The sequence below is a fragment of the Falco biarmicus genome, chromosome 8, assembly GCF_023638135.1.
Source record: "Falco biarmicus isolate bFalBia1 chromosome 8, bFalBia1.pri, whole genome shotgun sequence".
NCBI lineage: Eukaryota > Metazoa > Chordata > Aves > Falconiformes > Falconidae > Falco > Falco biarmicus.
The window spans coordinates 56,282,729-56,414,366 of NC_079295.1; the positions used below are offsets into that span (position 1 = coordinate 56,282,729).

At 58.7% G+C, this 131,638-nt stretch overlaps 12 protein-coding genes across 26 annotated transcripts; 6 read left to right on the forward strand and 6 right to left on the reverse strand.

Moving 5' to 3' along the window:
- The first annotated feature begins 3,963 nt into the window (after positions 1–3,963).
- GPRIN1 (G protein regulated inducer of neurite outgrowth 1) lies at positions 3,964–9,017 on the forward strand. Its single transcript, XM_056349188.1, has 3 exons — positions 3,964–4,251; positions 5,408–5,502; positions 5,706–9,017. The coding sequence occupies exons 1-3, from the start codon at positions 3,964–3,966 to the stop codon at positions 7,123–7,125; spliced, it is 1,803 nt and encodes a 600-aa protein (XP_056205163.1). The 3' UTR covers positions 7,126–9,017.
- A 234-nt stretch (positions 9,018–9,251) lies between these two features.
- On the reverse strand, positions 9,252–20,423 carry CDHR2 (cadherin related family member 2). Of its 3 annotated transcripts, none has more exons than XM_056350564.1 (33): positions 20,111–20,423; positions 19,670–19,748; positions 19,150–19,208; positions 18,661–18,726; positions 18,432–18,571; positions 18,110–18,163; positions 17,785–17,874; positions 17,102–17,191; positions 16,639–16,761; positions 16,418–16,561; positions 16,201–16,276; positions 15,891–15,997; positions 15,581–15,811; positions 15,334–15,489; positions 14,941–15,108; positions 14,611–14,672; positions 14,277–14,517; positions 13,936–14,172; positions 13,588–13,657; positions 12,886–13,500; positions 12,551–12,622; positions 12,217–12,266; positions 11,951–12,102; positions 11,626–11,728; positions 11,457–11,545; positions 11,166–11,240; positions 10,694–10,771; positions 10,548–10,608; positions 10,318–10,442; positions 10,072–10,185; positions 9,826–9,903; positions 9,662–9,722; positions 9,252–9,453 (listed from the first exon to the last, which is right to left on the reverse strand). In XM_056350564.1, exons 3-33 carry the CDS (start codon positions 19,193–19,195, stop codon positions 9,337–9,339), a joined length of 3,891 nt encoding a protein of 1,296 aa, XP_056206539.1. In that variant the 5' UTR covers positions 19,196–19,208; positions 19,670–19,748; positions 20,111–20,423; the 3' UTR covers positions 9,252–9,336. The 3 variants fall into 3 exon arrangements, with proteins under 3 accessions (XP_056206539.1, XP_056206537.1, XP_056206538.1); XM_056350562.1 differs by having other exon boundaries at positions 9,252–9,456; XM_056350563.1 differs by lacking the exon at positions 20,111–20,423 and adding an exon at positions 19,933–20,059 and having other exon boundaries at positions 9,252–9,456.
- An 8,615-nt stretch (positions 20,424–29,038) lies between these two features.
- Positions 29,039–39,769, forward strand: RNF44 (ring finger protein 44). The gene is given in 13 exon segments (XM_056349651.1): positions 29,039–30,215; positions 30,217–30,448; positions 33,495–33,675; positions 34,077–34,293; positions 34,819–34,986; positions 35,169–35,345; positions 35,543–35,704; positions 35,786–35,848; positions 35,850–35,911; positions 36,079–36,166; positions 36,295–36,416; positions 36,532–36,631; positions 36,743–39,769. Coding segments are annotated over 13 exon segments (2,133 nt in total). The 5' UTR covers positions 29,039–29,717; the 3' UTR covers positions 36,806–39,769.
- A 1,229-nt stretch (positions 39,770–40,998) lies between these two features.
- FAF2 (Fas associated factor family member 2) lies at positions 40,999–57,434 on the reverse strand. 2 transcript variants are annotated; one of them, XM_056348357.1, is made up of 11 exons: positions 56,671–57,434; positions 49,399–49,467; positions 48,836–48,970; positions 48,074–48,150; positions 46,846–46,984; positions 45,459–45,544; positions 45,287–45,378; positions 43,677–43,854; positions 42,602–42,773; positions 42,234–42,377; positions 40,999–41,764 (listed from the first exon to the last, which is right to left on the reverse strand). In XM_056348357.1, exons 1-11 carry the CDS (start codon positions 56,731–56,733, stop codon positions 41,582–41,584), a joined length of 1,338 nt encoding a protein of 445 aa, XP_056204332.1. In that variant the 5' UTR covers positions 56,734–57,434; the 3' UTR covers positions 40,999–41,581. The 2 variants fall into 2 exon arrangements, with proteins under 2 accessions (XP_056204332.1, XP_056204333.1); XM_056348358.1 differs by lacking the exon at positions 56,671–57,434 and adding an exon at positions 56,219–56,368.
- A 4-nt stretch (positions 57,435–57,438) lies between these two features.
- CLTB (clathrin light chain B) lies at positions 57,439–63,065 on the forward strand. Of its 2 annotated transcripts, XM_056348359.1 has the most exons (6): positions 57,439–57,762; positions 59,406–59,452; positions 60,743–60,860; positions 61,164–61,275; positions 62,172–62,225; positions 62,707–63,065. In XM_056348359.1, the coding sequence occupies exons 1-6, from the start codon at positions 57,579–57,581 to the stop codon at positions 62,876–62,878; spliced, it is 687 nt and encodes a 228-aa protein (XP_056204334.1). In that variant the 5' UTR covers positions 57,439–57,578; the 3' UTR covers positions 62,879–63,065. The 2 variants fall into 2 exon arrangements, with proteins under 2 accessions (XP_056204334.1, XP_056204335.1); XM_056348360.1 differs by lacking the exon at positions 62,172–62,225.
- Positions 63,066–66,486: 3,421 nt separating this feature from the next.
- On the reverse strand, positions 66,487–67,299 carry HIGD2A (HIG1 hypoxia inducible domain family member 2A). Its single transcript, XM_056348363.1, has 2 exons — positions 67,128–67,299; positions 66,487–66,848 (listed from the first exon to the last, which is right to left on the reverse strand). Exons 1-2 carry the CDS (start codon positions 67,240–67,242, stop codon positions 66,682–66,684), a joined length of 282 nt encoding a protein of 93 aa, XP_056204338.1. The 5' UTR covers positions 67,243–67,299; the 3' UTR covers positions 66,487–66,681.
- A 157-nt stretch (positions 67,300–67,456) lies between these two features.
- Positions 67,457–70,179, forward strand: NOP16 (NOP16 nucleolar protein). The gene is made up of 5 exons (XM_056348362.1): positions 67,457–67,616; positions 67,794–67,908; positions 68,586–68,655; positions 69,377–69,483; positions 69,744–70,179. The coding sequence occupies exons 1-5, from the start codon at positions 67,510–67,512 to the stop codon at positions 69,885–69,887; spliced, it is 543 nt and encodes a 180-aa protein (XP_056204337.1). The 5' UTR covers positions 67,457–67,509; the 3' UTR covers positions 69,888–70,179.
- Positions 70,180–70,460: 281 nt separating this feature from the next.
- Positions 70,461–74,013, reverse strand: ARL10 (ADP ribosylation factor like GTPase 10). Its single transcript, XM_056350482.1, has 4 exons — positions 73,167–74,013; positions 72,399–72,561; positions 72,027–72,202; positions 70,461–71,574 (listed from the first exon to the last, which is right to left on the reverse strand). The coding sequence occupies exons 1-4, from the start codon at positions 73,350–73,352 to the stop codon at positions 71,398–71,400; spliced, it is 702 nt and encodes a 233-aa protein (XP_056206457.1). The 5' UTR covers positions 73,353–74,013; the 3' UTR covers positions 70,461–71,397.
- Positions 74,014–74,198: 185 nt separating this feature from the next.
- KIAA1191 (KIAA1191 ortholog) lies at positions 74,199–81,986 on the forward strand. Its single transcript, XM_056349115.1, has 7 exons — positions 74,199–74,358; positions 74,440–74,630; positions 75,953–76,079; positions 77,754–77,878; positions 79,141–79,247; positions 79,571–79,707; positions 80,170–81,986. The coding sequence occupies exons 1-7, from the start codon at positions 74,331–74,333 to the stop codon at positions 80,376–80,378; spliced, it is 924 nt and encodes a 307-aa protein (XP_056205090.1). The 5' UTR covers positions 74,199–74,330; the 3' UTR covers positions 80,379–81,986.
- A 1,807-nt stretch (positions 81,987–83,793) lies between these two features.
- On the reverse strand, positions 83,794–91,932 carry SIMC1 (SUMO interacting motifs containing 1). 8 transcript variants are annotated; one of them, XM_056349110.1, is made up of 11 exons: positions 91,801–91,932; positions 90,837–90,971; positions 89,452–90,195; positions 88,992–89,212; positions 88,295–88,364; positions 87,715–87,860; positions 87,095–87,274; positions 86,471–86,599; positions 85,346–85,502; positions 85,181–85,265; positions 83,794–84,253 (listed from the first exon to the last, which is right to left on the reverse strand). In XM_056349110.1, the coding sequence occupies exons 1-11, from the start codon at positions 91,867–91,869 to the stop codon at positions 84,033–84,035; spliced, it is 2,157 nt and encodes a 718-aa protein (XP_056205085.1). In that variant the 5' UTR covers positions 91,870–91,932; the 3' UTR covers positions 83,794–84,032. The 8 variants fall into 8 exon arrangements, with proteins under 8 accessions (XP_056205085.1, XP_056205084.1, XP_056205083.1 ...); XM_056349109.1 differs by having other exon boundaries at positions 83,794–84,268; XM_056349108.1 differs by having other exon boundaries at positions 87,095–87,292.
- Positions 91,933–91,965: 33 nt separating this feature from the next.
- THOC3 (THO complex subunit 3) lies at positions 91,966–95,186 on the forward strand. Its single transcript, XM_056349114.1, has 6 exons — positions 91,966–92,207; positions 92,619–92,775; positions 93,628–93,832; positions 94,183–94,344; positions 94,435–94,535; positions 94,865–95,186. The coding sequence occupies exons 1-6, from the start codon at positions 92,025–92,027 to the stop codon at positions 95,026–95,028; spliced, it is 972 nt and encodes a 323-aa protein (XP_056205089.1). The 5' UTR covers positions 91,966–92,024; the 3' UTR covers positions 95,029–95,186.
- A 1,611-nt stretch (positions 95,187–96,797) lies between these two features.
- On the reverse strand, positions 96,798–113,147 carry CPLX2 (complexin 2). 4 transcript variants are annotated; one of them, XM_056350609.1, is made up of 5 exons: positions 113,014–113,147; positions 108,201–108,299; positions 99,117–99,224; positions 98,447–98,622; positions 96,798–98,274 (listed from the first exon to the last, which is right to left on the reverse strand). In XM_056350609.1, exons 3-5 carry the CDS (start codon positions 99,145–99,147, stop codon positions 98,077–98,079), a joined length of 405 nt encoding a protein of 134 aa, XP_056206584.1. In that variant the 5' UTR covers positions 99,148–99,224; positions 108,201–108,299; positions 113,014–113,147; the 3' UTR covers positions 96,798–98,076. The 4 variants fall into 4 exon arrangements, with proteins under 4 accessions (XP_056206584.1, XP_056206586.1, XP_056206588.1 ...); XM_056350611.1 differs by lacking the exon at positions 113,014–113,147 and adding an exon at positions 112,815–112,908; XM_056350613.1 differs by lacking the exon at positions 108,201–108,299 and having other exon boundaries at positions 113,014–113,137.
- Positions 113,148–131,638: the final 18,491 nt, after the last annotated feature.

Genomic DNA, 131,638 nt, shown 5'->3' on the forward strand with positions numbered 1-131,638 from the left:
CTGCACTTCTAGAGCACTTCTGATTTTCAAAGCATCTAATGAGCTTTTCTGACTCACTGTATCACGGCCCCATCCCATGTCCAAGTCACCACATGCTTTACATTCCCCTTGTACTTATCCACTGCAGCGCATTTGTATGTCATTAATGCAGCCAGGGCTTTTACTTCATTGACACCGATTGAACTGCTGAAACAAACCCCTGGGAAAGGAGAGGAGAAGTGAAGAGTCCCTGCCTTTTTGCCACAAATGGCACAGAGGCACTGTAGGAAAGGCTCTGACTCTTCTGAAACAACAGCATCTAGTTGCAATAGGCGATCAGCATTCAGCTAGACCTGTTTCTCCAGATCGCCACAGAATGGAAAGCAGGTTCCTACCAGCAGACACAGGCCTTTGCTGTGGCGAGAACCTCAAAGAGTGCAGCCGCAGCACAGGTGAAAGCCTCAGGCTAAGGGTGAGGGGACAGGAGGCTGGGACCCCTCAGGCTCAGAACAACTGTTGTTGCTTTGAGGTGTGTTTAGGGCAGCAAGTACATGGTGTTTAGGATAAGGAGATGAATGCACACAGGGGTACCAGCCAGCCACGCTGCTCCTGTGCTCTGCTATGAGCAGCTGGGCTGCAGATCAGGTTGGCAAAGCCACCTGCCTCAGTCATCCTTCATTCTTCTTAGGGATGCATCCATGGATGGCATCCTCCTGGGCACAACTGTATGCATCCCAACCACCACCGTGTTAATGTAGACACCCTCTATGTCAGGCTCCCCATGCCCTGAGCCGGGCGGGGGCAGCCCAGCAGAGCCCCACATGCAAGGCTGGGTAAGGATGGAGAAGCATGTAGTGGGGCTGCAGCTCGCTGCCTCACCCCTTTTGCAGGGCAGGCAGTGCTGGCTGTGCTGGGCATGCCAACCCCACACCACCTCCCAGGCACTGCTGTCCCTGCACAGGGGGAAGGCCACCTCCAGGACATGGCTGCAGCACTGGATGGTCTCCAGGAGCCCTTGCACCCAGGGCAGCCCACCCCGCTGGGCTGCTCCCACCTCCACCACGGACAGCTAGGAGGCATCGGGGCTGCCCGCTGCCAGGCTGGCCGTGCCCTAGCACTGCCCCACCACTGCCATGGTGCCCCCGCGGCCCAGCCACCGCCCTGCTGACCCTAACGTGGCTGCCCCCATCCGCCACCCTGGCAGCAGCCAATAAGACCTGCCCTGGGTGGCTGAAGGCACGCCCTTCAGCAAATGGCTCTCTGATTGGCTGATCCCCACGCAGATGGCCATGAGGGGGCGCTGTGGAGAGTGGGCTGGGCGGGGTGGGTGCTTCAGGGCTCTTCTGATTGGCTGATTCTCTGGCCAATGAGAGGTGGGAAGATGGGGCTGGGGTCTGCGCAGGGAGAAGATGGACCAAAGGGGCGAGGCCAGCTCGGGGGTGTGGCCAGCCGGGACATGGTGTGGGGTCAGGGGCACCAGCTGGGGCCATGGGGCTGTGGGGTGCCCATCCTGCTCCCGGGGCCTGCACAGCCCCACACTGCCATCCCAGCAGTGGGGACTGTGCCTCCCTGTGTCCCTGTCCTTGGCTGTGCCCCCCCGCTGGCCCCGGGGCCAGGTCCTTGCCTGTACCCAGGGGCATCCAGGGCGATGTGCTCAGCCTCAGGGCTGTGGTGCCCTCCCACCCTGCAGGGCTGGGGCAGGCCAACCCCAGCCATGGGCTGTGTTTTGGGGCACCCAGGGCAGAGGGTACTGGCAGGGATCAGGTCCCCTCCCCAGCACCTCTGTGCCAAGGCCGCTGGGGAGGCAGCACTATTTTTAGGGTGCTCAGTGCCTTTGGATCTCCAGGTAACCAAGTCATCCCAAAGCACTGGCAGCTCTGGGCACGCTGAGGATTCTCCTGCTGGCAGCGCTTCCCCTGGAAAGGGGAGCCTGGGGGGCAGCATGGGATGTGCAGCTTTGGTCTGCCATGGGATCCTGGTGCCTCTGGGCATCCCCTGCCGCTCCCATTTGCCAGCACCCCATCAGCTCCGGAGTGGCCTCCAGGCCTGCAATTAACGTGGGCAGCCGCGCGTGAAGATGGCGTGGCTGCGAGTGGCCATGAAAAACCCATCGCCTTCCTGCCGGGCAGCCCCGGAGGGGACACGTTCCCCTGCCAGGCGCTGTGGGCTGCGTGCCACCACACAACCGGGCACCAGCCGGCCAGCCGGCACGGAACCAGGCCTGGGCCACGCTGTGTGCCGGCTGCATGTACCTGCTTGCACCAGCGTGTGCAGGCGCCGGCAGCATGCTGGTGGCTGTGGGGGAGCCCACCGTGTTCACGTGGCGCTGCCCGTGCCGGCGTGGGAGGTGGGCCGTGGCGCCGAGGGAGGGGGCTGCCATGCTACCTGTGCCGGCAGCCCCCTCCGCCAAGGGAGAATGCGCTTTTCAGGCAGCTGCCTGAGTCCTCGCGCGCTGGTAGCGCGGGAGTGTGTTGCCAAGGCAATGGGGACCATTTTACTCATCCTCCTCGCTATTGTTCTCCTGCCAGCCCCGAGGTGCCCAGGCAGGGAGAAGAGGAGGCGGAGGCAGCTGGCCTGGGATGAAGGCTGCCTGTGGGACAGGGAAGGATGCTCCCTGTGACCCCCCCAGCCAGCCCTGGTGGGGATGGGGACTTGCTGGGTGCTGAGATGCCAATGGGAATGGGGAGAGTGGCTGCCAGCAGAGCTGAGAGCAGCAGGTGGAAGCAAATGCCAGCAGGATGTGACCCCACAGCTCCCTGTAGCCCCCTGCCCTGCGGCAAAGTCCCAGCCAGGGGATGGGAGGCAGTTTGGTCTCCTCCTCTGCCAGGACTTGATCCTGCCCATGTTGTCCCTTATCCCTCCCAGGGTCTGTGCCCAGGCTTGAGTCTGATCCCACACAGGGCAGCATGGGATGTAAACCCATACTGATGCCCCACACTGCGCTTCCCCATGCTGCAGATGGGCAACTGGGCCCAGTCAATGCTGTGGGACTGGGATGAGCACACAGGACCATGGGCAGGGACAAGCACCTTGAGGGGGGGGACACATTGATGGGTGCAGCAATACACCCCCACACCATCCACCGTGGCCACACGTCGGGGTGCCCAGCAGTGAGATGGGGGTGCCCTGCTCTGCCCTGGCGTGGGGGGGGAAGACAAGGCTTTTTATTATATTTCCATATCCTGCCTCCCTATTTTTAGCCTTCGGGGTTTTGTTCCAGCCTGGCTGTTTACTGGAAGGAGCATTTCCAACCTCCCTTGTCTCCAAGCAACCAGGTGTGTGTCAGCTCCCATTGTGCTGGCCTCACCCTATAGATCTATAGGGTCCATGTGTGTGTGCCAGTGTTAGCCCCAAGACGGGGAACCCCATCTTGGGGTTAATGCTAGCACCCCCCGCCCTGCCCCTATAGATTTGTAGCTCCTGCCCCAATGCTGACATCCCCAGGGCAGGGAGGGGATCCTGACCCTATAGGGTGAGGAGGGGCAGCTGGGGGGTTTTCAGGGGGGTGCTGGAGGGTTTGGGGGGGGGATGCAGGCAAGGCAAGCAGGCCGCCTTCCCCCCCGCAGCGCGAGCGGGAATGCGTGGGAAGGAGTTAGACAAAGCCTGAGCCCGGGAGCAGAGGCAGGCGCTGCCAGGAGGGAGACGGGGACGTTCTCCCCTCCCCGTCCCCCCCCACCCTTGGGCGAGGGGTACGCGGGAGCCCACCTCCATCCCTGCCGTGGTGGCACGTCGTCCCTGTCCCTCGGGCTGGTGGGGGTGCAGCCCCCCCCGGTGATGCCTGGGAGGGAAGCGGCCGTCTCCATCACCAGGTAGGAGAGGGACCGGGCTCTGTGTCGCTGTCACACCCGCCCACGGGACCCACGCTAAGGGCTGAGGACCCCTTGACCGGGCCGGTGCCGACCATGTGCCCTGCTGTGGCCCGGCGCACCGGGGGGTGTCGGGGTGACCGTCCCCGGGGGATACGGGGCGGGATGCTAGTGGGTGATGGGTGCTCCCAGGGCGGGCCGGCGGGGTGACACCGATGGCACCGGGGGGTGTGGGGGAGGTACGCCGGGACCCCACGCTCCCCGCGGCAGCCGGCCCTCCCTCGCCTCCCCACCGCTGCCCGGGGGCGCCGGGGCGGGCGGCAGCCGGGGGGAGCGGCCCGGGGCGCGGTACCGCCCCCGCCGCCACCGCCCCACGCATGCTCGCCGCCGCTGCCGCCGCCGCGCCGGAGCCGAGCGGAGCGGGACGGGACGGGGCGGGAGCGGACTGGAGGACCCGCCGCCGCAGGTAACGGCGGCCCCGGGGCGCACGTGGCGGGGCTCGGCCGGGCACTGCGGCCGCCGCCCGCCCGGTACCGGCACCCCCGGGGCGGGGGGCGGCTATGGCGGCGGCACGGGCCCCGGGGCGGGGGCGGCCTCCCCCGGGCTGGGGCTGCCGCGGGGGCGGCTTTGTCCGGGACCCGGCCGGGGAAGCGGGGCCGGGGCGTGCACACGCGTGTTCGTGCGTGCGGGTGTGCCCGTAGCCATGTGCTGGCGTGTGCACGCCTGTGCGTGTGCACGTGCCTGTGCCTGTGCACACGCGTGTCTGTGCGTGTGCACGTGCCGGTGCGTGTGCACACGCGTGTCTGCACACGCGCGTGCCGGGGTTCGCAGCTCCTCCGTGGAGCAACAGCACCGGGGCAGCACCCCAGCCCCCGGGCCGGGCACCCCAGCCCCCCCGCAGGACGTGGGGTGCTGTCAGGGCGGGGGGGGGCTGTGGGGCGGTGCGGCCCCCCCGGGAACGGGGTGCTGCGTGGGAAGATGGGGGCGGGGGGCTCACAGCCTCCGGGCCCCAGCGCTGCCGGCGGGAGTGGGTGCCAGCCTGGTCCCCGCTCCTGCCTCTTCCCTTGGCGGGGACTGACTCGGTGCCAGCCATGTCTGCTCGGCTCTGCCTGCCGTGGGACCCACGAGTGGCCGTGGCCGGAGGTGTGGGACACGTGCTCCCAGCTCCGGAGGGACTCAGAGCACTGGCAGAGCTGGGGGCTTCCTGCCATGCTCCTGCTGCCGGGCTGCCCCACGGGGCTGGGTAGGGTTTGGGGCCACTTGGGTGACACCAGCCTGTGTCCCCCTGCTGTGGCGGGGTGCCTGCCTGCAGCCAGCTCCACATGGTGTGGCTGGGAGCTCAACGCACCCTGACATGGGGCGTAGGCGCCTAGCCGGGTTCCCACGGCCGGGGGACACATCACTGCCAGCTCTGGGATGCTGGTCCCAGTGAGCACAGGGAAGGGTTTCGGCTGCCCCGCACCCCTGCCGTGCCCTGCAGCCCCCCCGACGCCCATGGGCCTGGCTGGCTCTCACCCTGCACTGTGCCCAGCTCCTCACTGGCAGGTGGGGGTGCTGAGCCCACCCTCCAGGCTCTCAGCCTTGTGCCCAGGGCTATACTTCAGCTGCTGCTCTCTCCACAGGGCTGCCCGGACCACTTCCCCCGGCTCCAGCAGCTGCAGCAGCGCCTGGAACCTGCTCCCGGTCTGGCTGTGCCGGGGGAAGGCTGGCTTTTACGGTAGGCAACCGATGCTGTTCCTCCCTTCCCGTGGGGCTGGGCATTGGGTGCCACCACGCTGGCTGTACAGGGGCTGGTGGATGCTCTGGGTGGCCACCCAACCTGTTGTCATGGGTGGCATGGAAAAAAAATACTTGGCAACTGAGGGGGGCTGGGAGTCTGTGCGCTGCTCCCCTCTCACTGCCCTGTCCGCTCTCTTGCAGACCTGTGGCGGGACTAGCATGGGAGAAGCCTTCCCTGGGCATGGGCAGCGCTAAGGAGCCTGAGGGGCTGCGGCTACTGAGCCGCCAGGCTGGAGCTGAGGACACCTGCGAGCCTGGTGCCAGCTCCCCTGGCTGCCCACCTGCTGGCGAGTGCCTGCCCGGCTCCGGCTGTGCCGTGGGGGGCCGTGCCATGAGGACCTGCTGCGTGGCTGAGCCGGAGGCCCAGGGCACCACGGCTGGCCCAGCAGCAGAGAAGAAGGTGCCATCACCGACGGGACTGGCTCCCAGCACGCTTCTCCCAGATGACAATGTGGAGCCGAGCGTGACGGCAGCAACAGGGAGCTGTGGGGGACCAAGTGGCCCTGTGCTTGCCTGTGGTCCCATGGGCATGGGGGTCCCTGGCACCCAGAAGGACAACGTGGCCCCCACTCCCACCCTGCCCGAGCCCTGCCTCAAGGCACCCAGCGAGGACATGGGGAACGCGCCAGGTCCTGCCAAACACGTGGCGTTCTTGGAGCCTGCCGCAGGTGCCAGAGCAGCTGAGCTTCCAAGCCAGGAGCAGCCCCAGGGTGGTGCAGGGACATCGTTGGGTGCTGTGCCCCAGCCGAGGGGCGACGAGGCTCCCGAGCAGCCCCAGGGCGACATGGAGGACCCACCCAGCGCCGGCACTGTGGCGAGTGGCGGCCGGAGCGAGGCAGGGCCGAGCCCCACCGCCCTGGGCCAGGGCAGGGCTGAGGGGAGCCCAGCCCAGGCTGTGGGCGCCGGGAGCAGCCAGCAGCCCCAGGCAGCCAAGCTGCTCTGCGAGTCCTACTCCTTTGAGGTGACCCCACCGCAGGACGCCGGGACACAGGACATGGGGACGCAAGTGGACAGCCGGGCGTCCCTGGTGTCGGTGGCTTTGAGCCCCATGAGCCCCCCCGGCGGTGCTGCTGCCTTCACCTTCCCCAAGAGGGAGCTGGGCTCTGCTGTCGCCCCACGCCTGGAGCCCTCCAAGAAGGACGCAGAGATGCAGGTGTCCATGCCCGTGGAGACCCGCTCGGTGGCCACTGGGCCCATGACACCAGTAGCCAAGTCCCCGCAAGCCTCATACCCTGAGGTGCATGTGAAGGGGACGGTGGCAGAGGAGGCTCCAGAGCCCATCCGGGAGGTGAGCTGGGATGAGAAGGGGATGACGTGGGAGGTGTATGGGGCCTCCATGGAGGTGGAGGTGCTGGGCATGGCCATCCAGAAGCACCTGGAGAAGCAGATCGAGGAGCATGGGCGGCAGGTGGTGATGACCCCGCAGAGCACCCGCACCGGCTCTGTCAAGGGAGCCCCCCGCAAAGGCGAGGCCAAGAGGCAGCCCAGCGTCTTCCGCGCTCTGCTGCAAAATGTCCGGCGGCCCCGGTGCTGCTCCCGCGCCGGCCCCGCCATGGAGTGAGTCGCTGCCTGTGCCGGTGGGGTGGGGGTGTCACTGGGCTTCTTGGGGAGGTGGGGAGGGGGCCTTGCCCCGGCGTCCTGAGACACCTGCTACCAGTGTGCAGGGCTCCTGGGGCTGGGGCGGTGACGGAGCACAGCACGCTGGGGCAAGGCATGTCCTTGCTGGGGGTCCCCCTGCCAGCCCAGGGTCCCTCCTGCCAGCCTAGCCCTGTGGAGGTGCCCTGGGACGTGAGGCTGGTACCCTGTCTGTGCTTGGTGGCTTTTTCCAGTGCAAGGAAGCATGTGGCTCCTTCCAGCTGGAGGCAGCTGCTCCCGGGCATCTCTTGCTGGTGGCACAGGTCCGGAGGTGGCTCAGGGTGGGCACGGGTAGGTCACTGCTGGCTGTCCTGAACTCTGACCTCGCTCAAACGCCAGGCAGCAGCATTGCTCCCCATGCTGGAGAGATGCTGGTGCATTGCTGTGCCACCGCTTTGCCTGCCCAGGGCTCTGCCATGCTCTGAGCAGCCCACGGCCACGCACGCGCAGGTCCCCATGGCTGCGCAGGGCAGGGACGTTCAGCCCAGCCCGCTACAGCCCTGTTCTCTCTGCCCCGCTGCCGTGCCATGGGTGCCCCGGAGCTGGGAGGATGTGGCCACGTGGGCCACCAGGACAGATCTCAAATGGGAAAGACTGGGGCCACGCTTGTGGTGGAGAGCTGCTCGTTCCTGTCACCGTGGCTGGAGGCGCTTGTGGAGACTGTCCCCGTGGCCCCCAGCTCCCCCTACCCGGGAGCAGCCACCAGAGCCCAGGGCAGACTCTTACCACAGCTGGCAGTGGAGATGAAGCCTGCCCTGCCACTGGGCACGTCCAGCCACCTCGGTGCCAGAGAGCCCCCACGCACCGGGGATGTGGGTGCGTGTCCCGACATGGGTCCTTGCAGCCCGCTGACTGCTCTCCTCTGACAGCAGCCCGGGATGCAGCTGCAAAGCGCTACCACTTTTTACAGCAGGGGTTTTACAGGGTGGGGGGAGGGGGGCTTTTATCGAACTGTGTTTGCATTTTTGGAGCTTTTTAAGAGACACTTTCAGCCGTGCACATCCTACCTGGAGCCACCTCCTCCCTGGTGGCCTGCAGGGCCGTGACCCTCTTTTCAAACATTTTTCCTACGTTGCCTGCACCCTGTAAGGCTGGAGAGAATTGGGAGTGAAGGGCTGGCATGCAGCGGGGTGAGCATCCCTGTGGCCAGCAGCACTGCTGCATCCTGCCAAAACGTGGGTCCTGGCCTCTCCAGCCTGGCCCCATGCAGAGGACCGGCCCCATGCAGAGGACCAGCCCCACAGTGCCACAGCGAGCAGGGGCCCAGGCCTGTGCCCAGTGCCTGATAGAGGGATGCAAACAGGTGATGCTTGGGGAGCTGCACCATCCCCTCTGGGCAGAGGTGCAGTAGGGCTCGAGATGCTGCGGTCACCAGTGCAGCCGCCTCCCCTGCCTAAGGGGCAAGTCTTGCCCCACCCCCACCCCCCCAAATCCCCGTTGTACATCCTGGGCTGTCTCTTGCCCTGTGGGGGGCTGCGAAGGGCTCGCTGAAGCCGACAGCCAGTGCGGTGGCCAGTGCCTGCTCTGTGCTGCAGCACTCGCCCGGAGCTGGCTCTGCTCAGTGCCTTGGGGTGCTCAAGGGGTGCCGTGGCCACTTGGGGAAGACCTTGGGGCACCCCGCTGCTACCCTGCCCTGGGCTGTCTCACACCTCCAGCCCCACACTGTCGAGCTCCAGCCCACCGGTGCTGAGGCGTCATCACCTACTTCTTTTTTTTCCCTCTTCATTTCTTTTTTGGGGGTGGCAGGGAGGAAGGGGGTGGGAGGACCAACCTGTCAATGTGGATGTTGGGTAATAAAACCTTGCACAAACCTCTGCACTGGGCTGCCTGCACCTCCCTCCCCTGAGTCTGAGCAGGGTTAGTGGACAGTGGGACAGCCCAGGGAAGGGTCCTGGGGACAAGAAGCCAGGCTGAGCCCCATGGTGGCACTCGCCTGCCCTCTGGCACCAGCCTGGCCTGAAACTGGCACCTTGTGCTGGGAGGGATGACTCCAAGCTGGCTGAGCCCCCAGGCAGATGGGCTGATGGCTACAGGACACCATGACCCCTGTGGGACAGATTTATTGCCAGCCTCTGAACACATCATCAAAGTAGCTGCCCGAGTCCTGCTCTGGCCCTGCTGCACCCCTTGTGCCTGCTCACAAGTCCGTGGTGGTGAAGGTAATGTTGGTGTATGCTGTTTTGGTGGGCTCCTTCAGGTTCAGGGCGGCCACCAGCACCTCCTTGTCAGTGGGTTCCTTCAGCTGCGCTTCGTCCTGCTGCAGGGGGAGAGCATGGTCAGAGGGGATGGGGACAGAGATGGGGGACAGGGATATTCCTGTCCTTCCCAGGAGCTGAGGGCTGTCAAGGGGATGGGGTGGAAGGGACACAAAGTGTCCAGGAGCCCAGAGACCACAGCAGAGAGGATGTGGCATGCAGTGGCAGGACTTCCTGCTGGGCATCAGCAGCTCTTTGCAAACTTACCTTGGCACTGATGTTGTCATCCCTGGGTGCGTTTACTGTGTTTTCATCCAGGGAATTCACGCTGGAGAGCAGAGGATGGGGGGTAGAAGAGGGTCCAAGCACTGGCAGAGTGGGTATGGAGGGTGATGGCCCCCTGGTCTTTGGGACCTGACTGCAGAGCTTACCTGGTCACAGAGCTGGAGTCCTCGTGGAAGCCGAGGTCGTGGGAGGGATCGAGCGAGAGGTTCAGCATGGGGTTGGCCCTGGCCAGGGATGGGTGGCAGGTGAGTGACCATCCCATGGGGCTGCAGGGGTAGCCTCGGGCAGCCATGTCCCCCGGGCATGAGGGGTGTGATAGCAAGCCCTGCAGCCCCTGGGGGGGGGGACGTGCCTGGGCTCCTCCCTTCTGCCGCAGGGAGCCCCCCACTCACCCCTCTGCGTTGTACTGGTTGGTGCCAGGGATGCCGGCTCCCTGCTGGGCAGTGGCAGGGCTGTATGTTGTGGCCACCTTCAGAGCTTTCATCGCACTCAGCTTCCTCTTGTAGCTGCAAAGCCCCAGGAATGCGGTGGGTGGGAAGGGCAGGGGGAGCTGGGCCATGCGATGGGGCAGGCAGGAGGGGGATGGAGGGTGGGTCTGTGTCTGGGGGGACCGGTGAGGATGAGGGCAGTGCAGTTACCTCCTGGTAGTGAGAACCAAGACCAGGGTCATGATGAGGATGAAGACGAGCAGGAACACTGCCAGTCCTGCGATGATACCAATGAACTCTGTCTCCCTGGTGGGCTTTGCCACCTCGCCGGGGCCCTGGCACAGAGCAGGGGTGAGGGCACAGCCCCAGCCAGGAGACTCCCCTCCCCCCAGCCCCACATTGGAGCCCTCTCCCTGTGCCCCTTGCCCAGCCCCACTCACGATGACAGCCAGGCCCAAGTTCACCAGCTCAGCCAGGACCAGCGGGTCAGACTGTATGAGCCTGCCAAGGAAAGTGGAGGCATGAGCGGCAGCGCCAGTGCGGGCACGTGGCAGTGCCTGTGCATGGCCCCCGTCCCAGCACACACATGCTCAGCTGGTTGACGTCCAGGGCAGTGCCATTGCTGTAGACGAAGTATGCCTCCATCACCGACTTGGCTTCCACCCTGTGGGATCAAAGAGATGGGGTGAGCAGGTTGCGGTGGTGCAGCTGGAAAGCAGCTGCACCCCCTGCAGCCCCCAGCTGTGGTGGGGACCTGCCTGCCCTGTCCCATCCATGGGATGGGGGCACCCTCCCTCCATTGCCAAACCACCTGGCTCCTGCCCTACTCCCCACAGCTCCTCCTGGGAGGTGGGAGAGGCAGGTCCCACCACCCACCATGCCCAGTGGTGGTGCCAGGAGCAGGGCGTGGGTGCCATACTGTTCTGGCTGTGGCGGTTGCCCTTCTCGGTGTACAGGTCTTGCCTGTACACCTTGTACGTGGTGCCCTGCCCCTGGGTGATCCCCCCGCAATGCCACCAGCGCATCTCCTTCCCCACCACCTGCAGAGCCCAACTCACTGGGAGGTGCGGGTGTCCTCCATGCTCCGGATGGCCACCACGTAGACCCCTGCCTTGGTCGCAGTGGTCAGTGCCCTAGGAACAGGAGGGATAGAGGGAGGCTGGGCCTGGCATCCTGCTGCTGTGCCCATGGGTGTAGAAAGCAGCTGGACCCCCTGCAACCCCCAGCTGTGGTGGGGACCTGCCTCCCCTGTCCCATCCATGGTTCATGAAGCTGGGAGACACGGCCACCGTGCTTGTGTCCCCTGCTGCGCAGCCGTGCACCCCCAGCCCCGGCCTGGCAGCCCTTACACTTTGATCTTTTCAGAGTTACTCTGGACTTCATCCACTGCTGCCAGAAACTGGAGGCGAACACGGTAGCTCTGATCCACTGTGAAGATCTGCATGTGGAAAGCGGGAGTGAGTGGGGCTGGGCAGGGTGCAGCGTGTCCCCAGATGGGGGGATGGGGGTGACACTCACATTCAGCGTGGTCTGTGCTCTGTGCACTGGTGCCTCACAGTCCTGAGCTTCCACTGTCACCTGGTACTGCCCCTTCAGCGAGCCATCGAGGTTGCTGGCCACCCTGCAAGGACAGGAACATCAACAATTCCACTGGGCTGCACAGGATGTCCCCAGGATGGCACTGCCATCCCCCAAGCTCCACCCTGCCACCATGCCCAGGGCAGGACCCCAGGATAGCTTTGTCCCCTCTCCAGCCTGTGCTGGCCCTGCCTGAACGTCTGCCTCCCAGCAGGCAGGAGCCGAGCTGCTCTCCCCCAGCCCTGGCCTGGACCCATGGCCTCACTGGATGCTCCCGATGTAGCCGTCCTGCTCGGGCTTTGGCACCACCTTGAAGAGGTTCTCAAAGGGCCGGCTGGCCCCATTGCCCTCCACGAGCACCACGCTGACGATGGAGAAGGTGATGGTTCCTTTGAGCCCTGAGTCAGCGTCCGTGGCCTGCAGGGACAAAGTGTGGCAGGAGCACAGATGGGAAGAGCCACCACCTGCCCACGGTGCAGACAGGCAAGCCCAGCTCCGCAGACAGACAGACACATGCACACAGCTCCTCACCTTCACGGTAGCCACTTGAAGGTCCACGGGAGAGATTTCAGGGACAACCACTGCCGGGGAAAGACAGGCGGATAGCCTGGTCATGCTGGTGTGCAGCCAGGCTTGCTGCAGACCCCATGCCCATGCAGCCCCAGGGCTCAGCAGAGCTCCGAGCATCCCCCCACTGCCCTCAGCCCCACAGCCTTCATGGAAAGCATGGAGTAACCCCAGCCTGGCCCCTGCACCTCTCACAGCCCTGTCCTGGCTGGGGAAGGTCCCCACTGCTGAGCAGTGTGGCAGAGCATATGCGGGTGCAGAGAGGAGCCCACAGGACACACCAACCCCGGCTGCTCACCAAAGGTCTCCGAGATGGGCAGGAAGAGCGGCGTGTTGTCATTCACATCAGTGATGAGGATCTGCAGGGTTTCTGCAAATGCCCCAAAAGCAGAGCTCCAGTCACCAACAGAGCAGCCCTGCAGCACCCTCCTCCGCTTCCCATGGGAGCCCTGTCCTAGCAGGCACAGGTGTCTGGTGGCAGGGACCAAAAGTGCTGGGGGCACCCTCCCTCCATTGCCAAACCACCTGGCTCCTGCCCTACTCCCCACAGCTCCTCCTGGGAGGTGGGAGAGGCAGGTCCCACCACCCATCACGCCCAGTGGTGGTGGCAGGAGCCGGGAGTGGGTGTCATACCGTTCTGGCTGTAGCGGTTGCCCTTCTCAGTGTACAAATCTTCAGCCCGCAGCGTGAGCACCACCCTGTCACACAACTCATAGTCAATGTCCAAGCTGTTCACCAGCACCGAGCCATTGGGTGCCAGCACAAACCAGTCCCAGCACACCTCCCCAGCGCTGCTCGCCCCCTTGAAGCAGGCAACTGCCAGCTTCTTGAAGACCAGCGAGTGGTTGGTGTCTGGGTCAGAGACGAGCAGTGTGTGGACCAGACCCTGCTGCGTGCCGTTCTCGCTCACGCGTACATCCTGCAGCGAGGGCAGCAGGACAGTGGGGGGCTCGTCATTGATGTCTAGGATGTGGACCACCACCGAGACGTTGGCCTTGTCCCCCACATTGTCCGCAGCTGTGTTCTCTGCCAGCACCACCAAGGAGAAGGACTTCTGCTGCAGGGTGTCATAGTCCAGGGACATGTCAGGGTCTACGGACAGCTGCCCGCTGTAGTGCCCTGGCCCCAGGGAGGACGAGCGGATCAAGAAATTGCTGGAACCACTGCCCCTCTGAAGTAGGAAGGAAATGCGGGAATTTATCTCTGTTCGGTCGGCATCTGTGGCCTCCACCTCACCCACGAGGGATCCTGCAGATGGAGACAGACACTCAGCAGCCAGCAGGCACTGACTCTGGACCACTGCTGGTCCCATGAGCCTGGCCACGCAACTTCTACCTGGAGAGTCTTCAAAGACTGAGAAATTATAGGACTGGCTGAGGAACACGGGTGCATTGTCATTCATGTCCTGCAGGAGACAAAGCACACGGTTATAGCTGCTCCAGGAAACAGGGTCCCCAAGAGCTGGCTGGGGACAGGAGTGTGGGCACCTGTCTGCCCACGGGCAGGAGGCACACAAACCCTCTCCTGCCTCCCTGGATCAGCTATTTCACCTGCCCTCACAGAGAGCCTGGGGACACGGTGCCTGTGCCACGGCCAGGGATCCCACATTCCCTCCCTGCCCGTTCATCCCGTCTCCAAGCCCTTGCCTGCCCCAGTGTGTCCCCGCTTGTGCCCAAGGCTCACCCCCACAGTGATGGTGACGTTCACTGAGGTGGTGTGCTGCGGCACGCCGTGGTCGTACACCTCCACCGTCACAACCATCTGCCCCCGCGCATCTTCCAAGGCCTCGCGGTCCAGTGGCTCCTTGCTGTGCATCTCACCTGTGGCCGCATTGATGGTGAAGTTGTCACTGAACGGTCCTGGCAAGATCTTGAAGCCTAATTTGCTGTTGTTATTGCCAGGCTCGTCGTTGTCAATGGCCTGAAAAGGTCAGCAGTTGGAATGGGGCTGTCTGGCACCTTGGGGACAATCTCTGCTCCTCTCCGACAACCCCCATCATCCCCTCCACTTCCATTGGTGCACACCTGGATCTGCGTTCTGACGTTCTGCCCCTCTTCCACTGAGATGAAGTAGGAGCCGGTGATGACGGGTGCTATGTCATTGTCATCCAGCACAGTGATCTCCAGCACTGTGGTGCCCACTAGGTTGCCCCCATCCTTGGCCTGGAGGTTGGCGTAGTAGATGGAACGAGTCTCCCGGTCCAGCAAGCTCCCATTCTGCACCAGCAGTGCCCCAGTCGTGGTGTTCACCATGAAGATTTTACGGCTACAGCATACACAGAACCGTCACTGGCGCTCAGGCCTGGAGCCCCCTCGCCAGGATGATGCCCCAGTCATGGATGGCTGTGCCCCTACGTACATGTTCTCTGGGAGCAGCTGGTAGGTGATCTGGCCCCAGGCACCACTGTCCGGATCATAGGCCTAAAAAAGAGAAGGAAGCATCTGGTCAATTTGTTTCAGCCCCCAGAGCAGTGATGATTCTGGGGCACTGGCTGCTGGCAGTGAGCACCCCAAAAACATGGCCCTGATGGGCACGAGGTCCCACACCCTGTGGGCCCACTGTCACTGTCTCCTTTCTGTGTGCATGGAGAGACCAGTGCCCTCAACACAAACTGCACTAGCAGCCAGGGGTGCCCAGCGTCCTGCTTGGGGGATGTAAACTGTGGCTGCTCCCTGCCCAGCGCCTGACCGTGATGTTTAGGGAGATGATGGTGCCAGCAGGGCTGTTCTCCATCACGCTCAGGCTGTAGGTGCTCTGGGGGAATTCAGGGATGTGGTCATTGCTGTCAGTGATGCTGATGGTCACGGTGGCTGTGGAGCAGCAGTTTGTGGGGTTCCCTGTGTCATTAGCAACGATCTGCAGGACAGAGAAGCGACAGTGTCTCCCATGGTTCCCCAAACATGAGAAAGAGACTTTTCACACTCCAGCCCAGCCCCCATGCACCAAACAAGTTGCCAGGGCAAAGGCGTGTTCTGCTTTGGCTTCTGAATCCTGCAGGAGAAGGGCTATGTGTCCCCTGTACCCTGGCATATGCAGGGAGCTGGGACTGTCCCCATGGCAAGCCAGCACTACAGGTCCCACCTGCACCACCATGAAATGGCTTATCTCGTAGTCCACAGAAGACGGGTCTTGCACCAGCAGCTGGACCTCCCCTGTGCCCACGATCTTTGTGGGGGAGACAGTGAAGGCGCTGGCATTCGGGCCCTGCAGGTACAGCCCATAATTGCTGTTGATGCTCTGCCAGGGAGAGAAACGCAGGAATGAGGGTGGGTAGTCCAGGCAGGACAGACACCTGCACCCTGGCCCAGGTCCCTGGGCAGGCTGCCACCTTGTCCGGGTCATGGGCAACGATGCTGAGGTTGGACACGGGCAGTCTGGAGGAGGAGTGCTCTATGATGTTGCCCCTGAAGTTGTTCTGGGCACCAGTGGAGAAGTTGCAGCTGGGGAGGGAGCAGTGGTAGAATTGGGGCTTGTTGTCATTGACATCGGTCACCATGACTGTCACCAGGGTGCTGGCCTGGGCCACCTTGAGGTGGATGTCCAGCTTCTTCTCACGTGCCTGGACAGGAGGAGAAAGCAGGTTGGAGGGGCTCGGGGAGAGGATGAAGATGGGGTTCCCCTTGCTGCCTCCTACTCACCACGACTTCCAGCAGCACTTCCTCGCCTGGCAGCTGCTCACGGTCCAGGGACCCGCTCACAGTGATGATGCCCGTTGTGTCATTGATAGCAAAGGGAATGCTGGCATCTAGGGCAAGGGGACAGCAGGAACCAGCTGCAGTCACCGAGAAACGCAGGCCTGGCCCTCTCTCTGCCAGAAAGGCAGGCTGGCGGCACCTGGGAGCCCAGAACCAGTCTCTGTGGTGCCCCTTGCTGCCTGATAACCCTGCCTACCCATCCCCCCCTGCTGCTGCTCACCCCCTGCCCATCCTGCCCTGCCCCATCACTCACTGGTGATGCTGTAGGAGATTTCATCATTCACCCCTGTGTCTCTGTCCATAGCGGTGACGGTCAGCACAGTGGTGCCCTGCAGGGACATGGCCATCAGGGCAGGACCTAGGATGTCTCCAGCAGCACCCATGCCTGGTGGTCCGGCACCCTTGGATGTCAGAGCCCCCAGGGAGGGCCAGGGGTAGGGACATGCCACTGGGGTAGGTGGGCTCCTTACCAGGGCACAGTTCTCGGGCACAGAGCCGGAGTAGGGCTCATTGAGAAACCGTGGGTCCAGGTTGGGCAGGTCACGGATAGTCAGGGTCAGGTAGGTTGAGCTCTTCTGGAAGATCAACTCATTGTGCAGCATGCCCCCGCTGTCCTGGGGAGCAGAGTACCTGTTAGTCCCACAGCCCCCTTACCTGGCAGTCCCACTCCCCCAGCCCAGCTGGCCCCCACCATGGCGAGGATCTTGAGCTGGTAGAAGGTGTTCTTGGCATAGTCCAGTGAGCCATTGAGCATCACACTCCCGTTGGACAGGATGTAGAAGAGCCGTTGATTCTTCATGCTGTCTGGGATCACCTGAGCAGGGGACATCAATTCATCACCCTGCCACCAAGGCAGGGAGCAGAGGTCCCCCAGCAGAGACGGGAGCTAAACCCCCACCCTTCTGCCGAGCTTGGCCCACGGACCGTGGGGACCCCCTATCACCTGGCTCATCCCCAGTTTGCAACTGTTCAGCACCTTGCACCCACCGCCCAGCGGGTGCAGAGCCAGCCCTCCTGACCCAACACGTACCCCTGCTCCTGCAGAGCCACGGGGCTGCCCCTGTCCGGGTCCCCCAGCACCTCTGTCCCACAGGGGTGGCTCAGGGGTGGCTTTGGGGTATGGCATGCCCCACTCTGCAATGAACTGTGCTCACCTCCTCGATGCTGTAGCTGACTTTGGAGGCGTTCCCTGTGTCGCTGTCATTGGCAAACACGGTGTAGATGGTGCTGTTGGGTTTCATGTTCTGGGCACACAGGAGGGTGGTTGTGGCATCACCCAGGAGAGCAGGGGGGTTGGTGCTGGGCCAGGCCCCTGACAGTCCTCCTGTGGGGTGGTCTGGCCCCACAGGGTTCCAGGGGCTGCCCAGTGCATCCCCACACAGGAATGAGCTACTGCCCTTGCTCATGCTAGGCACGATCCCCCCTGCCACTCTCCCTGGGAGCAGAGCCTGCCCCCCAGCCCTGGGGGGGAGCTGGGATCAGCCCCACTCCCTGTCTGCACCCTGATCCTGCCTCACCCTGGCGTGGGCTGAGCGGCAGCTTGGGCACTCCCTGGTCAGAAACTCATCACAAGGGCAGAGTCCCATCCATGTGTCAGCGCCTTGGACTGTCACAGAGGCACCTGCCGGGAACTGCCCCGGCATGGAGCGCTCCCAGGTCAGCCGTGCGGGCTGCACCATTGCCCCATGCCCATGCCCACCATCACCACACACCCAGGTGTGGGGGTCACCCCCTTCCTGGTGCACTGTTGTCCTGCTACCAGCACACTCATGCCACAGGAGCCACCCAGCACCCCTATCCTGCTGCCCACAGGGGCCAGGAGGTCCCAGGGAGGTACCTCGGGGATGGATGTTTCATACGGCAGGTGCTGGAAGACCGGGGCGTTGTCATTACGGTCCTCCACGATGATTGTGAGTTTTCTGGAGACCTACCAGGGAGGACATGTGATGGGTGTGGGAGATGGTGCCTGGCAGAGTTGGGTGCAGTTTTGGCACCCTGTGGCCACCATGGCTCCGGAGCCAGCCAGCATCACCCACCCCTGGGCAAAGCCCACCTCCAACGCCCTTCCCTACCGAGCCTCATCCACAGTCCCACCGAGACCCTGCTCCCTTCCCTGTTCCCATCACCCACTTCAGCCACCCAGCCCATGCCCCAGCACTCACTGCATCGTTCATCCCATCAGACACCCTGACGGTGATGGTGAGCCTGGCATGGAGCTGGGGGAACACAAGGCAGGACTTGGTCAGGCCAGGTGAAGCTTAGTCCTTGGGCAGTTAAGCCTCAGTGCCCTCCCACATACCATCCCTGGGTGGGATGCTTCTCCCAAATGGCTTTCCCCCCACCAGAGCTGGGCTCCAGGGCCAGGGGGTGACCCACAGTAGCACTGTGAGCAGCTCTCCCACAGGGCTCGTGGCTCTGCCCTCTGTCCTCACCACCACAGGCTGCCCAGCTCAGGCAGGGACATCTGCCCTGGTCTCCTCTTACCTCACGGTCCAGGGTGTTCCTCAGCATCACGTTGCCTGTCTGGGCATCAACAGAGAAGTAGAAGGCCTCTGGCCCACTGATGCTGTAGGTGAGTGGGTCCCCGTCTATGTCAGTAGCTGTCAGCTGGAAAGCATGCTGGCCTGGGGGCACAGGCAGTGTCAGCCCCTGCCCAAGGACCCCCGGCCACTCCTCCTGCACCCCAGAGCTTCTGCGAGACTTCCCCACTCACCCGGCTCCAGGTCCTCAGGCACGTAGACAAAGGTCATGTTGAAGAAGGGAGCTGCGTTGCCTGAAACTACAAGGAGATGGGCTGAGCACCACCCCTGCACCGAGCTCCACCAGCACCCTGCACCCAGAAGCACCTACTGAGCTCCAACCCCAGCTCCCAGCTGTGGATTTGGTCTCCAGGTGAGGCAGGTGAACGAACCAGCCCTCACTTTCCCTGTGATCATCCCACACCTCCCACCTCCAGACCTCCAGCTGGAGGACAACTCCAGCTGCAGCACCCATGCCAGATGTGATCCACACTGCGGAGCCGCCTGCCTGCTCTGCCTGCCCTGGAGCAGCAAGGCTGTCATTGGGTCACCAAGGTGCCATTGGGGTGGGCAGCTGTTTTGGGGGTCCTAGCTGTCCTCAGGGAATTCAGAACGAATGCTGGGGGCTGAAAGCCTCCAAAGCCTCCCATCCACCCGTGCCAGCTGCCGAGCAAAGTCCTCACCTGTCACCAGGAGGAAGGGGAGCAGCACCAGTGAGTTCCATGCCATCCTGCCTGCACGCCTGTAGGAGAACAAGCACCTGAGGCTGACGGCTGCCTGCTGCCACCAGCCACCCCACATCCCTTCTGGGGGATGGCACAGGAGGAGCTGTGGGGGGGACAGTCCCCTCTGCTGAGCCAGGCTGGTGAGCAAGCACCAGGCTTTGTGCCACATCACCGAGCACAGGCTTCTTGGGGACGTGGCACAGGGGGACAGGGTTGGCCTCCAGGTGCCGGAGATCATAGGGGTGCTTGGGGACCCCAGGAGCCTCTTCTGGGCATGGCTGGAGGCTCCATTGTTTGGGCTCAACTGGGCCTCTCCAAGCAGCGCTTGGAGCCCAAGAGCAATCCATGACATCATGGTGGTGTCCCCCTCCTCATGTCACGGCCTGTGGGCAGCCCAACAGCCAACAGACACCCCCACCTCCCTCCAAGACGGACCCCAATGCCCATGGGGGCCAGGGCAGGGGCCGACATCCCTTACCTGTGGCTGCGTCACTTGGGATGCTGCTGGGCGGGCTGCTCTGCGCTCGCACCCTGACACCACCAGAGACCTTTGCCTCCTGCAGTAAACACGTTCATCAATTATTAACTGCAATTAAGGGGTGAGAGATACCTCCCTCATCTTCCTTATTCCTTGTGTTCATCCCCCAGCTCCTGCCCAGTCCAGCTCGACGCTCGGTCCCCAGCCCCAGCCCCCCAGGTCCCCACACTGGGTGCCTTCCCCCATGATTCAGCCACCCCAACCTGCACCCATGGGACTCCGGCTCCCAGGAGGGATGCAGAGCCTGCAGGGATGCAGAGGGATCTTGAACTGCCCCAGGGGACTGGAGAGGGGCTGGGGAAATGCCCCACAGCCCCTGGGCTGGGGACACCAGGGTCCCACCGGGACAGGGGGTGGGCACCAACCCTGTGGTGCAGCTACCTGCGTGGGTGCCTGGGGCCCTCTGCACCCCTCTGCCACCCGCTCCCCTCTGCAGGGGCTTGGACCAGCCTCCCTGACCTACTTGGGACACACTGGGGACAAGGGTGGATTGTGCAGCTCCATTCAGGCAGAAGAAGGATGGGAGGTGGCGGGCGGTGAGAGGGGCATGGCCAGCCCTGGGCCTGTGGGACCCCCACCTCTGTGGCATCGGGCTCCCTTCACCCCTGTTCCCTGGGGAACCCACGGGGTCTGGATGGCCGGGAAGCTCTGGGATTCCCCCAGCCACCCACCCTGCTCCGAGGTCCCCATCTCACTGCACACCTGGGTCAGGGAGCCTGCAGAGAAGGGGCTACAGGGGCCCAGCCTGGGAGATCCCCCTCAGCAAGCCCCTCCAGGGCTGGTCGAGGACCCCCCCAGCCCATGCAAAAGCTGCCTCGGGACACCCCCACAGACACCCCATGGGCTGCCTGGGGGTACTCCTGGAGACCCCTGGGCTGGCCCAGGATTAACCCGCTGAGCCCCCCGGGGCTGGTGCTGGACACCCCTCTACAAACTGCCTGTGGCTGTCCCGGAACGCCCCACTCCTCCGAAGGGCTGGCCCGGGATATCTTCCCCAGCACAGCCCCGGTCCGGCTTTGGTGTGCGCTGCCACTCGGAGCATTACGGCCGGAGCGCCCTACAGCGCGGTTTGGGTGGCGCCGCGCTTGGGCATAGTACGGCGGGAGGGGAGCGGGCGCGCCCATCGGCGCGGCGCGGGGTGGTGGTGGTGGCGCGGCCGGTTCCATCGGGGCGGCGGGCGCAGGGGCGCCATGAGGCGGGGCTGAGGCCGGGCCGAGGCCGGAGCGGGAGCGGCACCGGGACGGACACCGAGCCCGGCGGGCCCGGCCGCCGCGCCATGCGAGCGGGCTGAGCGGCAGGCAGGGCCGGGGCAGGCACCGAGCGGCCCGCGAGCGCTGGGGGCGCGCCTCCGGTAGGTACGGGGCGCGGCGGCGGCCGCGGGCCTGGGCTGCGCGGGGCAGGGCCGGTGCACCGGGAAAAGGCGGCGGGCTGGGCCCGGGGCTTGGGGAAGGAGGTAGGGAGAGCCCGTGCAGCGGGGTGGGGAGGCCGGCCCCGGGGCAGCGGGGAGGGCGGCAGGCAGAGCCCGTGCAGGGCGCAGGCCGGGCCCGGTGCTCGGGGGACGGATGCGCGGGCCGGCGAAGCCCGGTGCGACGGGCGAAGAAGCAAGCGGGGCCCGGTGCGCGGCGGGGGGCAGCCGGGCCGGGCCGGGGTGGCTCGGAGGGGGCGGATGGCCGGGCAGGCGGGGGGGGGCGCGGCGTACCGGGGCCGGGGCCGAGCGCAGGGCCCGGTGCGCGGGGGCGGGGGCTGCGCTGAGTGCCGGGGCTCGGGGGAGGTGGCCGCAGAGGGCAGCGGGGCCCGGTGCACCGGCAGCCGCACGCCGGTGGGAGGAGCCCCCGGTTCTCGGGGAGCCCTTCGGGGGCGGGGGGCCCGCGGTGGCGCTGCCTGGGGCACCGGCCGGAGCCCTGCCGCCCCCGGGGCCTCCCTGGCAGCGCGGGGGCTGCCCCGGTCGGAGCGCCTCCTCGGGGGGCTCCCGCGGCCCCGGCTGGGCGTGAGCCGGTGGCTCCTGCCGAGGCCGCTGCTGCGCCCCCGCCTCGCCGGGCACCCCGCGGTGCTGCGGCCGCCGCTGCCGGAGCCCCCGGGCCCTGCTGCCCGACCCGGGGTCGGTGAGCGGGGCCCGGCTGAGGGCGAGCCCCCGGCGTGTGCGAGGGGAGCGGATGGTAAGCGGCAAAACTCTTCAGAAAGTTGTGAGTGGGGGAGAGGTAGGAGACAAATAAGCCCCAAGGGACGGGTGGGGTGGTGGCGGCTCCCGGGGCAGCGGGACGGGCCGTGGCACCGACCCTGCGGTGAGTGCGGGTGGTGCGTGGCGCCCGTGGCAGCCCTGTCCCGCAGAGGGTGCGTGGCGCCGGGCTGCGGGCAGCTGGGGCGTGCTCCATCCAGGTGGGATGTGCTCCAGGACTTGCTTTCCTGGGCGGGAGCTCAGCCCCGTGGGCAGCCCGAGGCCCCACGGGTGCTGTCCTGTCCCTCCACACGGGGACAGCCCCTCTTCCTGCGAGGCGCGGTTTTGCGCTGACATCTCAGCCCCAAGCTCGGTGCTGGTCCTGTGCTCCAGCCCAGCTGGCTGCGCCTGCCTGCAGATGTGGAGCTTGGCCCCGTGCTCGTCTCTTTGCCACCCTGTGTCACTGCCTCGCTCGGTCCCTCTGCCACCTGCACCCATTTCTGCTCCGCTGCCTGCGCCCCAGGCCCCCTGCGCAGGGCAGGCCGTGCCCGGGGAGGTGTGCGGGGCTCTGCGGGGTGGGCAGCTCAGGCCCTGAGGCCGGGAGCCCGGGGAGGAGGAGCGGGCGCCGGCCTCGCTGGCTGTCAGAGGGGAGCGGGCTGCGTCTGATGTCACTGCGGTGCATGGTGGGTAATTATGCACGTTGCAATGAAAATAATAAGGCCGGCTCCATAGCGGTGTCTAAAAATACTGCTAATGCAGAGTGCCTGCTGGGTGCCTTTGTTTGTCACCTTTGGGTGTTTGCTTTGAGGCTGGCCAGGCAGTGGGAGCCGCGCTCTGCGGTGTCACGCCCCTTGGGCAGTGGGTTTGGTTTAGCAGGTGAGCCGCAGCCCCTCCGCACCCCTCTGTGCCCCTCTGCATCGGGTGGCGGTGCCAGTAGAGCCAGGGCAGGTGTTGGCATGGGAGGTGAGGCAGGAGTCACCTGGGTGCTTTTGGGAGGTTCTGGTGTCACCCTCCCTGCACACAGCCATGCAGGGACGGGGCTTTGTCCCCCCAGAGCTTGCTTGGAGCTGAGCACTCTGGCTGGCAGCTATTCCTGTGTCCCAGTGACGTACCCCTGGCAGGTACCAGTATGCTGGCCTGCCTGCAGGCAGGTTGGTGGAGATTGCAGTTTGGGCCCAGGCCTGTGGTCTGTCCATCACTGGCATTGTGTGGCTGGGGCTGCCTCCACGGTGTGTCCTGGCACCGGCAGGATGGGGACTGTGGCATCTTGCTGCTTTCTGGCTGAGCAAAGGCAGGAGGGAGGGACGTGTGTCTGAAGCAGAGGGAAACGGTGTGATGGGTGCTGGGTGGCACCTGGGTGCTGGCCCAGGGCAAGGACTGCCCAGTGTGCTGATCCGTGGGCAGGCAGGTGCTCTGCCTGTCCACTGTCTGTGCGGCTCTCGCTGCTGCTGTGGTCCCTCCATCTGCTGCCAGGAGCTCCCCGCCGCAGCAGAGGGAGAGGCTTGCAGGGGTGGCGAGAACCATCTGGAGCCCCGGCTGCTCCAGCCACTGGCCTGGCACGTTGGCTGGGGGAAGGCGGCATGTGGCAGGGCAGCAGTGGAGGGCTGGGAAGGGCAGGAAATGGTGAGCCTGTGTGCTCAGGTCTCTGGGACAAGTCTTTTCTGCTTCGTGCGCAGGGAGGTTGGAGTAGTGGCGGCTGTTCTTGGTTCCTGGCTGGTGCTTGAGAAGGGCCCTGGCCCCAGTCATCAGCTGTGAGAGCTGAGTCTCGTCCTTCTTCACCTTGGAGTGAGTGGAGAGGCGTCACCCTGCCTCTGTGCTTGCTGAGCTGCCTCACCTTTAGGGTGTTGGGGCCCCGTGCTGGGCCCTCCCTTCACTGGAGGGGGAGCATCACTGCTGCCTCTACTAAATCTGACCTCGGAAGCCATGCATGGCAGTGATGTTCCCTTGAGTGGTGAAACGCGCTGTCCCTACCTGCCATGTTGTGTGGCTCCCCTTTGGTGAGCGAGGAACAAAGAACGGGGAGAGGAGACTGCGAATCCCCATTGATTTGCACCATGGAAGCTGCCCGCTGTGTGTTTATGTCTGCCTGCCTGGGACCGTGGCTCTGCGAGGGGAATTGATCAAGCTGTAAAACCCAGAGCCAGCTAATGAAATAGGGACTATAGATTTTTATTTTAAATGGAAGAGAGTTTAGGGGAGATTTAATTATCCCTGTTTTATGGACCTGTTAGAGGAATGAAATAACAGCTGGCAGGTAGGGCCTGGGGCTTCAGCTCACAGCATTTCTTCCAGGTGTCTGCAGAGCTGGTGAAGTCCTGCCACCCCAGAGCAGCAGCGGTGAGTGAAGCTGCTTGGAGCAGAGCAGGACAGGGCGAAGTCCTGCTTGTCCTGCCAGGTCTTCCTGCTTCCCCTGTGGGAGTATCTGTGCTGAAATAGCAGAGGGGCTGGCCCTGGGGAGGTGGGCTCCCAGCCTGAACAGGGGCTGGTGTAAGAAGAGCTCTCCAGGGGCTTGGTGTGGGGCTGTCCTCACACTGGTGGACACCAGAGAGTTCAGGAGCCCTGTGCTTGCTGGACTGCCTCCCTCCAGGTGTCATTTCCCTGGGCCTGTGGGCACTGAGCTCTCACTGAAGCCTGTGTACCTGCGCAGAGCGTGTGGGGTTTGTAAATGAGAGCTGCAGAGCGCTGGGATTTGCTGGGCTTAGCTGTGTGTCGGACACAAGCTGTAACGCTGTCACTACAGCCACTCCTACTGTGTGCATCCACTTCAACATCACGTGAGGCCAGCCGCGGGCACGGCTGGGGAGGTGGTGGTGAGGCAGCCAGCGGTGAGCAGCGCCGTGCTGATTTTCAGCAGAAAAGCATGGAGCTTTTGGGTGCTTATGGTTTTTCATCTCTGAATTGAGGAGCCAGTGCACAGCATTTTCCCACCATCCCCTGGCTCCCTGATCAGGGTGAGCTGGAGAAACGTGGTTTGTCACCTGTCCTGTACAGGTGAATAGTTGACCAAGGGGTTTGTGTACCTGCCAGGCAGGCACAGCCCATGCCAGTCTGATGTCTCCAGAGGCTGCTAAAATGTCTGAGAAAGCTGCTGGTGCTGGGGAGTCTTCCCACAGGCCCTCTGACATTGGCGTGGCAGGAACTCGGGAGAGCCAGGCCCTGAGTCCTGTGGTCACGGAGCTGCGTGAAGATGTTGCATGGCTCCCTGAGACAGGTCGGTTCTGGAGGGGAGCAGTATGGATCCATGCTGTCAGCTTGCAAGGGTGCTGGGGGAAGCCAGCCTGCCAACTCCCTGGGCAGCAGAGCCACCCCAGGGCACGTATCCTTTCCTCCTTCACTCTTGTACCTGGCGAGTCCTCAGCATTTCAGGGCAGGAGCCGTTTCCTGGAGAGCACAAGCAGCTCATGGGGGCCTGTGTCCAATACGAGATGTCTGGGTTTTCTGGAGCGGGGTGGTTTGGGAAGGCTTTCCTGGCTTTTGCTGTGTGCATGGCAGAGGGCGAGGTGAGCAGTGTCCCCAGCAAGCAGCAGTCATGACAGGCCTTGGGAATATTATTTTCCAGCTGCAGCCCAGTCCCTGGAGACCTGGCCTCGCTGGCTGCAGAGCTATAGCTGTGGTCTTTCCTTGGCTACCCTGGAAAGCAGGATGAGGGAGCTCAGCTCGACCGTGCAGAATGGAGGGCTGGCCTGTGGTGCTGTGTGTTAGGAGCTGCTTTCCTCTCTGTTGAGCCTGTGTTGTGGTGACCCAGGGCTCTGTTGCCTCCTGGGGAGGGATGGCCCGTGCTCTGGCCCTTCCTCCCCCCAGCCTGGCAGTGCTGAGCTGCGGTCCCCTCCAGCAGGTTGTCTTTTCCCTGCTGTGCTGGTGGGGCTCCCTGACTGCTTTTGCATTTTTGAGCCAAATGTCTTAGTTGCTTTTCTCTCCGTGCCTGCGCTTTGGGAGAGCGGTGAACAATAAAAATCCGTCGGCGAGAGCCATAGCAGAGGTCAGCCGGCTCCTGTGCCCCAGGCTGCTCTGTTGTCACCGCACAGTCGCGCTTTGTGCACAGGGGCTGTCAGCTTTGAAGTCGTGTTTTTGCTCTTAAAACCATCCCCAGGCGCTGGTGTGGGGTTCTCTGAGTGATGTACTGGGGAGGTATTGCAGCAAGCTGCCTTTACACTTAAGGCAGTGGTCGCTGCCTGTTTCGGTGCATCTTGTAAGCAGCCTCTTGGCAAATTTTAAATCAAGGACAAAAGAGGGTAAATGGTTGCTGAAAATCCTGAGTTTCTCTGAGCTTCTTTCTGAAAATGATCATTGTAGGTTGTTGGTGTCCCTGCAGGCTTCTTAAAATGCAAAACAAAACACCCAGCCCAACTTCCTGACTGTCACTAGCGCTTTCAAGAGACGCTTCGTTTTGCTGAGCGGTAACGAAATTGCTCTTTGCTGTCCACCAGCTTCTGGCTCTGCCCGTATCCTTTTGCTGGAGCTGCAACACCAGACAAAGCCGCTCTGCCTGAGCCCAGCCGGGAGCAGTGGGGAAGGTGTCTGGAGCCCAGCCTCTCCTGCCCTTGGCTGCTCACTTGGCAGACACTATTAACACTGTCCGCAGCATGTAGACAGCAGGCTGGACTTGGAGGGATGCTTGAGGAGAGGTGGAGGTGAGCTGGGGACTCCCAGGGACACTGGGGATGGGGAGGCGGGCTGAATCCCTGCTTCGTGGGCTGGCTCTGCCTGAGGAGAGATTGGGTCTGTTTTAGGAAAGAGCTGTCTGAAAGAACTAAAACGTGAAGGGTAGAGGAGTACAGAGTCCTGAACCACAGTGCCTCATGGTAGAAAGGAAGTGGAGGACCAGGGAGGCTGCCTGGGCAGCAGGTTGGGGACAGATGGGGTGACATTGGCTTTTCTCCCCTCACCCACGTGCAACTGAGCTGTGGAACTAGCTGCTGCAGGATGCCAGGACAGACACAGGTGAGCGTGGTTCAGCATGCTTCTGGCCGGGGAAGAAGAGTCCACCCAGCAGAGCAGAGGACACAACCCATTGCTTGATGCCACTGAGCTACAGAGGTACCTGAGCTGGACCCGGCTGCTGCACCAGCAGCCTTCTGGTCATGCTATTCAGGTTGTGCTGGTGTTTCTAGGACAAACAAAGGAAGGTGGAGATATCTCTGCAGATTATTTACCCTGTCCTGAAGGAAATGAAGGCTTGTGCAAGGTTACTGTTTATTTGTGAGTTGTCTTCTCTCTGCTTTGAACTTGCTGGATGGTGTCAGTTGTGGTAGGGGTCAAGTGTGGTAGCTGTCTCAAAGGTCTTGGCTTGCTACAGGCTTTGGCTCTCGGTGAGGAAGATGCTGCTAGTTCTCCATCTGCAGTGCAGCTCAGCTGTGCTACTAGACATCAGAGAATCCACATGGGAGAGATCGACAGGAAACTGAGCGTTATCAGTTCCGCTGCCTGTGCAGCTACTCGCTCCTCATGTTAGCATCCTCCACGTGTGTGTGTGGCTGGAGGCGTTTGACGGGAGTGCTGTCAGTCTGGGGGTGTGAGTGGGTGTTGCGTGATCGCGGCAGAGGCGTCCTGCCTCCGCTCCCAGCGAACTTGGCTCCACTGGGGTATGCAGAGCAGGGAGGGAGCTTGTCCCCCCGTCTACCCAGCGGAGAAGCACTTCACCCTGCGGTGGCTGCTGATGTTGGGGTGTCCCATGTCCCCTGGTGCTTGTGTCAGGCTTTGGGTAGAGAGGGGACACTCCTGCTGCCCTCCTGCAGTCTGGGAGCTTCTGGGTACTTAGTGCTGGTTTCTTCTCACTTGTTTTCCAGGTACTGGGGAGGGGAGAAAAGGGTGTAGGACCTCTTCCTCTCCCCAGACTTGGGGGAGAGGCCAGGGAGAGTGTGGGGACAAGCTGCTGGCACAGTGGGTGCTGGGGAGAGGGCAGGGTAGAGCATACCTCCAGTGGGAGACGCGCTCACACCACTCGAATCACCCCAGCTAATCTGGTGACAGACCTGACCTATATATGGGGCAAGGGAGGCGGCCCGTCTGTGGCAGCAGATGGTGTCTTAAAGAGCCTGGGCTCGGGGAGGCTTTGGTTCTGCCGGTCCCTGGCTCTCTTGAGGGACGTGATGGGCTGCCTGCTGGCTGCAGAGTAGATGGGTTCAGCCTGAGTAGCCCCCACAGGTAGAGCTTTCTAAGGCTGCTGCCTGGCACGTGGGGTTCCTGCTTACGTGGCGTGTCACAGATCCCTTGTCCTGGCCTAGAAGCACTGACCAGTGCTGCTGTCCATGGCCAGCCTTGCTGTAGCACCAGAGAGGGTGTCACTTGGGCTCCTCACATGGCCCTTCCAGGCAGAGCTCCGAGGCTGGGGCAGTGTGATGTTGGTGGCGGTGTGTGTGGCTGTGGTCCTGAGACGGCACAGGGCAGGTGTGGGCTGAGCCGCTTCCATGTGCTCTAACCCTGCGGCTGGATGTGCCTCATGGATGCGCGTGGATGTCCTCACAGGAGCTGGCTAGGCGGGCTCAGCACGGCTGTATATGGCGTGGCTGGACGTGGCTCTGCCACAGAAACAGTCCAGCCTGACTGGGCGGGGAGCATGACCAGTGCCTCACTGGTAAGCCATGCTCCATTGATGGCTTCTCCTGATGCTGTCCTGAGGACATCAATAGCTGCTGGCCATGGAGGAGCTGGTGATGCTGGAGCGGGTCCGAAGGGAGTGTCTGCACTGATCTCCACCATCTGTGGCCTCTGCCTGCTGTCGGTGCTCTGCCCAGGATCAGACTGTGTCCTGGCAGCCTTGTAAAGGTGCGGTGCTGCCTCTGCCTGCAAACAGTGACAAGGTCAAAGTGCAGAGTGCTGTTTTCCTCCTCTTCCCTCTAGTCCCCAGCTCTTGAAGCGGAGAGGCCATAGTGGAGCAGACCTTGAGGGGTGATCATTCAGATCTGAGCTGATGATTCACACCTTTGGCTGTTTCCTTCAAACGTGTTTGTCTGAGCACATGGCTCTGACCCTGTCATAGGGGTCTGCCATGCTGCTTTCTAGTCCTGTGTGTCCCCTGCCATGGGGACAGAAGCAGCTGGCTGTGGTGCCGTTGACAGCTGTGGCAGAAGGAGCTTGCCCCAGGATGCTCCATGTCCCAGGGGGTCCTCGAGGCTGGTGCAGTTCGTCCTGTGCACTGGGATTCAGAGGTGAGAGCTGGTGAACTGGCCTTGAGAGGGGCCTGGAGGGGGCTGGGGCAAAACTGAATCCAACCGCTCGTTGCAATGATGAGCCTACTGAATCATTAAATCATTGCCACCGCTCTGAGGTTTCCTTTGAAAGGGGTGATGTTACAAATTAATCAGCTCCCTTTTGGTTGTCAGCACTTTAAAGCCCAGCTGTCAGGGGAGGGCTGGTTTACAGGCATTACATCAGGGCTGCCGGGTGGCTGACTCGCCTACCTGGGAATTTCTAAGTGTGCCTTGTAACCCGGGGAAGTTTGGCTTGGCTGCAGCATCTGGCTCTCAGCAGAGCCGCCGCGATGCGCTCTCTGGAGCACGGAGGTTTGACTGGTGCGGCCGGGGGCATGCGGGGGGCCGGCGGCACAGCCTCCCCGTGGCAGCGGCCAGCCGGGCGGCTTGCTCAGCAGACCTGCAGGCGGTGCTCCGAGGAGTTGCTGCTCCTTGTTGAGCCGAGGGGAGAGAGCTGGAGGCTTTTCTGAAGGAAAAGGGGCTTTTCCGGTGCCTGGAAGCTGGAACTGGGTAGAGATGCCCGGGGGGAGCCGCGTGTGCCCGGCAGGCCGCCGGTGCGGGCACAGGGCTCGGTCTTTGGGAGCCGGAGGGGAGCGGCTTCTCCATCCTGCCGCCCCTGCCCGGGAGGGCGGCGGGGAGCCCCATGCTCCTGCCGTCGCCTCCCCCCGCCCGGGCCTTCCGCCCACCTGGCAGCCAGAGCGCGGTGCCGGGGGCCGGCCGGGAGCGCACGGCGCTGCCGGCCCGCCGGACTCACGTAGCTGCCAGCCCGTGGGGCCGGGAGCGGCGGGCGAGGCGCCCTCGGCGCGGCCCCGCAGAGCCCGTCGCGGCGGGGTGCGGCGGCGCGGCCGGTACCGGGCCCGGGCCGTTGCTAGGACACGGCCCGCGGAGCCCGGCGCTGCCCCGCGTGGCGGCCCGGCCCCGCGCCTCCAAGATGGCTGCGGAGCGTGACACGCCTGGTCACGTGGGGCGCGCGCGCGCCGCACCGCTTCCCCCCCCCCCCCCTCCCCCCCCCCGCCCGCCGCGCGCGCCCCCGGGGCCTCCGAGTGTTGTGACTCTTGTCCGGTGCGTCCCGCCGCCGCCGGTTCTTAAAGGGGCAGGCACCCCCCCTGCGCCCCATCCCGCCCCGGCCCGGCGGCGGCTGCCCTGGCCCGCCGTGGCCGCCCGGCCGCCCCGCGCCGCGGAAAACAAAGAGGCACCGGAAACAGCGGCGGCGGAGAGGGGGCCGGCCCGGCGGGGGGCGGGAGGCGGGAGGGAGGGCCGGCGGCGGGCGGGCGGAGGGGCAGGCCCGGGCCCGGCGTCGGCGAACAAAGAGCGGCGGGAGGGGGCGGGGGTGCCGCAGCGGCACCGGAGCGGCGGCCCAGGCCATCGGTGCAGGTAGGTGCGGGCGGGGGGGCAGGGGGGAGCGGGGGCCGCTCCCCGGACCCCCGGCGGCACCTGCCCCGGGCAACGGTGGCGGCGGCGGCGGGGCCCGGCGGCCGCCTTTGTTATTGCTTTTGTTTGGCGCCGAGCACATGGCCCCGGAGCGGCCGCTCTTAAAGCCACAGCTCCGCGCCCGGCACCAGCACCGGCGGGGCTCCGCTGCCGCGGCGGGGGGCGCGGGCTGCCGGCCGGGCGGCGCACCCCCGGGGCTGAAGGCTGGGGTGCGCTCCTGGGGTGCTGCGAGGTGGGGTGCCCCGCCGGGGCGCTCCGGGATGTGCCGCCCGCCCCGCCGCCGTCCCCGAGACCCCAGGGGCTGGGCTGGGGTTTGGGGTCGGGGTCGGCGGGGCGGCTTCCGAAGAGGCTGCCGGTGTGGTGGGGCCAGGGGTGACCCCGCTCCCGGGGGGAGTTGGCGGCGTTCGCGATGGGAACGGCGGGGAAGGGGCTGCGGGGGAGTCCGGGGTGCCGGGACGGAGCCGGTGACGGGTGGCACGGTGGTCGCGGGACCCCCGGAGAGGCGACGGCGGGCGGGCGGCTCCCCCGGCAGCCCCGGAGCCCGGCGCTGCCCGAGCAGATGGCACCGGGCGTGAGCGCTGGCGCGCTGCTAACTTTGTTCTCGGCGGGGCCCGGGAGCCGCCTCGCCCCCCGCCCCACCGAGGGGCTGCGGGGCCCGGGGTCCCCTTTGCTGCGGGGCGGCGGTGGCCTCCGCAGGGTCACGGTGACCCTGCCCGGGGTGGTCGCTGGCTCCCAGCCACGGGTGTGCGGGAGGGAGCCGGGTGTGCCTGCGTGGGACAGGAGGGTGGGTGCCTTGGGCGGGGGTTCCCGGTTGTGGCAGGGACGGGGGGCCATGCCAGCCCTGCGCCCCTCGGTCACCGCTGTCCCGGTGACTTGGGGACATCCTGCCTGCGGGAGATGTGTCCTGGGAGCCAGGGCAGCCGCCCTGCTCCGGGGGTCCTGCCACCAGGTGAGCCCCTGCGTGGATTTAGTGTCCCTGTGTGGAGGCGCTCCCTGTCCCTGAGCCCATCGCTGGGGTGTCTCGGCTGGAAGGTGCCCGTCAGGTCACGCAGGGCCTTTGTACCGCGTGTGCTCGGAACTGGAAGCAGCAACACCTCGGGGAGACTCCTGGGGAGCGGGGTTAGACCTGGGCCCCTGCGGCAGCCTGGCCCGCAGCCCCCCGGCAGGGTGCCTGGCACCTGGCATGAGGCTTGGGGACAGCATAAAACACCCGTGGGGCAAACCCCTGTCCTTGAGCACGGCCCCTTCCCCAGCAGCAGCCACAGACAGGCTCCTGGGGGGGGCCTCAGCTTGTGGCTTTTGGTTGTTAGTTTTTTGGGTTTTTTTTTTTTCTTTTTCCCCTGAAACAGAGAGTAATTTGCTTTCAGCACTCAGAACAGTATAGAGATGGGGGTGAGGTTAAGAAGAGACTGGTGTGTGGCACAGGGCTTGCCCCAGTGACTTCCCGCAGGAGTTGGTGATGCCTGTCACCCCAGGTGTGATATTGTAGCTTCGCTCTGCTGGTGTGAGACACCCCACCACCATCACCCATCTTCTCCTGGGGCTGAGCAGTGCTCCCTGGGCTCGGGGTGCCCTTCACGGCCCCAGCGTGCCTCTGCTATGAGCATGGAGGAGGAGAAGGGTTGCAGAAGGATCTGTGTTGGGCGGGTGCACCACCAGCCTGCAGGCAAGCTGGATTTAAGGGCACGTGGGGTGCAGTGCCAAGGCCATGGCTACTCCCACTTGCTGGCCTTGGCTGTGGAGGCCGAGGGAGGCTGGCAGAGGAGCCTGCTGGGCAGTGGGAGGGTGCCCAGTGGAGGCCTCTCGGAGGGGGTTTGGACCCACATGGAGCCAGGGAAAGGCCCCTTTGGGACCAGGGGAACCAGAGCCTGGGGAAAAAGTAGCCCTGTGTGCAGATACCTCCTCTGCAAAGTCCCAAGCTTCACTGGGGCTGTGCGGCTGAACTGTGTGGTGGGAGGGGGGCTCTGGCGTGGGGACACCACCCTGGGTGCAGGAAGGGAGGTGGGGCAGGGTCCGCATGGGCTGTGTTCCCACTGACCCCCCTCCCTGCCTGTGGAGGTGGATGGCAGAGTGGAGCTGCCTGCCCGGCTTCAGCTGCAGCCCACGCGTGTCCCCCTCTCCACGGGGATGTGCAGTTTCGCCCTGTGTGTAGCAGGGAGTTGACACACACAGACTGAGCCAGAGCAGGGCCGTGAGCTGCCGTGTCCCCTGCCAGTCCCCCGTGCCTGTCACCGGGGCAGCAGCATTGGTCCAGAGTAGGATGTGAAGGAGCCCGGCAAGAGAGAGCAGCCCCTAGAGCAGCACTGGAGCCTGTCTCGGCCAAGGACACACTGGACCACCCCCCGGTTCAGGCTCCCTGTTGGCCAGTGAGCAGCCTGGGGTGCTGCCGCAGCCACGGGGCCCTTCGCTGCTTGCTTTTTTTCTCTGTGCCAAAAACAAGTGCTTCTCTCTCATTTGGTGTCTGTGTCTTCCATGGGGAGGTGGCTCTGGCCGTGCAGTGGAGGGACAGTAACTGGGCAACTGTGGGGGGTGAATGGGCTCTTCCTAGCCCCCGCTGCCCCCCCCTCAGGGACGCATTCGGCTCCAGGAGGTGGGGTGGGCACAGGTCTAGGTCCCAGAGCAGCAAGAGCTCCAGTCATTTGCATTACCATCCCTGAGGGGAGGGAGCAGCAGGCTGAGCTGTGCAGGGACAGTGGCTCTGGGGTGGCTCAGTCACTTGTGTGGTGTGGGTGGCAGGGCTCCCAGTGCGGAGGGGGCAGGAGCAGGAGCCAGGTGGGCTGCATCCCCCTCAGCTTGTCCACGCGTGCAGTGGCTGCCCCAGCGTTGCCCTGTGCCTCTGTTCCCTTTCCTCTTCCCAAAGCAGGTGGTGGGGAAGTGGGCGGGGGGGGGTGTTGCTGCTCGGACCTGGGATGTGGGGAGGATCTGGGGCTTCTGCAGCCCTGCACAGCCCCAGGGGTCAGAGTGCTGTGACCCGCTGTCCTTCTCGCAGCATCCAAGGTGCTGGTGTCTTGCCCTACCTGGAGCCTGAGGTCCCGTGTGCCCATCCGCCTCCCGACGTCACCAATGCGACCATGGGAACTGGCAGTGAATAGGCGGCCGCCCTCTGCCCCTTTTAACCAGCGCCGTTTCTCGGGGGGACCCTGCAGCAGCCCCGACCATCTCCAGCGAAGGTATGGGGTGCAGGGTGGTGCAACGCCCTGTCACCCATGGTGTGTGGGCACGGTTCCGTGGTCCTGCTGCAGCAAGGCAGCGGCTCCTGGGGGGGCCTGGGGGGAGATCGCGGCAGGGAAGCACGTCCACCTGGCCCAGCCGATGGGTCCCCAGGGAGCTGGGGTCCCTTTTATCCCTTTTGTGCTGAGGACATGGCGAGGGGGGCATGTGCAGGGTGAGCAGAGGAGCTTTTTGGAGCTCCACAGGCAGACGAGGAGCCTGGCCTGGCACAACGCCCTGAGCATCTTGCTCCGGCAGCCGGGCTGGCACTGACCTGCCCACAGCCACCCTGCCCGGGGCTGTGGTGCCCCTGGCCAGGGGGTCACTCCTGCTCTGTTTCTCTCCTGCGGTGGCCCCGCAGCCCCCCTGCCAGGCGTCAGTGGGGACGACGCGACCGACCTCTGGCAACTCTGCTGGGCCAGGATGAGCCCCAGCTGCACCCTGCCTTCCCCCAGCAGCCGCACATCCCTGTAGATGAGCCCCGTGCCTACGCTCTCCCCAGCACGCCGCCACGAATGCTTCACCCAGCCGCTCACCCACCCCACCAGAACCCATTCATGGTGGATCTGCATGACCAGGTAGGTGCCGTAGCCCTCAGCCCCAGTGCTAAGGGGAGACCTTATGGTGACTCCACGCTGGTGTCTGGGGCAGCGGTCCTAAGACATGTCCCTGGGTCCCCTCTGACCAGTTGATTGCTGCTGGGAACACCCAACCCTGAGGCTGCTGGTGCTCTTGCCTGCTGAGCACTTAAACTCTGGGGTCCCCCTGCCACCTTGGGTGTGCCCAGGGCGGTCCCTGCTCCCAGGGGCTGGGGTCAGTCCCCTCTTAGGGTTGTTCGTATCAGAATGGTCACCATCATCTGCGGTGGCAGTCCTGGGTTAGAGGCTGTGCCAGCCTGTCTGTGGGGAGCGAAGAGGGGTCCAAAACCCACCTCAAACCCAGGCTGCACTCAGCCCCTCTCCTCTGGCCACACCCGTGGAACGGAGGTGCCGGGTGGTTGTGTCCCAGCGCTGGGTGCTCAGCGCCCTGCTGCCACCCCGCTGGGATGGGGACAGCTCAGTTGGATCTGTACCCTGACTGTGCCTTTGGCCCCTTGTCCTCAGGTGCACCAGGGACCTGTCCCTCTCTCCTATACGGTTACCACCGTCACGACGCAAGGCTTCCCCATCCACGCCGGCCAGCACATCCCTGGGTGCAGCACCCAGCAGCTCCCAGCATGCTCAGTGATGTTCAGTGGACAGCACTACCCGCTCTGCTGCCTCCCGCCCCCGGTGAGTCATGGCAGGGGACACCCACAGGGGATCTCTGGGGCCAGCCTGGGCTGTGGTGCCTGGAGGTTGTGTGGGTACCCAGCCGGGGCACAGGGTCTGTTGGAGGCCCTGGGGAGGGGGCAGGTGTGTAGCCATGCCCACAGCAGGTGTCTGACCCCTGTTTTTCTCTCTCACCCCCACAGCTGATCCAGGCATGTGCCATGCAACAGCTTCCCGTCTCCTACCAGACGTTCCCCCCCATCATCTCCAGCGACCACTACATCCTGCACCCTCCGCCGCCGCCAGTGCCCCCACACCAGCCGCCCCACATGGCCCCCCTGGGGCAGTTTGTACCTCTCCAAGCCCAGCATCCGCGCATGGTGAGTTGGGGTGGGGGTGCAGGCTGGGGACACTCCGTACCCTGTGGCCCAACGAAGACCACCTTGGGGTCTTCTGCAGTCCCTGTGGGTCTCAGCTGGGGGTGATGGGTGGGATGCCCAGGGTGCCTTTATCCTGCTAGTGTCGGGGGCGGGGGGGTGTAATTTGGGACGCCCCTCCCAGCCTGTTTCCCCTACAGCCTCTGCAGAGGATAGACAATGACGTGGACCTGCGAGGGGAGCAGCACCCCATCGCGGGCTTCACGTACCCCCCGTCCCACCACGCTCCCACGCTGTCCCCCTCTGTGCCGCTGCATTACCTCCCCCACGACCCACTGCACCAAGAACTGCCATTTGGCGTGGTGAGTCCCTGTCTTGTGGAGGGGTGAGGGGGACACACCATGGGGCTGGCACAGCTCTGAGTGCCCCATCTCTCCCTGCAGCCATACCCCCACATGATGCCCCGGCGGCTGAACACCCAGCGGTACCGGCTGCAGCAGGCGCTGCCCCCCCCCGCCCCCCCCGCCGCCGCCCCCCCCGTACTACCCGAGCTTCCTGCCCTACTTCCTGTGAGTACTGGGGTGAGGGTACGGTGGGATGTGTGGGGTGGGGGTGACGCTGCGGATGGGGACGCGGCAGCCCGGCCTCTGCACAGGTGACTCCATCCCCCTAGGGATGCCAGGGTGGAGGTTGGGTTTTGCCGCCCCACGCTGACCACCCCGTCCTTCCCTGCCAGCTCTATGCTTCCTGTGTCGCCGACAGCCGTGGGGCCCACGATCAGCCTAGACCTGGACGTGGATGATGTGGAGATGGAGAATTACGAGGTGTGTCAGCTCTGCTTCCTGCGGGGTGATGGGACGGCGGAGCTGGGGAAGGTTGGGGATGGCTCTGCCAGGGTGGGTGCTGTGCCGGGGCACGAGCTGAGCTGAGCCGGCCTCTGCGTCTCCTTCAGGCGCTGCTGAACCTGGCCGAGCGGCTGGGGGAGGCCAAGCCGCGGGGACTCACCAAAGCAGACATCGAGCACCTCCCGTCCTACCGCTTCAACCCTGAGAGCCACCAGTCTGAGCAGACCCTGTGAGTGAGCCGAGGGCACAGATGGGGTGTCTGGTGGGGGAGCATGGGTGTGCCTGGCAGGGGGCTGGGGGCCGGGGCCGTGTGGCAGGGACATACTGATGGCTGCCTCCCCCAGGTGCGTCGTGTGCTTCAGCGACTTCGAGGCCCGGCAGCTTCTCCGCGTCCTGCCCTGCAACCACGAGTTCCACGCTAAGTGTGTCGACAAATGGTTAAAGGTACTGCCTGTGCTTCTCGGGTGCTGCGGGTGCAGATAGCTGCCTTTTGGCTGGCCTTGGTGCCATGGGGTGCCTGCTCACTTGCCCCTGTCTCTCCCTCCTCACCCGCAGGCAAACCGCACGTGCCCCATCTGCCGGGCAGACGCGTCGGAGGTGCAGCGGGAGGCAGACTGAGGCTGGCAGGCGCTGTGCCGCACAATTCGTTAGAGGATGAGGACACGCCGGGCCAGGGGCGGGGGCCGCTGCCCGCTGCTAGGGCCTGACCCTGCGCTTACCCCTCCTCCCCAAAGCCTCTCCTCGGATGTGGTGAGCATTGAGCAGTCCGGGCTCCCGGCCAGCCCTCCTCCTCCCCGCCGGGGCACGGACTCGACCGGACGCCTGCCCGCTGCGCTCCCAGGGCCCCGAATCGTGTTGTGCTGGAGGCGGGAGGCACGTGGCCGTGCCCTCCCGTGCTCCAAAGACGCTGTTGTTCCTCCATCACTTTCCAGGTCTTTGTACTCTGCTAGGGAATTAGTGTTTTTTCCCTTTGTCACTCACTTTTTTTGGTTTTTTGTGGTAGGGTTCCCTCCCCTCCACCTCCGTTTCCTTTTCCATCACGTTTTTTGGTTCTGTGGCCGTTTGACCCAGTGATGTGCGGGCGGCTCCTCCCCTCGGCATTGCTTGCGGAGGATGCGGGGAGGAGAGAGGAGGGAGCGCTGCAGGTTTGGTGCCGGCAGCACCCTGAGCCGGGCAGCTGGAGGAGGTGGCTGGCAGAGCGTGGCCAAGGTGGGACACCAGCAGCCCCGCAGCGTGGCCGGAGCAGGAACGCCTCCAGCCCCGCTCCCGCACGCAGCCCGGCGCAGCCCCTCTCCCACCTCAGCTGCCCCGGGGAGCCCCGGAGGGTCCTGGCTGATTGGGGTCTTTCGCCGGTGGGAGGCCGGTGCTGGCACGGCCCCGGCCCCTCTCCCTGTTCATTCCCCATGGCCGGCCAGCACAGCGACCGGGACTGGGCCTGTGTGGCATCCCGCGAGGCAGCCAGGGCCTGGGGCAGGGGGGGACCTGGCAGCCGTGGGCATGCCGTGTCCCCAGCGTGCCGCCTGGCCCCGGCTCCCGCTGTTGTTTCTCTGTCCCACCGCCATAAATCAAAATGGCCCCACGCCCCCGTCCTGCTGGCTGGACGGCACGGCGTGCTGGGCAGCGGGGGCCGTCTGGGCTGCGGTGGGTGCCCCCGGCCCCGCAGCAAGGGGGGGTGTTTATCTGTAACCTCATGGTGTATTTTCAGTGCTGCCCCGGCTGGCGCGGGGGGAGCTGTGAGTAGCCCCTGCCGCCGTATCCTCCCGGCCGCACGGGGCTGGCCGGGCGGGTGCCCCGTTGGTGCAGGCCCGGGGAGAGAAGCCACCGTCGCCCGGCTCCAGCAATCCCGCGTGGCCGTTGTTTTGCATGATTAATTAGCGAGGAGGGTGACGGGAGGCGGTGGCAGGCGGTGGCGGAGGGTAGCGGTGAGAGGCCCACCCTCCCCTCGCGGTGCGCGTTGCCGACGCCTGGGAGCCTCCGAGCGCGGACGCCAGCCCTATGTAAATGTTCACAAATATGCATGCATGTCTGACCAGCTTGGAACGTGGTCTTGGCTACGTCTAGCCGGCTGTGGGGTGAGGGGGGGTGGGGAGAGGGGTTTTCGTGCTCAGCTGATACTGCCATGCACTGTACTGCACATGTCCGCAACGCCACAGCAGGACCGTGAGACTTTCAGGGCCGTCCCCGTGGGGTCTGCGCCCCTCCGAGCGGGAGGCGGCGGCATGGGGGGCGCCCGCGGTGGCGGCGTGTGCAAGGGGACGGGGTGGGAAGGGGGGGCCGCTCCCCGCGGGGCGGGGGGCAGGCGGCGGGGCTGGCCCCCGGCATGGCCTTGGCCGCCTCGTCGGGGCTGGGTGTGAGGCGAGGGGCCGCGCCCAGCAGGTGGGTGGGCGGGACGGTTCTCCCTGCGCTGCCACGCCATAGGCCCGGGGAGCAGTGCCCGTCACTGCGCCGCTGAGGTAGGCCTGCTCCTGATTGGCAGAGGGCTGCGCGCCGCCTCCACCAATCGCAGGCCACTCGCAGCACACTGGTGGGCTGGGCCCAGTCTCTACCCAGCCAGTCAGCTGCGCGGGGTCAGCGAGCGGCGTGTCGCTATTGGCTGGCTCCCCCTTGCCTCCCTTTTCCCAGCCTCCCCGGCGGCCGCCCTCCGGTGCAAAATGTTGAGGCCGAGGGCCCTGGCCCGGCACCACCAGCTCCGCCGTGGCGTGGGCGCTGGCACCGCTGGGCTCGGTGCCCCTGGGCAGGACCCCGGCCCCCTCCCCGTCCCTCACTCAGTGACAGATAACCAAAGGAGTCCCCGTGCCGCGCGGCGGCCTCGCGCCCCCGGAGACGCCCCCCTCCTCCCCTCCCGCCCTCGCGGTGCCCAGGGAGCCAGGAAAGCCTTACGGTCCTTTGACGGCGACTCGAAAGCTCACAGCTCGTGTGCTGCAGAATTTATTCCAATGAGCAGCTAAAAGTATCATTTAAAAAAAAATAACAAAAAGAAAAAATTACAAAAAAAAATACTAAAAAACAATTATTTAGGGTGTTTGTGATTGCTGACTGCGCTGTAGATACCACTGTTTACCAATGATTTCCTGTGGTGGGATAGTGGACTGTTTACTGTTCTATTATACCAGTCCCCGGGCCCTCCGGTGGGACCCCCGCGGCCCCCGCGGCTCCCCGGAAGGTGCTAGGACGTGTGTTCTGTGTTAGAAAGTTTTTATATATATATATATATATATAAATATATATATATAATTTTTTTTGCTCTGTTACTTGCACATTTTACAGTTACCTCATTTTTCCCATGTATGTATTTGAAAAAAGGCTAATATATAGAAAAAAAAAGGTTCTTAAAGCTCTAAAAGTGTTTGTTTTTTTTCCATTCCATTGGAATCATATTGGTTTTGTAGCATTTAACATAACTAGTATGTTGTATTATATATATGTGTATTATACTGATTGAAATTTTTAACAGATTTGTACTTTTTTTAAAATGAAAGTTGCTAGTTCTGCTTGACCAAGTAGTGCAATCATTATTTTTTTTAATGTTGTGGCTGATTTTGAGAGGGATATTCACTAATAAATGTATGATGTATACCAACACGCTGTGCCCCGGCTCTTGTCTCGGCCGTGGCTTGAGGGGGGCTGGGGGAGCCCGGCCCAGCCCTGCAGGGTCCCCCGGGGCGGCGGAGGCCAGGCCAACACGGTGGTCAGGGATGGGGGTCCCGAGGCAGTCACCGAGCAGGTGGAGGGAGGGTGCAGAGCCCCCCAGAGACGGGGCTCGTATGAGAGGCCAGGGGAGCCCAAGGGTGGGAGCAAGAGGGGTCTGTGACCCAGCACCACAGCCCCCCTCGTTCCCACGTGGAGATCTGTCACAGCTCGCACGGAGATGGAAAGTCCTCCCACTGCCATCCTGGGACAAGCGCATCTTCCTGGCTGGCTCCAGCAACACCAGGGGGGAGCAGCTTCCACTCTGGCAGCCCACCCCCAAGCATGCCCGCAGCAATCCCTGCGCTCCCTGCTGGGTGGGAAACCAGCCCAGCCCAGCCGGCCCCAGCACCTCAACAGCCACGTGCCCAGCACTTCTGGCTGAGCAGGGCAGACACATTGCCCCCGCTGGAGCTCTGGCAGCCAAGGCTGGTAGCAAGGGTGCTGCCCCAGAGGGCTCTATGGCCAGAAAGGAAACAGCTCCTGCTTTGGGAGGAAAATGGTCAGTTCTCCGTTAAAAAGCCATGCCAGGCCCCAGAGCCACCAGGAGAGATGGCTGGTTTACTGCAGGTTGCAGGCCTCAGAAATGGGGGTGGAGAGACCTCCCTGCTCCCTCCTGTGCTCCATGCAGGCACATGCACAGTTACCTGTCCAGAACAGGCAACCAGCAGGTAGAAAAGGAACAGGAACCACTTTCCTCTTGGAGCAGGAGCTGACAGGACCGCTCCACTGCTGTGACCAAGACTCTGGTGGGAGCAAAAGCCCCGAGGCTTACACCCCCCCTCACAAGTGGAGTTTTTTTCCCCACCTCTAACTTGATCTAGGAGGGCTGACACAGCCCTCGAGCCAAGGAAGAGCCATCTCCCACCCAGCCTCAGCTCGTGGCTCATGCCACAGGCAGGCAGCACTGTGGCTGCAGCTGTGCTGCCTGCCCCCATGGCACACGCTCCTGTTTGTGTCACACCAGCAGCTCTGCTGGCACAACATTACCAGTTCAAGGCCAGGAGTTAAGCGTGCCCGCCGTGCTGCGAGCAGCAACCTATTGTAGAGCCACAGCAGCTGGAACTCCCTCCCCAGTGCTCGGTTGTGGCAGAGGGCCCGGGCAGAAAGCATTGGCACAGACATGCTAGAGGCAGAGTTTATTATACTACACAGGCTAAGAACCCTGGGCAAGACCCCACACGGGTAAGAATTGAACCAGCTCTTTATCAAAAAGTTAATACTATAGTCAACCCCATTCTCCTTTGGTCATTACAAAGCAAGAGAAATATTAGAAGAAAGATATTTATACACAGAGGGAAGCTGAAGAGATTCTGTCCAGCCCTTCCCTCCCACCCCACTCCCAGCACATTCAGGTGCCTGGTCTTCTGGCTGTCAGGAGCAGCAGAGTATCAAATCTTCACAAGATGTCAGGTTCTTGGGGTTTTATTATTATTGTCGTCAATAAAAGCAATAATTACCGAGAGCTGCCATTCCTGTTCCTCCCCAGGGAGGGCGGAGGGGGCAACGCCAGCTCCCCTCCCTCTCTGCCCTCCAAGTGTAGGGGATGGCTGTGTACATGGGTGTGTGAGGGTGTGCACACACACAGCACAGCTGGCACAGGCGATGTGGTCTCTGATCCCTCATTTGTACGCAGTCTTTTAAAAAAAATATTGTATTATAATAATAATATGAATTTCTTTCCATTCTGTGTATTCTGGAAAAGTGTCAATCGTCCGTGAGGTCCTGCACAAAGAGGACTTCCGTGTGGCTGAGTCCAGCCTCCTGCAGCGTGGGTGGGTTGGGCCACTCCTCTGTGGGGAGGCAGGGCAGGACGCGGCGAGGGAAGTTGGCCTCAATCTGGAACTTTTCAGGGCTTTCTTTCAAGGAGAACAAGAAGTCATGGATCACCTGGGAAAGAAGCACAGAAATAACTGCCAACTGGGGGAGCAATGCCACAGCCAGATTGCATCCATGGCATCTCAGGGGGGACAGGGAGGGGGAGGAGGTTACCAAATTTGCACCATTGCTGCACTGTAGACACATAACAGCCATTTTCTTAGCATACATGAAACTGGACTTGTCACAGAGTACCTGGTTCTTTCTACACCATTATTTAATAAGGAACAACAAGAGTTTCAGCTTTTCAGGAAAAGGGGGGGGAGTTTTTTCCATTTTTTTCTCTAATCTCTCTTCTAAGCTGGTAGAACCAGACCCCATGACACCCTCCTTACCCAGGAACAACTCCACCTGCTAAGGCTCCCGACCAAACATCATCATTTGGCAAAGTCCAATGGAACCAAAGCTTTGCTGAACCACCTGGAGAATCTCTTGATCCTCTTTTACTCTGGGAAGACCATCAGCTCTGACCCAAGCTCACCGTCAATGACTGCGTGAAGTGGAATCGCCGCTCCACTCTGGAATCGTTAGGCAGCTTGAAAATAATCTTAACGCTCTCTGGGTCATCGGGATGTGGTTCGGGAGGAAGGCATTCAGACTTTCGCTCCTTCTCCTCCTGCAGCGTCTGCAAAGTAAGGAGGGACCAGGAGCAACAGGTGTGCACCAAACTGACCTTTATGCCTGTCCCTTGCGGCACAGCTGCCCCAAGAGGCTCAGAGGAGCCTCAAGTCCCAAGCAAGACAAGCAGCTCAAATCTGACAAGAACGCCCTACTGCAGGCACCGCTCCTACACACTGCAAGCATCCCACAAGGGCACAGCAGCCTCCCCAGCAGTCAGTTTGCTCTCACCTGTCGCCGCCTTTCCTCTGCTAGTTTTTGCTGCTGCACTTCCTCCTCCTTCTTCTTCTTCCTCTCCCGTTCCTCCTTCTTCTTGCGCTCCTTTTCCTGGTCTGCACGCAAGGATGCCAGATATGCCTCATCCTGCTGCTGTCTCAGAACTTGGGTTTGGTTCCTCTCTTCCCTGCAAACATGAGCAGGGAGTGGTCAGGGCTAGTAGGCCCTGCAGTGGGGGCAGAGCTGAGGGGACAGGTACAGCCTCAAACTTGTAGAGGCACACACATCAGGTAGTGCCTCATTCAGAGCACCACGAGCCCCTGAAAGGCAAGCCAAGTCTCTGCAGTCCCTAGCACACAAACTTTCCCTAGGCTGAGTGAAAATTAACTGAACACAAGAGACCTCTCACCCACTGCAGCTTGACAGTGGACAGACGGCACATAAACACTGCTCAAGATTTCTGCGTCATACTTGAGACTCTCCATAGTTTTATCTCCTTGCACATCAGAAACTGGAGGCATCAAAACATGTTACTGGGTCCCCACCAAGACTGCAGGGCAGAGGAGAGGCCCACAGAAGACGGCACCCTACTTTGGACACACGCTGTTAATCCCTACAGGGTTATCAGAGGCTGGAGCTCACTCTCATGAGGTGTTACCAGAAATACAGTCAGAATTCAGAACAGCCAGCCCAGGCAGCAGCACTTGCTCACTGACTGGCTGCAGACACCAGCTCTCCTCCTGCCTGCAATGCCTTTGCTCCCACTTGGCTCCTACTGGCTATTGTCCAAGCTTTACGTGCAAAGCTCCAGCACGCTAAGGGTGTGCTCCAGCTGCAGAAAACAGTAGCATGCTCACACCCACCTTTCAGTAGCGGGCCTGTGTGGGCAACACATCTAGCTCCCTAGCTACAGGGTGGCCTGAATTTATGGACCAATGATCCCACTGGGAAGAGGAGAGCCCATGGGCTGTGCTACAGAATGGGAGATGCTGAGCTACCTGCCTACATGTGGTGTCGAGAGGGAGGAAGGGGGAAGAGCAGAGCCTGCCTCCACAAGGTTTGCGTTAATGGAGCTCAGCTCCCACCATACCTTTCTAGGCGTTCAGACACCAGGTATGTCTGGTTGGCTTCCATGATGAACATCAGTTGATTAATGAGGTCATCAGCCTGGATGAGGCCTTCTAGCCGCCCAACTACTGTCATTCTGCGATCCTTCAGCATAATCACGGCCAGGAATGGGTATGTGTTTTCTCGCAGAGCCTGGGAGACTGGGAAATGGGTACAACATCACGATAACTGCCCTATCCAGAAGGGTCAGCAAGGGGTACAGCAAACACTTTCCATCACCAAGGGCCTAGGAAAGCAGCTTCAACAGCCACTATCTCTTCCAGTGCAGAAAAGTCCCTCAGGCTCCACTTCATCAAACTAAACCCCATAGATTAGCAAAGCGAGGAAGTGGCTCAGTGCATAGAGACCAAGGGGAAAAAAAACAAGCTTTCAAGTAACCAAAAAGGTTCTTTAATGCAAGCAGTAAGTCAACTGCTCTGGGTGTCCATTCAGAATGGGACAAAAAGCCCTGGATTTAAACTGGAAAAAAACAAAAAAAAACCCAAAACACAGGTCAAGCACAGGGAAACACTTGCTGAGATGATTAAGAATGGCCAGACTCTGGAAGATACCATCATGGGGAAGATGGCAGAGTGTCCATCCTGGACCTTTCTGAGCAAAATTATGTTGTCTCTGCCAGAAGGGAATTGAGCAGATCAGGGGCTTTTAAGTTACTGTTCACACATGGCTGCTGACCACCTCTTCCTTAAAACATGCACAGCACATCATGCTATTTGGAGCTATCACTATCAATGGAGCCCTCCAAACTAAATCAGAGCACCCCGTGGATTAAATGAAAGGCAATGATTCTTCCCAGCTCTGCTTTCTAGGATGTGACTATAAAGCATTGCAGCAATGAAGCAGCAGTAAAGAAATGTTTCCGTGGAAAACCATTCTTTCAAGGTGTCTGTAACTGGTAGCTGGATTATGAAGCCAAAACCAACCCAGATTTAGCATCAGAACTCCTAGCCTCTCCTGCCATGAAACAGGAAGGGTCAGAAGTGACACAGGAGCCACGAACAGAACTTTGCAAAAAGGCTCCATTTGCAGCAAAACCCTACCAAAATGCTGGCAGGCCAGGTATCAACAGCTCTGAAAGACAGCACTTCAAAGGACCTCACTGTGGACTTTTGAGGACACAAAGACTGGGTGTGGAATAAAGATGACTCTCTTTGAAAGGGAAAGAATGCACCTAACAAGTCGCTCCTGGCCTCGGGCACAATACAAGCCGGTGTTAAGGGCACAGTGAGTTAGGTACTTTTTTCTGTACTCACGTTTAATCCTCAACACACCCCCAACTCCCATTAACAGCAGACTGAAAGCAGATTGAATGCCCGAAACAAAGAGTGCACAACCAGGGCTGCCCAGAAACATATGAAACAATGGAGGTGAAGAGCAGAAGGTATTTCCCTGGCATCCAAACAGGCTCTGAGATATCACAGGCCAACCAACATGTGTTTCCCCATGCAATCCTGAAGTTCCGCGTCTGCTTGCACAAAACCCAGTGTGTTTCTCACACACATTTTTCAAAGAGCTTTTGGCTTGTTCCAGAGTCGGGAAGGGGTAGGTAAAGCCCAGGAGGGACACACTCACCTCTGTATCCCTCTGGTTTATTGGTTGAGCAAGCCCAGAAGAGCATTCTAGTGTTTATGAGGGTGATCACCTCAGGTACACACAGTGTATTGCTAGGGGATGAGAAGAGATCATGTGAATGAAGCTGCATTTAAAGTACAGAGATAACTATTTGGAAAACTCTCCTACCTACCGGCAGAATTCATCTGTGTCTTGGTGGTCATCTCCATGAAGATAAACCAACAGGAAGCGCAGCTCCCGCTTTGCATCATTCAGTGCCTTGGCATAAGAGCAGAGGAGGTAAAGTTACAGGCAAGGGGAAAGCAGCAGCCACAGCACAATGTTTACCCGGGCCATTCCTCTGCCACCAGCGTGGTTTTAATGAAGGCAGCAGCAGAGGATGAACCTGTCAGACCTTCTGATTACATCCTCATTTAAGAGGGCTACAATGGTGTTCTTTCACATTCCTTTCAGGATGTGGTTTTGAGGGACATCCAGCTCTGAGCAAAGCCAGACAGGCAACTGCACAGATCGACACCCCCCACCCATCTCACCAAACTCAGCTGACAGTGAAGAACTCTCCATCCCTCAAACTCACAGCAGCCAGGGCTAAGCTTTCCACTCTAGCCTGTATAGGACAATCTTCAGACCACAGCAAATGAAAATGCTATTAAAAAGGTAACTTAATAATGCTGCAGTCCTCTCTCAACAAAATACAAGCAAAAAAGCCCCAGCCCCCTTTTTGCATCTACAGTCTCTGGGTTCTATCCACCCAAAATCATTTCTTAACAAGACTAGAGGATAAGTGCACAATAAGCTCCTTGTTTTACTGACACTGAGTTTTGGTAGCCCAACCATTCTGTGGTTATTTAAGTTAGGATTCCAGGCAAGACAGAGAAGCCTAGAAGAACTGTGGAGGCGGTGAGCTCCATTGCTGCGCAGTGCGGAGCAGATACAGACTCCACATTCTTCTCCAGCACTCAGGAAGCAGTGCTGGTCAACTGTCTGCTGGGACGCACTGCAGGAGGCCCTTCCCTTGGCTAGGCTGAGAGAAGCTGCAGAAGAGGCAGCACCCATTGGGATGTCCCTCTTTTACAGAGCGCACCATCAGCCCAAATCTAACACATGGAACTCTCACCTCCCATCATTTCTTCAGGGGCTCCCTCTCTCAATTTTGAAGTCCCACACCAAGTTCTGAAGTTGCATTATACTACAAGCTAAGACAGTCCATCCCGGTTTGGTGAACAGAAGGACAGACTCTGGTATACTGCATCCGTTTATAAAAACAAAGGCAGGATTACGAAGAATAGCTGCTGGCTACAGCACCACACAGACGGCTGAGGAACAGTCAGAGCAGCTTTGCTTTCCAACTCTGCAGGCTTGGCATATCAGCAAACCTGACAGACACTGGTTTTCCAGTACACTTGTTCACTAGCTCTCCATTACCATGTTAGAGAGTTTGGGGACAAATGCTGGGCTTTTAGATTAAAAGTGATTTTGCCAAGTAGGCCCTGATACCATCTGGCAAAATCCCCACTCTCCATCTCCCCAGGATCTATGCACCAACATGTGACACTGACCTGGCTGTAAGTTCCCTGGTAGAAGACAGGGTGTATCCTCCCATATTTTTCCTCAAACATATGAATAAATGAAATAATGTCACCCACTGGGTCAGTGACCCGACTACGAGGATCAGGGCGTATAAAACGCAGAGCAAACCTAGGAAGGAAGCAAAGGACACTGGAAATTCAGCTTACTGACTTTCTGAAGAACAGGTTTTCTTTGCCACAGACAGTCACTGGTATTCATGACTGAAAAAAGTCACAGCTGAACCCCCTGAACATTTATAATCACAATCTAAACTGCCACCAGCTCCAAACTGGTACCATTGATACAGAAAATCCTCAAGCATCTCATGCCAAGCACCAACAAGTATCTGAATTCTGTGCAGTTAACAGTTTCTACTTCTGAAACATCAGGCATAAGCCACAACAGTATGAGGTTTGAGGAATCTAGTCAAGAGACAGGCTGTTAAAAGCCACAGTTCTGTCCAGGTAACTTTGAAAACTGCTTTTCTGCTAAACAGAACATTACACTAGGAGTCCAATGAAGATGGAAGAGTCATTTCTCTAAGGCTGAAAAAGCTTAACTGCAAGGCAGATACCAATGTTGTTTACTTCTATTGATGCACAGAAGTTACACTGAACTTTGGAAAAGTCTTTAAGGGGGGAGGGGGGAGGGGAGTAATACAACAAGGGAAACTGCCAAAACAATGCAGATGGCAATGTTGAAAGGTGATAAATATCCAGCAGTCCTGCTTTTTCTCTCTATCAATGTTGTAAGGAGGCAAGATGAACTAGCCTTTTGGGGCAGTAAATGGAGAAAAGCAACAGACAAAGGGGAAAAATCAGACGTTTACAGTTTGGGTTTTGCCAAATAACATACAGGGATTAGGGCAGGTTAACCTGTAGCCCAGCCCAATGGGACATGGCTCCAATCAAGCTGTTTGTCCAAGAATACCAGACAGCTCAACACCATTTTGCATCCCCTTAGCACGCACTCAAACTGCGAAGCTGCATGGAGTTAAAACTCCAATGAAGCATTTAATTTACAAGGCCTTTGAGATGCTCTTTTTCCTCATAATAAGATTTTTTTCTTACTAAACTTTACAAGGCTCTAGATAATGAACGTTGAACAAATAAATGGAAAGTTTGCCATTAAAGATTCAAGTGACAGCAGTACAACCAAACCTAAGCTAGTGTGCCTTGACACAGTCAATACATAAGTCAGCACAAAAAAAGTACTTACCTAAATATATCAAGTAATGTGTAATAGGTAAATCGGAATGGAAGCATTATGAAATAGTAACCCCATCCTAATAGGCCCTGTAATTACAAACAAAGAATTAGAACAGGCCTGCTAAAGCAAAGTGTCCATCACCATCAAGCACACAGGCACACATGGGAGTATCAGTGCTCTAACCACTGCAAAAAAGCTCAGCAGTATTTCATGGCTTCAGACACATCAAATTTAAATGACTAGCACAGTTCATTCAGCATTCAATGTGACACCAGAAAACCAGTGTCACTGACTATTCAAGCAGCAATGCTTTTACTCTGTGCTAATTTTCTTAATGGTACAAAGGGATTAACAGTATTGAGTCCTACAGGTGCTCATGCAAATTTGTTTGCGAGACATTTATGTAAGTAATGGATACCGTATTCAAGTTAACATACATTTTAAGGGGGCTCTAAAAAATACTATCACTGCCATAAGGAGGGGACAGTCCTTTGTTTCAACTGAACTGATCAAAAAGCTTTACTATGCCACAGCAAGACATTTTATGACACAAAGGCGGCCACCTCATACTGTGAATCACACCATGGAGAAAATATCCCCAGTAGCAACTGAGGCTGAAGGAACAGCTCCTACATTTTGTTTTCAGAAGATAAACTATTTAGAAAGGAGGTAAGAGCATACACAGAAAATAATTCCTTTCCCTGCTTACAAATTCTGTTTTTCACAGAGTCAAGCAAGAAGCAGGACAAAATCTGCTGTAAGATAACTTGCCCTTGGCTGTGGCCTTGAGACAACGTAGCTGTAGATCCTCTGGTCAGCTGTATTGACCTGCAATGGCCGTGATGGAGGAGGATTAAAGACACTTGGGACACCCTCTTGCTCATTCAGTCGGTCCTGTACAGCTGCCTTTGACACAAAGAGCAAAAAGGGTGACTTCAGACATTCAAGGATGCCATCAACTTTTTTTATACTTTGGACACAAACAGTAGGTATTATTTGTCCACAGCCCCACAGCACTAGACAAGCACAACTCATTACAAACCATAACCACCGATACTCTTTTCTGTAAGGAAAGCCTCCTCCACAGCAGCCTGCACACACGCACTGTGGGAAGTTACACAATGCGCCAGTCAAGTGGTTGTTCACAGGCATAACAACTCTGCTGTGTACCTCTGAAACCAGCTCTCCAGATGTATCAAGATACTGTTAGAAAGAGCTGTTAGTGTAAATTCAGGAGTTGACAAATTAAATCTGGTAGGGCCCCACCTCCCCACAGAGTACACCATTTAATCCAGGTACTTCGAAATCTCTATAAATCTTATCTGCAGTGGTACCTCTATGTTCCAGTTGTGCTGCTCCAGTGTGTGACGACATTGGTCCATGGACTCTATGCCAGTCAAGTCCTAAAGAAGCAGAATAAAAGTAGATTAGTACCAGGGAAATGCTGTTATTACTATTTTTACTGTTCTTTGCAACACATGAGCACAGACAGGAGTTACCACAATACTCTCTTGAAAGTGCTCTGTCCTCTAAGAGCAGAGCAACCTGAGCCAACCCAAATTCATAAACACACAGGCGGCCTCCAACAGGCCTTTGCACTCTCCTGGCATCAGCCAGCTCTCAGCAGTGCCCAAGGTCTGTTACTGCAGCTGCACTCAGCCCAGTCAAGCATCTAACGTAATACTGCCCACAAGTTCACTCTGAAAGGATATGCCAAGGCAGTGCTCTCAAACATCACCTCAAAGCATCAACTTAAAAGACAGGCAAAGCATTTCTGAAAACACAAGATTACCATTACTTCACCCACTGCAAGCATAAACAGAGACTAAAACCAAAACGAGCCAGGCACTAATAAAGGTAGTGTTTTCCAGCATCATGGGGGATTCTATAGTAAAAAAAAAAATATTCCAGTCCACCACAGACAAGACTCAAAACAGACAGTTCAAACACACCAACAGGCCTCAAAGCCACTGGACCTCACATCAGAGTTTGGGAAGATGTATTTTAACCCCATGCCAATCAGGACTTCTGCACAAGAGATCAAACTATGGTATTTGTTACTGCAGGAAGGTATGTTAGCACCTCTTGAACGGAGACAATTCTTTGTTGACGCGAACATCCCTGTCACTGTGCCACAAACACCTCTCCCCACACCACGCACTGTGAAGCATTTGGACAGACATTTCAGGGTTGTATTACTGCACCTATCACCACGGAGCCAAAACACACACTTCCATAGGAAAGCATAAAGCCACAAATGTGCTGCCGCTGCCCTTTTAACAATCCTTTAAATCAGTTGGTGAAAGATCATTACAGGCGACACCACTAACCGTGCTGGCATTTTCGAAGGAAACTACTGTTATTTTAGAATTAAAAGAACTAAAAAGGGTTTGTTGTTGGTTGTGGTTTTTTTTTTTTTGTAACTGGGCTACAGAAAGCCAAAAAACCAGTTATACCTTCAGAAGCAGTTATTTAGCTTGGACCCAAGATGGAAGAAGCAATGACAAAAATCATCACATGCAGTGTAACAAATTAAACAAAAATGCGCTGGTGACATAAGGAAACAGTTGAAATATGGCAAGTTCTCCAGCAAGGTCATTCTTGACAAGAGAACTTCACAGATTCTTAATGCTTCATGTTCCCACCTGGTGGATTTCTCTTCAGACACCTCCCCAGCCAGCTGGTGTAACACTACAGAGGGTGCACCTCCCTTGGTGGCTCGGGGACCAAGCCGAGAAGTGCGGCAGGTGAAGCCTGTTGACCTACACAGGCTGTGTGAACTGAACTACACAAAAGCCTTGCCTGTCTTCTGCCTGCTGGTTCCACACACTCTTCTCTGCAGCACCTGAGATGATCTCAGCCATGCAGGAGTCTGGCAAAGAGCAGGGAACTTTTGCTCCCTGTGTCTGTCATGCAACAAAGCATTGCTTTTCTACAGAAGGCAACCTACAAAGACTGCCAACACAACACAGTGCCTCTATATAAATGCTTGTGCACAGTTTCTATTACACCTTGTGATCCAATCCATTGTTAACAATCCTATTAAATCCTGCTCATCATCTCCCCCATTCCTTGCTTCATTTAAAAGACACTGAGGCAGTCTTGACAAGCTGACCATTTAAGAATGCACCAAATTGTTTTTTTTACTGGAGAAGGATGGTGCATGTATTCCCTTCCCTGCCCCCATTCATGCATTCCACATGCTATTTCCACCCGAGTAACACTGTGGACAAATGCCCTATTCAATCTCCGGGCTCAGTTCAAACTTTTGAGCATTTTTTGGCTTCTTTCTCATGAAGTCTCCACAGGTCTCTACCTTCTCCTCAGTTTACTACGCAAAAATACTTGTTTCATTCTGCTGTACAGAACTGGACTGTTCAAAGCATTGCTGGCATTAACTAGGTAATTGCAGTTGCTCAGTCACTGCCCAGTAGTGTATAAATATTTATTAAAAAGTCTGCAACAAGCCTTGCAAAGGAACACTACAGAAGTGAATTTCATAGATGAAATAAAGCTCTGTGAATTCAGCTGTTGCTGCCAAAAAACTGCTATCAGCTTCACTATTTAGTGTTTTTGTTTAACTTTCTTTAGATACATGCTTCACTGAGTAAAGTTTAGGTTTTGTATTCTGATTTTTTTACCCCAAGCTCCTACAGAATATACTTCATCTTTTAGAAGTACATCTTAACAGGCACCTGCCATTTACTCAATTATTTGATTTTTTTTTTTAACAATGGAGTCACAATGTGCATATTTCAAAGCCTTTAAAGTCTTCTGATCACCATTCCTTAACACCCTGGAAATTCTGCTGGTGTTTGCAAAATTTGCAAGATCCAGAAACTCATTCACACCTTTGTCTCTAAATGCCTGGATTATCGCTCAGCTCTAATAACATGGCTCCATGACTGAACATTCCATCCTTTTTAAATTATGCAAAATGCTTTAGCAGTTTTAGGTCAGAAAGCAGCACTGAAGTAACAGCCATGCAGAACTATCAACAAGCATTTAATGAGCACTGAATCACTGCAGTATTTGCAAAACCTGCCGAGCTCCACCGACACAACTAGGGGCCAGCTATCTTCACCCCTTCCCAACCATCAATACAAGGACAGGCACACTACACCTGTTGGTCAGGCCTCAATCTTCTACAACAGCCCTTCTCCACAGAGGTGGATCTACTTTTTTTCTTAGCATCTTAGTACAGTTGCTCTCAACACAAAATAGCAGTGAAAAACCCACCCCAGCAGCACCATGCCTAGCGCTCCCACCACTCTACTGATCCATGAAGCTGCACAACTAAACACTGCAGGAAAAAGAAATTGCCTCTGTAAAGGCAAGTTTTTTAAATGCTACTCTGATAAAATGCTCTGTAAGACAGACACAGTACAGCTCCAGGATGTTCTGGAGGACACATACGGGTTCAGAACAACTCGCACTCGATGTAAGGAACTGCAGGAAAACAGTTCAACTGTCAGTTTAGATGACACAGATGACACTTGCTGGTAAACACAGATACTGTTCATCATGACTCTCAACAACCATTTAGACTGTTATCTCCGTACCCTCTGTGGCCACCATTTCACCTTAGTCAAAGAAACAGATTAGAAACTTGAAACACCACATCATTTCCACTGCACCAGTTACAGCATTTCTGGTGAATCTCGTGGCTAACTGCAAACTGCATTATTCACGTGTCAGACAAACAAGCATGTTCTCAGTATAGTTAAGGGTAAGAGAACAAACATTATCTTCAAATCAGTCACTAACTGCTAGTTTCCTACTCACTGTAGTTTCTCATTAGCTTTCTCAAAGAGCATCTCTCTCACACAGACATAGTAAGTAATAAAAAAGAAGGCCCCCTGTAGTTAAAATTAACCCCATTAAACTAGCACCCTCAAACCTTCAAATAAGCATAGATCCAAGCTTAATACAGTGGATAATATTTACAAAAGAAGAAAAAAAATCAAGTACCATGAATGCCAGGGAAGTTCCAACACTGCCTTCTCAAACACCACTCAAAGAGTGCTATCCTAAAATATACTGAAGCTGCTGCTGGATATAATTATTTGCATCTCTCACCTCTGAGACTGATCAGAATGCTAAAATCTTCTCAACACTGAAGTAGTGGAAAGTGCAATTCCAGGATTCAAAAGCAGAAGGAATACCCCTGAGCGGACAAAGGTTGTAACTGGACTTATGAAACCGTTCCCTCTGCAGATACGCTTGTATGTGGAAATGCAGCGTAAGAGACAAATCCACAGAACTGTAACTGGCACTGCTCTTAATTCCCAACCCACTGCCAAATTCCAGAGAATTATGTTTCCAAGGGTAAAGAACATCTGACTTCAAGCAGTAAAAAAAAAGGCTTTACTGAGATAGTTTCTCTTTGCATATTACAGCAAATGCTTTTATGAGGGTTTTGATCAATACACAATGGAGTAGGAAAGATGCCTGGAGTTTCTTGTTTACTCCTTCCTCTTTAAATCAGAGATGTTTTCAGTCCTGAGCACTTTATTGTCCCCAGTTGAAGTTAGAGATGGTATCGTGAGTGCTAACTTTCTTTGCGAATAACACTCCATTACTTTACATTAGCATATTATAACATTAGACATCAGCCCGAGTGTAATGGGCACAGATCAATAACAAGATCCTACAAAAGCTGCTCTGCTGTTTCTTCTGTTTCCCAAATGGAACTGTATCTCCACAGCTTTCTTAAACTGTTCACATCAAATTTCTCTCTACAGATGTCAAGACAGCCAAGTCTTGACAGATGAGAAATTTAGATGCTTTTATTCCTTTACATTAGTCAATGCTTTGGCAGTAAATGGGAAGCTGAAAGCGTGCAAGAGTGCTTTGTTGCTTTTATTTCAAGTTTATCCCAATTATCACTCCATATTGGTACTTTTTTTTTTTACTCCATTAACCTGCCATACCAGGGTGGCAGACAACTGTCCCATTCCAGCCCTGTCCTTAGGAAGGAAGCTGATACTTGCACCATTCTGCCAGCAGAGCTGTTTATATGAGCACTGCCAAAACGCTTCAAGCAAACATCAGTGGAATTAATGCAAAGCATGTATTTAAACTGTAACCCTAATGGCCTGGGCCACAAACAGGACAGCAGGCATTCACTTCTACCTTGGAAGAAGCAGTTTCCAGCAGAATTAGGATAAACAGTGTTGGGCAACAGCATCTTCACCCAGAAAAGCTGTTTGTTGGGTGAATGGCATTCTACAGCTCTTGCTTAATGCTTCCTTTCTGGCTCTCCATTTAACTGTTAACACTGAGAGCCTTCTGCTACCACCTACCCCATCTTTGTTATCCCCACTCCCTTCTTTCCTAGTCTGCTCTCCTGCTTTACTCACATTGCAGCGGCATTGCACCTTCTGTGGAAATACAATGCCCTGCTACCACAGAATATTATGGAAATACAATTGCCTTGCCACAGAAATTACTTATGACAGTGCATCACAACAAAAGTGTGAAGTTACCTTTGAAAACCCTTAGATGCTCCCTGCAAAGACAGCAGGAATCCCTGAAAGGTTGACAAGCTAACTAGCAGTGTTCTGCAGTAATCACAATGTAAAAATTATTTTAGTGAGACAGCCATCCTCTCCAAAGGCATCTCCTCTCCAGGAAATGCTATTTAAAAGAGTCCATCTAAAGGAAACAAGGAAAAAAATCTTTTCCAGGTGGACTGATTTACCTCATTTCATTTCAAAGAAAAAACAGGACTCCACACACCTGAGCCCCTTTCAGCCAGGTGCTAAGTACCAAGGGAGGAGGAATCACCAGTGAAGTCCTTCATTAGCAAAGCTCTGCTGAAAAGCTAATCCCATATACTCCAGGGGACAGAACAATGAGAATCCTGGTATTGAAGCTGCCTGCACTATGGCTTTCACATCAGGCTCTGGGCAGTAGCAGTCTTCAACTGAAAAATTTCTCCCCATTATACTCTAGAGAATATTTTCCTCCACTTTAACCAGGGCTCAACAGGAAGCTGGTCTAAAAACACAAATGCCTCCCTCCCCTCCAGCCCCCAGCCCACTGGCCATGGCAACACCAGGTAGCATTAGGAAACAGGATTCTTCAATTTCACAGCTGCCCACAGAGTTTTGAAAATAGCAACAGGGACACTGATGAGTGCAGCTGGTCCTATCTGTCCAGATTCAGTAGATTAATAAGTACTGCAGTATCTTAGAGCAACAGACTGGGAGCTGGAAGACATATATGCATGCAGCATAAGGCAATGGCTTAAACCTCATATACTTACCAGGGAAATTGTAACATTGCTTTGCCTCCTTTGCCTGTAACTTAAGATTGTCCAAACAGCTTAATTTGCAGCAAAGATTTAGAGGGTTTAGCTGTAAAAAAAGTTTCCTCATAGCTACAGTAATGGAAAAACACTGTTACACATTAATTCAGGACATTGTTGAATCCCCCTGGCTCAGTGGTAAAGGCTTGGCAAGTATTTGTATGGAACAACAAGGAACACCTGCACCTATCTCAGCTGTGGAAGGCAGGGCTGGATACCTATGAAGTTCCTTCAAACCCTATAGTTCTACAGTTACATCACACCAAAAAATATGAAGCACAGTCTTAACAACTTAACATGAAGCAACAAAATCAGAAAAAAAACCACCTCTTAAAAGTAAATACTGTATTTGTAAAAGCACTCTGCAATCCCAGGGACACCACATGATGCCCTACAATTCAGAAACAAACCCAAGACACCTGGAGATAATTTTCATTGGCCAGCATGCTTAATTACTTCCCACCAAGCAACCCCAAGTATTTCAACTCTACAGCACTGTGTTCTCCCCAACAAACTACATCACCAGTTTGTTTTTGGTTGTTGTTTTTTTTTTTTAATTTTTCAGCTGCTGCACAGCCCTGAGGCCTTGGCAAACCAAGGGTTAAGTGACCCAGCCCACGTTATGCAGCAGACAGTGAGATTAGATCATTACAATCCCCAGCGGCCTCCCCTCAGTAGGCATTACCAAACCCTGATCATTAGAAACAATTTTCTGAGAAACCACATTCCATAGAAACCCACTGGCTAACCCTCCCATGATGCCAGGAAAGGTTCTCCCGTTCACCACTAACGACAAGAAAGGGAATTTTTCAGATTAGCCAATTAAAACGGCCGGGACTTACCCACGATTTTTTCATGCATGGAGTTAGTGGGGTTTATTCAGCAGTCGCTTCCTGTCTCCCCAATTAGCGATGACAGAACGACATTCCTGATGAAGCACTCGGGCCAGCATAGCACCGGCAGGCCCCTCAGCGAGGCCCCAGCCCGGGCGAGCCCAAGCCCTCCACAGGGGCTTCACTCGCCCCAGTGGGGAGCACCCTTGCCCTCATCGGGGCCGAGACCACGCGGGTCTCTCCTCTCGCCCCCAACTCGGGCCCGGTCCGACACCCCCACATGGCCGGACCCGCTCCAGGAGAGACCAGCCCCAGCTCTCTGCGAGCCTCGTACCGCCCGGCCCGGCACAGGCCGGACAGGACCCCAGCGCCGGCGGAACAAGCCCAATTCAGCCCATTCCGTGCCCGCACGCCGCCTCCATCGCTCCCGCTGGCCGGCACGGACCCCCGCCACACGGCACCTGGAACTGCAGCAGCTTCTCAGTCTGCTCCGCCGTCAGCTCCCGCTCCTCAGGCGCCGCCATTTTGCCGCCGCCTCTGACCCGCCGCTCCGTCACTCTCCGGAACTGACGTCTCCCGCCCGCACTTCCGTCCCGCCTCCCGGGGCGCGCGCGAGGCACCGCTACCACGCCGATGGCCGTTTATCGGCCGCAACCGGAAATGCCTGAGCGCGTCCCGGAGGAAGCCGAAGTGCTCTCGGACTTCTCCGGAAGTGCCCGAAGCTCATCAAGGGGGCTTGCCGCTCTCGGTTGTCCCCGGCGGGCGCACGAACAGTTCCGAAGTGTGCCGAAAGCCGCTCCGACGTTTCCGGAGCTGGCCGGGGAGGGGAGGCTGCCTCTGGCTGTGGGAGCGGGTCCCGCGGGTGGGGGCCTGGGGCCCGAGGCGGGATGTCAAGCCGGGGCCCCTCGGGAGCCGGTTGGGCGCCCGTCACCGCGGCGGCCTGTCAGCCGCCGGGTCGGTTCTGCCCGGGCACCTCCTGTCCCACTGGGTCGCCCGTCCGCCGGCGCTGGCTCCACCCAAGATGGCGGCCGCCAGTCAAGATGGTGGCTGCGAGGGGTCGCTCGCTCCCACCCCGGAGCTACGGGTGCGCGCGTGGGTGGGGACGGCGCCCTGGGGCCGCGGTCCTGCGAGCCCGGCGAGAGGCGGCCGAGCAGCCCCGGCCCCCCATGCCCGCGGTGGCGCCGTGCCCGGCCCGTACCGGTTCCGGGCGGCAGCGGGGAAGCGGGCTGCGGCTCGGCCTGGCGGTGCGCCCGGCGGGGCCGCCCCGCCGCTGATGTCAGCGCGGCCGCCCCGCCCGCCGCCGCAGTGACAGCTCCGCCCGGGCCCAGTCCAGCCCAGCCGGAGTGGGAGCGGGGCGGGCGGGCTGGCCATGGCCGACGACTTCGGCTTCTTTTCCTCGTCCGAGGGGGCCGGCGCCGAGGAGGACCCGGCCGCCGCCTTCCTGGCCCAACAGGAGAGCGAGATCGCGGGCATCGAGAACGACGAGGGCTTCGGGCCGACCGACGGCGAATCGGCCGCCGCCCCGGCCGGGCAGGCGGCCCCGCCGGAAACGGGTGAGCGCCGCGCTGAGCCGGGCGGGCACGGCCAGGGCCGGCGGGGCGCAGGGGGAGCTGCCACCCCCGAGGGCGTCAAGGGCTGCACCCCCCCGTGCCCTGAGGTTGCCCCCAGGCTGCACCCCCCGTGGGACCGGGGTTCCCCCGGGATGTGCACTGTCCCCAGTGAGTGATGGGGTCCATGCTGCACCTGCATGGGTGCAGGTGGTGGGGTTGCCCAGCGGACCAGCCCTGCATCCCAGCAAGGGCTCTCAGGGGCTTGTGCTTGGTCCCAAACCTGTTCGGGTTCCCTTTCAAACCTCAAGATGTGGTGTGAATCTTGAGCTGGGACTTGCCAGCAGCGGGGCAGTTTGTCCCCCATGTGCGCAGGCAGGGTTCCCTGGGTTGGATGGATCCCTGTCTCCATGTCTCGGTGCCCCCAGCTGGGGCAATGTGAGGGGCATCCAGGTGGAGCTGCGGCACAATGACAGCCCTGTCACTGTCCCTGCAGACAGGAAGGCGCTTTGGGGTGCGGAATGGAAAGCATTTCCATTGGGGATGTTGTGGTCCCAGGCCCTGCAGGTAGAAAGTGCTACTCCTGATCTCTTGCCTCCAGTCTGCAGGAGCAGGGCTCAGGGGTCTGCTCTCTGCATGGACATAGGGACGCTGCTGCCACAGTACTCTGGCTCCTTTCCCTAACACAGGCCCACAGGGCTTCCGTGTGCTGACTGCAGAGCAGTGGTTTCACCTCTCTGCACGCAGGGCTGTGGAGGCAGACCCGGGCCCGGAGAGGTGCTGGCAGCCGCAGTGATAAATGCAGTCAGACAGGCTGGAGCTGGGTGTAGCCGGAGCTGCACCGTGGGGGCGAGCGCTGTGGGGACAGCGCTTGCCTGAGCTGCCTGTGCCTGTGGCTAGCTATCTGGTGGAAGCCCTGTGCTTGTCACTGGGAAGCACTCAGGGTCTGGAGTATGCCTCCAAAGCCTCTTCTCCCCTTGTCAGCGGAGACCCTGCATGGCGCTGGCATTGTGACCCTGTTGTGCAGCTCTAAGTGTTCTTTGAGGCTGGGAGGCAGATGGGGCTGTACCCCGGCTGTGTATATTGGTGGTGTCTCATTCCCAGCCCTAACCTTGCCGCTCGTCCCAGGGGCATCCCCCCAGGTGAGTTCTTGAGGGCCTCAGTACACATGCACGCCCTCCTCTTCTGTTGGAGCACATTGCAGTGTTTCTGTGGGCCCTGTCCCTGGCGTGGTTGCCTTCCCTTTGCAGCCCTGCACTGCTGGGCGCTTGGCCGACTGCTTCTGGGTCAGCTGTCTGTGTCCATCGGCAGCCTCTGCCGGGCCGCTTGGAGGTTGGGGTTGGTTGTTGTGTCTTTAGCACCTGCCTGTGTCCAGCCTTGTGCCTGGAACCATTTCCCTAATCTTCAGATAAGATAAAAAAAACAGTGAAAACACTGAAATGACATAAATGCCCAGAGAGGCTTATCTGGGAGATAAAGAGATGCTGACTGTATCCCACCAAGGACAGGAGACTGTGGGTCCTGGCCCACATATGGGGGTGTGTGCTGGACTCCCAGGAACTGATTTGCTTCAGTTTCATGAACAACAGCCCTTCTGGGATCACCTGTAGCTGACATAGTTGTGTTTCTCTTTCTTCCTTTTTCTTTAGCTGGTTTCCAGAATGGAGGAGCCACTGTCAATGGAGATGTCTTTCAGGTGAGAGCTCAGACCCTTGCCCCAGTCCAGTGGTGCTAAAGGGGGATCGGGTGAGTATGGGGCCAGCACTCCACTGCTCTGCCCCCAGGGTTGACTGGAGTTTACTGTCCAGCTGCAGAACAGCTATGGTGCTCCTGGAAAGGTCTGGGTCTCATGAGGAAGTCCTGGCTGCTCAGTTCTCACCCCTCTTTGAAAAGAAGATTGGTCCCACCTGCCATGACCTGCCCCAAATCTGTTTGCAGGTGGCGTGTGCCCTGAAGGAGTGCCTGCACCCTGACAGCAGATGACAGATCCTCCATTCCCCACAAAAGCCTCCTCTTTCCAGCCTGGGTAGCTCCTGGGGGGCTCTGAGGCAGTCAGGAGCACCTCTTAGCAGAGGCCAGAGCAAAGCTGCTATGGGACACTTGCTTTGCTGACTTGCTAGCATCTCCCATTAAACCCACTTGTCCCATGGCCAAGAGTGTTTTGTGGGGGCCACCCACCTAGGTCTCGGCTCCCCCAAAGCCCAGCTCTGCTGGCTACAGGAGTAGCTGTGTCAGCATCTGGTAAGCCCTTTACCCCACTTGGTGCTCAGCAGTGTGGCATGTGCATTGCCCGTGCCTAGTTTACTGGATGGTAATCACATCAGAAACGGGACAGACTTAATTAGATTGGGGATCTTGGAGGAAAGCCGTAATCCCGTTGCTGAGCTCAGCGTCAGGCTGGGCATCTCAGCCAGCGGAAGGTATTAGGAGGGGTGCTGAGCCAGTGTGGTGCTGGGCCTGGCGGGAGCTGTGGAGGCAGCTGGGCTCGGAGGAGTGAGGGAGGGTCTTGCCTGTGGGCTGGTGTCCAAGCAGAGAGCAGCACCTCCCCTGAGCCCTGCCTCTCGCCTGGGCTCCCCATCTGTTGAGGCTAAGCCCGTGACAGCACTCAGTCCTGGGGCTGCCTCGGCCTGAGTTGGGGCCAGGGAAGCCTGGTGCTGGTGGGAAGCATGTCACAAAGCTTGTGGCCGTCCTCTGCTGTGGGGCTGCCCAGAGGATGTGAGAGGTGTGTTGGCAGTGAGCAGCAAGTCAAGGAGGGGAACGCTGGGAAGTCTTTCTGGGTGACAGGGCCTGGGGCTGGGAGAGCAGCTTGAGCAGCGCTTTGGGGATGCTGCCCCAGATACCCCAGGCTATCACCCCCCCTCTGTCCTATCTTGGCTTGTCTGAACGCTGGGAGTGTGGAGTCCTCCCCTGCTGCCAGTCCTTCAAGGTGGCTGGGCTGGGCTGTGGGAAGAGCTGGTGCTGATGGTGCGGTGCTCATGTCCTGTAGGAGTCCAATGGTCCCACGGATGCCTATGCAGCCATAGCCAAGGCTGACCGGCTGACCCAGGAACCTGAGAGCATCCGCAAGTGGAGGGAGGAGCAGAAGAAGCGCCTGGAAGAGCTGGGTGAGATCCAAGGCTGTGTGTGGCCATGCTTGTAGCACCTTGTGATGTGTCATTTGGAGCCTTTGGGGTCCCTCACCTGGCGGTGACCCTGCTGCATCCCAGAGAGATGTCTTGTGTCCCACGCCATGTGGGTGCCCCTGCCCAAGATGTGCTGTCCTGAGGGCAGTGATGCCTTTCAGACCGTACTAGTCGGGATTGAGAACAGGCCTGGGGGGCTGCAGCTGTCCTGCCTGCTGAGGGACTGCCCAGCAGACCCAGTGGGTGCCAGTCTGGCTGATGGAGTCTATCTTGCTCTGGCCTTAGATGCGGCATCGAAGGTGACTGAGCAGGAATGGCGTGAAAAGGCCAAGAAGGACCTGGAGGAGTGGAACCTGCGTCAGAATGAGCAGATGGAGAAGAACCGGGCAAACAACCGGTATGTTGGGGTCAGTGTGGACACGAGGGTTGTGACGGGAGCTGCTGTGCAGCCAGATCTGCCTTCCTGGGATGTCTGGGGGCCTTTTTTCATAGAATCATAGAATTATTTAGGTTGGAAAAGACCTTTGAGATCATCAAGTCCAACCATTAATGCAGGACTGCCAAGTCCATGTCCCTAAGCACTGCATCTACAGATGCTTTAAACACCTCCAGGGATGATGATTCCATCACCTTCCTGGGTAACCTGTTCCAATGCTTTGTCACCCTTTCTCTGAGAAATTTTTCCTAATATCCAATCTGAACTTCCCCTGGCTTAACTTGGGACTCTTTCCTCTTGTCCTGTCGCTTGTTATCTGGGAGAAGAGACTGACCCCCACATGCCTACAGCCTCCTTTCAGGTAATTGTAGAGAGCAAGAAGATCCCACTTGAGTCTCCTCCAGACTAAATGAGCCCAGTTCCCTCAGCTGCCCCTTATACTTGCTCTCTAGACCCTTCACCAGCTTTGTTGGCCTGCTCTGGACATAATCCAGCGCCTCTATGTCCCTCTTGAAGTGAGGGGCCAGCCCAGCCCTACAAGGATGGAGCTTTGCCAGGCAAGGGGAGAGGTCCCAGGCTTTGGGTGGCTCTGGTGGCTGTGCAGAGCTGCCGTGGCTGTGACCACCCTGGGATCTCCGTGCTTCCTGCCCACCTGTGTGGGCCTCGCATCAGGGCAGGGTTGGGGCACTGTCTGTGCAGCCCGGCCGTCACTGGCAGGTTTTCCTGATGCCATGTATGCGGTGATGAGTGCGTCATGCTCTGTGGGAGGATGCTAACCCCCTTTCTGTTTCTCTCTTTCTAACCCTCTGCCTGCCTGTCCGCTCTGTGCTCTCTCTCTGTCTGTGCCTCGGGGCTAGGATCGCTGACAAAGCCTTTTACCAGCAGCCGGACGCCGATGTGATTGGCTATGTGTATGTGCCTCTTACAGACTGTATCCTGCCCCACAGGGTCTGGGGGTCCTGGCCCCAGCACTGGCTGCCCAGCCAAAGGAAGGGGGTGGATGTGGGAGGTACTAGGCCCTGGTGAGCTCCCAGAGGGAGGATGATGCAGCTGAGCATCTCCAAATGGTGAAGTCTTAGGAGTCAAGTGGAGCTCCTGGAAATGCCCCTGTGGGGCCCCTGGTTGAAGAGGCAAAGCGGTGGGGTCTTGTGCCTTTTGGGAGATGGCTCTGGGAGTGGAGGAGTCTTGGGAGCAGGCAGACACCCCAGTGCCCCTGGATGAATGGTGTCTTGGGCGAGTGCAGCCAACAGCAGCCTTGAGATGGCAGAGGATGCTGAGCTCATCAGCTGGAACAAGGGGACAGGAAGCGGGGACACAAGGGGTTTCCAGACAGAGGGGGGAGGGTCTCCTTGGAAGCAGTTCTGCCAGTGACAACCCTCAATGTCTCCACAGGGCCTCAGAGGAAGCATTCCTGAAGGAGTCCAAGGAGGAAACCCCAGGCTCCGAGTGGGAGAAGGTGGCCCAGCTCTGTGATTTCAACCCCAAGAGCAGCAAGCAGAGCAAGGATGTCTCGCGGATGCGCTCGGTGCTCATCTCCCTCAAACAGACACCCCTGTCCCGCTAGCTGCCGGCTGGCACGAGTGCAGCAGGGCAAAGCCAGGCTCACAGAGCCGGGTGGCTTCATGGGGCCAGCCCAGGAGGGGCCTCGCCCTGTCTGCCCCCTGCTCCCTGGTGTGCACCTCGGCTGTGCTCGAGTCACTGGTTGTAACTCTCCCCATGGTTTTCCTTTGCTTAAAAGGTGCATCGATCTCTTTTTACACTTATTTATTACTGTGGCATTTCCCCAGGAAGCTACACTGGGTGGCAGAGCTGAGTTAGCTGGGGAGCCCCTGGCCTGGGCTGTGGAGGTTGTTTCCAGGGGCCTGGCTGAGAGAGGGGGAACGCCGCGCCCCGTGTTCCCCACCTCACCCCTATGTTGGGAATAAACCTGCCTGCAACTGTCTTGGCACTGGGCAGCTGCAGGCATGGCAGCCCCGTGTCTGGGCCTGGGTCCTAACCCTGGGGCAGCGATCCTAGTCGGACCCTGGGCTGCTGTCTGCCTTTCCTACGGGGTTTAGGGCAGAGCTGGTGCGGGGCTGGGAGGGTGGAGGAACAGCTCTGACTCAGCTCCACACTGCTAGGTCCTCTGGGGGGTACGGCCGCAGCATGCTGCTGCCAGGCTAGCCGGGACCGAGGAGTGTCAGTGCAGATACCCAGGCTAGGCCAGACTTAAAGTAGTTGCCCCAAGCCCCGCAGAACTCTCCCCAGCCTGACTGTGCATCCCAAAAAGCTGGTAGGGCTCTGGGCAGCAGTTGCAGTGTCCAGTGTCCCATCTGTCCTGTGGGGCCACTGGTGCCTGGCAGCATGGTGGAGCAGGGCACTGGGAAGGGGCCATGGGGTGAGCATACAGGATGTTTTCTGTCTCTCCCCCAAGACCACCAGCAGCTGGGAATGTGAGGTGCTAGGCTCCGTGGGCCCTTGGCTCTGCTCCTTCCTCTGCTCCTAAGATGGGAGATGGAGGCTGTGTGGTTGCAGAGGAGCTAGGAAGGTCCAGCTGCTGTGGCGCAGGTCGAGCCCTTAGCTCCCCAAGGGCCCCGAGCAGGATTGGGCAGAGTTCTGGCACTAGGGCTTGTACTGTCCCTAGAGAGCAACCCAGGCATCTGTCTGCAGCTCTTCTGTGGCTTCTCTCTAGCCCCGGTTGGATTTGCATGCCTAAGGCAGCATGGTGAGATGCCTCAGTCTTGGTCCCCACCCAAGGCACACACTTCCCAGCCCAAACACCAGCTTTCTCTCCTCTGCTTGGCAGGGCCGGCACCAGCCCCTCTGGCTCAGAGGCCCAGCCCTTGAAGCCCACAGACCTCCTGGGTAGCCGGAGAGGGGCAGGCCTGCGCCCACCCTGCTGCGGGGCAGCCTTGAGCTTGTGCCTCAGGTCTGACCTGCCGGGGGCTTGGGAAGGGCTCGCAGCAGCAGGCCAGGGGGATGTGGAGCAGGGCCCACAAAACGTTTGCTTGAGCCCTGCTCAGTGGAAAAGCCAAGTCCGCAGAGCTCTCCTGCCCTGCAGCTATGGCTCCACGAGTCAGGAAGGTCACCTGCCCTGCTGCTGCAGCCCTTGTGTGACCAGGCACCCCTGGCTCTGGGGCATTGGCACGGGACATAGGTGTGGAGGGAGTCACTTGGTGGTGTGTGCTGGCATTGTGCCCCCTTGTCCGTAGGGCTGATCACTCCTACCCTGTCCCCCTACGCTCTGGCATGTGTAGGCAGCTCTGCCGCAGTGCAGACTAGACACCAATGCAGGATAGCAAGAGACCTTCGGACTCAGCTGTCTGCCTCTGCCTTTTACTGTAGAGCAGCAGAAAGCACCTCTGGCTGCTTCCTGGGGGCGGAGAGCCCCCTCGCCCTGTCTCTCCAGCTCCTGCAGGCAGCCAGGCCCCTGGGTCCCCAGCTGCTGTGCACCCCATGTCAGGCAGGGGCAGCCAGCTCCTGGGGAGCCGTGCCCACAGCTGTTCTACATCCCCTCAGCTTTGGTATCTGTGACTGTTCAAATTACCTGTTACAATAAACCTATTACCACCAGTCCTGCAAGGCACTGTTTTCTCTCTGCTTCAGCAACACGCGTGTGTTTAGGAAAACCCACAGCTATAAAGCTTCCTGTGGAAAGAATGGGGCTGAAGGAGAACCATGTCCTACAGGAAAAAACAGGAGCAGGGGGAAGGGCCACAGGCTTTGCGTTAGGCCAGAGCAGCAGCAGCAGCATCAGAGGGCTCTGCTCTTTGCCCAGGGAGCTGCCCCCCAGCCCACCGTGCCCATCTCCACGCTGCTGGGCACCACACTTGCAGCTCTGCCCCTCAGCAGCCTGTCACACCCCTGCCCCAAGCTGGCCAGGCTGGAAGTGCCATCGAGGCAGCCAAAAGTGGCTGCTTCTGGGAAAGATGTGCCAAGCAGGCACCCAACAAGGGAAGGTGGGCAGGGCCCCGGGCTCCCTGGTGCCAAGGTGGAGCTCACCCTGCTCCGAGCTGGCGATGGCTTGTGCCCCACCCTTGCATCTCAGAAGTCAGCTCTGCTGGGCAAGAGCCTTCCCTCTCTCCTTGCTGAGGCCCGCTAGCACAATTCCCTGGACAGAAGAATCAAAGTGCTTGTTTGCGGGCAGAAGCGGGTTTATCCCTCAGCCTGTCCTCCAGAGAAGCTTGTAAGGCCACAGTGTGCTCAGCAAAGCTGCAAAGCCACTGCAGGCCGGGGGCGCTGGGGTGCAGCACCAACATGGAGACACCCAGAAAGCAATGCCTGGAAACATCCCAGGCATCTCAATGTGAGGATGCACTGCAGCACGGTTAGGGGTGTCTGTGCCCCCTTCCCCTACAGAGATAGGCCCTGCCTACTGGTAGGTACAAACCACTGCAGCAAACAGAGCCAACAGCCCCATGACCCCCTGGCTCTGTGGCCCTGACACAGAGGAGCACTGCCTCTTCACTCACCAAACACCCCCGGTACGATCTGAACGATCCAACGCCAACTGCAGGAACTGGAGCTACCCATGACAATGTTTGTGGTGACACAGGCAGTGCAGCTGCCTCTGGGAACAGGGCACTTCTCAGCAGCCAGGTCCAGCTCCCATGAAGCTGTGAGCTGCGCAGGAACCGACTCCCCAGCCGGAGCAGCAGTGTGTCCCAGAGAACGCGGCCAGGCCTTGTTCTGGAAATGTGAATTCCTAACTTGTTTTCACAGGGAGTTATATCTCTTGTGTACTGCTTGCATCATCACAGCTCCAAAGCAGCTGTGCCTGCTCCCTTTCCTTCCTACACTGTTTACTGTTCTGGCTTCTCAATGCTCTGCAAGCCAGTATCAGTCAGAATCTTGCTGCAATTCATTTTATTACTCACTGGTTATACCAAACAGATTATATATTCTCCCCAGACAACTCACCTCCTGCTTATGAACTCTGTCCTGCCAGGATCAAGCCATAAACAGACCTGTTCCTGCCTGCTTGGGCTGCTCATTTCTCAAATGCTGGTTCACTGTCCGACTAATGCCACACTTCAGTGCAGACTCTGACACACAGGACACAGTTTTAACAGACTGTGACAGCACCAAGCAGGGACAGGAGGCCTGATGGGAGTGGAGAGCCTCAGTGAGCCCCACCCTCCAGTGTCGTGGGAGCATAAGGTCTCATGGAATCAAAAAATGCCACAGCCCAAATTTCTGGTTAATCACTGAGGTGTATTAGCTGCGCTTCCAGTGCTCTGGAACACAGAGCCTCTCTGGCACTGGCTCCACCAAGACTGCACAACTGTCTCTCAGAAAACTGCATCTGCAGCGAGAATCCATCCTGCCAGCTGGGGTACAGGTTGGTAGGTACACACCCGTGGGCCGCAGCTTCTGTCTTGTCCAACTTCACTTTCTAGATTTCATGGCTGTGACCACCATGCCTCCCAGGAGGGCCGCAAAGGTGAAGCCCTGGGCCAGTATACGTGCCCGCATCATCAGCTGAGAACGACGGGTGTTGCCTCTCTGGAAGCTGATCAGTCCGTAGGTCAGGACACCGAGCGTACAGAGGCAGCCTGTGGAGAAGGCCACGGGCACAGCTCAGCGGAGCAGGGCAGCGGCTGCGAGGAACAGCTCCCGCCTCCTTCCCACCTACCCCCCGACCTGAGCGCTGCTGGCTTGTCAGACAGCACCCGCAGCCAGGAGACGTGCCTCCCCAGAGGGCAGCCCCTTGGCTCTGGGCTCAGGAGGGGCCGCCCCACTGCTCACGGCCCTCCCGGTCACCGGGCTTCACCCCTCTGGCCCTTCCCCCCGCCTCAGCGCCCGCACCGGCACTCCCCGCCCGACCCCCTCACCCAGAGGCACCAGGGGGTTCTCGCGGGTCTTGCGCAGGAACTTGTCCCCGAAGCCCTCCTCCGTGAACACCGGCAGCGGGCTGGGCTCCAGCGGCGGGGGAGGCCCGGCCGCCATGCTGCCGCCCGCAGGGAAGGTGACCACCCGCCGCACTCCCCGGCAGCCGTAGCCCGGAAGCGGCTCTCCCGACGGCCAATGGGGACAGCGCTACGGGAAGGCCGCGCGCGCCGCCCCCGCCGCGGGGCATGCTGGGGGATGTAGTCCTTGGCGAGTACCCGGCCGGGAGGCTCTGCGGGGGCGGGACTACAGTTCCCGTGGTGCCCCGCGGCCCCGCCCCGCGCGGCTCGGCCCGGCGCTCGGTAGCGGCAGCAGCGTGGGGCCGCCATGCCGAAGGCGAAGGGGAAGAACCGGCGGCACAAATACTCCTACAACGTCAATCGCAAGCGGCTCTACCGCAGCGCCCGCCGCCGCGCCGCCCCGCGCATCGCCTGGTGAGAGCTGCGGGGCGGCCACGCGCGGGCCCGGGCTGTGGGCAGGGCGGTAGTGAGCCCGCCGCCGTGAGGCGGGGGGCCGGGTGCTGCATGGCTCGGTGGGCTCTTGGGGGACGATTGTGTGTGCGTGGGGTGGCGGTGGGCGCAGCCCCTGACGGCCGTGCCTGTCCCCCGCAGCTCGCATATCCGCCATGCCTGGGATCCGTCCAAGTCGGTGGCGCAGAACCTGGCCGAGATGGGCCTGGCCGAGGATCCCAACAAGGCCGTCCCCATCCCCAAGAAGAAGCTGCTGGTAAGTGTGGCCGTGCCCCGCTGGGGAAGGGCGAGGGGTTCGGCTGGGGCTGCTCCTTCGTGGGGGACGAAAGGTCAGGCCTCCCCCAGGACACGCAGCCGGGCTGGGGAACAGCAGTGTGGAGAGCAGCCTTGCCTGGGAGCGCGGGGCAGGTGGCCCTGGATCAGCCTCTGTAGGTGGATGGGTTTCTTATCCTTATTGGTATGCTTTTCTTGCCGGGATCCTGCGTGGGAACAAACTACAATGATACGGAGAAATAATGGACTTTAACATCAGTCAGTCTCCAGGGACTTGCCAGAGAGGTGGGGTTGGAAATCCGGTGGCTGAGATACTTCTGATAACAAAGCCTCCTCGTGCAGCAGCACCAGCTGGGTCTGCCTGCATTGGTGGGCAGTGCTTCCAGGCAAAAGGTGGCCCTGGGAAACATCACACTTATGAGAAGAACCACGAGTGACCTTGTTTGCCCCTTGTCTTTGTTCACGCAGTATTGTTTGGGCAACAGGCTTTCCCACGAGCTACCTTAGTGGTGCAAATAAGGCTCTGCTTAAGCCGGCTGAGATTTCCTCGTTCTTGCAGCCATTGTATAAGCATTTTGGAGTATTGGGAGCAATGGATTGTGACACAGCTCTCTTTCAAATGGGTTTTTCTTGAGTTACCTTGTCCCTCATTTAACACAGGGGATGGAAGTGGAAAGCGATGGACGGGAACAAGGAAAGAAAATAGTGCGGAAGCCCTACGTGGTGAACGGTCAGTGCTGCTTCTGTCCTCTCCAGGGAGCGCTTCACCACCTCCAGCCCTGGCAGGTTTCCTGCTGAACTGCACCACTGCCATTGGATTGGGGGTTCTTCCAAGGCCCTGTCCGCTATTTTGTCTCTCATCTCTGTGCTGTGCCAGGGGCAGGGAAGGGGATTACTTATTCTCCAAGCTTGTGGAAGAGTACCCCCCTTGGCAGTCAACTGGGGGTTCCAGCCAGGCCAGAGCTGAGCCAGGAGCCAGGACAGCAGCTCTGCTGTTCTTGTGTGTCCTCATCAATTTCCTTTTCATTCCTGTGCTGCCTTTTTTGCAGCATTTCCACCTGCAGCCCCAAGAGGGCTCTTGTCACTCTGAAATGGGCTGGCGTGTGGCACCAGGGTGAGAAGAAACTGCGGCTGCAGTACCCTGCGCCTTTTAGTGGTAGGCTGAGCAGCTCTGAACAGTCACCTTCTGCAGCTTGGGCAGAAAGGCTCCACTCCTTGTGGTGTGAGCTGGAAAGGAGTTGCAGCGCAGGCCTGGAGGCCTGCAGCCTATGCGGAGGGCTGTTGTCGTGTTCATTTTCCTACACAATCGTGCTGGGAAGCAGCCCTGTGTGTGCAAGCAGTTGAGCTGTGCTGCAGCAGCCACCAGGCTTGATCTTAGGAAGAGGCTGGGGACCTGTGAGGTGCTGCTTGCTTCCCTCCCCTGCTTCACGGTATCTCTGTCCTCTGCCTAGAGATGGAATATGAGGCCAGTCTACCTGAGAAGAAGTCAAACACGCTCTCACGAGACCTCATTGACTATGTGCGGTACATGATACAGAACCACGGTGAGAACTACAAGGTAAGTACTGGCTGTCCTGGAGTGAGGAGCACCCAGAGCGATTCACTCCAGGATCTTCTGCAGGATGGGAATTGCTCATCCTCTCTCCTGGATTCTGTTTTGCATTCAGCTGATTATTAAGGGGAAGCAGCACTTTGAACCTGGGCCAGATCCCCATCGGAGTCAAGCACTGGCCTGGGCGTGCCTTTGGAGCTTGGCTGGGCTGGTTTAATGTTTACTCTTGGGGCTGCTTCTCTGATTTACCCTCTCCTTTGTCACAGGAAATGGCTCGAGATGAGAAGAACTACTACCAGGATACTCCCAAGCAGATCAAGAGAAAGATCAACGTGTACAAGAATTTCTATCCTGAGGAGTACAAGGATTTCATTGCATCACTCAAGCAGGAAAAGATGGACGTGCAGTGACTGCCCTTTCCTATCAGGTTTACCTGCAAGCACAGGCTTGACGTGACCATTTTCTAAATCGAGCAGGGACTGACAGACAGGTGACAGTTACTTACAGGCTCAGTGCCTTTCAAGTTGAGCTATGCAAAGCCTCTGGGGATGGAGGAAGGACCTTTATTAGAGGTAGTTATAACCAGGCATGAAAGACTTGGCTGTGGTTTGTGACATTGGAACTGAATGTGTTGTGCTGCTCCCTTTCTATGTGGTCAGCCCTTCTTTTGCCTTGTTAAAATAAATTACTCCTTCAAGCTGGTGTGAATGTCTGGCTCATGGGCTTTCGCTTGGTGCAGTCCAACTTTGCAGAGCTTCCGGTGCCAACCCGCAGGACATGGGTATTTGGCATGTCACCCTCTGCAGCAGCAGGGGTGGGGGCCCACGGGGAGTGGACAGCAGATTTGCGGATTCCCCTGTAGGCAGCAGAGGCCGGAGCAAGGCCACATGCTGCTTCCTTCCCCTGCAAGTGACCTTCCTTCCTGCAGCCTGGGAGACCAGGCTGGGGATCCCTATCCTGGCAAGGAGCTGGAGGGCAGTGCGGAGTGATCATCCTCTTTTATTGACAAAAGGAAAGAGCTACTGTACAAAAGGTTTCACAGCAGAGACGGGCCAGCAAGTACCCCCCTTTCCCTGATGTACTCCCGAGCTTCCATGATCGGTTTTCCAGAAACCAGTGCCCTTAGCCTCACCTAGCAGCCTGCAGGCAGGGCTTCCTGTAGTCCCTGAGCCTGGCTCCTTTCCCTTCTCCCTGGGGCAGCTGAGAGGGAGGAGGGCCAGGCAGGGGGACAAATGCCTGCTGAGAGCAGCTCCTACCAAATGGTCTGTCTTTACCCCTGTTCAGGGTGTAGGGCTGGCCAAAACCTGCCTTCATCTCTCCTAAACAGGGTTTTAAATACAGAGTTGGGGGAATTAAGAACCATGCTCACCCCCGCAGGGTGAGGGACAGCCTCAGCTGGTGATTGCAGCCAGTGTGCGCCGTTCTGGTGGGGCAGCAGCGCAGGGCTGTGCCAGCAGTAACTCCTCATGTTTGTCAGGAAGGAGAGCCTACCTCCTGGGATGACGCATCTATGCCAGTGGGTGAGAGGGCTGCCTCACTTGTTCAGCCCCATTCATTTAATATCCTGCACGGCTGCCATGAAGATGTGGGGCTCTGCCCTGTGCTGCACGTTCCCACTCACCAGAAGGTAAGAGCTGTGCTCGTGCTTCCATCCCAAGGGAGATTTCATTCCCAGACTGGAGGAGGTGGTTGCCCTCTCCCTGCAGCAGAGAGCAGAGCCAACTGCTTGTGTTCCCCAAGGGCAGCCGTGCTGCAGCTCAACCCCAAACCTTGTGGGGTGGAGCAAACACCCCAGGGCCAGCAGCCTGCTGCCAGCGAGTCCGAGCTCCAGGGCTCCCACCCAGCTGCCTCCATCCTCGCACTGCAGACATGGAAGAGGAGCAGTGCCAGGGGTGGGAGCCCATCTCCTCCCACGCAGGCTCAGGGCTGGGAGAGCAGGGTGATCAGCAGGCTTCTCACGTGGAGGACGCTGGTGGCAGTGCTCAGGCTGGCCCAGGTCGCGCTGGTGGGCAGGAGGAAGAACTCCCGCTGGCCGCTGAGTGTGTGCAGGGCCAGCTCCTCCTGCAGCTCTGCCGCGCTCAGGGCATTGCTCTTATCCTGAGAGGGAGAGAGGCAGCCGCTCAGGAGGGGAGCAGTGCCAGGAGCAGTGCTGCTAGCTGGCAGGAGCCCCGTCCCGCTTGTGCGGTCCTCGCAGGGATCGTGTGCAGGCAGGGCTGCCTTGCTCTTGCACTGGAGTCACTTTGGCACAAGCTAATGGAAAGCAGCACCAGGCATGAGTTGGTCACCTGCCTGGGGAATGTATTTCCCCTTGGGGATTTTGCATGCTGCTGCCTGGGTGCTTTCTTGAAACTTGTTAGCTGGGGCACTGGTAGCAGCAGCCACACCTCCTGATGAAGACTGGAGGAGACAGGCCCCAAGAAATCAGATTTTGCAAGAGCTGGTGGATTTAGGGTATTAGGATTTTGCCTCGGGGGCCCTGTGGAGGAACAGTTTCACTGGAAACAGCCCCGGGGCCAGCTGCAGGGATGGACGAATGGATGGACACCCACCTGCTTGTTGGCCAGCACAACCAGGGGCAGCTGGGGCTCTGCAGCTAGCAGTGCGTGCAGCTCCTGGCGTGCCACCAGCAGGCGTGACCTGTCCACCGAATCCACCACAAACACCAGCACGTGGGCCTGGCTCAGGTAGTGGGGCCAGTACGCCCTCAGGTTCTGGCTGCCACCCACTGTGGAAGACAGGCAGGGTTAGGCACCGGTATGGGGTAAAGCGGAGCTGCTACCTTCCCGTAGCACCCCAGGGAACCAGGCTTCCCATCACCCGGGATGCTCCCGCCACCCAGGATGGTGCTGGCAGGCAGAGCGACCCTCTGGGCTGTGAAGGCTCAGCCCCGGGGGGACACGGTGGGGCCAGGCCAGCCTTACCCTCCAGCAGGTCCATCTCCAGCCCCTCGACACAAAGCTGGGCAGAGTTGAAGCCGTGGGTGGGTGCGATGCGCTCCCTGGCTGTCTGGCTGCAGATGTAGTGCAGGACGCTGCTCTTGCCAGCCCCATCCAGCCCCAGCACCAGCACCTGCCGCCAGTCCAGCTGCGGGGGCACAGGAGGGTGTGGGGTGGGTGGGAGCCGGTGCCAGGACCCGCAGCCTCATACTCAGGCAGCTGGGTGAGGGACCACCCTGAAGCAAGGGGACCTGACAGCACACACACCCCCAGCCCCTGAGCCCTGTCTCCATCCCAGTGGGTTCCTTGGGTGGTCCAGACTGAGGGACCCCTTCCTCAGCAGGATGGGCTGCAGGAGGGTCCCCAAGGGCCATCATCCTGCCTAATATTCTGGAGAATCCAGTCTGACCTGCTCTGGGGGTTCCTGGTATGAGATCCCAGGGGGATCCTGACCCTGCATCCCCTTCCCCAGCCCCACATGATCAGAGGGATCCTGCTGGTGATCGGGAGCCTTCCAGGTCATCCCAGGGGCGATCCCGACCCCCCGCCCATTCCTCAGCTCGACGGTCTCGGGGGAGTGAGGAACCAGGAGGGATCCCGACCCCCTGCCCCATCCCCACCGTGCTGGGCTCGTGGAGGTCCCGGTGAGGGACTCCGGGTATCGGGGCTCCCGGGGAGATCCCGACCCTGTGCCCTTTCACCCCGCGATGGGCCGGGGGTCCCGGCCAGGATCCACGGTCCACCCTCCCTTACCGCGTCGCCGGGGGGAGATCGGTCCCGCAGCTCCTGCAGCTCCCGCTCCCACCAGCCGCTCCAGTCGGTGCCGGTGCCGGTGCCACGGAAGTAGATCTTCCAGGCGATGAAGAGGAGGGAGCCGAGGGCGGCCGCGACGGCTCCCAGGGCCAGCACCAGGTCCCGGAGGGCGCCGGGCGGAGCCATCCGGCGGCGGCACTGACAGCGGCACCGGCAGCGCGCGGCCGCGGCGCAGCTGTGCCCCGCCCCCCGCCAGCTGTGCCCGCGGGCCGAGCGCCAGCGCCAGCTGTGCCCGCCTCTGACGTCAGCGCCGCGCTTAAAGGGGCCGCTCCGACAGCGGGGGGGTGAGGGGGGGAGAGATGGACGGATGGATGGGGAGAGGGAGAAATGGTGGGGAGAAGGGACGCTGGGGAGAGGGAGGAAGAGAGGGAGGGGGCAGCGGGGGCGCTGACACGTGGGCCACCCCTAGGGCCCGCCCCTCCCAGCAGCCTGGCACCCAGCACAGCGGGCGCCCATGGGACTCGGCTGTCCTTAATCCTCCCCGGTGGCTCAAGGCGTCCCTGCCCCGGGCCAGGGCCCCTTCCCTGGAGCCCCCGCGGCCTTGTCTGCGGGGCAGTTGCAGCAGGCTGGGAAGGGCCCCCCAGCCCCGCTGCTGGCGCCATGGGTGGGCCAAGCACCCCTCCACCCCTCCGGCGGGTCGGTGCGCCGTTGGGCAGCGGGTGTGAGCGGGCAGGAGCGGGCGGCGGGTGCTCCTGAGCGGGCAGGGCCGGGCTCGCTGCCCCGGGCAGAACGCCCCACGCCACCGAGGACCCACGCCACCGAGGACCGGCAGGGCCCATCCCCGGCCCGGTTCCGCCACCCCAGGCCCCGCCTCCTGGCACTGGCCCTGCCCCCTGCCCCAGGCCCCGCCCCTCCTCCCGGCACCGCCCTGCCGGGTACCAACTACACATCCCAGCGTGTCCCGCGCGCCGCGGCCAGCTCTCGCGAGATCCGCGCGCCTATAAGTTCGCCCCCGCGGCACCGCCCCCCGTCGCATCTCCCCTCAGGCGGCGGCGGTGGGAGCCAGCAGGCTCCGCCATGGCACCGCCCGGCCCGCCGCCCCCCGGCCCGCCGCCCCCCGGCCAGCCTCGCTAGCCTTAGCCGAGCCGCTGCGCCGCCGCCGCTATGACTTCGCGGCAGCCGGACGCTCCCGGTAAGGCCCCTCCCGCCTCCGCGCTCCCCGCCGGCCCGGGTAGGCCGCGGCGGCGCTGAGCGCTGCCCTCTCTGTTCGCAGCGCTGGAGCAGGGCGGCGGGGCCCGCCCGGGCAAGATGTCGCTGCCCATCGGCGTGCCGCGGCGGGCCTTCAGCTACGACGACGCTCTGGAGGACACGGCGCCCATGACGCCGCCGCCTGCTGACCTGTGCGCCAACGTCCTCTGGAAGCAGCCGGTCATCCCCGAGCGCAAGTACCAGGAGCTCTCGAAGGTGCGGGCCGGCCGGTTGGCCCGGGGCCTGGGCCTGGCGGGTGTCCCGGTGCCGCTGCAGCCCGGCCCTGGTAGCCCTCCGGTCCGGCTGCTGCTCCCTGCTCCCCGCAGCAGGGACCTGCTGGGCCCCGGAGGAGCTGGGGACAGGGCATGGTTCTGCTGCCAGGCCCTGTCGTGGGAATGCTGCAGTGTGGTTGAGGGAGGCATGTTGTGGGAGCCTCCTCGCTTATGGCAGGTGTGGATGGATGGGAAAAGCTGCAAGCTGTAACCTGGCATAGTAAAACCAGAGCAAAAGGGTTGACTTAGGCTCGGTGTAAACTCTTTATGATGAGGGTGGTGAGGCACTGGAGCAGACTGTCCAGAGAAGCCATGGATGCCCCATCCCTGGAAGTGTTCAGAGTCACTTGCGATGAAGCTTTGAGCAACCTGGTCTAGTGAAGGGTGTCCCTGCCTGCACCAGGGTGGCTGGACTAGATGACCTTTGAAGGTCCCTTCTGACTCTAACTGTTCTATGGAATGACCATGGGTATGCTTTGATTGCAAGACCGGCTCTTTCAAACTGAGGCTATTTTCTGAGCTTGAATTGAAGTTAAATGTTGTTGAATGGAAGTAGACAACTCTTGTGTCCATTTGAGTTTAACCTCTACTTTTACCTCACTTTGTTATAAAATCTTTCTTAGGGAAGAAAACCTTAAGTTGTGGTTTGGCACAAAAAGCAAACTGGCCAGTCAGGGAGCAGTAACTTGTGTTTTAGGAGGAGGAAGCCTGTATTTCACAGGATTACTTGTTTTCTAGTGTTTGTCTAGTCCTTTGTTGCTAGGGTCTTGTGATCAGTGGTAGAGATGTGACCACTAGACACACTGAGCAAGAAACTGATAAACGGAATAGGGTGGAAACCAGATCTGAACACCAGTGTCTAATCTGTGTGACTGCCATTCTGTAAATAGTTTGTGTTTCTGAGCTGTCTGTGGAAGAGTTCTTGCTCAGTTGACCTTGAAGTCCAATTTGCAGTTATGAGAACGGAAGTAGATATGTTAGGGTTTCTTTCCTGTTGACCTTTTTGTACTTTGACTGAAAAATTGCTGGCCCTGAGCCTGGTGGGTTTTCAAATGTGGGGTGAAGTTGCTTGTTCGTTGCTAAGAATTATGACGTTCAAGCTCTAAACATTCCTGGGCTGTAGTGAGAACAGTGCATGTGCTTGTTCCATGGGATGAAGGATAGCTGCTGGAGCACCTTGGCCTTGTCTCATTTGAGTAGTTAAGAGATGTGTCCTGTGATGAGATACTTTCTCATCTTAAACTGTACCCTGCTTCTTCTCCACAGGTTGAGGAGGGAGATGCCGACATGAATGCACCTGTCATAACTCCGTCATCATCCACTGAAAGTGTGAACAAGGTGCCTGTGGTGAAGGCCAAGGCCACTCATATCATCATGAACTCTCTCATTACAAGTAAGAGCTCTCATCTCTAATGTGGTGGCTAATGAGGTGTGGGCACATGAGTGCGCTGGCTTGCTAATGCCTCAGGGTAATTACCGGAGTTCCTGGATGGTTTGTGGATTCAGACCTACTTTGCTCTTGAGCTGTGTGAGGGTTCTTTGGAGGATGCTTCTAGAAGGAAGCAAGGAACTAGGGAATAGATCACATCTGACTGCCTCTGTGTTTCCAGGTGCTGGAGGTGGGTGATGAGGAAGGAGTGCAGGGTACATTATCTCCTGACAGGAGACTGCTGCAGTCCATGCCACCTTGTTGCTGGAGTGCAGAGGTGGCAGCTGCTGCTACTTCATGTTTGCTTATTAACTTGCTATTTCTGAATGACAGGTAAAGCTCTAAAATTAACCAAAGCAGTCTGGAGAGCTGACATACTGTGCTAATGGAGCACTTGCTAGCATTTATGTTAATAGCAGCAGCAGCTGCTGTCTTGCTAACAGTAACACTTAATTAAAAAAAAAACAAACCTCAAGTCATGATGCTTTAAAATCAAATTAGGTCAGTTATGTTTGTGGAGAAGACGTGCCCATTTGCAACAGGAAGAATTATTCATGTGTTAATCTGTTCCTGCTGCCTCTTCTTTTAGCAGCTGGGATCTGAGCTTTGTCTTTTCCTCCAAGCTGTGCATCCAGAGAGGTCTAGATCTTCAGATGAGCATTTTGGAATAGCTATACCTTTGAACTTGTTTCAGTCTTGGCTCAGAAATAACCAGTGCATCAGAAAAGAACATCCAGAATGTGGACTTTCTGGAAAGCATCTCCTGTTGTAGTCTAATGATAAAATGCTAATCTAGTTAAAACCATGATGGCCTAAAAATGTTTTTGTGCAGTAAATAAGGAGCACCATTCTATACCTCCCAGGAAGAACATTCAGTCAAAAGTTGGAAATAAACAAAGGTCCTCTAGATTTCTCATACATACAGTGCTATCCTTGCAAGTGATACTGACATGGGAAGTGTTACCTGTTTTAAAAAATACATTGGGCTTTTCTAGTAATCTTTCTGTGCTCTAATTAATTTTGACTTTTTTCTTATTCCATGAGGGAGTGAGCATCTTATGCTGGGAAGGGGCAGGGGTTGTGCATGGGAAGTACTTACATCTTTCAGAACTGAAGTTGATATCAGTGTATGGGATGTTGGCTCTGTATTTGGCTGAACAAGCTTTTTACCTAAACTAGAATCACTGGGAGTCTTTACTGCTCGTTCTGTAAGGCTGTGATTGTCAAATCAGCTAGTGTGGGCAGTCTTTCAGAAGACTTAATTTTTTTGTTGTTGTTGGCCAAAAAAACTCCCTTGAATCTAGGTGGCCACTTAAAATGTCCAGCCTATTGGGGTCTCCTAGATTTAGGAAACTGTGATTAGGAGTGATGTAGCTTCTTGGCTGAGCTGGGCTTAATGGCAAGTGTTGCATTTGTAATACGTCTAGTGATTTGGGGCAAATAGCTGTTCATCTGGCTTCACCCTATGACTCAGCATAGTTTTCAGATCTCATTAGCTTCATCTTGCTGCCTCTGTCAACTCATCACAACATGTATGTATGAATGATGAAAAAGTCTTGCATTTGGTTGCTTAACTTTGTTTGCTAGAACTGCTTGTGGTGGCATTTGTGTGTGAATATGTGCTCTTGTCCATTCCAGAGCAGACTCAGGAGAGCATTCAGCGCTTCGAGCAGCAGGCAGGGCTGAGAGATGCTGGCTACACTCCCCACAAAGGCCTCACTACTGAGGAGACCAAGTATCACAGAGTGGCTGAGGCAGTCCACGTAAGGCTTGTTTTGCATTGGCTTTTTTCATGTAGGTTGTGTACTAGTTTAACTGGCGACATAACTTTTGGAGCATGTTGCTAGGACTCTCCTTAAACTGCTTTCTTTGAAGGCTTTTAGCTCATTGTGTAAAAATTACCCACATATATTTTAAAGTTAGCATTAGCCTTTATAGTTTTGAAACTGAAAATCTATCATCCCACAGTCATGTCAATCACAGTTGTCTTTCCAAGTGAGCTTACACAGGCTCTGGTTTCTTGCTGTACCTTTGAATGGTGCCCTGCAGTTGACTGTTGTAACTGTTTGTCTGGAGAGAACTTGTAAACTGTGCATTTCTGATGGGGAAGTTAGCAGATGAGATTGGGCTTGCCTCGTACTGGAAATAAAGACAAAGGTCTTGAACCAGCATATTTCTGATGAGCTCAGTTGCCCACAGTAACCTTGTATTTGGAGTTTAATAGTGAACTTGCCAAGTGTACTCCCACAAGGTCAAAGTTTCAGTAACAGTCTTGGTGAATTGCGTTAGTGTGGCTTGGGCAGCCACAGGAAGCTTTCTGAGAAGGTGCCTGTGTAGCTGGTGTTTGAACTGTAACTGCCCTCAAGTGACTTCTTCAAAGTTCAGTTTGTGCTGTCTGACTTTTAATAACCTGGTTCACATACACCCGATTCCTGTTCATTTTATGGCCAGGGGTAGTCTTCACTTGCAGTTCGTCTCAGAGTGGTGCTGCCATACTTTTGTATGTGGATTACTTCTCAAGGTCTAGCACTCCTAGACCTTGTACCTTCTGTGTGAGGTCTGGTCTCACCCTTACTAGAGAACTTGAGGTTCCAAAAAGCTTTGTTGCTCTGAAAAGTGCTGGAGACAAATGCTTGCTGTGGCATTTGACTTACTAGGTAGCTGAACAGATGCATAAGCTAGCTCTGCTACGTCTGCAGCATCCCTGTGAATCTGGTATGGAAACAGTGCATTACTGTTGGGTAGTGAATTTGAATTGCAGTGTGAGCAATAGGTGTTATTTTACTTCTAGCCTGGAGAATGTGTCTGGAGTATAGTGGACTTCTAAAATGCTTATCTGATGTGGAAAGAAAGGGGTGTATGCAAGTATTGTAATACAGGGTATAGCTTTAGGTGAAGTGACACTTAAATCCTTATCACCTGTGATATAAACAATTGCCTAATTTTGACAATAAAACTGGCTGTTTGTTCCTTATGTCTTGTATTTAAGCTCTGTTGCTTCTGTTTCTCTTGCCTCTCCTAACAGAAGCTAAAAATGCAGACTGGAGAGATGACAAAAGATGACAGACAAACTTCTTCTGCTCAGTCTACTCCAAGCAGCACTCCCCACGCTTCTCCCAAGCATAAAAACAGGTACTCTGTTCCTGGCAGACACTGCCTCCGTTAGTTTCCTACAGGCTGCTGAGGTGGGAGCTGCTACAAATAACTTTTGTATCCAGTGAGGGATTGTCTAAGGGATGAAATTCAGAGCCTGCTGTGGATTGGTGTTGGACAGATCCAAATGCTGAAAGATTGTGCAACTTGGGCATACATATCTTCCTTTTGGGTTGTAACAAACCTATTCAAATTGTTTAAATTGCCCCCTGATAACCACATGTAAAGTTCCTGGCATGGTGGGGCCACTTGAAGTATTTCATTCTCATGCTCTGTATATCTCTATTATTTTTTTTCTGTAGGGGCTGGTTTAGTCAGGGATCCTCTACTTCTATCACTGGCCCAGACTTTGGCATAGAAGCTGGTGGGGACAAATTGCCATCTGAAAGATGGAGCTTTTTTGGACCCAAAGCCATCCAGAAATCTGCCAATGATCCAGGTATGTCGCCTAAAATCTCCTGCCCTGCAAGATCTAGGGGAGACCTGTCATACAACAGACTTGCTAGATATTTCTGGAGCCTTATCCTGCTTGTCTTGTTACTTTCTAGGACCACCTTGTGAATGTGTGCTATTCATCTTTCTGTGCCTGAATATAAAGCAGTTAGGTAAAACCTATGCCAAGGATCTGAAAGTAGAAATAACTTGCACTGAGCTGCAGTAAAAGAGCAGGGTGTGAAGGTGACACTTTTTACTCTTCCTCTGATGTCTGGTGGAACCAGAACTGGAAGTGCCAGCCACTGATGTGGAATATACTTTTGATGACATGAAGCTGCTGGGTCTTGTGTGGGATTTCTGCAGTGTCAGGCATCTGTGACACTGCTTACTCCTGGCGGCAGTGGGAAAAAAAGCACTTGGCTAATTTTTCTAGCTCTTACTTCCTGTGATTTTTTTTTTTTATCAGGAGGATTTACCATCCAATCGTATAAGGGTGCCCAGAAGCCATCCCCAATGGAGCTGATGCGTGCTCAGGCTACTAGGATGCCAGAGGATCCAGTTACCTTCAAGCCACCCAAAATGGACATTCCAGTCACAGAAGGGAGGAAACAATCTCCACGTTCCCATAATATCAAACCTCGGGATCTAAATGTGCTCACTCCCACCGGGTTCTAGGAAGAATGCTTCTGGTGTCTTTAGCAGGCTACAGGGTGTCTTAGGCTCTGCTTCTCTGTCCCATTGTGCTGCAGTAAAATATGGAAGTCTCCCTTCCAGCTCTTCATCTCAGAAAAGGAAACTGTTGTGACTGTCCTCCTAAAGCCAGTCTTGGAAAATCTCCTGCACTAGTACTAAACCAATGTAAACCGTCCTGTCTGCTCTATCCCTACCAGTTAGGTCTGCTAGGCTGCACTAGATGTGCTTCCTTGTATACTACACCACCATAAAACCTTGAACCATGTTTTGTGGGACAGGACTGCATGTCATGTGCAAGCAGGCTGGCTTGTCTACCTGTAGTCTGGTTCTCTTGTCCTGCTCAGTGCTGAAGTACCCTCAGGAAGACAGTGATTATGTCTGGCATATACAGAACACCAGCAGAAAATGATGAAAACAAGCAAGGACTGAAAACTGGACTCTTAACTGCCAGAAGGAAGCTGTTCTGCAAATGGGGTGGGTCAGTTTTAAATGTGGCACTCCCTTACTGTCCAGTGTGACCTTATAGTTTGACACCTAGTACTTTGTTCTTGGAATTTTTTTTACAGGAAAAGTGAGCAGTGACCATTCTAAGATACTTCTAATGAAAGGCAGGGAGCAGAATCTAATGGGGTTTGGCAGTAATGAGGAAGAACGTCTTTTCCAGCTCCTTATGTTCCTCCAAAAAGATTGAAATGACCGGAGCTGGTGTAGCTTGAACCAAGTAATCATCCTCTTTTTTTTTTTTCTGTAAAACAACACTGCCCTGCCTTCTCCTGGACAACAGGCTTACAGATGTTCTGGCACCCTGGGTGTTGCCTGATTTGTGGGGTTTTTTCCTATCATCCTGTATGAAGTTTTAGATGTCAGGGGCACTTCTCAGTAGGGTTTTTTGTTTCGTCAGCATTAAAGGCATTTTGCAGGTCTGGGGGAGGACTGAGGACAGATCAAGGCTAAACATTCCTTCCTGCTATGATACAGATGTATGTAACTTTTGGCCTAGTTCAGAACTGGTTATTGGGAACAGCTAACACCTGCTTTCATGAAAAGTGGAAGGAACCCCTGGCTACCTTCTAATCCCTTAAGCATTATAGACAGTGTTGCTCTGCAGTCTTCACCTGTCCTGTAGCAAACCGGTCTCTCTCTTGATCTCATGATTGTGTTGCAGAGCTCCCTCAGCCAGCAGCAGGCTTTGTGTGGTGCAAAGTGGCAGCAGCAGCCTGGCATCTGGTACTGGAAGCTCCTCTGTTGCCAGGACATTACGCAGGAGTTACTTAACAGCTGGTAACTGTTGAGCTCTGGAGTTTCTGCTGCCTTAAACATTCCTCCTGGCGAGAGAGGCAGGGTTGGCTCACTTGGCTAGCTGCTGTCCCCTCTGAAGAAACATGTTTTGTGGCTCTGCTTCCTCTCAAGCTTCAACAGCACTGCCAATGATGTGTTTAAAGTCTCCCACCCAACCAATTCTCAGTCACTACTCATTTGCACCTTGGCAATCAGTCTCTCATTTGACATTAATTTATTTGTCTGTATTCATGTCTGTGTGATTATTTTTTTGTTTGTTTGTTACTGGAAAATAAAATCCTTGTGAATGGAGGTCCTTGGTGTGTGTTAGCACTGGCAAAGCACCTGTGGCAGAAATGTGGTGCTGTCCACTGAGTCAAGGTTCTGCCTAGTAAGGCTCTGGCAGCACTTGCAGTAGGATGAAATGTTTGCTTTGTAAAACTCCCTTTTGACAGGGGGAAATAGGTTTAAATCCAGACTTAGCCCTGTCCTGGGGCTTGTGCAGGTGAAACTAAACATGGAAGTCTTTTATGTTTTCTTGAGCTGTTCAAATGGTGATTCTTCATGTTGCAGAGATTGTGTGCTGTGTTTGCACCTGTACTATGTAGGAGCCAGGCTGGTATTTGCCTAGAGGTGCCCAGCTCTGTGGTGTGACCATCTCAGCTTTGCTGCCCTCTGAAAAGTTCTGGTTTGAGTGCTGTTACAGTATTTGTAGCTGTGAAAGTACTGCTGATAGAGCATGTGTTTCCTCTGTGCTGGGAATGTCTGAGCTGAATGCTGGTGTTTCCTGTGCTCCTAGAGTGTTAGCAGAATTAAAAGTGATTAAATAGATCCTGAATCACCCAGGTATTTCTGGTAGAGGCTGCTCCAGGGCTCTGTTACATAGGCTAATATCACAGTTTAGTTTGGGAAGGCTGGGGTTTTAACTGTGTCCTCTCAGAATATCATACTACTTTCTGTATTTTTACTTCAACACTGTTCTTGGGGATATGACCAACATATTGAAAAATATCATCCATAATTACAGCCCTCTTGTTGGAATGCTGATTCTTGTCTAATTATGGAAGTCTAATCCAGTTAGGTTCTTTTAACTGGAAAATACGCCTGAATGAACATACCATGCAGGAAGAGCAGCTTTCTAGAGCAGGGAGCACTTAAGGTTTTGCACTGTTGGGAATACTTCTGGCTACTACTCCCAAAACATTATTTCACTGTCCCCTGGATGGCTTATCCCTGGATTAGAGGGGCAATGCCATGTGAATGGTTAGTTTGTTCTGCACCTGGCAGTTGAAAAGTGGCTTCCTAAAGAACAAGGAGCAGATGTGAGCCCCAAGTCAGACCCTTTCAAGCAGTTCTGGGCTAACTAAAGCCAGTCTTTTGGGTGAGGCCCTGCTGTGTAGCAGGCACCACATCTTCAGTGTGTGCAGTGCTAATACCAGGACTACTGCATTCCTGGCTCTGCCTGTGCCGCCTGGTACTCCTAGGCTCTGCTTTCCTCATTAGGACACTGCCAAGGGTCCCCTGTCAGGGGGGGCAGCTACAGGAGCATCTCCTGCTCCCAACCTCTGTTGCTGCTTGCTGAACTGTCTGAGGAGAGCTTCTGTAGGAATGCCCAATTGCTCTCTGACCTCAGCTGCGATTTGAGTGGATGGCAGTGGATTTGAATTCAATTTTCATCTCCATAATGTGCATGCTTGCCTGGACTGCAGACACTTCAGTGCTGGAAGAGAGAGGCACAGCCTTTTCAGCTGATGCTGCTATTCAGTCCTCCCTCTTGACATGCTAATCACCTTGGGCAAATTCATGTAGTTTGATTTGATTTGAAGCAGAAATGTTCCTTTCCTGAGGACTGACCAGCATGGCTTAGGGATCTCTGCACTGTGAATGCCCTCACTGCATCCCACATCTGGGTTGTTAGTGTTTTGGTGTTTGGGGTTTTTTTTTGTGTTAAGGATTATAATATCATCCTTAATATTGAACAGGTATTTTGGCATTTTGTTTGCTGTGCAAACTGCTGTCAAGAGTTTGTGGCTGCATCAGTCTAATGTCCCAAGGTACAAGCTGATGGAGCTCTGCACTTCCTTTGGGCAGGGCTGGCACCAAGATGGAAGAGTCCCAATAAATACAAAAATAATTTATTTTTTAAAAAATGTACAAAGTACCTAATAAAACTAGGATGAGGCAAGTTTGAGAGGAAGTGCTGAGACCATGTAAACCAGACATTTTTCCAAAGAAATGTATAAACAAACCCACGTGATGCGTGACACCTGAGACTGCAGCAGGAGATGGGAGTTTTGATCCGGTTTTATAGAGGAAACATAAAATTCTTTGCGTCTCCTGCTGCAGTGGTGGTCTCAATCAGGTAGCAGTGACAATGAGGAACAACTCCCGAAGCATGCACAATTTCTCTGTGATCTGCAGGGGAAAAGGCTGCCCCAGGACCTGCTGCATTCGGCTGATGGAGTCCTCTATTTTCAGTTGGATGTCCAGATGGCTGATGTCATCACCATCCTGGAGCTTGGGCTTGGCTTTCTGAATGATCAAATCCATCCGTTCGTTGAGTGAGCTCCGCAAGTGCTCTGCAAGAGGAAATGCTGGTGGGGAGAGGCAATGTGTAATGGGCTGCCTGACCCATACTGGGCAGACTGCAGCGTCCTGCAGGCAGCGCAGTGCTGTGGTGGAGGAACAGCTGGGAACTGTGCTCATCTTCTCATGGTTATCCTTGATGCTTCTGCACAAGACTAGCCTGGTGTAAGGAACTGTCCCCTCCCAGAGCTCAGTCTGCATCTGGAAAGAGCCCAAGAAGTGGGGACGGGGCAGGGCTTGTAGTATCCTTTTCTCCTGTGCTAGTGCCAGACTGAATAGCTGTCCAGCTGCAAAGGAGAGTCTCCAAAGAGCTTAACAACTGTAATCATCTAGGGCTTCAGGGAGAAAAAAACTCTATGCACATGTGATGGTGGGTTCCTAAGAGCCTTAACCCTAAGCTAAAGCAGCTGAAGTTGGAAAAAGACTTTAGGAATTTGAGGAGTTTTGTCCTGGGGTCAGAAATGCTGCTCCTTTCATGGCTACTGTGGGTGGTGCTCTCTGCCCAGTTTACTAAGTATGGAATATGTCCTGGCTTTACCATTTCTTTGCCTTCTGCTTTTCCTCCTAAACCACCCTATTCTTCCACTCACACTAAGTGTGTGCAACTTAGACAACAGTGGGTACAGAGCACCCCCTTGTGTACTTCCCAGTGCTGGAGTTGATCCTTTAGGAAGCAGACCATTTCTTAGAGGCTAAACTTGACAAAGCAATTTGGGTGCTCTGCTTGGGGCAACACGACTTCTTTACTCTGACTTCTGGGAATAATTACTAGCATGGATGGAGGCACATTATCTTTCTAAGACTCAGTGTCTTAGCTGTGAGCTCAAGAGTGATGAGAAGAGAGGAGAAAGAGTACTTTGCTGTTCCACTGCAGCCTCTTGATGAGATTGTGTCTATTAAGGCCAGAACAGGCTACGTACCCAGTACCACATTTTGGTAGCTCTGGAGCAGCAAACTCAAGTACTGCAGCATCTCATCCCATCTTTGCCACGTTGCTGTATCATCCTATGACAGGATACAATATTTGGTTATTAGAAGAGGTTTTCTCAGGAGAAAACAAAACGAAGGGAGGTTGGACTTCATACCTCGTATTTCAGCAGCACAGAGAAGTGGTTCAGAAAATACAGGATCTTGGCCAGAGACAAGGGCAAGGTCGTGGGTACATCACAACTATGCTGGAACACAAGTTCTAGTAGTCTGCAGCGCAGGAGCTGGCTCTCCATGGTGTTAAAGAAAGCTTCCCTGGAAGACAAAAGGGAGACAGCACAGCTTGACCAGGAACAACTGCTCCAGTATGCCCCCGGTGTCCCATTGGTGCTGATCTGGTACAGATGTGGGGTGACTGCCAGGGCTGCCCAGCAGTGCACTGGAAGGAAAACCACCAGATGTGATAGGGAGACCTTTGTTCTGCAGCTTGGCCATGGGCATGTTTTTGTCCTTAGGCCTGACCCGTGGCAATTTGGGGTCAGTATGGTCTGTCAAGCAAGCTTAGCTGCTTCACTTCACCCTGCCCAGCCGCCTGTGTAGAAGTTACCCATTCCTGCTGACTCGCAGGGAGCACAGCCAAGCAAGTGTGAAGTGGGGTCAGCAGCCAGATGGATCTAGGATATATCCTAGGAGCGATAGCTTGGTTAGATTCAGTTTGGCTTGATCAGACCTGGTGTGCTCAGAGACCCTGCTAAAAGGGTCTAAAAGAGCTGCCTGCTGGGGCTTGCCAACACAGGTTTGAAATGTCTGCAGGTCTGGTGCTCTCATGTCTACACTAGAGCCAGTCAGGCCCTTGTGCTTTGGCTTCAGATACTGCATTTCTTAGAGAAGCACACAAAACGCTGTCAAGGCAGAGCTGTAAGAACTGCATTGTATTTCTGATGAGCTACCCCATTGCTCCTGGGAATCAGTGATGTATTTACCAGTACCTGACTGTGCTGATGCAGAGTGCTGCATTTCAGACCCTCTTTACAGTTTTAAGGTCCTGCAACTTTTAAAAAGAGGGAGAATCATGTTCTTGGCAACACACCAGCTGAGTAGATGTATTCAACTGGTGATGTTTTATCTCCATGGGAGATACAGCCATACTCTTACTGGATGGGCCATAAATGAGCTTGTCTTTCTCTACCCTGTGGGACTTTATGCATCCAGACTTGGATGTAAATTGGGAGTAAGACTATTGCTCACACAGGCGGATGCTGCCTTGCACATGTTTGTCTCACCTTTGGCTCCGCAGGGGAATATGCAGTATAAACGGGAATATCACATCTGCGATCTTACAGGAGCTGCAGTTGGGAGATTTGTCCACTTCCACTGCAATGGACAACATCCGCTGGAGCAGGAGCATCACCCTAGGTTAAAGACACAGTCAGCACTACGAGATACTACCCCTCGGCTTGCAAAGTAAAGCAGTGGGGATGGCACCTAGTTCAGCCTCATGCCTTGCAGTGAGGGACACGGGGGAATGTAGCAGGCTACATTTAGTGCCTCTTGATGGCTTTTGAATCTGAAGCTCTTTGAAGCAGAGCTAATCCCCAGGTGGGCCCTCGGGAGGTCTCGGCAGCTGTACTGAGTGGTGGTGGAGCAGCTTGGGACAGCCTGAGCTGTGGGCAAAAAGCTCCAGCCTTACGCTATGTGCAAGCGCAGGATGCTTACTGAGCTGATTTCCCACCAGGTAAGGAAGTCTCTTGCTCACCAAGTCTATGGACACCCCAAAGGAGAACCAGCAAAACTGGTCACAGGTACAGCCTGGCTCCCCTGACTTGAGAGACTCTGGCTTGGGCGCTGGCTTCCTGACTTGGGCCCCAGGATAATGCCAGCAGGTAGACAGGACTTCTGGGGCTTACTTCTGAGCGAAGAAAGTTGGTGGAGCCACCTCTGCCTGGTCAGTGCTGGCCAGCCATGGTGCAGATGAACTGTGTTCAGTCTTTGCTTCTGCTGAAGAGGATGTAGTTTCTTGCGGCTGCTCTTGTGCCTGGAAGAACCCAGCTCCTGTAACTGCTGCGACCAACCATTTGACCACCTCCCTGGGACAGAAACAGGAACTTCAGTGGGAATAAGCCCGGTCTTGCTGCATTATGACTAGGTAGACTTGGAGCTTGAAGAAAGACCCCAAGGATGAAGAATATATCCCACCTGCTTGGACAGGTTAGGGAGTAGTTCTACTGAGCAGCAGATTTACATGCTTGTCAACAGGACTGCCACCTCAGTCCTGTCCTGAGCAATGCAAATCCAATCTCATTCCTGGGAAAAGCCCACTAGGTTGTGGCTGGAAATGCCTTGCGCATCATCTCTGGTGGTTTGCTTCTGTAAACCTGCCGTGGTTCTTTATACTTGGGCCTTACAATTCCCTCTGGCTCCCAAGCTTGTTTCCTGGAAAGTCTGACCTGGAATCTTAACAACTGTTCCCTGAGCCCCTGCCTCTCAGCATCTGGTTCAGAATAAGGGAGGAGGAGGCATCCCTTACTTGATATTGTTGAAGCACGTGTCACACGAAAGCACTTTCTTGGCAATCGACTTCTGCAGCAGGCGCAACCTCAGGTTCTCCTGGAAGTCATCCTCCAGGGTCTGCACCACATACTGCAGGAAAAGGAGCCAGCCAGGGGGCTTCTCCTGAGGGCAGATGGAAATGGTATGAGCCTGGTGGAACCACAGGGTGAGTTGCTCCAGGGAATTCGGCTGTCTTGGGAATGGGCTGATGTACCTCAGGACTAACTCCAGGAGGGTCTGCCTGGCTCAAGCAACGTCCTAAGGGCATTGCTGGACCTGTTCTACCATTGCACTACGGCTGTGACCCACAGAGGCTTTATCCTTTGCTGTGCCTTCTTCAGATGGGACAACCTGCCTACAGCTGTGCAGCAGGTAAGGGAGCACTGCAGGATACTCAACTGGTATTTACTGCCCTCAGTGACTGCAATAAAACTGCATGTTGGACTGGCCCATACTGCAGCAAAGCAGAGCCACGTGAGGCTCTGGGGCAACGCTTATCCTCAGGCGCCACGTACTGGATGATCCCTGCCTGATGTGACACATGCGGTGCCAAATACCTGGTCTTCCATAATGTATTGCAGCAGCGTCCAGTCCCATCCCACTGTGGCGGTGTTGGCTGGATGGAGCCTGCAAGGACAGCACTGTCCATTTGTGCTGAACTGCCCAACCATCTGCCTGGAGGCACAGCAGCCCCCGGCCCTTCCCCAGCCCTTCCCACCCCCATTTGTTCAGGGACCTTCCCTGCCTTCTCCTCTCCAGCTTCACCCTCTCCCTTTCTCCTCCCATGACCACGTTCATTTTTTGTAAGCACCTGACTGGGGCTGTACTCCATGGAAAAGCCCAGGACTCTTGGGCCTGTGGCATCACCAAACATTGTGCCCCTCTATGGGAACCCTGAGGACAGTGGGGAAACTGCTCCAATCGCCTCCAGACAGCAGCCCCTGCTGCAGCCCAGGGAAGACATTTCTGCCATGTCACAGCAGTGAAGAAGGCGCTCTACGCTTCAGGAGGAAGGCAAACACGATCCTCTGTCACAGAGGGCTCCCCGGTGTCACAGGCTGTCCCTGACCCAGTCTCTGACAGCCAGGGGTGTGCCTGTGCTGATAACAGGAGGCAGGAGGATCATCCTGGGTTATAGGGGAAATAGCTCCCTGTTCTGTGGGTGATGACCACAGAGAATATAACCTTTATGCTGAGCAGGCCCCCAGGAGCACCTAGCCAGTCCCAGGGCACCACGGCAAAGGGAACACGTACATTTGGATCTTCATCAGCAGCATGTAGGTGTCCTTCAGGATCTCCTCTTCTTGAGGATCCAACAGGATCTGTCTGATCAGATGGGAGACGATTTCTTTGGGGGGACAGTGTTGGCGGGAGACGAAGTCACTCAGGAAATGCAAGGTGCCCTCCAGGAAGTTCTCCTCCATGGTGGTGTGCACCATGCTCAGCTTCCCGCTGGGGATGAGCTCAGGTTTCCACTGCGTACAAGGCAAGGCAATGGATAAAAGCCAGTTCCCCCCAACACAAAGGAACCCAGCTGTGATGTAGGCCCCACCGTGAAGGGAACTGCAATAACCAGAGATCCCAAATGCCTGGCAAAGCTCCCCTCAAAAGGGGAAGCAGAGCAGGAGCTGCCCCTGCTCCATCCTCTACCACAGGGGCTGCTCTGAGCAGGCTCCGGCTGGGCTTGGCAGCAGCTGCTCTAAACCCTGTTTACCTGCTGTGTTTCCCTGTCGGATGCTATGCCTTGGAGGAAGAGGTGCTGGACTCCACTCCTCCTGAAACACTGCAGTTTGTTCAGCCAGGCCTTGCTGTCAGCCTTGGTCCTGTCTGGCATCACTTGCTCGATTGCTTTGTGTGGTGATAAGTCACCTGCTCCCAGAAAAGGCCCCTGCGCCTTCCCTGGGGTTGTGGGGATGGCTGGGGCAGGGCTCAGTCTCGAGGGGAGCTCCCTTTGCTGGCACAGGTGGGGAGTCTCTTCCTCTGGGCCACCGGCTTTCCAGCTGCTGCTGCTGTCCAAGCTGGAGGGGGACAGAGACAGCAGGTCTGAGTCCAGCTGCATGCTAGCCAGGGAGCCCAAGTCACTGTTAAAAGTGGTAGTGCTGCAGTCCTTCTCCAGGCTGCAAGAGGAGCCGTGGTGGCTGGAGGTGATAGAGAGACAGCTCCATCTCTCTGTGCTTTCTGCTGTGTCCGTGATGGCACTGGGCTCTGCAGGAGAACTGTGCCAGGGTGCTGCTGGGCTCGGCCCCGCTGTTGCCTCTGTTTCTTGCGTGGTGGTGGAGCACAGCTGTGGGTGGGACATGTGTGCTGCCAGGGCAGCAGGCACCTGCTTGTGGTCCTGGTCAGCCCCGCCAGTGGTGTGTGGAGGGCTGCAAGTGTCCTCTGTCAGGTCAATGATGGTAAGAGTGCTCCAGGGCACCTGTTCTGTGCTTACATCCTCACAGGTCAGATCAATGATCTCCTGTAGGGACAGAGGGGACAGCACTGTCAGCGATGGCAGCCTCAGTCCTCCACTGCCAGGGACCTCTGCCATACCGGCACCGTTGCCCCAGCTCAGGAAGAGAAACCAGAGGCAAAGACCCCACCGCCTGGCCGAAGGGGACAGGGCAGCCTGCGGGGCAGTGGCACCGAGCTCTGGTGTCAACCTCCCCCAGTAACATGGCAGAGCCCCAGCCTGACCCAGGCTCTTCTTCCCTGCTCCTGGCAGAAAGAAACCCCCCTGCTCCCCCCAGGGCTCCTTATGGCAAACGCGTGCATCCTCCCCTCCAAACACCTCTCACATTATCCCAGAGTGAGCCTGGCTGCCTGCTCACCTCCCTCCCGGGATGGGGAAATGCCAGCCCTGCTGGGGTGCCCGGGGAGGGCACGGGGAATGCAGCGAGTGCTCCTGTCCCCCATCCCCAGGGGCTCCTGCTCAGCGCTGGCAGGAGCAGTGCAGGATCCAAACCTCAGCACCACCCCTGCAGCGTGACCTCACCCGCTACAGAGACAGAAGTGGTGGGCAACAGAGCTACCATCACATCTGTGGCACCAAGCCAGAGCTACAGCAGCCTTGAGACTCCGGGGATGGATTCCCACCCAGGACCTGCTGGGCCACAGCACCTGGAGCTCCAGGGACCGGCCGTCGGAGGGGCAGCAGGAGCAGGTGGGGGAGGCGGCTGTGCCCGCGCCGCTGGCAGGCGAGGCACGGCGCTTCCCCGGACCTGGACGTGCCTGGGAGGGGTCGGAGCCTGTCTGCTGTTGGAAAAAAAACCACCCTCAGCATCTCAAAGCGGGAACATGTTTTGCGGGCAGTTTAAACCCAGTTTTTTCCCCTGACTCAGACCTGCTGCCTTTCCCAAGGAGGGGCCGCAGGTGGCCTCGGGAAGAGGTGAAACCCAGCAGGCCCGGCGTGCTGCGGTGGAGCCGCGGAGGGACAGGGTGGCCGCGGCCCCCGCCAGCCCTGCCGCACCGGACACCGCGGAGCTGTCGGCGTCTGACCCCACACCGGGCCCGGGGCCTGCGGCAGCCGGTGGCGCGGTCAGCGCGCTGCCCCGTGCCCAGGGCCCTGCCTGGCCGCACCTCCCGCCCTGAGCCGCCGCCCCGGCCCGCTGTCCCCGCCTGCGGGGTGGCCCAGGTGACAGGATGGCGGCCGCCCCGCCACGGCCCGGGGCTAGAGCCGGCGGGGTGCCCGGGGGCTGAGCCCTGGAACGCGCCTGGAGGCGCGGCTGAGGGAACCGGGCCTCCCCATGGCTGCGGGCCGGGGCCTTCCCGGGGGGACGCGACCGAGGGGGCTGGGACCCCCGGGGTGACACAGCTGGGGACCGGGCCCCAGCTGGCGGGAGGTGGCCGAGGCCTGGGAGGCGGGGGAGGGGCGGTCCTCGGGGGATGCGAGGCCCGTGACCGAGGGGACCGGGCTCCCCGGGGACGCGCGGCGGGGCGCGCCTCTCCACGGCCCCTGACGCTTCCTGACCTCCCGCGGCTCCCGTCCCGCCCGCGGCGGAAGCGCCGCCATGTTTGTGAGGGGCAGCGGCGCCGCTGCGGCGGGAGGCCCGGCCCCGCCCCGCCCCACGGGCCGCCGACTCACCACGGGGAGCGGCGGCGGGCGGCTGCTCTCCGAGTCCGAGTCGCTAATGACGATGACGCTGTCGGCCATTTTGGCAGCGGGCGGCGGCTCCACCCCCCGCGGGCCGGCGGCGGCAGCGCTGGGGCCTCGGGCCAGGCCCGGCCGAGGCGGGCGGCGGAAGCTGCGTCAGCCGCGGCGGCGGGGCGGGGCGGCGGCGGGCCCGGTGACGGCGCGGCGCCGCCGCCATGGCGCTGTCGCCCTACGTGCAGGCCATGCAGGAGCTGTTCCGCGCCAACACGCGGAGCCGCGAGTTCCCGGCGCACGGCGCCAAGGTGCACTCGGTGGCCTGGAGCTGCTGCGGCCGCCGCCTCGCCTCCGGCTCCTTCGACAAGACCGCCAGCGTCTTCCTGCTGGAGAAGGACCGGCTGGTGAGCTCCTCCGGCACCGGGCGGGCGGGCCGCCGCCGGTGGGTACCGGACCCAGGGCCACCTGGTAGCGGGGCAGCCCGGCAGCCCTCGGGCCGCCACCGGTGGTTGGGGCCGGTACCGGGGACCCCGCCTGGGACGGGTGTCTCACACCGGGACTGGGCCCCGGTGGTGGGTTCCAGGCTTGGAAGCGGGTATGGGGTCCGTGCCGGGAGGGGGCCGGGGCCAGAGTCGGGGGCTGGAGCTGGTGCCCGGTTGGGGCGGCGGCAGGGTCCCTCCGGCCGTGGCGGGGGAGCGCGGCTGAAATAGCGCTGGGGCTATTGGGCTGTATGGGTGCAGCATACTGGGATCCGGGGCAGGAGCAGGAGCTGAGCCAGCCTCATCCTCCCATCAATGGCTGTCCTCTCCCTCCAGGTGAAGGAGAACAACTACCGAGGTCACGGGGACAGCGTGGATCAGCTCTGCTGGCATCCCAGCAACCCTGACCTCTTCGTCACAGCATCCGGGGACAAAACTATCCGCATCTGGGATGTCCGCACCACCAAGTGCATTGCCACTGTCAATACCAAAGGTGAGTCCCTGCTGTTGGGTCCCGGCAGAACTTCGGCTGCGCTGGACCTGTCTGCAGTGGTACCGTGCTTTGGATGCGTCTTGTGGGTATTGGCAATCGGGGCATCTTTGCTGACTGCTTTTATCTTTGCGTTGCATTCATCCATAAGGAGCAGCAGTGAACGTGAGGGCTGATTTACTCTGGGGTCAGGACTGGAGAAACTACTGAAATACAATGCTGGCTGTTAAAATGTCCTGTGTACTTGTCTCTCAAGTCTGTGGGCTGTGAGGCTGGAGACTGAGGAAAGGCACATCTGCAGAGAGGCATGGTAGAAGTAAAAGTCTGAACAGATTCAGGAAACAGTTACTTGAATTTGTGTACTGGTTAACTCTGATACCATCTCTGCTCTTGCAAATCTCTGATTTTGAGTTGCCAGGGCTGGAAATGGCATTGTAAGATAGCATAACTGCAATCTGCCTTGTTGCATCATAGGTATTTTTTGTGGGCTTCCACTTTTTCTGGATCTTGAGGATCACTGGATTCGGAGGATATTTGAGTGGACCTTGTTTGGTGGTTGCTCTGGTCCCATCTTGGCTGAAATGGGAAGGGCAGCGACGTAGTCTTGTTGGCTTGAAGCTGCAGTTCTGTTAAGTTTGATTGTCAAGAGCTATACATACTTGCTGGACAGCTACTGTATAGGGTTTGTGTGTTGGAGTGCAGACCTGGCAGTTTGTTTCCCGTTTGGGAGTGATTTGGAGTTAGTGGAGCAGGTTATGGCCTTAGATCAGGAATAAAAGCTGCCTGTCTGCTTAACTCATGGCTGTTGTGGATTGTTGTGTGGAAATGGGGCCTGCTGCTTTTCTGTCCCTCCAGGGGAGAACATCAACATCTGTTGGAGCCCTGATGGACAGACCATTGCAGTGGGGAACAAGGATGATGTGGTAACTTTCATTGATGCCAAGACGCATCGCTCCAAAGCTGAGGAACAGTTCAAGTTTGAGGTGAATGAGATCTCCTGGAACAATGATAATAACATGTTCTTCCTCACTAACGGGAATGGCTGCATCAACATTCTCAGGTAGGTGCCTGTGGTGGCTGGTGGGCAGGGTAGCTGGGCTGGCTGCCGCAGACATCAGTCTGCAAGTCCTTCTGCTGCTTTTGGGGAACGCAAGTTCCCCACCCCAGTGATTCCCAACCCTTTGGTTGGAACACACTTGCCTGGAGCTGTGGTTGCCTCAGTTCTGGGCTGGGCTTCCCAAGAGTGACCCTGATGCTCTGCCTCGTTCACTCGGCACTCCAGGTTTCCAAGAGTGTGGCCTTGGACCAGTTGGTTTGCTTACAGTCCCGGTGTGCCTCATGCCAGCCCTGCTTGTAGACGAGCCCTATGCTTCTCTCACTGCTTCCTGCCCTCTCCCTTGATCTCTGCAGCTACCCAGAGCTGAAACCTATTCAGTCCATCAACGCCCATCCTTCAAACTGCATCTGCATCAAGTTTGATCCCATGGGGAAGTACTTTGCTACGGGCAGTGCTGACGCGTTAGTCAGCCTCTGGGATGTGGATGAACTGGTGTGTGTGAGGTGCTTCTCGAGGTAGGTGGTGCTGTCCAGAAGCTGTTTGCCTCCCCTCTCTAGTGAGGGTGAGGCAGGTGGCTCACCGTGTGGGTCACTCTGTTGCTGCAGGCTTGACTGGCCTGTGCGGACACTGAGCTTTAGCCATGATGGCAAGATGCTGGCATCGGCATCAGAAGATCACTTCATTGACATTGCAGAGGTGGAGACAGGTAACAGTTTCCTTTTGGGAAACAGCAAGGGGGGAATGGGATGGAGAAGTGCTGGTGGAGCTGGGGTGGCGCTGGGGGAATCGGTCTGCTGCTGAAGAGCCTGGCTGCGTAGAGCAGAGCGCCGTGAGGGGGAGCCTCTGCCTCGTTGGTGTGTGGTAGACGTGCACGTCATGTCTGTGCCTTGTCGCCAGGTGATTAAAAGGCGCTGAAGCAGTGTTTGTTCCTCCTCTGCCTTGCGCGGGAGAGAAGAAGCAGGTGCTTGGCTCTGGGGCAGCGTGCAGCGGAGGGCCAGAGGCTCTCCAGGCTGACGTGGCCCCTTTTCCGTGCAGGAGAGAAGCTCTGGGAGGTGCAGTGTGAGTCCCCCACCTTCACAGTGGCCTGGCACCCGAAGAGGCCGCTGCTGGCCTTCGCCTGTGACGACAAAGATGGCAAATACGACAGCAGCCGGGAGGCAGGCACCGTCAAGCTCTTTGGGCTCCCCAATGACTCCTAATGAAACCGTGCCGGGGGAGGCAATGCCTGCCTGCTCTCACGGGGATGGGAGAGTGCTTAGTTAGTGTAGGTTGGGGTGAGGAGATTGCCCCCCTCCTTGCCTGGTTGGCAGTGCTGCCACCTTTGGCTCAGCTCTGTGTGTACTGCTCTCGGGAACATTTGTAAAAAAGCAGCTTGTGTGCTGGGGAGGACAGGGGGGATGCTAGCAGGGCCCCCTTCGCCACCCAAGGGCTGCCGCCTCCTGTCTGGGGTGTGGGGGGCTTGTTCCACAGGCAAGTGGCCAAAGAAAGTCAGTCACTGAAGGTGACTGCTGAGGACCCTCCTTGTGAGAGAAGCTCTGCTCTGGCCAGGCTCCCCAGCAGTGATAAGCCGTGACTGTCCCCTTGCCCCCAGCGGCCTGCTGGTATGGGCGGCCCTGGGAGCAAAGCCTGCCCCTTCCCCTACCAGTGTCCCTTCCTTGCACTGGGGCAGTAAGGGGAGGGTAAGGGAATGCAAGTTAGGGGATGTTTCCCCAGCTGGGGCATTTATTTTTTTTTTGTACATGTGGTGGTTTTTTCTAATTTTGATAAATCCTCTTCCATAACGAAGGTGCCTGTGGCTGCTTTGGGGGCAGAAGTAGGGGAGAAAGCGGGTGCTGAGCTGCTGTCCTGGGAGCTCCTCTCCCTTCCCCTTGGCCGTGGCAAGGCCCTGACTAAGGGGTCTGTGTTGCGGGGCTGCCCCCGCTGTCCCCGCTGTCCCTGTCTCCTGTCCTGCGCTGTCACCCCGCCAGGGGGCGCTGCGCCCCCACACTGGGGACAGGCGACAGCAAGGACACTGCACAGAGGATGGGGACAGCCGCAGGGACCTGTCCCAGTCCTGTAACCCTGCTCCTTCTGGCAGCATCCTGGATGGATGGAGCAGGGCCGAGGCCCCAGAAGAAGATGCTGCCTGTTCCATGCCACGGTCACCAGCCCTGGGCAGAGCCCTTCCCTGTACCCCTGCCAGGGGTGACAAGGAGTGCCTGCCCCATCCCTGCTCCCTAGGAGAGCTGTGGGGCTGTCTTCCCACCTGTGCCCTGTGCCAGCACGCTGGGTCGCAGGGGAGACGGTTGCTGCAGAGGAGGTGCAGGCACAGCCTGCCTGTGATGGAGACCTTGCCTGCAAGATCTCTATCATTTCCTACCCTAATATTTTCTTCTGACACGAGCTTTTCCAGGTGGCTGCTCTGCTGATGCCGCCTGGGTAACGCCTGAGCTGTTTGCTGGTAAATGATGGCAAATCAGTCGAAGCTGAGGCTGCCTCCGGACAGAGGCTGTGCCACATCTGAGCACTGCCAGGGGCCCTGCCTTGCTGGGGGGCATGAGGTGCCCGATTGCCCAGGCCCTGCCCGTAGCCTTGTGCCCGTGACCCACAAGAAACAGCCCTTGTACCCCAGGGTCAAGTCATCCTGTGAGGAGAGTCCCAGAGTCAGGGGGAAGGGCCAGAAGCTCCTGTGCCATGTCTGTGGGACGGGGTCCCACCAGTACCCATCCCTTTTACCTTGTCCCCAGCCCTGGAGAGGGCACCTGCAGGGTGGGCATGGGGGTGTGGGGAGGCAGCTGGGCTGAGCAGGGCTCTGGGAGCCGTGTGTGGCTTCTCTCCACCTGTGGCTGGGCTTGGGTGCTGCCCAGGCTGGGCCCTGTGGCCTCTCCTTAAGTGATGAACTGCCAGGTCTCAGCTCTGGAGGGGAGATGGAGGGGCAAGGGAGCTGGTGTGGGGGCCCAGGGAAGCAATGGCTGAGCAGAGGCCGGAGCAATGTACAAATCCCTTTATTTTATTAGTTTGTCAAAGACTAGTTCGAGCAGGATGGTCACAGCATGTCTGTGGGGCCCCGAGCTGCCCGCCGCCTCCCAGGGAAGCCCCTGGTGAGCAGCTGGGGGCTGTGGCAGAGGAAGCACGGGGAAGAGGGAGCACGGTGCGGCAAGGGACGGACGGGGATGAGGGCATGCCCCCACGTCCCCCCCGTTGGGGTGCAAGCAGCAGCTCCTGGGACATGCCCGGGCTGCTTGCCCAGGGATACCTTCCCAGGCCCCGGGGACCCGTGTGTGTCCAGCGTCGGGTGGGGGGCAGCCGGGCACTCCCAGCCCAGGACTGGCCCGGCAGCCCTCAGCCCCGTGCTGGCTTTATTGCAGGGGGCAGAGTGGGGGCCCCGGCAGTGCGGCGGGGGCTCTCGGCTCAGCGCTGCGGGTGGCCCCAGGGACAGCAGGGACTCGGGGAGCGGGTGGGGAGTGTGAGCAGCGGACACGAGGACGCATGGAGCGACGGGGCGCACCCTGGCACAGAGACACTAATGCGAGAACGGGGGCCAGTGGGGCTGAGACACAGACGAGCGAGCGGTGGGGATGGCGGGGACGGGGGTGGGGGGACGAGGCAGGGGGGTCCCTGCCCCGCACGTGCCTTTGTACACGGTCGGCGGAGCGCGGTGCCCGCTCCTCCCGGTGCTGAAGTATTGCAGTCTAACTGATATGGCTTTAACTATGGGGCCAGAGATGCGGGGAGGGGGGGTCCCCTCCAACCCCCCGATGCTGGGGCACACCGAGCAGCCCCGGGGGACCCCCGTTCCCGGGACCGGGGATGGGGGAGCTGCGGGCAGGGCGCCTGGCTTTGTGCTTTGGGCTTGGCCCAGGGCGGGACAGGGCAGGGGGATGGCAGTGCTGGGGACGAGGGCAGGCAAGCGAAAGCCTGCCGGGGTCCCCTGGGAGGGCAGGAGGGGCAGGGCAGGGGGCACAGGGAGCCACCCCGGGGGAGCCGGTAGGGCCTGGGGTGCCCCCAGCCTGCCACGAGGTTACATCAGTGCATTTGGTCCCTGTTCACCCTGTCCAGCCAGGGCCGCTCCCCTTTGGCACGGCGTGGTGGGGGGGCCCTGCCTAGACGGGACGGGGCGGGTTTTTGGTGTGGTCAGGGCAAAGGGGGAAAGGAATGGGGAGGGGGTGCAGGGACACCCCCCCCCCGGGGCCAAGGGAACTGATGGAGGGGTTGGAGGGGAGAGGGCGCCCGTGCCCCAACACCCCATGGCAGGGTCGGCGGTGTTGTTACTTCTTGAACATATCCTGCAGCGGGCCAGGCAGGTACTTGAGGACGGTGTCCAGGATGCTCTCCTCCTCCTCCTCGTCCTCGTCCCCGCAGCCCGCCGGGATCGCCTTCTTGGGGCGCGTCAGGCTGCCCTCACACGGCTGCTCCAGTGCAGCTTTCTCCTCTGCTTCCTTCTCCTCCTTCTTCTTCAGCCCGTACTGCAAGGACACAGTTCCTCAGCAGGGCAGGTGGTGGGCACTGCCCATGCTCTGCCCTGTGCCCATCACCACCGCCTCAGGCCACCTTCCTCCCTGGCCATGCTGGCTCCCTGTCCCAGCCCTACCCCGGCTGCTGTGGGTAGGGGTGGGTGCAGGGGAGATGTGTGCCCACCTTGTCACGGATCTGCTGCCGGACTTTCTCCCGCTCAGCTTCCATGCGGGCGTGCTTGGCTTTCCGCTCCTCCTCCTGTTGGCGCAGGGCCTCCTGCCTCTCCTCCTCCTTCTTCTGCGCATCGGGGTCTTTCTCCTCCTCACCCCCCAGCATCTTTCCCATGTCCTTGGTGGCCCCTGCACAGCACAAGACCATTGGCTGGTCCCCAAGGGGTGCTGCAGCCCAGCGCCTGCTCCCCAAACCCCTGCAGAGGTAGGGAGGGCATGGAGCCCCCCAGCAAGGATGACCCAGGACATCCTCAGGGCCACCCGTGCCAGAGTTGGCTGCACACAGGCTCTGGAGGCTGCGGAGATGGGGAGTGCTGCAGGTTGGCTGTGCTGCCCTAGTTTGGCGTCAGTCGGGGGAGACACCAGCAGCTCTTTCGTTGCTGGCACCCAGGGGACCCGCCAGGGAATCCCACTTAGCAGCGGGAGAGCTGGGATTCCCCAGCCAGGCGCTGCTGGTGCTGGGAACAGGAGCCCCGGAGGGCTCCGGCAGCAGCTCCCTGCTGCTGGTGGCTCTCCCCGCAGCTCTGTACCCCTGCCATGTCCCTCCCAGCATGCTCCCTGGGGTGTGGAAGCCAGAATCACTCCCGGAGGGGGGACCCTGAGGGGGGACGGCATCCACTCACCGCCCAGCGCTTGCTTCATGACAAAGTCCATGGTGCCGGTGTGTGCGTGCGGCTAGGCCAGTGCCCAGCGCTCATCCACTGCTGTCCGGGCTTGCCGACCAGGGCCACCTGCGTGGGCAGAGGGACACGGTCAGGGGTGCAGTGCTCAGGGTCCCCACCACCCAGGCATGAGGGATGGACTCCGCATCTCCAGCCCCAAATGCTTTCCAGGATGGGCAGAGGGAGCTTTTGGGGTCTGCAGGCAGAGGGTGGACAGATCTGCCTGGTGGCAGTGCCTGCTCCCCCCGGCCCCCTCCTCACATCCCTGCTGGCCTTGGGGACTTGTGGAGGGTCTGAGGCAGGGACTCTCCACCTCAGCACTGCCTCAGTGGGGCAGCAGGAGCCAGGGAGCCCTGGGGTGCTGCCTGGGGGCTGGCAGGATGGGGACCCACCATGCCACCACCTGCTGTGGGCCAGGACAACAGACCCTGCCTGGGGATGCCAGCGCAACACAACCGGACACGGGGTGCTGCATGTGTGCGCATGTGTCTATGGCAATGCATGTGCTCTGCAGAGGGATGGAGCAGAGGCTGTTGGCAGGTTGTGACAGTGTTTGGGGGCTGTCAGGGTTGCAAGCAGCAGCCTGTGACTCTGGGTGTGATCCCTGCGGGTGCTGGAGATGGTGTGTGACGCTGTGCAGGGACACTGCATGTGCAGGACGGTCTGTGCATGTGTGTGCTGTGTTTGCGTGCGGGGTGTGTGCGAGCTGCATGTGCAAGCTGTGTTTGGTCAAGAGGTGTGTTTGCGGGTGGCTGCAGGCTGTGTCTGCAGGGGGGAAGTAGGGGGGGTACACACCCATCTGTATATAAGTTTGTGGGGCTGCAAGCTGCATGTGCCCACACAGCGTGCGGGCTTGCAGCCTGTTTGCAAGCTTTGAGCGTGCGTGCGTGAGTTTCAGGGTTTGCAAGCTCTGCGGATGTGTGTGCAAGGGCTTGCATGGGCGAGTGTGTGCATACAGGTCTGCAGGCTGCGTTTGTGCGCCCTGTGTGTGTTTGTGCTGCATGTACGTGTTTGCACACTGTGTGAAGGGGTTGCAGGCTCTGTGTGTGGGGGGGGGGCTGTATGTGCAGGTCCGTGGGTTTGCAGGCTGGATGGGGGGGGGGGGGGGGGGGCTGTGTGCACACAAATTTGCAGACTGTGCCGCGTGTGTGTATGTGTGGGGGTGTTGCAGGCTGTTGGCATGCTCTGTGTGTGTATGCATGTGGCGGATTGCAGGCGGGGTGTGTGTGGGGGGGGTGTGTGTGTGCCTGTGCCCCCTGCATGCCCTGTGTGTGCGTGTGGGGTTGCAGGCTGCGCTCACAGCCTGGGTGTGCAGTTTGCAGCGGGTAGGTGTATGTGTGCGTGTGCGTGCGTGTGCACTCACCCAGTGGGTGCCGCAGCCTCGAGGATGCCCCCACCCCAGCTCCCCGAGACCCCGCAGTGGGCTGTGGGAGGCACCACGAACGAGGACACGGGGAAGTTTGTTGTTCCCAGCCCTGTGGCACCCCGTGGCACCTGGCGGGGGGGGGGGGGGGGAGGGCTCCAGACAGTACCGTGCTGAGCCCCGGGGATGCAGGGGGAGCTTGGGGTACACCGGAGATGCGGGAACACCGGGGGAGGCTGGGACATTGGGACCGCAGGGAGGGTGCAGGGGACACCAGGGCCGTTGGGACACGGGGGGCACCGGAATACCGGAGCCGCGGGGGGGGGACGACGGACACCGTGGGAGGGGTGCAGGTTCACGAGCAGACGGGGGGGCACTGGCAGGCGCCGGGACCCCGGAGCCGCACGGGCTGCAGCGACGCAGGGGACACGGGGGGGGCGCCGGGAAGGCGGGGGACAGCGGGGACACGGGACGTAGGGGACACCCGGCATGCGGGGGACACCGGCACCGCAGGGGGGTGCGGAACCCGGGGGACGCACCGCAGGTTTGGGGGGGTGCGCCGGCAAGGAAGACGCGGGGGGACCCGGAACGAGGGACACGCAACGGCGGCGCAGGGGACACCGGGGACGCGGCGGAGGGGGGGGGGCGCAGGGACACAGGGAGGGCGGGAGCCGCGGGGGGGGGGGGGGGGGGGGGGGGGGTCGCGCAGGGGACGCGGTGCCGCGGGGACCCGCCGCCCCCCCGGTGGATGCGGCGCGGGGCCCCGCCCGCAGCCCGGGGCCGCCCGGTGCCGCAGCGGCGGCGCTGTCCCTTCAGCACCGGCGCGGCGCGGCACTCACCGGCTCCGCCGCCGCTCTCCGCTGCCGCCGCTCCGCCCTCCCGCCCCGCCCCGCCGCGGCCCGGCCCCTGCCCGCCCCCGGCGGCACGCGTGGGCCCGCCCGGGGCGACTCCCCCCGCCCCGGCACAGCGCGGCCCGGCCCCCCGCGGCGGGGGTACGCGGGACAGACCCTCGCCCTCCGCGAAACGCCGCACGACCCCCGGGGAAACATCCCGCCGCCCGGCGGGGCCTCCGGGAGCCCCGCACCGCTCCCGCACCGCTCCCCAGAATGCAGACGGGCCCCCCCCCCGACGACCCCCCTCCCCCGACGACACACCCCCCCCCGACGACCCCCCCCCCAGCGGGGAGTGCGTTCTGCTCGAGGTCAATGATTCACCTCCGCGGCAATTAATGGGGGAAACGAGGCATTAATCAGCCGGAGCTGCCCCCCGCCCCAGTCTGCCCCCCATGCTCCCTCCCCCAGCACCCCCAGCCGCAGAACCCCGTCCCCCTCCACAGTGCAGGGTGGCTGCGGGAGTTTAATTAAAGTCCCTGATAAATCATCACACACCCCCCCCAACAGCCACCACTTGGAGGCCCCAGTTTTGGATTTTTGGTGCTGCTCCCCCGGGGGTGTCCCAAAGTGGGGCGGGGGGCTGTATGGTGGCATCCAGGCTGTGATGCCCACAGAGCTCAGGACCCCCTTCAGCAGGGGATCCTCGGGCAGGGAATGGGGGGCACTACCCTGCCCGCCCCCCTGCACCTGCCTAAAGGGAGACAGGCTCCTGCAGCCCCTCCTGTGTCCCCCCCGGCTGTGTGACAGGGCTCCCCCAGGTCTCCCATCCTCATCCCAGTGCAAGGAGAGGTGCTGGGGACAGGCATGTGCCCCACTGCCAACCCTGCCACTCCGCAGAGGTGCAGCCGGCGCCTCCTAATTAATCCAGCCCTGGGTTATTAGAAATAAGACGAGCCCTTTGCAAATCAGATTAGCAGCGCTCTGAGCCAGGCTGGTGTTTAATGGTGAGGCTCTGGAGGAGCAGCCCTGTGGGGAATCTCACAGCTACAGCCCAGAAAAGTGCTGGAGAGGGTCTGGGTGCGGGGTCGTTTGAGGGACCACCCGCCTCCACGTGTGGGAGGTTGCGGGGAGCTGGGACAGGCTGCAGCTGCCCCCACAAACCCGACAGTGCGGGCTGTGGAGATGCTGTCGGTGCTGCTGGGCACTGCCGGTGCTGCTGCTGGGAGGATGGGGCAATGCAGGATGGGGGGCAGCAGGGGGGAGCTATCCTGCAGCTGGGGGGGGGGGGGGGGGGGGGCACAAAACCAGCACACAAGTGCCAGCCCAGCACCTGCACAAAGATGCAGCACCGACAGACCCACGTGTGTGCACCCGCTGTCGGCTCCTGCCCTGCGCACAGCTGCTGCCACAAACAGGTCCCAGCATGGGGACACCACCACATCAAGGACATGGCCCTCTTGTTCACCTCCTTGCACTTGCTCCCCAAAGTACTCCCTGGAGCACCCCATCTCTGCCCGCCCTGAGCCCTCAGCCTCCTTCCACCATGGCGTTGACCACCAACTCCTTTTTCCACCTCCATGGAAAAAAAATGCCTCCTGCCCTCGTGCCCAGTCCGGCTCTGCCCCTCTGCTGCTGGTGGGACAGGCGTGTGGGCAGCAGGACAGGCCTGCGCTTGGCCCGTCCATCTGTCCATCCGTCCATCCGTCCTGCAGCAGCCCTGCTCCGGGCACTGACGTCAGCACTCCCGGCAGCCGGGCGGTGGGCGGGCAGCACCGCTCCTATTGTATTAAAAATAATACAGCAGAGCACAAATTCATTACAGATAAGTGTGACAGCCAGGAGGAATTAACAAGCCCGTCTCTCAGCGCCTGACAAACGCCTCCTTTTGTTCCTGGGATGGGTCCTTGAGTCTTTCAATCTTTGGAGATGCCTCGGCTCATTAAGCACATCCTCCCCCAGTAGCTCCCAGTGTGCCCAGGGATTGCTCCCAGTAAGAGCTGTGGCCAAGCTAACAGGCCGTCCCTTGTGCCAGCGCCCAGTGCTAAGCTGGGCATGCCCTCCTTGGGGCTCAATGGCCTGGAGTGCTGTCCCCAAGCGTGGGGTGGCTGGGGGGAGGTGGGCGAAGCAGCCCCCGTCCCTGCTGCCACGGGAAGCATGAGGCTGACGTGAGCTGTGGCCAGCCGCCCTGGCACTCCAGCTGCTGGTGCCGGCAGCGTGACCACAGCTGATGGGCTGGCGAGTGCCCAACTCTGCCCTGTCAGCTGGGATCCCATGGGAAGGGCAGACGGGGGCTCATCACCAGCCCTGGGCATTGCTTCCATCCTCCTGCCCTGCGCAACCCTGTGGACACCCCTGCTCCTGGGATGGGGATGGGCCCAGGGGATCCCTGCAGTCCTTAGAGCCCAGCTGGCTCTGGCAGGTGTTTGGAAGATGCTCCCAGTGCTGGGAGACTGCTTGTGCCCAGCATGGACACTCCTCAGGCACAGCTGTCCCCTGGCGTCATCCTGGGCAGTGTCACCTGCTGGGTGGCTGCCTGGAGCTGCTGGGGGAGACAGGATGGGAGGGATGGGGGGGCAGCACTATGGCCAGATGGAGGAGGAAGCTCTCAGTGCTGCCAAGTCCTGCAAGTCGCCTCCGTGCCGGCTTGCGGGGGCAGCGCGGCATGGACGGAGCCAGTGCGGGTGCCAGGGCCCCGGCAGTGCCTGTCCTGCTCCCCACTGGCACCCGGGGAAAGGGCACGGGACTGATTGTCACTGCCACATCAAAGCCTTGAGTGGCACCTGCCTGCCCCACTGCCAGCATCATCCCCAGGCCCCATAGCCGCACAGGGACCCTGCAAGGTCACAGCCTCTGCAGGCTCTTGCAAGGCTCCTGGGCAAGGGAAGCAGCTGCCCGAATACCTGCACCCATCCCTGCAGCACCGCCAGCCCAGCCTGCTGCCACCCATTAGCACAGGGCAGCTGTTTCACTTATCCACCCCCCATCTCCGCAGAAAATAATTATTGGTCCTTCTCATCGCACCAAGGGATTAAAAGTGGTTAACTCCATTTCCAAAGGCTTTGTTATGTTGGTTTTCCCTCAGCTGCCGCACAAGGCGATTTCCACAGTGCCACTTAGGCAGCTTTTATCAGGTTGTCTTCTGGAGGTAATTGGGTTTTTCAGGAGCCTGTTTAAAATTCGTAACCCAGCCTCTTAAACAAAACAAAAACAGCATCGGGGAGAAGGGGAAAAGGCAGCACAAAACATGCAGCAGCTGCAGCCTCTGAAGAGCAGCGTGGTCCCTTGGGGCTGGCACCTGGCAGGGACAGGGACAGGGACAGGGACAGGCTGGAGCCGGACCCTCCAGCACAGTGGCTGAGCACAGGCTGCAGAGACAGCCCCTGCCACCCCTGCTGTCCCTCCCGCCGGTGACAACATGCCAGGCAAGGGGGACCCAGGGTCACTCCGTTATGCCGTGCTCAGTGCAAGCGTGTGGTGCTCAGAGCTGCCTGTGTCCAGCCCCTGGTGATGCTGGGGCCACTGCTCTGCCCCCACAGCAGGTCACAGCCCCCAAGCACACGTGGGTGCCCCCCCAGCACCCACTCCCTCATTATCCCCTCCATGCCAGGCATGGGGTGTGAACGCAGGTCTCACCCTGTGGCTGGCATGGGAGTGCCCCATGAGCCAGGGCTGGCAGGGAGGGAGGTGGGCTTGTGCCGTGGCTTGAGCCCAGCTCTGCTGCGATGCTCTGCTCTGTGGGAGCAGCACGGGGGCGGGGAGCTGGGGGTGGCAGGGCTCCTTGAGCACACCAGAGATGGACAGAGAAACCAGGCCAAATATGCCCGTGGAGCCTCCCTCACAGGGTGGCTTCTGCTGGCCCCATACCCTGAGGGTGTCCCTGGCTCCGGGCTTTGCTGGCCGGGCAGGGGAGGCTCCTACCCGCTGCCCTCTGTGTGCCCTGCTCTGCACGGGCACAGCAAAGCACCCCTGCAGACAGAGGGGCTCCGGGCTGATGCTGCGGCTTTTTCTGCTCTCCTGCATCACTATCATGGGTCCGCCTGCATCAATAACACAACACAGCCCCGCTGGCATCAGTATTGCAGACCCATCTGTATCACTACCACGGCCCCATCAGCATTGCTCCCACAGACTCATCCGCCTGCTCCTGCCTGTGGGGTGGGGGGGCACCCTGGGCACCCCCAGCCTGTCCCTGCCCAGCTCCGTGCCACGGGGCGCAGCGTGGGCCAGGGAGTGGGTGGTGGGGAGCTGCTGCAGCAGATGGCTGGTGGAGCTGGATCACGGCACCACGCGCAATGAGGGATGTGTGCGTCCCCCAGGAGGGCATCTTGCAGGAGCTGGGTTTAAACGGGTGCCTGCAGGGCCCCAGCACACACTTGCTGGCTCTGGGCACGGCAGCCAGCATGCCAGCCGGGGTGGCTGTGGCTGCAGGAGGGGTGAGGCGAGGACTGGACCGAGCTCACATCTTCCAGCTGTTCCCAGCATGGTGGTGTCCCAGGAGGATGCCAGAGAGGGAGGGGTGCTCCCAGAGCTGCTCGGCCCTCCAGAGCTCCCCAAAAAGACCATCTATGCCTACATTCGTACAAGAGAGAGTGACGCAGGGGCTGAATCTCCCAGTGAGAGCACCCAAGGGGACAGCGACTCAGCCTCAGGCTCCAGCTAAGCATCCAGTGTGGCTGGGATGTCAGTCACTGAGTGACCAAGTGTCCTGGCTTCGCCATCACTGCTTTGTGCCCTGTGATGGCCAGCCCCAGTTTCAGGGCCACCCAGAGCCCCAAGGTGTCCACATTCCATGAGCACCAGGGGATACTGGGATGGACCCCGCCGGTCAAGTGCTGCAGTCCCAGCAGCTCCTGACTCCCGGCGTGCATCCAGTGCCTCTGTGCCATGCATTATTAAACAGAGGCACTGCAGCCCCTCGCTGTTTATCCTGGCATGGCTGTGCGGGGAGCGGGATGAGGGAGCCACAGTGGCTCACCGCAGTCTCAGCTGGAAGATTTAGGCTCGCTGTGGGTCTGGCTGATTCCCCAAACAGGTTTATGAGCCCTGGGGTTAGTCATCCAGCCGCTTCCCACCTTCCCACCCCATGCAGGATGGATCCCAACTCCCTATAAAAACCCACTGTGCATTCAGCCTCGGTGCTATCACCTGCATTAGCTTTCTCCTGCCCAGACATCAGGTCCTTACACCATTTACATCCCAACTGCTGTACATAAAGCCACACTTGCACTGAGTCCACCCCATCAATATTTATGGCAGGCACGCACACCTGCACAGCTCTGCAGGGGCCAGTACAGAGGGGGGCTGGTGCAGAGTGGAGCTGGGAGCAGCATGCCAGGGACTGCCTGGGGAGCAGACAAAAGCCCTGCCAAGCTCCTGTGCTGCCTCCCCATCCCTCCCCATCACCCCAGCCACCGCCTTTAGGGAAGGAGCCAGTCTGTGCACATACTGACTTCCATCCCCGCCGCCCTGGCAGGGACATGCAGGGCCTGTGCAGGCACAAACGACAGAGGTGGCTGGGACTGTGGATGCCCAAGGGGCCCCTCCTGGCTCTGTGTCAGGATGGGATTTGAGCACCTGCTCCCTGCAGAAAGCCTCAGAGGGGTTATACCCACCCTCATTTCACCACTGGGGGAAAGGCATGAAGGACAAGGGAACCATTAGCTCAAGACTACGCTTCTAGATCACAGCAGAGCAGCAGCAGCCCCTGTTCCCTCTCCAGTCAAAGTGCCCTCAAAAATGAGACCCTGGGTGCTGCACCCCAGGTGTTCAGCCTCGTGCTGATACAGGTGTTGGTCTTGCAAAGATCCTGCAAGATCTTTGGGGCTCCTGGAGGAGAGCAGAGAGCCTAGGGTGCTTTAACCCCTGCTGCACCACCAGGGCTGGGGAGCAGGAGGAAGAGAGGAGTGTGGATGCTGTCACGGCTGGTCCTGCTCTACCCGAACTCCCAGCCTGGCTCTGGGACAGCATCTGCCTTCCTGGGGGAGAAAGGCCCATCGCACCCCATCAGAGAGGAGGTTTGGGAGATAAGGTGCCCCGTGCCCCAGGCAACAGAACTGGCTGAGGGCCACAGCACTGGGGACACCCTGTCATCCGACAGCAGCAGATGGCTGCATGGTGGGGGGCTCTGTGGCAGCATGGGGGGGACATCTGGGTGTCTGGGGGCCAGCCAAGCTGCAGCTCGGTGGGAGCAGGATAAGCTTGTGCTGCCCTGGCTCAGGGCACTGGGGGGGTGAGACCCCCACACTAGGGAGCAGCTGGGATGGGTGGGGGGCTCGCTGCCCACCCTGGCTGAGACCTCCCCCAGCCTGCCTGCACTTGGGGTTTCCGCTGCAGCGTGACGCTGGACAGGCACGGCGCCACTCCAAGAGCTGCTGGGGCTCTGGCCAGAAAATTCATTCTTGGCTGCTTTCAGTGGGGTTTGGCTCGTACCTTTCCCATCTGGGGGCTTTCAAAGGCAAAAAAAAAAAAAAAAGAAAAAAAAGAAAAAAAAACCCCAACCCTGGCCCTGTGCCAGCTCCACAGTCACCATCACCTGCCATGGTCCCCAGGCAGGACTGTGCACAGCATCCGCCTCAGAGCCTGAGCTGTTCCCCACTCCTGTGGCCTCAGCCTGTTCCTGAGCTGGTCCAAATGCCTCTTGCCCTGAACCAGGGTTTTGCCAGGATGCCCATGATGGACCCCCAATCCTGGGGGCTTGACTGTCCACTGAGGCAGCCCCAGGTGGTACCTCTGCACCTCCCCATCCATCTCATGGCTTCACTGTGCCCCCTACACTGTGGGGAGCGATATGGCCCCCCAGGAGCTGTGGCGGCGGAGCTGTGGCAGCGTAGCTGTGGCAGCGTTGCCTACCTTGGTGTGTGCAGTGCTGGGTGTCTGCAGGCTTCGGCACCTAACGCAGGGGGACGAGGACCTCGTGGGGACAGCTGGGCATCGCAGGGAGAGTAGGGCCTGCAGGAGACACCGACAGCAAGAGGATCAGCTCTATGGTGGGGCCCCAGGACCGGAGAGGGTGGACAAAACAGAATCACTTGATGGGTGATGGATGGAACACACCACTGCTTGCTGCCCTCTCCCCCCAGCTAGGAAAGGCCAGGGTGGGTCTATGCACTCTCCCGCATCCTGACCTCCAAGGGTGGCAGAAACCTGATGGCAAGAGCCACCATCTTCTCACAGGTGGGAGCCCAGCAGGGTGTGCAGAGGGTGACAGGCTGCAGGAGGTGGCAGCCCATCAGGGTCTTTGCTCCTCTTCTGGATCAGGGACACCACCTCTGCTGCTGGCAGAGGGCTCCTGGCCATCTCTGCAGACACCCGGCAGTTTGTATGCCGTTATTAAATATTTAGAGGGCTCTCAACTCTTTGAGGTTTTAAAATTTCACATTAACTCTGCCTTCCTCAACTTGCAGACGATGAATTTCTTTTTTAGAGAACATAATGGCAAGTTAAAACAAGCTACCAAACAAAAGCCCTTGCTCAGACCTTGCAATTTGGGAAAGCCTGGCCCCACTCTGGGCTCCCCACTTCTGCCAGACCTTGGGAAGCTTCTGCCCAGGGATCTTGTCCCTTCCCTGAATGTCCTTCTTTAGATGCCTCTCTGATGCTCCAGAAGATGCAGGGGGGGTGCTACTGGGGAGTGCTGGCCCAAGCATATGCTGTGCAGAGACCCAGGTACGAGTGTGCTGGGTACCACGCTGGCAGTTTCTGGCACGGTCTGTCCCCGCGGTGCAGCTGGTGCCACTGCGACGGGTGCTATGAGAGTGTTTTGTGCTCTGTGACTTGAGGAGCAGGTTCCTGGGGAAGCTACAAATTCACCCTGACTTTGAGCAAAGGCTTTTCCTCCACCCTGGGGAAGGAGGGAGGCTTTGGCAAATTGGAGATAAATATGTGACCCAAGGGAGCTGGGGGAAACACAGGCAAACGGTGACGCTGGAGAAGCAGGGGCTGGGATGGATGGAGCCTGCATTTTTAAAAGCATTGCAGAGCAGAGATGACTGGTCCTAGCCCCGGGGGCAGGAGACAATGCCAGCCCCTGGGCACAGTGCTGGGTTTGGGGAGGGTGCAGGCTCACCCTGGGGACCCTGAGCTCTGGGGGCTGTGGGAAAGGGGCAGAGGGTCCCCACTGGGGACCCTCGAGGAGACTCCAGAACAGCGCCTGCTTCCCTGGAAAATGCAGTGCTAAAAGCTCAGCCTGGAAAGGGCTCAGCAGCAGTGTGAAGGTGACCTTTGCTGGGGACAACCGCTGTCTCCTCCGGGCTGTGGGAAGGCTTGGGAGCAGGGTAAGACAGGCTGCAGAGTGTTGCAGGGATATGTGCCTGGGGGTGGCTGGTTTCCAGACAGCTCAGTGCCAAGGAGAAGGGCTGGGCTGAGGCTTGATCAGTCCCCTGCTTTGTTGGCCATGGCCTGGGGTGTAAATCAGCTGTTCTTTGCTGAAACCCCCGAGGGTGGGAAAAGCAGGGCTCCCCTGCTCAGGTACCTGAGAGGATGCAGAGGATCCTGGGATGTGCTGCTCAGATCCCTGCAGGGTTGGTTTTTTTTTCTGGCCCAGAGCAAAGTGGCTTTTTTTCCATGCTTTTGCAATGGGCAGAGCCTGCCAGTACCATGAAGATGCATCTCACCTGGACAGCTGCATTAGCTCAGTCTGTCTGTCCAGGCAACCAGACACCAACCACAGCCAAAAGTGGAGGGTAAGGAAGAGCAGGGCAGGATGATGGTGCCAGGACACCCCCAGCTCTGGGGACTGTGGTGCCTCCAGGCATTGGCAGGGATGCTTTATCCAGCTGAGGTCTGGACACAAGGCACAGTATTCAGGGAAAACTTAATGCTCAAGATGAGACCATTAACAAGTCCACAGCTCTTCTGCTTTGGCGCCTCCAGCTCTCGACACCCTGCTTTTATAGCTGAGCTTGTCCAAAAATCTGCAGAGGAAGGTGGGCTGGGGAAGGGGAGCAGTGGGGTGCACGGGCTGTGAAACACTGGGCCACACCTCAAAGTGTTTCTCCTGCCTAAGGGAGATGCTCTTGTGACCTGCCTCAGGGCTGGCATCAGCTTTGTGTCCAGGCACCGGCGGGAGAGGGAAGGCTCAGAGCCATGATGCTTGGGGAAAATATCTGCAAACAGGACTCGGTGCCAGCAGTGCACTGTCCTGGCTCTCACACAGGGATGCAAAGGGCTCGGGGTTCCATGCTGCACTGGGCAGCCCCCAGAGGCATATCCCTGTTGGGGTCCTGTACCTGAGCCAACCTGCCTTGCCTTCAAAAAGCAGACCCTCAGCCTCAAAAATCTCAACACCTCTTGCAGACTTCACCTTCCCACGGGCTGGGGCAGGTCTAGGTCACCCCATCATGGGGCTCTGGGATTTGGCTGAGATGAGCAATGTTTCTGAACCTCTGGTGACTGTTACAGCAGGAGCTGGTGGCACCAGCTAGGGAGGGATGGATCCGCTGACCTGGCTGCTTACAGGGGGAGCAGGCACCCGTGGTGCAGAGTGGCATGGAAAAGGTGACAGTGGCTCCTGGCTAGTCACTGGGTGACCTAGCATGACAGGAGAGCCTGGAGGTATGGCCCAGAGAGCCCACGGCTGGCCAAGGCAGACGGTCTGGGTCTCTGCAGCCAGGAAGGCTCTGTGGAGCCTGGAGAGGCGGAGGGAAAAGCTCCTGGGACGAGTGAGCAGAGAGCGCTCACGCGAGAGCAGCCCGCAGGAGCGCAGCTTGTTTACCCTGGCTGAGCAGGCCTGATTGCTCTCTATAAATACACCCAGCGAGTAAACACCAGGGAGGGAGAAGGATCATTTAAACTCGAGGATGATGCTGGCATAAGAACAAATGGGGAAGTCTGGCCATGAATGTGCGGAGGCTGTGGGCGACAGCAGAGATCCTCTGGCTGCTGGGAAGGTCCTGCTCTGGGCAGGGACATCCAGCCCTGGCTGTTCCAGCAGCACATGATGCCCGAGGGCTTGGACTTGGTGCCGGTGGGAAAGGCGGCAGCCTGGGCTGCAGTGACTATGCCCACCTCCCAGACCAGACCTCTGGAGCACCAGGCCATAGTGGTGAGAACAGAACTCTGCCATGCTGCCAGTGGTCACCATCTCTTCCCTGGAGGGTTTCCCTGCAGTACCGGACCTCTGCCAGGACCTCTCAGCCCTGGTACTTAAACTGTGCTGGGCAACTCAGCGTGGCTCCCCTTGGCTCCTGACACAGCTCCCCTCGGCTCCGACACAGCTCCTGACAAGGAGCACCGGGCCTGGTGGGCTGTGCCTGGCAGAACCTCTGCAGAAACCCGGGGAAGAGCCAGAGTGTGAACCACAATCACCCTCCAGCGCTACAGAGGTGTTCATAGACCTGTCTGGATGGGGTCGTTTCAATACTAATGTTATCATGCGAGGCAATAAAAGAAACAAACACTCAGCCCATAGCCAAGGGAGACATAGAGACATTTTTCTGTGCCAGTGTGTCTCAGCTGAGCTGTCTGCAGTTTCCCCAGCATGGTGAGGGTTGGCCACCCATAGCAATGCTGCCAGCCAGGGGCTGAGCTCCTTGTTTTCCCTGGCCATGCTCCTGGCAACCCTCTGGGTCCTGCGACTTCAGGAGGACAAGGGCAGTTTTGGCAGGGAGGACACCTCTCTGCACCCTGAGCACAGCTTACCCTTCCTCACCCTCTCTTTGCCAACCTGGCATCTTGGCTTGACTTGAATTGCTCCAGCTCCTTCACCAACCTCGGCCAGCAGCTGCCACCACCTGCAGAGCTCGGCTAGATGCACGGAGAAGCCCTGAGCCATCAGCCCTGTCCTGAGCAAAGGTGCCAGCCCTGCTTTTCTGCTCTGACTCACTGCACTGCCTGCCTCAGGCAGCAGCTGCCCGGTCACGGTTGTGCCATGCGGGTAGCAGTGCCATTGCGTGTTGCCAGGCCTGGATCACGGCAGCCACATGCCCCATGTGCTGCAGCCATGGCACTGGGGGCACGGTGGGGACAGGGGCTGGAGCATGGGGCATGGGAGGGATCTCGCAGGGAAAATACAGTGGGCAGAGAAGTTGGAGCACGGGGAACTGGGGACTATGCGGCTGGAATGCTCCACGAGTGGTTGGACTTAGCTGGAGAAGAGCAGGAGGGAGGAGGGAGCCGGTGATGGGGTGGCGTGGGAAGACCCTGGCGGGTACCACGAGGTCCCCACAGCAGAAGGCTGCGCGGAGCCTCCCCGGGTGCAGGCAGGGATGGTGGGGGGAGCAGGTGGCCTCCGCCCCCTGCCCACGGCCCCGCTCTGCAGAACCCCCCCCGCAGGGGATCGCCAGGCACGGAGGGGCTGGAGGGGGGGATGCAAAGCCTAGTCCGAGCGTGACAGCCCTTCTCCTGCCACCCCTCCACACCGGCATCCCCCCCGCCCCCCAGCTCCGCGGAAGGGCGGTCCGGGGGCGCGCCGCTCAGCCCCGCATCCTGCACCCGCAGCCCGCACCTGCATCCTGCATCCCGCACCTGCATCCTTCCGCGCATCCCGCACCTCATGCCGCATCCCGCATCCCCGCGGCCGCCGCCCCGTTACATAAGCCGGCGGCCCCGGGAGGCTCGGCGGGCCGATCCCCGTGCCCGTGCCCGGCCCCCCCCGGGCTCTGCGGCACGGCGGGCCCGCCCCCGGCCCCGGCCCCGGCACGGCACGGCCCGGCCCCGCACCCACCTGCCTGGGCTCGGCGCGGCTCCGGTCCGCCCCGTCCGCCCCCGGCGCAGGGAAGGAGCCGCCGCCGGAAGGGAGGCGGGAGCCGTAGCGGTACGGGGGGGCCCCGGTGCTGGCTCCCCCTCCACCGCACGGCCTCCCGGGCGGGGCCGGCTCCGTGCCCGCCTCCGGCCCGCCCCGCGCCCCCGGCGGCAGCCCCCGGCCCCGGCCGCGCCGCAGGCAGCTCCTCTCCGGTATCCAGGCGATTGCCCCCCTGCACCTAGCTGCCCCGTTCCGTACCCCGCGGTTGCCCCCCCGCTAGCCAGCCAGCCTCTCCGGTACCCGGCTATGCGCTCCCCCAACCAGCAATTGCCCCGCAGTGCGCGGGCATCCCTCCCGGTACCGGGCTATGCCCCTGTGTCCCAGCAGCGGCATCACCAGCGCCTGTACAGCCACATTCCGGTACCCGGCCGTGCCTCCCGTTATCTCCCTATTTCTTGGCCACCCCCATTTCCCCAGTAATCATCGATTCCCCCCAGTACCTGGCCATCCCTCCCGAACCACCATCCAGCAATTCCCTCCAGTATTCACCCTCCTGCCCCAGGGCCCTGCACTTCTCTCCCTCAGTCACTGCTTCTTGTCCCATGGCACTGCCAGCCCCCCCGGAGGAGGGGTCTCCAGGCAGGACATCTCTGGGTCTCTTGAGATGCCAGAAGTGGTCCCCAAATCAGAGACCTCCCCTTGCACCTGACAAAGCCCTTGCCCAGCCTCTCTTGTGGGGTGTCCTGAGGATGGGGGGTGACAAAGAGCTGGAGCCTACTGGGCTCCACAGGGCTCACAGAGAAGCTGCGGGGAGCAGTGCAGATGGGGGGGGGCTGGAGACGGGGTCTGCGCCGGGCGCTGCAGAGCCTCGGGACAGGGGTGTGGGCAGGCTGGCTGGGTGCTGCTGCATGGAGCAAGGAATGGCAGGAGGGAGCAGGGCAAAGAGCAGGAACTTGTCCCCAGCAGTTTTAAGCAGCTAAAACCCCAGTTCAGGGTCTGGTCCTTGGTGCAGAGCATGGCCAAGAGGATTCCTGAGAGCCCCGCTGGCCTGAGGGACTGGGACTCATCCTTCCGCTGCCCAACCCCTCTCCGCAACCGGCTGCCCTTTGCTTCCTTGGCGGGCAGGCAAAGCGCTCCTTTCCCTGGGTTTTGCTTTGGGTTTGTAGGTGCGTGGAACAGCTTCCACCGAGCTTCCCCAGGGTTGCTCTGGGGTTGGTGCTTTCTGGGGTTGGCTCCTCGCTTTGCAACTTGTCTTTGCAATTGGTTCGGCCATCGGGATCTCTGATCGCCCTCTGAAAAACGAGGTCCTGCCTCTCCATCCTAAAAAGAGGGTGCAGGACGGCTGTGACTTAGTGCCTGAGAGGGGCTCAGCAGCATGGCCCTGGAGGAGCTTGCTGCTCAAGTTTTCCACCCCAGAGAGTCCCTCCTCTGCCAGGCATCATGGCAGGTGGGTTGCAGGTCAGCCGGGTGCCACCTCCATGGTCAGCCCTCCCTGCTCCCTGCTGTGCTGCTTGTCACATCGCACAGCAGCTCACTGCACCACTCATTCTTGCAGGGCTGCTGCGGGATGGAGAAGCTGATGAATAAATCAATCCCCCTCAGTGCTGAGGCAGCAAAACTTGGATGTGAGCAGAGGAGCAGCGCCGAGGCTGGCGGCCTGATGGCTGGGGTGACACCATTTGTGAATTCCCCCCATGCAGCTGCTGCAGGCAGAGCTGCCTGCAGCCAAGTGGGCAGCACTGATTGCCTTCTTGCCATGTTTTATTTATCAAAGCATATGCAGGCTTGCTGTCCTGCATTCTTCCCAGGTTCTCCTGCCTGGAAATGGGAGCAGCGGGTTGGAGAGGGGCTGTTGGGTGCTGGTAGCTCATCCTGCCCTTTGCAGGGCAGCGGCACTTTCGCCCTCCTGCAGTGGGCTTCTGCAAGCTGTTGGCATTGCCCTGCCATGTGGCTGTCACTCAGCCACCACTGTGGAGAGGAGACGGGGTCTCTTACTGTGAGCAAAAGGACAGCGCTGTGTGAATGACCTTTCCTGAGCTCAGGGACCAATTTTAAGGAGCAGTCAGGCTTTCGCTGCTCCTTCTGTGCTTTGCCAAGAGCAGCAGTATCCCAGGCTGATGCCAGATGCTGGAGGAGGCTGTTGTGATGCTCCCATGCCTGACAGAGGCTGTTTTTGACCTGGCCCTGGCTGAACTGCAGCTGTGCCCACCATCACTTGCCTCATCCTGGCCCCCACTCGCTTTCCTCCATCGCCTCCAGCTGCCTGTGCCAGAGGAGAGGGAGCTGCAGGGTGCGTTTCTGCTGCCTCCCTGCTAATAAATAAGCCCCAGTAATGAGTTGGGCTCTGGCGTATGGGCAGGTAGTAGCAATAATCCCCCAATTAAGTGGACGAGGCAGACAGTTAAGTGCAGAAAACCACAAATACATAATAAGGAGAATAATTTAGGAGCAGGGAGGAGCTGGTGGCTGGGTCCCTCAGCCTTTCCCCTGGCGGCCGGCAGGGCCAGGAGCACTCTGGGAAGTGTAGTTCTACCTTCCCTGCTGAAATCCTCTTCTGGAGGGATGGAAATCTCTGATTTTCACCCTGTTCCTCCTGTTGTTGCCAGGGCTGGGTATCTTGTGAAGCACCAGGGCAGCCGGCCCTGGGGATGGGAGCCGGCTAGGAGCACGGCTCCGGTGGGAGCCTGTGTGCGCAGGGCATCCCTGGCTAAGAAGGGAGCCCACAGGCTCTGACACTGAGGAAGCCCTACCTGCCACCCCATTCCTCAGCGAAGGGTCCCTGGGGCTGTCTCCATGCCATCAGCGTGGGAGCCGAGGGGACAGAGAGGCTCTGGCCGTGGGATGGCTGCTTTGCCTGCTCACCCCTGCCATGCACGAGTGAGCATCCCTGCTCTTCTGCCTCCTATGGATGGAAATAGAGCTCGGAGAGCCCAGCAAAGGATGCACCCGTGCAGAAGCCATGGTGGATGGATGGCATGTCACAGGCTTCCTCCTGGAACCCTGGATGGACACACAAACCACAGTGAGAGCAAGAGCAAGTGCCTACCTGGCACTATCGATTGCAGCCGTGCGCTGTGTGTGCCTTGTTGAACTCACAGGGACAATCCAGAATAATTTTTCCCCCCAGACTTCATCCTGCTAATGGGAACCACTGGCCCTGTCATTTCCCTGGAGTGGCTGGGAGGAGCTGGCCATGGGATGGCTGGAGCAAGACTTGCTTTTCCTTTGCATTTGCAGGACTATAGTCTCCAAGGGCCACAGTGCATACCGCAGACTGGAGTTTTTCAGCCAGGCACTGAGGAGCCAGTGCCTCAGCCGAGGCCACAGGGACAGCTGATGCTGGACCCTGGCTGGGGATGCTGGCCTTGGGGAGCTGCAATTAGTCATAAAAACACACTTCAAAGCAAAGGTCTGTGGGTTTGTGGTGTGCAGGAAATTTGCTCTCTGTCATGACAGGTTTCACCCTTTGGCAGTGGCTGTGTTGCGCGCAATGCAGGAGGAGATGCTCAGCTCCTCAGCTCTACCTGTGCCACCACAGGTGCCTGGGAGGACATACCCGCTATGAGTGGGTGGGAGAGGGAAGCCCGTGGTGCCAGGGGCTGGGCTGCAGTGCCAGGGGACACAGTCCCATCCTGCCTGGTGGCAGTGCTGCTGACAATGCCATCCCGGGGATTTTTCCTGTGCTGGCAGTGGGAGGGGGGGAACGACAACGACTCAAGACAAGCATAATAATCCCCACGTGAAGTATAAGAAAAGAAGCTATTTCAGTATTACCTCCTCCGCCTGGTGAGCCCATAGCCAGGCCCTTATCAGGAGAGGGAAGGCAGGCAGATAAATCAGCCATTCCCATTAGGCAGATGAGCTTAACCCTCACGTGGCACCAAACCTTGTGTGAAAAGGTGCCAGTTTCTGGTGAGAAGGTGACGGAGGGGATTCTGGGGGCAGCCAGGATGGAGACTGCCCATGGTCCTGCCAGTGGCCAAACATGGGCAGTGAGTAGATGGGACCCCTGCCAGGAATTTCTCAGGGACAGCAGCAGTTCCTGGGGATTTTAATTTCTGCTTTTGTGCAGGCAGTACCTGGGAGCTGAACTCCTCCAGGGGAGGAGGGGGGAAAAAAAAAGAATGAAGGGAAATCAAAGACATCAGGGCTTTGATGCTTTTCCCTTTGAACCCAGGGACTTGCAGAGCTGAGTGGTTATGGGCTTTGGTGTGATGGCAGGGTCCTGCTGTGGGATGGAGCACGGACCAGGGTCCCTTCGTTCCATTTGCATTTGGGAAAGCCAAACTGGGCCCCCATGTGCCTGCTGTCCCGTTCTGGAGGGCAGGCACTGCCCTTCATGGCAGGCTGCAGAAGATCAATATGTTTTTGAAGGCAAACGAGAGTTTTTGCCCTGAAACAGCATGGGCACCTGCTTCGAATGCTAAGCAGCTCCTTGGAAGGCAGTTTCAAAGCACAAAAGGCAGCAGGATGTGGGAGCAGAGAGCTCAGCCCCCTCCTATGGCCCCCAGGGACCACACTGTCCCTTCCTGAAAGTCACAACAGAGAATTAAATATGCAGGAAAAAACCCCCTAAGGAGTCTGGCCCATGGGCCTGGGGGTCCAAGTGGTGGCATCCCCCCTTGGGAGGTCATTGTCTGTTTTGTGGTGGCCATGGTGGCATCTGCTGCTTGGGGGGCAGTGCTGCCAGATCCACTCTAGAAGGCTCATTCGGGGGGGCTGCAGCAGTGACTTTATTTTGCAGGCAGCTGCTGCCAGTGGGACCCATTGCACTAGTGGGAGAGCAAGCAGATAAGTGCAGGGGACCAGTCCCAGGGATGTCACCAGCTGTAGGCTCCCCAGCCTTGCTGCTGGCTGAGCCTGCACAGGGCAGAGCATTTTTGGGGTCTTCTGGCTGCTTTGCACCAGCTGCCCCCAAACTCCTGCAGCTTTGGCCCCAGCCTGAGTCCCCACATGGGGGTGGCACAACAGCATCTCCCGCACCCCCAGACTGCCACCCCATGCCCGGGGGTTTGCTGGGCAGGGGTCGGGACAGCAAAGTCAGCCCTGGAGTGCTCTCTACATAGATCCTCCCACCTGCCTCTGCCAGCTAATGGAGGTGATTTTCACCTCCTTTCATCTGGAAAACCAGCAGCAAAAATCATATAACAACTTCCCTGGCAGCAGGAGAGGTGAAGAGACGTGCTTGTACATTCACAGCAGGTGGCTCTCCATGCTGCTTGTCAGGGGAGGATCACTCTTGCTCGGGATGCGGAGCAGCAACTGGGCACCCTGATCCCCCACGTCACACCTAGCTGGTCACAGGGATGTGCAATCACCCACCCTCAGCTGCTGCTTCTCCTCTGCTCTTCCACATGCCTTTCCTGTGAGAGATGATGGGCAATGCAAAAACAGCCCAGCATCGTTCTTGAACTGCAAACATCCCAGCTGAGGGGAAAGAGGCCAGGGTGGTGCGTCCACAGGGATCCTCCCATACCGTGCCCGAGCACAGCCTCTTCCCATGGTAGAGATGCCTGGGAAAATCCAGCAATGGTAGTGCCTCCAGCTGTGGACGGGAGCATCACCACGGTGAGGTGGATTCTGATATGGGCTCCTTGGGAGCCACTGTAATCTCATTCCAGGAGCAAATCACATTCCCAGCAGCCAAGGACGTGTTTGGTCTTAATAAAAATGGTAATTCCCAGAAGACTGAGTTGGGAACAGGGAGAGTAGTTGTCGCTTCCCCTTGCAAGCCCTTGCCGGTGCCCGCGGGGAGCATGGCAGTGTCAGAAGAGGCAGAGGGCTGTGCCAAAGGATGCGGCTCCGGCTGGAAAGCAGGAGCATGGGGAGCTGCTGTAAAATCCCGGCTCCTCACATCCTCCAGGGTCTGGCCTCAGCTCCCTGACTGCCCGTTCCCTGCCCCAATGCTCGCCTGAGCCGCTCAGGCCTGAAAGCCAGAACTGTTTGTTTGCAGTTTCCTAGGAGAGAAATCACATTAAAAAAATTAATTACACACCTGACAACAAAATCTGGCTGCTCAAGTGCACATCAGGGATAAATGGTGTGCTCCAAATTAGACAATTTACAGCTTGGGTAAGTAATGAAGGAACCCAGCCGGGTGTGAAAGCGGAGGGGGAGAATGACCTTGGGGGGGCACAGGGCTTTCCTCTCCTGCCCCCCCCTAGTCCCCCAGCCCCTCCATCCCTCTGACCCCCTCTTCATTGCCACTTGCTGAGAAACCCCAGTTTGCTCAGCACAGGTGGCTGGAGCACCTCCTTGTGGCCCCAAGCTAGGGAGTTCATCAGGGATTTTGGGGTGAGTTTGAGCCTTTTTAGAGCTTGGAGATGAGAATAGCCTCAGAGAATGGGGCAGATGGGGCAGGTAATGGAGCAGATGGATGTGCTGTGCATCCAGGGCGAAAGGGGCTGTGTGGGCCTCGCTACCCCTATGGAATCCTGGTGAGCAAGGGTGTCTGGCATGGGGGGGGCCCACTGCACCCTGGCCCCCGTGGCATCCCCCAGCCCATGCTGGCCTCTGCAGTCCTCCGCTGCGAGGTGCGTGGGAGGGCTGGCAGCACGCTGCTGAGGAATGGGCAGCTCTCCAGGCTCGCCAGAGAGAAGAAAATAATTTTCTTTGCCTTATTTTTCCCTTTACAGTGTCCCAGCCAGGTCTGCAAGTGTAGGGATTTAAAGGGGCTGTGCCCTGGTGCCATCGCCCTGGGTTAGTGGCAGTGGGAATGGTCGATGTGCTGGATCCGTGTGGCAGAGCTGAGCTCTCCTTCATGCATGGGCTGGTGGCTGTGGGTGACTCCTGGCTTGCCTGTGGAGAGGGACCAGCTATGGGGACTGTTGCTGCCCTGGGCACTCTCCTGGGCAAAGCTAGTGTGTGGGCAGCAGCCGCGAGAGGCAAGGAGATGCCCTGTCCCCCTCGCACTGCCCACAGGGGAGCTCGGAGAACAGCAGCACCCCAGGAGACCGTAGGAATGGACCCCCCCTTCACCCACACCCCGTCCCGGTCCCCCCCGTGTGCTGCCCACCGGCTCCAGCAAGGGGCAGGATCCCCCCAAGCTCCCCAGGATGCTGGCATGTGGTGGCGCGCAGGGCTGGGACCAGCCTCCCTTCTCCCCTCTCTGCTCGACTCCCACCTCTGCTCAGAGCCGCCTCGGAAACCAGCCAGCTAATGATGCGAGATGCGGAGCAGATGGGGGACCTGACGCTATACTCCCCAGCAGCGGATTAAGCATGCAAATGGATGTATAGCGACGCGGTGTCTCTTGGCCTGTATCCTTTCCACCCCCACCACACGTATGGCATTTCAATTGGCAGCCCCCAGGCCCCTCGCTTGCAGCACCCCCGGGCCTGGCCTGGAGCCACACATGAAGGACAAGGACGGACAGACAGACAAGGGCTGGGGACGGTCCATGCAGCCCTGCCTGCATGTGGGATGGGCTCTGGTTTGCAAAAGCTCCTTGAATCGTAAATCCCCCTCCGCCGTGTCCCTGCAAGACAGTAGCAGGATGAACTGCATTTGCTGCATCATTTCCTCTGCCCCTTCTTGTGCTCCTTTTGCAGCTATGGTGGGTGCTGCTGCCCCATGCCCCATTTCCAGGGCAGATGCTGTGCAGAGGGGTGGGAGCAGGACTGGGACAAGGGACTCAGGTGCTGCACTTGTCCGGCTGTGTTGGTCTTGGGGGCATGGCTAGGCGCTGCAGTGGGGAAGCTCTGGACTGCTGGCAGAGCTGCTCGTGCACTGGGGAACACCAAGAGATAGCTGTTTAGCTCCTGCAACACCCGTGACCACTTCTTGGCCTCAGAAAGGCTGCAAAATGTGAGCTGACAGAGGCAGGATGGTCTGCCTGAGTCCTACTCCATCTCAAAAACCTGTGGAGAGTTGGAAGGTGCAGGGAGGGTTGGGCTTCATGCTGCCCAACCCCACCATGTGCCCTGGGGTGACTGGGGCAGCCTCTGGAGGGGACCAGTTCAGCTGGGAGTGGGAGCAGAAAGGATGCTCTGGTTCAGCCCAGCCCTGCAGTCATAAAACCAGCCTCCCCCTAAAAAGATGCAAAGTTTCCCCTTTCTGACATGGGAATGAAACTGCCTTCACTTGCAGCATTGCTCCTTCAGACCATCTCTGCCACCGCAGCACAGCACAGTGCAATGCCGTTATCTCTAATGCCTGGGAGCAGGGAACAGATTAATATTCATCACAAGGGAGCGGAGCATATGGAATATGAATAATGCTAATTGTGTCTGTATAGATTTAGCGTAAGAAGCTTCCATGCATTAAGAAAGGAGGGAATTAGTCGTTCTCCGAACCATTTCAGACTCATTTGTGGCAAAGGAGCGCCTGCCTGCCTGCAGGTTTTAGGACGGGGGTGAGGATAAAACTTATGTCCTGTGCCTGAGCGCAGGAGAGGCTCGGGGATGCAGGGCAGCTGTGCAGGTGGGTGCATATACCCTCTGCCTCTCAAAAAGCTGAGTGGTGGAGCAAATTCAGTCACCGCAGATGTCAAGGAGGAAGAAGGGCTGCCTGCAGATACGTGAGCCCTGCTGCTGTGGGCTGCTGTGGCTGGAGACCCCCCAAGCTGCCTGCACTGGAGGCAGCTCTGAGCCTGCCCTGCCTGGGCTGGTTTTCTGTGCACATGACCCCACTGGGTTCCCAGTCCCTGGGGCCAAGGTGCAGCAGTGCAGGGCTGGCAGATGCATCGTGCTCTCACCTGGGTGAGTTTACCTGCACCTAGGTGTAGGCAGCTGCTACGCATGGCAGGGAGGGAGCTGGCAGGAGTGGCCTGTGTGCAGGGGGTGGAGTGGTTAATGAGGTGCCAGGGGCAAGAAAACTTCATGCCTTAAACATTCATCCCCTTTGCCTTCTGGGGAAGTGGGTTGGTGCCCTGTTTTAATCGAATCAGCTCATGGCTTTAATAAGGTGAAGATGAGAAGGCTCATTTGCTTGACTGGGCAGTGGAGGCAGGTGGGCAGAGCAGCTGGGTGCCGCGGGGCCAGGGCTTCGGCAGACCCCTCCCCTGGCCCAGGCGAGCATGTCCTCTCCTTGTCTGGCATGGGCTGACACGAGGCAGTGTCACCTTGGTCATGGGGGACACAGGAGGTGGAGTGGGACCTACCGCCTCCCTGCACTAAGCTTCCCCCTGTGCCCCAGTGCTGCAGTGGGGGGTGTAGGCTGGACACCCCTCTTCTGCCATGCTCTCCAGCGATGGCCCTGTGGCAGAGGGGAGTTTGAGAAGGGCTGAGGTCATCCCCCTCCTGAGGGCTAGAGCCGGCCAGGGAGGTTTTGCAGCCACAGGAGAAGATGGAAAACACCTGGGGTCTGGCTGCTCCCCAAGAGCACCCCTGGCATCCCTGCAGCTGCAGGGTGAGGAGCGCTCCATACCTTTCCCCAGGCTCTCTGGGGCCAGCAGCTACAATTGTCTCAGGCTTGACCATTGGCCTCTTTTTTTTTCCCTCCCCTCCCAAAGAACGTGGGATTCCTCTTTTTGCACTTTGATCTCTCCAATTTTTAGCTCATTCTGGCTGCCTTATAGGCACTAATCCCTCTGCAGGCATTGGGGAGAATCCACCTACACTCCATGCAGTCTTAAGTCTTATTGTGTAAACAAAATCTCAAACACAAAATCCCTAATCCTTAATGGTTGAAGCCTCTGATACCTAAGGTCAGTGCCATGTTTGCTCCCATCTTCAACCTCAGCCTGGATTAAACATCCATGCATGTTTTTAACCTTGGGTTTTTCCTTTCTTCCCGGCGGTCCACGCCGGTGAGCCGCCCCCAGCCCCCTCCCCGCTCCATTGCATTTGTTCAGCTTAGGGGATCAAACTGGGTGACATTTGGAATCGGGATATTTAAAATGCAAATCTCCCCTCGACAGATAAGTGGAATTTGCTCCCTCTTATGAAGGGAACCTCTGGGGAGAACCGAGAGCTGCAACCGGCCCGCTCTGAATATGAAATCCAGCCGGGGGTGGGGAATCACTGCCTCCCCCCCAGCCCAGCCCTTCCGGGCAAACACTCCTGCCATAACCATCCTCATCTCTGCGAAGGTTTCCGAATTCCCCCCAAACACAGCGGAGAGGTAAGAGCTGCGGGGCCAGCAGGGAAACCTGCGGCGTTTCTGGGTTACAGCCAGGGAGGGAGAAATCTTGGTGGCCGCTGGTGTAATCCCAGAATTGATGTTTTCTTCCTTTGCACTCGGGGTGCTGCTGATGTATCATTGTCTCTCCCTCCCAGCTCAGAAATTAAAGCTTTCGCCACTTTTTTTTTTTTTTTTTTGCTGCAGAGGAACAAACGTGTGCCTGAGAGAGAGATTTACACTTTGCTTTTCCTTTTGGAAATGGAGAGTGATTTTCCAGCGACTGCAGAAGCTGGGCCTGTCCTGACACATTGAGATAGGCTGTTGAGGGCTGGAGAAGGAGCCCCCCACCTGCCCCCCTCCCAGCCTGCCTGCAGCAAACCGGGTGGGTTTACACCCCAAAGGGTTTGGCTGAGAGAAGCTACGGTCCTGCGTTGCCTCCTCTCCCCTCCCTTAGGTGCTCATCCTTGTGCTCCCCACGCCTGCCCACCCCCCCCTGACCGTTAGTGCAGGCTCTAGGCTGAGCTGATTCACCTCCTGGCATGCCTGCGCTTGAAAACTGCTTAAACCCCGCGAAGGGAGGAGAACCAGAGCATCTTTAGGGAAAAACACTCGATTTGCTGCCAGCCCCATGCAGGATGTGACTGCACACACCAGACTGCAGCTGGTTTAGGGGATGGGGAGGGCTCAGGGGGTCGGGGGATAAACTGCAGCAGGGCTGGGATGGAGAGGAGCAGCACCTGGTGGGAAAGCCCTGGGAAAGCTGGGGGTGTGGGGGGGGAGTCAGTAGCCCTGCAGCCATGCACAGGCAGCAGCTTCTTCCCTGCCCGCTCTCAGCATCCCACTCACCCAGCAACAATTTAAGGGGAAAATCATAAACCAGAAAAAGTTCAGCTGGCTCTTTGAGCTGGTCCCAGGCTTCTGCACTGTCTGGGGGCATCCTGCAAACCACGATGTACCAAGGAATATCTGGAGCCTCATAAATATACTCTGGGAATGGAGGAAAAAGGGATTTGAATTTCAACTTTGATGCATAATGTGCTTTCTCTAAAAAACCAGCCTTCTTGGCAGGGACTAGACAACTTCCCACTAAATCTCCTGGAGGAGCACGTTGCCAGTTGCAGAGATAAAACCTCAATGAAACACAATTAGCTTCTACTTGGACTAGCCAAATTTGCCTCTCTCCTCCCATCTGGCTACCCCGGCCCGGCAGCGGGATGGGGACCACTCAGTGCCAACCCCCTGTGTCCCCAACCCTGCTGGGAGTGCGACAGCTCTGCCCGAGGGGGAGGATAACCCTCTTTTCACGGTTAAGGGGAACCGACGTGTGATGAATACATGAAAGCTGGAGCGCTGCAGGGCAGCCCCTGCCATCTCACCCAGAACAGCGGCTCATCACGGCTGGTTTGCTGTGGTTCTCTGTGGTTTGGAGGCTGGTAGGGAGCCTGGGGCAGAGTCCCCATGTTGTCCCCTATGGTCCAGCCAGTTCAGGGTCAGGGCATGGCACTGCTGCCTCCTTTCCCTGCTCAGTCCCAAAGCAGGGAGAAGGGGATAGAGGGGACCTGCCCACAGTGAAGGTTGCTGAGAGATTTTTTCTTTAGGCAGGAATATTTTGAATATTGATTTTTTTTTAAGGCTTATAAGTTGGGATGTTGTCTTGGAGTTTTTAGGCTTAAGCATTACTCATGGTGGGAATGTCTCACCCCTGTTTGCCCATGACTCCCCTAGTATTGCACTGAGCCCAGACATATGTCAGCCTCTCTTGTGTCCCAGGCACATTTTCTGGGCAGGGTCCTGCCTCCAGGCTGGGTCATGATGCCTCAGAGCCAGGTGGGCAGGGAGAGAGTGCAGAGGAGGTGGGAAAAATTTCTTGGAGCCATCCCAGGGAAGGGGAGCGCTCCCCCAGCCCTGCTGCATCTGCCCTGCTGGGGAGCGGCTGCCAGAGGGACCAAGAGATGTTGGCAGAGCTCTGAGGGGAAACCAGCCTGTTAATTAAGAGCTTAATTACCCAATAAAAACCGGTGGACTTAGTTCAACCTTGAAGCAGGCCAAGCCAGGGAAGTGCCCTCAGGGAGGGACAGGGGAGGTGAGCCGAGGGTACTCTTTGCTTTCTGCAGTATTTGAAAGTATCTGCAAGATTTATACACGGAGAGAACAGAGCCCTGCAGCCCTCTTGGTACCTGTCCTTGTTGTCCCCAAGGTGTCCCCTTCTGCCCTCACTGCTGTCCCCCATGTCAGTCCCATCAATCTGCTCATAGGTGCTGATATTTGTCTCGTGCCCGGGGAAAGGGGCTATGGCCCCACTGCTGCACTCGGGGGTTATGGGGTGCCAGGCTCTCCTGCAGAACGGGACAGCTGCACGTCAGCCTGGGGAATGAGGATGAATGACCCAAACAGCCCGGAGTCGGTGCAGTCTTGGGACATGGTGCCAGTGGGAGGACATGGCATGGGGACCATTTGTCCCTCCGGCAATATGACATACCCTGGGGAAGGGGTGGCCTGTGGGGTGGGCGTTTCTGCTAGTGGAGGAGGGAAAGGAGTTTGTGAGCTGGAAAGGGAGAAGGATTTCTTTGGCGTGGTGCATTTTGCTGCAGAAAGGTGGTTTCATCTCCAAGGGTAAGGGAAATGAAACAGAAAAATGCCTCCTATTAAGCAAAAGGGATGGAAAACCCTGCGTAATACTGCTGTCTGCAGGGGCTTCTTGCTCTGTATTTGCATCCAGTGTGGCCTGGCGCCAGTGCCCAGAGGGAGCTGTGCTATGGTGAGACCCGTGCGGCGCGCTGCTGCAGGAGACTGGCCAGATGGGACAAACTCCCAAGCCCACAGTCCTGGTGGGGACAGCTGCATTTATCACCTACCCCATGGATGATAGGCAGTGCCCAGAGAGAGGGCAGGCAGTGCCCCTCCGTGCAGATCCCTGTGATTCCCCGAGCAGGTCCCATAAGGAGATAGGGATCCCCATGGTGTGGGATGAGTAAGAGCATAAGGAGCTGCTGGAGGGAGTTCAGTCAAAGCCCATAGCCAAGTGCTGAGGGTCTCCTGAGTGCTGGGACATGGGCAGTGCCAGTGCATCCTCTCACCCTGCCTGCATCTGCGTGACCCCAAGGAACAGCACCCATCAGAGACCCTGACACTGGCAAGCACTGCGAGCCCAGGCAGGGCACAGCTGCAGGTGTTCATCAGGGGATGCTCTTTCCTCCCTCTTTGCTGTTAGTTTTTTTAAAAGCCCAAGTAGTCGTGATGGGTGTGTAGCAGGAAGAACAACATTCGCTCCGGAGCTTTCCTGAGTAATTCATCCTCTGAGAAATTAATTATCAGTGCTAGCGCTGCGTTTAATCAGAATCAGTCCCTGTGTGCCTGGGGTTGGAGGGCGTTGCTGCCTCTGCCTCCATTGGCTCTGGGTTCCTGCTGGCAGGGAGGAGAGCTGTGGCTGTTACTGAAATGGGAGCTGGAAGCAGGGAGAGCAGATCAGGCTGGGAGTCTGTGGCCCCAGCAGGTGTGCAAACACCACAGAGGTGGCAGCACCCTGCCAGCCCTGCCTGGGGTGGGTGGGTGGGCTGCGACAGGGTGGCTCCACTTTTGGGGACAGCTGACACCCACAGGGGAGTCCCAGCGTGCCCATTGGGCTGGGAGCAGGAATATAGCCCAGGGGATGGTGGCCTGTGACCAAGACCCCATCCTGCATCGGGGACAGCAAACCCACATGGGCAGCGTGCACATGCGTGTGTGTGCATGTGCCTGTGTGCAACACGCCAGGAAGGTGGATGTTGCAACGTTTGTTTGCTGGAGGGGACACGGGGGCATCTGTTCCAGCAGAGCTGCCTCTGGCATCCGTCTCTCTGACAAATGGTGTTTGGTTTGGCGGTAGAGCCTTAATGAAAGTGGTGCCGGCTGCAGGCATGGCAAGGGGCGTGCCTCCTTGAAGGACACTCTGGGGGAGAAAGGAGAAAAAAGGACAAAAAGATGTTGGACATGGCCCTTGGTGATGGCCAGATGGCTCCCTTGCAGGACCTGTGCCTCGCTGCCTGGCTGGGGGCACCTGGCTCTCCACAGCCAGCCCTGTGCAATGGGGTCTGGGCCACTGGGAGAAGGTGCATTACTGGTGGGGGAGAGAGTCTGGGGGTCCCCTTCAGCCTCTTTTCTGGGTGTGAGAAGGTGCTGGCTGGTGTGCAGGGTCAGACTGGTGCTGGGCGGGTGTTGTGGGGCCGTGCAGACCCCAAGCCAGAGGGCAGCAAGCTGGGGCACTGCCTGCGTGCAGCATGGTCCGCCACCACCCTGGGCTGCAGGTCTTGGGCTGTCTAGGGCGATGCTCTCCGGACACATCTCTGTTATGCAGTACTGGCAGCTTGAAGCTGGTACAGGAGAGCCACCCTGCTGCCTGGGGGACACCGACCTTGGGGCCAGCAGGACCTCAGCTAAGGGTAGACCTTCTGGAGATGGGGGGTGATGGGCGTTTTTGGGGTCCTCTGGGACTGCTGCCCCCGGGGGAGCCGAAGGTCCCTTGATCTGGGGACATGTTTCTGTCATACTTGTGCCCTCTAGTGGCTTTGTCCCCTCTCTGGTCCCATGGCCACCATCCCAGTGCCACGACCACACTCCTGGTTCCATGGTCACCATCCCGCGATGGCCAGGGTCAGCCTGGCTGAGTGCCTGTGGCACTGCCAGCCTTGGCACTCATGGGCAGTGGGGAAATGCCAGGCGAGAAGGGCTTGGATCAGGCCAGGAGGGCACCTTGTCACCGCATGCTGCCGTCCCCACGGTCATCTTCAGGCTGGAAGGGAGCGCTTCTCCTTGATTTCAAGATAGTTTGGCATGAAAATGTATTTTTTAGATCTGGGGGAAAGCAATGGATCCCAAAACCCTTCCAGAGGCTTGCATCCCCAGCCAAAACTGTTGGGTGAGTGACCGCAAAATGCATTTTATTCCAGAAAACCATATCTTGAGATTTCTAACACAAACTTTGCTATTTTTTGACTGCTTGAGGCTGTTTGCTAGCTTTCTGTCTCCTCTGTGTTTAATCACCTGACAGCCTGAAAAAAACCTCAACACACTTTTTTCTCATTCTACTGATGTTTCTCTTTTATCTAAAAGAAATAAACTGCTCCTTTGCCTCCGGCCCATGGTGGTCACCGCTTCTCAGCTGCGCTCCTCAGGGAGCAGACGCTTGGATGCTCTGCAGCTGCTCCAAGCCTCCCATGTGCCTCTCCCCTTCCCCACGTGTCCTCTCTGCATGTTCTTGGACCCTACCCAGAGCTGTGGCAAAGATGGGAAAGGTGGTTTGGTGGGAGAAGCCCTGCCAGGCACTGAGGGTCCCCAGGGTGGCTGGTGGAACAGGGTGAGGATAGGGTCCCATATATCAGGGCAGCGTGAGCTCCTGTGTCCCCCACAGGGACAGGGGGATGGGGTTGTCCCTGTGCACTTGGCAGGCGTCCCTGTCTGTGCTCCCACCGCTAGCGGGGGAATATTTCCTATCTGAGAAAGCAGATGTTGGTTAGGAGCTTCCTAAGCAGTTTCTCTTCCCTCCCAGAACTCCTGCTTGGAAAGAGAATTAAGTTCTCTTTTGTTGTCAGTTTAGTGGAGAACAAAACCAAATGTCACCTGGAGAAGTTCCTGCCGCTGCACCCCCAGGAGCTGGAACTGCTGCCCCAGGGCTGGGATTAGTGCATCACTGAGAAAGCCCCTATGGTCAATGGTCCCTGGGGGGATCGGGTAGATGATTGATGCTGGGATTAGCTTGTAGGGTGGCTGCAGTGACAGCAGTGACCTGAAGAAGCAGTTTCATGCTGCCTGTGCCTGCACTGAGCCAACCCATCCCCATGGCCTCCAGACCCGTCCACGCACTGAGTGCTGTCAGGCCTCTGCCGGCCTGGTGAGGGGCTCGGGGGCAGCAGCACTGCAGCCAGGAACTGCCACAGATGTTCTGCATTTTGGATTTTGCCCCCTTCCAGCCTCATTAGTATCAAAATTAAAAGCAAGTGTTTGTGAATTGGTAGCTGTTCTCCAAGACCCTAATTAGCAAATCTCTTCATCCCCCGGGGCTGCAATCTAATAATCAAAAAAAAAAAACAACCAACCAACACCCAAACAAGCCCCAAACCTTGTTTGATGGATCGGGAGTGCTACTGGAACAGTCGGAAGCAGCTCTTCCTGCTTAGTATGGTAATTAAACACTTCAATTGCAATTATTTTTGCAATTAGATAAGTCTCTAATTGTTATCATAGGTGGCAGGGGTTTGGGTGTGTGTTTGCCAGTTCTTCCTCCCTGAGCTGGAGCAAAGCGTGGATGCTACGGGCGATGCAAGGCCTGCTCCCGCCTGCCTCGTCTGTTTTGGGAATCTGCGTGTGGCAGCGGGACTCGCTTCCCGCCTCCCTGCGAAGGAGCTGATGAGGTAACTTCTCCTGCCGTGGGTGCTCACCCCAGGGGTCTCGCAGCTCCCTGGCCCCAGGTCACATCAGGGAGGGCCGGGGAGGGGACGGTGCCTACCGGGGCATCGCCTTGCTGTGGGTCCTTCCCTGCCTGCCGAGGCGTTGGTGGGGGGTCCGGGCCGGGTGCTGTGGGGCACCGGGGCTGCAGCCCACCCCCCAGCCCTCGGAAGCCATTTGGTCGTTGCAGCCGCGGAGGGGCTCCGTCCGCAGGGGTGCAATCGGCGGGGGCTGGAGCCAAGCGCCGTGGCTGCTCGGGGGGCGCGGTGTGCCGCGCGGGGGCAGCCCTGCCCGAAGCCGCGGGTGTTTCGGGGCACCGGGCGCGGTGCGCGGGTGGGTGCAGCCCGGCGGGCCCCCGGCAGCAAGCAGGGGGAGCTCCGAGCCTGCGCTGCCGCCGCCGGCCCCGGCTGCTCGGGGGCCGGTGGAACGGCAGCGCCGCTGCGGGGACCCCCGCGCCCCCGGGTCCGGGCGCCCACCGGGGCGTGTCGGGCTCCCCGGGCTGGCTCCGTGCAGGGGGCCCCTGCCAGGCTCCCCCGCCAGCCGGGAGACCCGCAGGGGTGTCCCAGGGCAGCTGGAGGGGCACCTAGACCGAGCTCTACGCTGGCCACGTTCCCCTCCTCGGGGCAGAGCCCCGGCACACATGAAACCAGTTGGCCGGGGGGCCCAGCACCCTCCCTTCCCGGGGGGATCCTGCAAACAGGGGTCTGCCTGTCCCCCGCTGCGCCCTGGGGATGCTGTGGGGTGCAGAATGAGCGCTCTGTGCCCGGGGTGATGGGCGTCAGGGTTATCCCAGCGGTCCTCGCTGCTTGCTGCCCCCTTCTTCCCATCGTCTCGGGGACTGGGTTGGGAATCATCTAGCTGGTCCCACGGGGCAAGGGGCTCTCTGGTGGAGGGGTGCCAGCCCGGCCCAGGGCAGCTACAACCTGTGTCCTGGGGGCTTGTGCTGTGTGTGTCAAGGCTGTCCCAGTAGAGGGCTGGGGATGGGACAGCAGGGCACAGAGGGACAGGGGGGCTCTTTCCAGGACAGAGCACACCCAAAGAAATCAATCATCTCATTTTCCCTCTGTGTTAAATAGACTTTTATACTGTTGATGACTTCTGTGCAGGCTCCGTGCAGAAACAACCTGCTTTGGCAGTCTTGGTGGTGAGCTGCCAAGGAGGGCAGAGCCTGGGGACAGATCCCTGCTGCTTCATGTCTCTCCAGGGCCTCTCTCCTTCTTGTGGTGGGGCTGAGTCGGAGGTGTGAAGCTGGGACAGCCCCAGTGATGCCAAAAACCTCACAATGTCAGAGGCAGTTTTGCCTTGGCACTGGTGCTGCAGGACTGAGCGTCCTGTACATGGACATATGGCACTCGTGGCAGCCAACATCCATCATGTGTAGCCCTCCTGCCACATTACGCCCCCACCCCGGACCCCTGTCCCCTCCGAGGGGTGGATACATCCCTTGGACAGAGTACCAGGAAAGGTAGTACCTGTGTTCACCTCTTCTGTCCTAGGCTAGTCTGTCTGGCACAAAGACCTCAGCCACAGCCCCTTTTTCCCCCTGCCTTGTGCCCTCTCAGCCTGATGCACTGCCCTGGGGAAGGCTTCCTCATCCTGGCCCTGCCAGGGGCACGTGCTGGCTCCTGACCCAGCTCTTCAGGTAGCACTGCCTGCTGGTGTGGGGCTTGATGCTGGAGGTGTCACGGCTCTGATGGGGCAGGCGAGAGGCTCTTCTGCAGCTCCTCTGGGGGCTCTTCCAACACACCACCCTCCTGGGAAGAAACTTGGGCAGGCAAAGGCCTCTCCAGCAGTGTTTGGGGATGGAGCAAATGCTGCATGCCAGAGCAGGGATCCTGTAGCAGAACAGAGAGGGGGTTCAATGGCTTTGCAGGGTGCAGGTGGGTCCCTCCCCTCCCCACCGTTTCTGCTCCCCAGCATAAGGGATGCTGCATTAAGCACCTGCTGTGCCTGGGATGGACTGTGGTGTGGTGCTGTGAGGATGCTCTCAGCAGAGCATGGCTATATGCCAAGTACTGACATTTGGGCAGAACTGAGCAGGCTCATGTCACCCCATGACCCATCATCAGACATCCCTCTGAGTAATATCACTTTGTGGCTTTCTCTACCTGCTCTTCACATCCGC

Bases quoted from the DNA above. Each gene is read 5' to 3' on its own strand.
- GPRIN1 (XM_056349188.1), top strand. From the start codon at position 3,964: ATGGGTGCTCCCAGGGCGGGCCGGCGGGGTGACACCGATGGCACCGGG. The intron at 4,252-5,407 runs GTAACGGCGGCC...CTCTCTCCACAG, and splicing joins TGGAGGACCCGCCGCCGCAG to GGCTGCCCGGACCACTTCCC. The intron at 5,503-5,705 runs GTAGGCAACCGA...GCTCTCTTGCAG, and splicing joins GGGGAAGGCTGGCTTTTACG to ACCTGTGGCGGGACTAGCAT.
- CDHR2 (XM_056350562.1), bottom strand. From the start codon at position 19,195: ATGGCATGGAACTCACTGGTGCTGCTCCCCTTCCTCCTGGTGACAG. The intron at 18,164-18,431 runs GTAAGAGGAGAC...GTGTTCCCCCAG, and splicing joins GGAACACCCTGGACCGTGAG to CTCCATGCCAGGCTCACCAT. The intron at 15,490-15,580 runs GTGGCAGCCTGC...TCTCCCTGGCAG, and splicing joins TTGCCCATGACCCGGACAAG to AGCATCAACAGCAATTATGG.
- FAF2 (XM_056348357.1), bottom strand. From the start codon at position 56,733: ATGGCGGCGCCTGAGGAGCGGGAGCTGACGGCGGAGCAGACTGAGAAG. The intron at 45,379-45,458 runs GTAGGTAGGAGA...CTCATCCCCTAG, and splicing joins GACACAGATGAATTCTGCCG to CAATACACTGTGTGTACCTG. The intron at 42,378-42,601 runs GTGAGAGCAAAC...CTTACTTTGCAG, and splicing joins CAGAGGAAAGGCGGCGACAG to ACGCTGCAGGAGGAGAAGGA.
- CLTB (XM_056348359.1), top strand. From the start codon at position 57,579: ATGGCCGACGACTTCGGCTTCTTTTCCTCGTCCGAGGGGGCCGGCGCC. The intron at 57,763-59,405 runs GTGAGCGCCGCG...CTTTTTCTTTAG, and splicing joins GGCGGCCCCGCCGGAAACGG to CTGGTTTCCAGAATGGAGGA. The intron at 61,276-62,171 runs GTATGTTGGGGT...CCTCGGGGCTAG, and splicing joins AAGAACCGGGCAAACAACCG to GATCGCTGACAAAGCCTTTT.
- HIGD2A (XM_056348363.1), bottom strand. From the start codon at position 67,242: ATGGCGGCCGGGCCTCCCCCGCCGCTGGAGCCCAGCCCGCTGCCGGTG. The intron at 66,849-67,127 runs GTGAGGGGGTCG...CCTTCTCCACAG, and splicing joins GAACCCCCTGGTGCCTCTGG to GCTGCCTCTGTACGCTCGGT.
- NOP16 (XM_056348362.1), top strand. From the start codon at position 67,510: ATGCCGAAGGCGAAGGGGAAGAACCGGCGGCACAAATACTCCTACAAC. The intron at 67,617-67,793 runs GTGAGAGCTGCG...TGTCCCCCGCAG, and splicing joins GCCGCCCCGCGCATCGCCTG to CTCGCATATCCGCCATGCCT. The intron at 69,484-69,743 runs GTAAGTACTGGC...CCTTTGTCACAG, and splicing joins ACCACGGTGAGAACTACAAG to GAAATGGCTCGAGATGAGAA.
- ARL10 (XM_056350482.1), bottom strand. From the start codon at position 73,352: ATGGCTCCGCCCGGCGCCCTCCGGGACCTGGTGCTGGCCCTGGGAGCC. The intron at 72,203-72,398 runs GTAAGGCTGGCC...TGTCTTCCACAG, and splicing joins GGAGATGGACCTGCTGGAGG to TGGGTGGCAGCCAGAACCTG. The intron at 71,575-72,026 runs GTGGGTGTCCAT...TCTCCCTCTCAG, and splicing joins TTGTGCTGGCCAACAAGCAG to GATAAGAGCAATGCCCTGAG.
- KIAA1191 (XM_056349115.1), top strand. From the start codon at position 74,331: ATGACTTCGCGGCAGCCGGACGCTCCCG. The intron at 74,631-75,952 runs GTGCGGGCCGGC...TCTTCTCCACAG, and splicing joins AGTACCAGGAGCTCTCGAAG to GTTGAGGAGGGAGATGCCGA. The intron at 79,708-80,169 runs GTATGTCGCCTA...TTTTTTTATCAG, and splicing joins GAAATCTGCCAATGATCCAG to GAGGATTTACCATCCAATCG.
- SIMC1 (XM_056349106.1), bottom strand. From the start codon at position 91,869: ATGGCCGACAGCGTCATCGTCATTAGCGACTCGGACTCGGAGAGCAGC. The intron at 90,972-91,800 runs GTGAGTCGGCGG...TTTTTCCAACAG, and splicing joins GCCCGCCGCCGCTCCCCGTG to CAGACAGGCTCCGACCCCTC. The intron at 88,365-88,991 runs GTACGTGTTCCC...CTGTCCTTGCAG, and splicing joins CTGCTGATGAAGATCCAAAT to GCTCCATCCAGCCAACACCG.
- THOC3 (XM_056349114.1), top strand. From the start codon at position 92,025: ATGGCGCTGTCGCCCTACGTGCAGGCCATGCAGGAGCTGTTCCGCGCC. The intron at 93,833-94,182 runs GTAGGTGCCTGT...TGATCTCTGCAG, and splicing joins GGCTGCATCAACATTCTCAG to CTACCCAGAGCTGAAACCTA. The intron at 94,536-94,864 runs GTAACAGTTTCC...TTTTCCGTGCAG, and splicing joins CATTGCAGAGGTGGAGACAG to GAGAGAAGCTCTGGGAGGTG.
- CPLX2 (XM_056350609.1), bottom strand. From the start codon at position 99,147: ATGGACTTTGTCATGAAGCAAGCGCTGGGCG. The intron at 98,623-99,116 runs GTGAGTGGATGC...TGTGCTGTGCAG, and splicing joins CATGAAGCAAGCGCTGGGCG to GGGCCACCAAGGACATGGGA. The intron at 98,275-98,446 runs GTGGGCACACAT...GTGTCCTTGCAG, and splicing joins GGCAGCAGATCCGTGACAAG to TACGGGCTGAAGAAGAAGGA.